At 41.3% G+C, this 121,896-nt stretch overlaps 3 protein-coding genes and 1 long non-coding RNA gene across 10 annotated transcripts; 1 reads left to right on the top strand and 3 right to left on the bottom strand.

Moving 5' to 3' along the window:
* The first annotated feature begins 6,294 nt into the window (after window positions 1-6,294).
* On the top strand, window positions 6,295-96,629 carry MXI1 (MAX interactor 1, dimerization protein). Of its 2 annotated transcripts, none has more exons than XM_004611926.2 (6): window positions 6,295-7,139; window positions 27,921-28,053; window positions 49,495-49,524; window positions 86,966-87,080; window positions 87,661-87,832; window positions 94,140-96,629. In XM_004611926.2, exons 1-6 carry the CDS (start codon window positions 6,878-6,880, stop codon window positions 94,301-94,303), a joined length of 876 nt encoding a protein of 291 aa, XP_004611983.1. In that variant the 5' UTR covers window positions 6,295-6,877; the 3' UTR covers window positions 94,304-96,629. The 2 variants fall into 2 exon arrangements, with proteins under 2 accessions (XP_004611983.1, XP_054975618.1); XM_055119643.1 differs by lacking the exon at window positions 6,295-7,139 and adding an exon at window positions 25,165-25,411.
* On the bottom strand, window positions 6,974-10,003 carry LOC129399439 (serine/arginine repetitive matrix protein 1-like). 4 transcript variants are annotated; one of them, XM_055119648.1, is made up of 4 exons: window positions 9,487-9,725; window positions 8,609-8,808; window positions 7,318-7,584; window positions 6,974-7,111 (listed from the first exon to the last, which is right to left on the bottom strand). In XM_055119648.1, the coding sequence occupies exons 2-4, from the start codon at window positions 8,773-8,775 to the stop codon at window positions 7,108-7,110; spliced, it is 438 nt and encodes a 145-aa protein (XP_054975623.1). In that variant the 5' UTR covers window positions 8,776-8,808; window positions 9,487-9,725; the 3' UTR covers window positions 6,974-7,107. The 4 variants fall into 4 exon arrangements, 2 of the variants coding, with proteins under 2 accessions (XP_054975623.1, XP_054975622.1); XR_008627089.1 differs by lacking the exon at window positions 9,487-9,725 and having other exon boundaries at window positions 8,538-9,123; XM_055119647.1 differs by lacking the exon at window positions 9,487-9,725 and having other exon boundaries at window positions 8,609-9,123.
* LOC129399440 (uncharacterized) lies at window positions 95,503-101,499 on the bottom strand. The gene is made up of 2 exons (XR_008627090.1): window positions 99,942-101,499; window positions 95,503-98,823 (listed from the first exon to the last, which is right to left on the bottom strand). It is a non-coding gene; the product is annotated as an uncharacterized LOC129399440 (long non-coding RNA).
* A 422-nt stretch (window positions 101,500-101,921) lies between these two features.
* On the bottom strand, window positions 101,922-115,741 carry SMNDC1 (survival motor neuron domain containing 1). Of its 3 annotated transcripts, none has more exons than XM_055119645.1 (6): window positions 115,554-115,741; window positions 114,211-114,330; window positions 109,199-109,341; window positions 107,600-107,761; window positions 104,211-104,364; window positions 101,922-103,427 (listed from the first exon to the last, which is right to left on the bottom strand). In XM_055119645.1, exons 2-6 carry the CDS (start codon window positions 114,328-114,330, stop codon window positions 103,290-103,292), a joined length of 717 nt encoding a protein of 238 aa, XP_054975620.1. In that variant the 5' UTR covers window positions 115,554-115,741; the 3' UTR covers window positions 101,922-103,289. The 3 variants fall into 3 exon arrangements, with proteins under 3 accessions (XP_054975620.1, XP_054975619.1, XP_054975621.1); XM_055119644.1 differs by lacking the exon at window positions 115,554-115,741 and adding an exon at window positions 114,610-115,460; XM_055119646.1 differs by lacking the exon at window positions 115,554-115,741 and adding an exon at window positions 111,505-111,694.
* Window positions 115,742-121,896: the final 6,155 nt, after the last annotated feature.

The raw sequence follows: 121,896 nt of genomic DNA, 5'->3' as shown, positions 1-121,896 counted from the left end.
TTTGGGGCTGGAGTGATAGCACAGTGGGTAGGGCGTTTGCCTTGCACGCGGCCGACCTGGGTTCAAATCCCAGCATCCCATATGGTCCCCTGAGCACCGCCAGGGGTGATTCCTGAGTGCATGAGCCAGGAGTGACCCCTGTGCATCGCCGGGTATGACCCAAAAAGAAAAAAAAAAAAACTTCACTTCTTTAGCTTAAAACACTGGTCATTGTTATTTATTCAGTTAGTTTTAGGGCCATATCCTGTGGGCTCAGTTTTTACTCTTGGCTCTGCTCACAGGAATCACTTGTGGCAGGCTCAGGGAACTACATGGGGTGCCCGGGATCAAACCCAAGTCAGTCACGTGCAAGGCAGATGGTCTGCTCATTGCTTCAGCTCTGTTGGCCATCTTTGGTTTGTTTTTTTATTTGTGGTTTTGGGGCCATACCCAGCGATGCTCAGGGGTTGCTCCTGGCTCTGCACTCAGAAACTACTCCTGGCAATGCTCAAGGAACCATATGGGATACCAGGGATAGAACCTAGGTTGGCCACGTGAAGGTATATGCACTACCTACTGTATTATCTCTCTGGCCCGCTGTTGGCCACTTTTAAGGCTAAATTTTGAGCTTTTTTCAATTGCTGGTCCTATAATGTAGCTGAATTTAGAATTTTGGCTAGATTCATTAAAAATTATTAAATATACAGACGTTGAGCCTGGAAATGTGGCCCAGTGATAGTGTTCCTGCATTGCTTGTGTGGGACTGTGAGTTCAGTCTCCATCACCCCCCCACACCACTGAGTACAATCCTCAGCCACGGTGACATTACCCTAGCACCCCACAAACAAGTATGTATGAGCACCAAAACCAAGACACAGAAATAACAACAAAAGGAAGAGGAGAAAAAACAATATGGAGACACAAAGGAAAGTAGAGGTCTGGGGGGAACCCTCTCTAGAGGATACCATCACTGTATCACTGTCATCCCGTTGTTCACCGATTTACTCGAGCGGGTACCAGTAATGTCTCTAGTACACTCAGCCCTGAGACTTTAGCAGCCTCTCCTTACTCGTCTTTCCCAACGATTGGAGGCTCTTTCAGGATCAGGGGAATGAGACCTATTGTTACTGTTTTTGGCATATTGAATATGCCACGAGGAGCTTGCCAGACTCTCCCAAGTAGGCAATAGACTCTCGAAAGCTTGTCAGGTTCTCCAAGAGGCTATTAGGGAGAACTAGGCTATTTAGGGAGCTTGGTTTTAATAGTCTCTGGATCTTGGCCGTTGATGGGATTACATGATCACAGGGGCAGTTTTTTGGGTGTGACTGCCTAGCTACTGGAAAATGGGGATCTGGGTGGAAGAGGCCCATTCCCAATTCAAGCAGCCTTGGAGATCTCAGCCCTGGGTCCTGCACACCTGGGTTCTTCTGCCGACTCCCCCATATGAGAGGCTCGTCTGAAGATGTGGAGAGTGGCGCTGAGCATGGCTGTGGCTGGGTTATGGCTCAGGATACCATAGAATGAGAAAACATGAGGGCCAGAGTGACAGTACAGCAGGTAGGGCATTGCCTTGCATGCGACCAATCCAAGTTCAATCCTGGGCACCCCACACAGTTCCCTGAGCACCGACAGTAATCCCTGAGTACAAAGCCAGGAGTAATCCCTGAGCACTGCCGAGTGTGCTTCCCCTCCCCCCACCACCAAAAAAATAAATGAGAAGATATGAGTAGATGGATGGGGGTGGGAGTGGTATTTACATGATTCCCACTTTGGTCTCAGGCCACCACCTTCATTGCCTGACTTGTGAAAATTCTCCATCGAAGGCCTCTTACTACTCTAGGGCCATAGGACCAGGGAAAGGACCTTTGAGCGCCTGCACCTTTGGACAGAGGAACCTCAACCATCCGGCTCAATGGGCTTCTGGCTTCTCCACGGAGACAGCACTTCAGTACTGAAACTTTAATGTGAGTGACTCAGGAAGGGTTTGGCAGGCAGTACCAAGCGCTACTTCTTGCCACACTGGAGCAAGGAAGCCATGAAGGGCCAGCACAGTTTTGTCCGGCGAGAAAGGGCCTTCCTGCCACACACCTGCATGGCCTAATTTGTTCCTTGCCTCGTGCTAGCTGCCTGGGGGCCAGAGACGCCAGGGAGAGTGCGGCCTGCTCCCTGCCCTTGATGAGCTCATAGTCTAATGAACCCTGTAAGTGCTGGGCTGGGCTGGCGAGGAAAAGCCCAGGAGCCGGCTGACAGAGGAGGGGCCTGCCAGTCTAGGGGTTCAGGAGAGAGAAGGGCAGAGTCCAGAAGAGCAGAGATAATGCCTCTCAAGCAGGTGACACCCGGGGGAGCTCCAGTGGAGAGGAAGGCTATTTATCCTCTGCCCCTGTCTATACCAGCTACTGGGTGTGTGCGTGTGTGTGTGAGGGGTGGGGGGAGGCAAGGGGAGTTGAAGGAGGCCTGGTCAGCGCTTCTAAGGCCATGCCCGGAGCCAGGGGGAGTGCAGAGTCCTATGGGACACCCTGCTACTGTCTTGGTCCCTCACCAGCTACTCCTGGGTTTTGCTAGGAGCCCACCCCTTCCTTTGAAGAGAGGACAGTTCTCAGCAGAGCATCCCTGGTCCAGCTCCTGTGCTTACTACTGGGCGATCCAAAGGGAGAGGTGTGCAGGACAAAACTCAGCTAGGCCGGGGCTGGGGATTAGAACTCCAGTGACAGTGCAGGAGACGGAGACTCTCTTTGGGGTGTTTACCAAGTCTGAGTGCAAAGACCAGGGGTCAAAGAGCAGGGAAGAACCTGACCCAGTGGTGCTGGCAGGGTCCAAGATGAAGCTGGGAGTGGGAAGGGTGAACTTTCACAGAAAGGGCCCACGAAGGAGAATCTGGGAGGGGAGGAAGGGCAGTGGAAGGCTCAGGAAAGTCCAAATCGTCCAGAATATCTCACCTGGACACAAGCGTGGCATGGGGAGGTCTGGGGGCCACTCTATCCCCTTCTCAGTAATTAACCAGCCTCTGTGTACCTGAAGACATAATTACAGGCAAAACAACTCCTTTGATGTAAGAGTATAGAATGTCTGGGGGGGGAGGTGGTAAGAGGGACAAATAAAAGAGAGAGAGTGATCTTGCTTTAATATGCAAACAAGGTTGATGGAAAAACATTACCAGCCGAGCAAACAGGCCAAATCCAGAGACAGAAGACTGGGAGCGCCTAAGACATCTTGGGCTCTTGGGATTAACGTGGCTGGCCTTGCTGGGCTCTCCAAAAACAGCAGTGTTTTTCTTTCCAAGAGTTTACATGTTCTTATCAGGTGGGCTGTATTCGCATTTCCTACCTGTTGTCTGAAGAAATTCTTAGCAAGTTTCCCAAGTAGCCTGTTTATTTATGAAGTCAAAGCCCCAGAGAAAGTGAGGTACAACGGGTTTGAATGGTTCCTCCTGGGAAGCAAAGCTAATTGGGAATGGAGCTCGGCTTGTAACTCGGCCTCCTGAATGCCTGGCCCGTGATCTAACCCCTGCAATACCACGCTTTCTGCTGGGGCCAACTTTATTAGAGAAATCCGTTTGTTGAGGTACGGTGGGGGAGGAGAGCGCGAGCAATATGGTACTAATGTGATTTCACACTTGACGGCCTTTATCTCGATACATCCATCATTCCATGTACATGTTACCAAAATGAATATACGCAACTGAACTATATGTGAGATTCTGGGGCACAATAGCACAGACTATGTGAAACAAAAAGGCATGTCTCTCGCCTCCACTGTGTCTCTTGTGGTGCCATTGTCTGATGCTAAGAACTCACATAATAACAAAAAACAATGCCCTGTGATGGGGGAGCCTCGATCTGGCACCAGCAGTGGTGTTTTCCATGGGAATGGTGGTGGGGGTTGAGGCTGACTGTGGGAAGAGTGCAAATCAGCACTTTTTTGTAGATTTTCTTCAAGCCATTGTTTATTTTGGCTTGGGTCGAATCTGTGGCCCAGCTTGAAGATTCCCACTGGACTTTCTGAAACTCATAGACCTAGGAGAGAGAGAGAGATGAAACAGGGGTGAATAAATAACGATGGAGCACGAGGACCCCGCGCTCCTGTAGGGTATGCCCTCCTCCAGGTGTTCGGCGTGTAGACATCCATGGAGGTTGTCGGAGGGCATGTGTGCATATTTGGCCCATGCCTCCACAGGGCAATGAAAGGGAGATGGAGGCTTTCTCTGACTCGGCTAGTTCAGTGTCTCACTGTCACCTTTCATTTGGAGCAAAGGAGATCGGGGCTGTTCCCCACAGTGCCAGCTCTTACAAAAGGACATCGGATAAAACCTGTTTGAAACTGTACCTTCCTAGAGTCCTTCGATATTTATAGACTTTTTTTAAACATGAGTAACTCAGCCTGTGGTTCCGACTGGAACCGAAAGTCAGTAATTGTTCTCGTAATGGAAGGTCAACTTTTATCTCGCAGCGCTTAGAAGCCAAAGGATGCAGAGAGTAACAATGCACAATTTGTCACAAGACGGAAAATGAGCCAGAGGGCGGTAGAGTATGATTGTTAGGGCCCCCTGATGGGAATGCTTTGGCTTTAGAATGTCAAATGGTGGCTGTCCCTGTCACATCAGTGCCAGGTTGTCATAGTCTAAGAAATACACAAGACTCCCCCACCACCCTGCCCCCACCTTCGCTTTTGTTGTTGGCATGACCAGGACTCACACGCTTGTGGTATTTGCACACCAAGCACACACTTGGTTCTGGTGCTTGAGGTGCCCCACCGAGAGCAGGTGATGTTATGGGGGTGGGGGGTGGATTGTACTTGGGGCCTCCTGCCTGCATGGCAGATACTCTTACCATGCAGCCGACACCCAGGCCTCACAGGAGACTTTCCCAAAGGCTCTGGGAGGGTATGTGCGGAGTAAGTTCAATATAGTGAGTGCTTTCTAAGAAAATGTACTTTCCTTTTTTCAAACGGTTTTCATTTCCACGAAAGTCTTCCTAACAAAAGTGTAGGAAGCCGCTGCAGAGAAGGGCTGGCCAGGCTGCATAAGTCCAGGGGGCAGCTGGGTGTTCTATGCAAATAGTTCTTTCAGGAAAAAACAACAACAACAAAAATCCTCCAGGAGGCCTTGCAAAGTGACAATATTTTGATGGGCCTGGGGCAGGGATGTTTTCCAACAAGTGCAAAAGTACAGAGCTTCCTGCAATTTGTTTCCCTCATCAGGTTTAAATAGAGGATTAGGCTCTTGTCGGAATCTGGACTAGAAGAAATAAGGGCCAGAGAGTGGACTGAGTGCAAATGGTTTTTTTTTTAATGCTTTTTTTTTTCTTTTTGGGTCACACCTGGCGATGCACAGGGGTTACTCCTGCTCATGCACTCAGGAATAGGGGTTACTCCTGCTCATGCACTCAGGAATTACTCCTGGCGGTGCTCAGGGGACCATATGGGATGCTGGGAATCGAACCCAGGTCATCCCAGGTGTTGCAAGGCAAGTGCCCTACCCGCTGTGCTATCTCTCCAGCCCTGTGAGTGCAAATGTGACAGAATCAGCACATGATTTTTTTTTTTTTTGGCAGGGTTGGGGGAGGTGAGTGTCCAGGGCCGTACCTGGTGGTGCTGGGGGATTAAACAAGGGTCAGGTGCTGGGCATGCTCCCTAACCACTGTACTATCTCCCGCGTCCCAGCACAAGAATCTTATCTGAGGTTTCAAGGGTGGGAAACTTACACGGAGAGGTTAGAGGACTGCCCAAGCTCATGGTCCATGTGAGGCAGAGCTGGGACTTGAACCCTTCTCCGTGGCACTCCCTGGGGCCTTCAACCACAGCCTGCCCTGCACTGCACTTCCAGGCCTGGAAAACCTCCATGGTTCCCACAGACCTCCACTGGGCCACAGCTGCAGATGGACACGTGAGGCGAGGCGGGGCAGGGTTCTTCAGAGCCAACGGTGGAATTCAGCTGGGCTGGGGGTGGGGTCTCGGGGCTGCCACTTTGGCCTGTCAAATAAAAAGGAGCCAGGTGTGGGGGCCCCCTAGTGTGAGCTTTGCACAGCTGGGCCAGGGCTGGGTAGAGAAGTGTGGAAAGAAATGCTTACATCTCCTTCCCCTTCCGGGGAAAGAATTTAGCATTTGAAGGGAGAAAGAGTGAGTCTGTAACCTGACTTGGTAGCCTGAGGATTTCCATGGGCTGTGCAGAGGCAGGGCATCTCTGTCTGTCTGTCTGTCTCTGTGTCTCTGTCTCTCTTTCTCTCTCCCTCCCCCCACACATACTTCAGACAATATATTCCGAATTAGGTTTTTATGTTTGTATTTAAAAAAAAAAAAGTCATAGCAATTGCCATTCTTACGGACCTAAACTATGTGCAAGGCATTGTGCTGGATGCTTTTGCAAGATATTTTTAAGTACAGGGAAAAAAAAAAAACTAGCGTAGTAGTTTTGTTTTCATGCAGGTGCACTTCAGAGGCACGGAGTCTGTTTCTTTTTCCTTCTTCTTCTTTTTCCATTACAGTTTAAAATACAGTGCCGTGCACTGTAAGACTTGGAGAGAGGCGCGGAAGGCAGCGGGGACACGCAGGGGGGGGCGGTTCCTGAGTCACTTGTCTCCACCTTTTTTATTTTGACCGGTCCGATGGCGATAGGCTCGCACTAGGACCCAGGCGCCAGAGCGCCTCCGTCTGTCCTGTAGGTTCATTCAATCTCCCATACACACAGCCCGACACTGCGAGACCGACACACACTCACACACACACGCACACGCACACACACGCACACGCCGACACACAACTGCACGCAGCGAGAGGCTCGGGAAGTCAGGTCGCCCGGGCAGCTCCTCGGCTCCAGCCAGCCGGGTCTCTCCCCTGGGGCCCGGAGCTCGGCCGGGCCGCGCAGCCCCACCAGAGGACGAGCTCGGCGGACCCCGGTCCCTCCATGGGGAAACGCGGGCGGCCGCGCAAGGAGGCGCGCGGCGAGGGCGCGGGGCTGGTCCCCGCCGCGCCCCCGGCCGTGGCCGCGCCCCAGCCCCCCGTCCAGCCCGAGGAGCCCGCGGGGGCCAAGCTCAGGTGCCCCTTCTCGGACATTTTCAACACCAGCGAGAACTCGATGGAGAAGCACATCAACACTTTTCTGCAGAACGTGCAGATTCTGCTCGAGGCCGCCAGCTACCTGGAGCAGATCGAGAAAGAAAACAAAAGTAAGTTTGGGGGCACCCCCCACCCCCACCCCCGCTCCACCTCGCGCCGGGCTCTTTCTTCCTCGCCCACTCGGGCGACCCCTGTCGCCCGCCCGGCCCGCGCGCCCCCCCCCCCCCACGCACACATCCAGCCCTCGGCACGAAAGCCGATGACACCGGAGAAAGGACACGCACGCACCAAGCTGCTAAAGATGTAACAAAGACGAGCGGAGGGGGGGGAGAAGGGGGCCTGTCGGCGCGTCTGTCTGTCCGTCTCCCCGACGCTGGGAGCACGGCGGGGGCCGAGGAGCGGGGAGTGTTGTTGTTTGCTGACAACTGAGCCCAGAGCTCATCTCTTCCAGGTCTCGCCTTTCTTCCTTTTTTTTTTTTTTTTTTACCCTTCTTCTTCTTCTTCTTTCCCGGAGCCTTCTCCGGCAGACAAGTGTTGTTTTTCTGCCTTTCGTTCCTGGGTGGGGTGAGGATTGGAAGCTGAAAGTTGGGGACCCGTAGGCACAGCTCAGCGGTTGCAGAAAGAAAACACACACACAACAATAACAAGCTGCACGGATCAGCCCTCGGCGGCGTGGGCTCGGGCCGGCTCGGCTCTGGCTCTCCCGGCAGTCTTACTTCTCGCCTTTCCACGTAGGGCTGGGCTCTGGCCATCGCGGCCACTGCGAGAGGGCCCCCCCACCCCCACGCCTCCCGTGCCCCGGGGTGCCACCGCGCCCCCCACCCCCAAGAAACAGGCCGGCAGGGCCGAGCAGCGCCAGCGGCTCGCCCGGACCCCCGTCCTGCTCCGGGGGAAACTTGGCTTAGGGGACGAAGCCAGAAGGAAACTTTGGGAATCTCGCTGGAGACAATAGTTGGGGAAGAAGGTGTGGGCTGTTGTGTGCGGGCTCTTTATTTTCCGGGAGACAGCTCCCGAGTGGGCGCGGGGCGAGGGAGGCAAACGCCTTCCTGGTCGATTTCCATCCCCCCCCCATTCGCACCCCCCCATCTCAGGTGGGGAGAGATGTGTTGGAGGGAAGGGGTGCTGGGAGCCCCACCCCGCGGTGTCTTCCTTTCTGTGTTTGTTTCATTTTTGTCTGCCCGCGGGTCCCCTAGCCCTCCCCAGGCAGCCGACTCAGTGCCCTAACGGGGGCACGAGCGTGCGGTGCCTCCAGCACGCTTCGCACAAATAATAGCCGCGAGAAAGGGGGAAGGGGCCGAAGCAGACAGACCGACAGACCAGAGAAAATCGAGCTGTTTAATCTGTCCGAGCAAGTAGGAAGATCAATGGTGTGTGTGTTTGTGTGTGTGTGTGTGTGTGTGTGGTGGGGGGGTTAAAAAAAATAAAGCCCCGATTGCAACGTGTCAGATCTTGCAATCCGCCCCCCCCCCAAACCCCAACACAACAACAACCCTCAAAGACAAAAACACCTTCGTTGACCGAGTCCCCAGGCCTCCGGGTTTAAAGTATCCACGGGTTGGCCGCACAATTGTGCACCCACCGGTCCTCAGGCAAAAACAAGGATTTGTGCTGGGCGGTCGGGTGCCTTTTTTTCTTTCTCTTCTCTCCTGTTTTCTCCGAGTGCTGGGTTTCCAGAAAAGGCGCATCCGCGGCCGGCCGTGTAGCCCGAATCAGTTTGCGATTATTCTCGGGGGAGGGAGTGTGCATTCGCCGGGAGGGGCGGTTTCTGAAAAGCCAAAGCTGGTGGGGTGTGGGGGGAAGACGTGGTTTTGTTTTGTGTGTTTGCTTTTGTTGGAGGGGGGAGGGGCGCGATTTCTTCTTCGGTTGTGCCCCCCACACACACATAACACCGCCACCTCCGGGGTCCGGGGTTCTCCGGAGCTTGTCCCTTGGCGTCGGTTCTCGCTGGGGGTGCACCCCAAGAGGGCACCTTGGCAGTGTGTGGCAAACCTGGTTTGCCCACCACCCTCAGCGCCGTGGACTAGAGGGGCAGGCGGCTGGAGCTTGCACTGCGCCCCCCCCAACCTCGCACCCGCAGACAATCGGGAGACCTAGCACCCCCCCTCCCCGCCTTCCCCCCCCCCCCCCGCCCTGGCCGCCGCCACCTCCTTGTTTACCCCGTGCCGGGGCTCCGGCGTGGCCACCAGTCACGTAAGCAGAGGGCCGGGCTGCCCCGCACGGGGCGGGCCAGCGACAGCCGAGCAGGCTTCCCGGGCAGAGCCAGCCCAGGGGCTCCCTCCCGGCCCCTCTCCCGAGCTGTGGGCGCATCCGGCGCGCAAGACCCCCCCCCCACCCCCGCCGCCAGGGGCTCGGGAAGCTCCGCGCCCCAAAGTCAACTTCGTTCCGCGTAATCAGCCCCTCGGCAGTGCTGCCCCTCCTCCGGCCGGCTCCCCACGGAAGTATTTTTAGCTCTCTTGCCTCTTTTCGCCGCGGCTGTTGGGCTCTGCATGACGTGATGCCAACGGCCCCCAGATTTCCCCGAGAGCGTGGGGCGCTGCGCCGTGCCCAGCTCCAGGCCCTAGCCCCTCCCCTCCCGCCGCCGAGGGTGACCTCCAGTAAACTAGGGCCCCCCCCCACAAGCCCCCGTTCACCAGCTCCTCTATTTGCCGCCTGCTTCCCCTTGCAAAGATGCGCGAGCGGCGGCCCACCAGGGGCCACTCTCTGCTCGCCACTCCTGGCCTCCCCCACCCCCCCCTACACCCCCGTTCCCGCCCCGTCTGGGTCTCCCAGTACGGAAAAGGGCGGCCCAGCATCTGCCTCTTTCCTGGGGGCGCTCCTCGGCGCTGGCGGCGCTCGCCGTTGTTTTCTGCTCGCTGCACACAATGCCCGCGCGTCACGGCGGCCCGCGTGTGCACAGCAATAACGCGAGTCGGGGGGCGGGTCGTGCGTGCGCCGGGCTCGGGCACTGCGGGTCGCTCGGCGCGCGCGGGGCTTGTTTTGCTCCCGAGCCCCGCTTTCCGAAAAGCTTACATCATTCCGTTGTTGGGGGGGGGGGGGGAGATGACGGAGGAGGAGGAGGAAGGGGGGGTGTTGGCTGGGCGTTCCGATAGGATTCCAGCATTGCCCAGGTCCCTGGCTTTGGGGAGGAAACAGGAGCCCTAGCTTTTTAATTATTATTAGGATGGGGGGCGGGGGAAGGCTCAACTTTTGTTAGGGAAGTTTTTTTTTTTCTTGCTTTTTTTTTTTTTTTTAGGTCACTACTGCAAAGGGCATTGCTGGCCAGTTCAGGTGCACAGCCTCCCCGCCTTCATTTCAGCCCGCTCCCCTGTAATCACTTGATCTCAGTTTCTCCGCCTCCTCCTCCTCCTCCTCCTCCCCCTCCCAGCTAGAGACACATGGTTTCCACATGGAGACAAACTTCTTTCCTCTGACTGGACTTGACCTAGCTGCGTGGCTCAGCCAATCGGCATCTCTGGCTTTCTCTGACGTCACGCGTTGCTGGGGCCAGAGTCCTGGGGGTGGGGCCAGGAGGCAAGCCAGGAAATCTCTGGGCGCTGTAGCGCGGCCAGCTGGTCCAACCCCCTCTGCAAGGGTCTCTCTCTTCCCAGGGGGTGGGTGTCTAGCCTCAGGTCTCTAGTTCGGGTTCTTGGGCATGGTCCTGAAGGGCACCGGTAGAACTCTGGCTATGAGTTCCCGCGTTCCGTTTTTATTGTTGTTTTGCAAAGTCCTTACTTGGCACGAGCTTGCCTTATTTTCCATTGTCGCCAGAGCTGCTTTTCATGGCCTGTTTGAGGTTTCCGTACCGTGAGGGCTCAGCAACTTGTGGCCAGAATGCTGAAATATTCCTAGTATGTATGGTGAGTGTTCTTGAGGGAGGAAACTTGAGTCAAGTCACACATATCGAAGGTTGGCTAAGCACAAAGCCAGGATTCCCTGAAATACCAAGGTGCCTTCTGAAGTTCAAATGATGTGAATTCCTGCCAACCTCAGATTGAAGCCCTCCAGCAATGTTACGAATGGAGCTGATGGCTCTGTGTTCACAAATTCAGGAATTATACATAGTAACCTCTGGCATCTTCTTTCTACCTTTACTTTGGGGGTGGGGGTGTTCAGATGAGGGGTGGCAGTTTTAGGTTGAGTAATAAATATAAATCCCCCACCTCCCATGTTTAGAAAAAAATTAAACAGGCAAAAAAAAAAAAAAAGAAAGAGGGTCTCAAAAGGGTGTTATGAAAGGCCGTTTAGCCAGAAAATATAAACTATTAGAGGAGAAGAGTGGATTTCCCCGTGTGTGGGGGAGTGGACAATACTTACAGCAAGGAAAAATGATTAAATGGGAGTAGAAGCTCTGGGTGCTCTCCAGAGTGGGTTTGAGGGTGAGCTGCTTTCCTCGGGGCATCGGCAGGTCAGCAGAGCAGCCTGCTGACCTGCCGCCTTGCTTCCTCCTGAAGGGGGAAGCAGCTGCTCTGTGGTGTCATTTTGCCCCACCCTGCCTCCCGGATTTAATCTCCTTTGCTCCTGTCCAGCAGGTCCACCTGCAAGCAGGCTTCACAGGCATGCCCCTGTGCCAGACTCAGGCTCTTCTCTCTGCCTTGACTAAGCGCATTCCCTTACTCCCCTGGGGTTTTCTGTGTTTTTTGCCCACCCTTTAAGACCTTGGTCAGTTTCCACATCCTCCAGGAAGTAAGCCTTCCCTGACTGTTTCTTAAATCATAGTGGTGGAGAGAATGAAACCTTTACAACACCACCGAGAACAGGCCCCACATTCGACTTGACTTTATTACTTGTAGGCACCAGGACCTCTCTAGTGTTCCACTTCATTTTTCATAAAATGAAGATAATAGTAACACCGGCACAATTATTGCCGGACACCTAAACAGGATGCTCCATTTAAACATTCAAAAAATATCTGGACTGGGGGCTGGAGAGATAGTTCAGCGGGTAGGGCGTTTGCCTCGCACAGGGCCGACCCGGGTTCGATTCCCAGCATCCCAATATGGTCCCCCGAGCACCACCAGGGGTAATTCCTGAGTGCAGAGCCAGGAGTAACCCATTCCATTCTCTACCAGCTGTGCTACTACTACTCCTGTCGCCTTAAGTTGGTGAGTAGCATCACCTTCCAGCCTCTGTCACTGTTGCACATAGCCTACCATGGGCAAGCATTAGACCCTTAATATCCATTTCTTGGTTAGTGGGGTTTACTACCTGTGACTCGGGAATCGGGTTTGAAGGCCAGGAACCACATAACAGCCTTTCCGAAGACTTGGCCAAGATTGAAAAGTACTGATCTCTTCCAAGGAGGGAGGGAGTGAGGATGTCTCTGATAACCAACGCAGACGACTTTTAGGCTGTAAGACCAGAGCCTTCAGGCCGCTGGTAGGGCAGACCTGCGGAGCTGCAGCTGCTGGAGAGCTAATGTTCATCCTGCATGACAGGCAGCAGGATTCCCTTATTCAGTTTTTCATTCCACAAGTACGTATTGACCACTTACTATGGAAAATGGCCTCCCTTCCTCTGAAAATTCTGTGAATTGCTTTATAGTATGAATGGAGCAGGGCATGTGTTTTTGTGTTGTTTTTGGTGGAGTTGTTTACAGAGCCTTCTTAAATCAGGCTCCTACTTCCCTTAGCATCCTAAAGTATGTTCCCCAGGTTCCACTTTTTTCCAGTTTTAAATACGAGCATTTGACCACGAGGAAATGTTAGAAATGGACTCTTCTACATGTCGCTGTGGCTTTCTCAGCCTCACACACCAAGTGCCTTGTGGAGGAGACCCAGGGAAGGGGAGCAGGGCCTTAGGAAATTGAAGAAGCTGAACTGAGTTATCCCTGGTTTGTGGGGGAGGCGGGGTAAGGGGCTCTATTCAGTGCAACGAAACAATAGCTGGGCACTCTTGCTCTCTCTCTGAACAGAACACAGTCTCCCTGACACAGGCAGCGATAGGGGTGTTCTTCTGAGGACAACTGGACAAAAGTCGGGAGGCAAAACCGAGGGGAAGCAGCATTGCTTTCGAAAGTAGCTGCATTCTCTGAAGGCTGGCTGTTTACTGAGCCCTGACTCTAGGCCAAGGACCTAGCGAACCATGCATTAGCTCCTCCCGTCTTCACAACAGCCGCATGACAAATGCAATTTTAATGCTCCCATTTTATAGAGGGGAATGACTGAGGAGCAGGGATTCTGGGTAACTTGCCCAGAGGTCACATGGGTAGTAAGTGGCGGAGCTATTTTCAGCCTGGGCCTCTGACTCCAGAGTGAACCTGCCGTCTTAATCATGCCTTTGTGGACTCACTGGCCAGCCAAGCAGCGAAGTCCAGAGAAGTGAAATGACTTGCTCAAGGTCACCCAGCGAGCCGAAGCCCACGTATCTGAAACATCCCCTGTGGCTTGTCCCAGGTCCTGCTGCATACTCCCTGCTCTGAAAAGGTTTCCAAGTGGGGCTGGAGCAGCCAACCCGAGAGGGTCTTTTGTTTTCCAGAGTTGTTTAACTCTCCTGGCCCTAACTCAAGTTTAGGCTCCTAGGAAACACCACCCGCCTGGGGCAGCCTTTCCCGTCTGTCCTCTGGGCATATTAGAGGACTTGGGACTGTTGCTATGGTACTGGGGCCTTTTGCCTTTAAAAAAAAAAAAGAAAAAAAAAAAGACACCAGCCCAGCCCTGTAGCGATGAATTGGCCACAAAGATTTGCATCAGTCATTGTGGCCAGTTCTGTTTTAGATCCCCCTCACCCCCCACCCCCACCTCCCACCCCGCCCCCTCCCTCCCTCCCTCCCACCACCACTTTCTATAAATACAGTTGGATAAATATTGATTTAAACTGAGTTTCTGGAGGAGAAGCACATGGTTACCCTGGCCTGGTCTTCACTTAGATACCACCACCAGCAAGTCAGGCCCGGCACACCTAACCCCCCTGCACCTCTGGCTTCCGAGAGACTCCTCCAGGGGAGGTAAGTTGTGGTTTTGGTGGCTTTTTGAGTTTTAAAGAAAAGAGGGAAGGAAAAAAAAAACCAGCAACCCAGCAAGAAAGGAGAATCTTTTTGCAGAATGAAGAAAGCCATCTTCAGCCGGCAGAAGGGGGGCCGGGGAGGGATGGTTCTTCCCGCCTGGCTTTCTGAGCCATTCAAATTCCTTTTTTTAATTCTTCCTTTCACTCCATTTTGGGTTTTGTTTCTAAAGGTGGCAGGTGGCGAGGCAGTGCGTTGTGGCTACCAGGGGCCTAGAGGTCACGGAGCATCCATCATGCTCACTCCCCCAGACTGAGGCCCAGAGAGGGCCAGCGGCTCACCTGAGGTGGCCCAGCAGAGGCAGACCAGGCCCTTCTGGCTCATGTTCCCTCCTGACCTGAGAATAAGGCCCAGGCAGAGCCCCAAACTGGGCTTTGGTTTTACAGGTCAGGTGCTCATAAAGTCAGCAGTTCTCAAGCCGAGTTTAGTGATCCTAGGGTGTGTCCGGTTATTGCAGAGGTCCTTGCAACATTCTCAATAGTCTTTCAAAAGGAAGCTAATTTGAATTTGCCGTTTAGAAAAAAAAATATTTTTTTTTTCTTTATAAGGAGTGTAGGGGAGGAGGTCAAAGACAGCGACGGGGCTGATGGGATGGTTACCCAAACCCCAAAACCTGAAGTAAGGAGAAAGAATTCAAGTCTCCCCAGGGGGGGCCTCTTGCATGGGGGTGCAGGGTGGAACTCTGGAGGGTGTTTTAGTTCCCCCGGAGACAGACACCTGCTCTCACTCTTCTGCTAAACGAAAGGGAAGTAATTGTCTGTGATAGCGCTGCTTCCCGATGGCCTGGGTGGAAGTGTTAACGCCGTCAACAGCTGACTTGATCTCCCTAGCCAAAAATAAGGGGCACTTGCCATCATTCTCCTGAGCCCGGGGATGCCTTCATTGCTTCCTCCTGTTGGAAGGGTGTGCAGGGCCTCTTGCTTGCAAAACATTTTGCAAGTGCAGGTGACCCTTGCTTTGAGCAATTTATCTCCAGGAAATAGGTGTAAATAGGATTCCCCCACCCTTTATATATATATATATATATATATATATATATATATATATATATATATAAACCCCTCTCTTTAAAAGGCCGGTGTGAGAAATACTTTTATAAGAGGGAGGATTTTGTTGTGTCCCTGGAATTCTTGCTAGAGATTTCTGTGAGATTCTTAACTTACTCATTAAACCTCGTGCAAGTGCCTTGCTTGGTCCTGAAGGTAAAATTCCTGCCTTCAGGGAAGGTATGCCCCTCTCTCAGTGCCAGGTTTTAGAAATTCTGTGCTCTTCCACAGAACCTCAACCGACCAGGCCTTTCTCTGGCCTCGGTTTTCTGTCTTTGGTTCTAGCTGTCAATCTTGAATTTCCCAAAGGGACAGTCCCTCTGCTCCCCAAGACCCAACCCTTCACTTCTCAATACCGATCATATTTTAACTCCTTTGTAGTTTTCGTTTGTCCACTTTTATAAATGTGACGAAGGCAAGCACTCCATTACAAAAGTGTGTTCAAAGGGGGCTTTTCTCTTCCGATGATCTGAGCTTAAGAAACCAAGTGCTGTGGAGGCAGCCCTGTAAATAAACACATTCCACTCTTGGTCCTTGAACAGATCCAGGGCCTTCTGCCCTTGGAGGACTGTCCATGCCAGTGTTCCTACCAAATCTGCTCTCCCATACAACATGCCTTGGGCCACATACCTCTACTATCCAACTCCAGTGTCTGCTAGGAAATTTAAACACAGCAAAATTAGAAAGATAAACATAGTGTCCTGAGGGAGAGGGAGGCTGGGAAATGCAAACTCACGCCACTGAAAGGGATTGTAGATGGTTCTACTATTGGAAGCATTTTTGCTCTGCATCTTTGCTGCCATTGGCACAGGAGACTCAGATGAAGATAATTTAGGACCTGGTAGCAATGGAGGGCAGGGGCGGGGAATGTGGCTTAGTGGTAGAGGTCATGATTCCCACGTGTGGAGCCCTGGGCTCCATCGCTGGCTCTCAAAGAAGAAGGGGAAGAGCAAGGGGAAGGGAGAGAGGGAGAGCATGCCCAGGGTTGCTCATTTTCTGGCCATAGGAGGCAAGTGGGAACTGGCACAGCCTGGGTTTTTATTTCCACAGAGACCTGGTAGCATCCTGTGTTATTTTCCTCTTGCCCCACTGTAGCTGCCCATCATTCTATCCCTTTCCTGGATTCTCAAGACTTTCTTGCATACCACTTTCATGCTATCGGCTAAAAAATGTAGCTTGAGGGTGGAGCGACAGTCCAGTGGGCAAGGCTGACCCAGGTTCAGTCCCATATGGCATCCCATACGGTCCCGGGAGCACTGCCAAGAGTGATTCCTGAGTGCAGAGCCAGGAGTAACCCCTGAGCACTGCTGGATGTGTCTCAGACCTCCCCTGTCCCCCAAATGTAGCTCAAATCCCCTCAACAGATAATTTCTAAGACCTGTCAGGAGCCGAGCACTATATATGGTGCTTTCAAAATGTAGTGTATGTGGTCTCCAGTGGTACTTGGAGCATTATAGCTAAGTACTAGATGTGGTGCTTCCAAAATATAGTCGATGTGGTCTCCAGTTCCAGTTCTGTATCACAATGATAGAGAGGTGCCATTAAAGAATTCTTGTCTATCTCCAGGGACTATAATAACTGTTTCCAAGAACACTACTCATAAGTGCAGTGTCTTCTCTGTTTTCAAAAAAAAAAAAAACCCCAAAAAACAAAAAACCACTTCACTGAGCACTTACTATATGCCAGCACAATACCGAGGGTCGTGTTTTTTTTTTCTCTCTCTTTTTTTTTGGGGGGGGGAGTTTGTACTTTTCCTCCCTCAGATTCCTCTCTTTCTCTATTTTATGTCTTCCTCCTTCTTTCCCTCCCTCTTCTCTCTTTCTCTCTCCCTCTTGTTTCTTTTCTTTCGTGTTTCTGTCTTTAGTCTTTTCTCCTCCTTCCCTCCCTCACCCTTCCTTCCTTCCTTCCTTCCCTCCCTCACCCTTCCTTCCTTTCTTCCTTCCTTCCTTCCTTTCTTTCTTTCTTTCTTTCTTTCTTTCTTTCTTTCTTTCTTTCTTTCTTTCTTTCTTTCTTTCTTTCTTTCTTTCTTTTCTTCCTTTCTTTTTTTCTTTTCTTTTCTTCCTTCCTTCCTTTCTTTCTTCCTTTCTGCTTATTTTAAATCCCCATAGCCATCCAATACAAGGGCACCACAATTATCCTCATTTCTAGGTAGCAAAACCTAAACCCATGCAAGATGAGCTTTCCCAAGGCCACATGCTAACCAAGAATGGAGTTGAGACTCAAACTCAGGTTTTTTTTTTCTTTCTTCTAGAGACATTTTTCTCTCAGAAGCCTTTGGGAGCAAAAGGCAAGGAGTGAAATCTGGAGTGCTTATCTGGAGTGGCTTCACTTTCATCCTAGGATAGAGTACGAGAAGACAGAACCTCTCAGGGCCCTTTGGGTAGTGATACTGGAGTAGGGTCGGGCTCCGTTTTGTAGAAGGTGGTGGTCTGAGGCAGTGTCTCAGCCTTTCCCCGACATTGCCTCCTCCTGACCTTGTTCCACCCAGTACCCCACACGTCTACCCATCTCCTGCTCCCCCCTCCAACCCCCCGCCACATCCATGTATGTGATTTTCACTGTGGCATCCTTGGAATATCCTCAGGGCCCATAGGGGGACCTTCTAGCCCTTGATTGAGAAACACTGGCCTAGGCGTTGTTGTTTGCACGCGCAGGTGCAGTACCACCTTGCCACGCACCCCCTGGGGAACTCACCCAACCAGTAGGGCTCGTGTAGCACTGCAGCTGGGGTGTTGGGGGTGTGAACCCACACCCTGTCAGGCTCTACTAGGCTTCCTGCAGGCACCCGAGCTTGTAGGGCGACTGGTCTGGCACGTGCTGGGAGCCAAGTCAGAGGAGAGAAGCATGTGTGAGCTGTGGAGATGAGTTTTGGGCCCTGGCTGCTAAGGTGACCGTGCGGGCCAGCTGGTTCTGGTCAGACGGCATAGGTCCAGCTTCTTCCTCTCCTCGACCAAGAACTAGGAGACCAAAGGGCTCTGAAACATTACTGGGTTCAGGTCCCTCACTCATGTGTCAAACCCCTCTGTAACTTCTTTCCTGTCTCAGAATAAAGTCCCAATTCCCTTTACAGTGAATGTGGCCAGAGATGAACAGGGTTGAGGTCCTTGGAAGCTTGTCAGAAGTGAGAGTCCTGGGCTTCACCTGAGAATCCAAATCTGCACTTACCGGCATTCTCAACTGCTTGCTTGGCACTCTAGCTTGTGAAGCTGGCCCGGACAGCCTGTGTGCTTGGCCCGATCCCACCAGCTCCTTAAAGCTACCTGTCTCTTGCCACCCAGTTCGTCACTTCTCTCTCATCCTACCTAGAACAGTTCACAATGATTACACTTTCTCCACTGTCAATCTGTCAGGCTAGAATCTTAAACATAGGGGAGTATACAAAGTTTAATTCATTACTCTATCTCCAACATCTTGTTTGGTAACTAGCACATAATAGATGCTTAAGGAATATTGGTTGATTGATGATGAATTCTCTGCCTTTCTTCTGCAGAACCAGTATTTTTTTTGCCCGTCTGGGAGCTATGGGAGACAGAGCTCTCGTGTAGCTAAGAGCACTGGAGGAGTTACCATCCCTGGTTCCCACTCACTAAATGTCGGTGGAATCCCCAGTCATTGTGAAACTCTTTAAAGACTCCTACACACTTCCAGAGTCTCCTCGAACCTAAGGAGATGATAGTAGGCCAGTTGAGGCCATTGTCTTAACCAGTTCTGTCTCGTCTTATTGGGTGGAACGTGTTCTGATGTATACAGTGGGGTCCAGGAGTCAGAAGATCAAGTTTGAATCTGTTTGCTACCTGAGTGATCTTGGACAAATCACTTAACCTTTCTGGGCCTCTTCTATAAAACAGGAAGCTCAGAAGCGTGCTGGGGAGTCAATGAACTGGTTGTCTGACGCACAGGAACATACTTGTCTCTCATTACACGGCAGCTAGCAGGCAAACGGGAGCAAATCTAGGATTTCTGGAGACTCCCAGAATCCTAGAATCCGAATGCTGGAGTTGGAAGTGGTGGTGAGATTACCAGTGTCCTTGGGTAATCAAGGGCCTGGTGTTTTTATTCTGAATGGTGTACGTAAGGGCTGGATGTGTGACTTAGTGCTCAGGTCCTGGCAGGGCCCAAGAATGACCTCCACGAGTTTCTGCTGCCTGGACAGGAGGAGTGATGCCAAGAGGTGGAGGCAGGGAAACTCCGGCTCCTGGCCTGGGTGGAAGGGAGGGGTGCTTGGGGTTGTAGCAAGAATGTGGGGCGCACTCAGCAGGGGCAAATCCCTGACGATTTTTAAACATCAACTTACTGATTTACAACAGGTGATTGCACCCAGGACGTGATGAATACACACATTATTGTGTATCCTTGATTTGGGATTTATGCTTATTCGTATATATGTACTATTCCTATTATGCAAAAATTTGGAACAAAATACTAATTCATGGCATGAGCAGTGTTTCAAAGGAAGAACCTATCCCGGCCAACCCAAGTTATAAGCCCAGTTACGAGAGATGAAAGTCCTCCTCCTCTTAGTGTAAATGATTATAGCCACAGTGGAGGAATATGTGACTATAGCAACAAATGGTAAACATTGGGGGGAAATGGTTTGGGAGGCCTTCCTCACGAAGGAAATGACTTCCATGCAATGAAGATTATTTACCTGTGGAGGTCTTTTAAGTAAGTGGTGTAGTGAGGTCAGGCTCAGGCCTTGTGGTGGTCTCTGATTCTGAGTACCTTTCCTGGGGCAAGAACGAACCTTGAACAGAAAAAAGCAAAGCAGTCTTTGAAGCGCTTTGGAATGTAACTTGATCTTTCTAGCAAAGGATTAGGACTCTATACATTTCAAAGACCAGAAAACTCACTCCCTTTAGTCATTTAAAACAACAACAACAAAACCGAGCTAGAAAAGAAATGGGGCATGGGGCAAGAGCACCCGATTTGAATCTGCAAGCCCTCATTCTCACATAGCTCCCTAAGTTTGATAGCTAGCTGTGTGACCTTAGGTAGGTGACCTTACATCTCTGAGTCCATTTTCTCATCAGAAAAATGGAGACTGAAATAAGCCTGACGACATAAATTTCTGTGAAACACACCGTGAAATGTTATTTCAGGGAAACATTCTCTTGGCAGAATCCTAGCAAAATCCCAATAGATTCTTGGTTGCACCCTAGTATTTTGCCTCTCCCCACCAAGTGGGGTGCTCCCGAGTAAGCGAACTTCTCAGATGTGCGTATTAATTGAGTCCTGCATTGCAGCTTTCTTTTTGAACCCAACTTCATGTAGGAAAAGGAGGAGGGAGACTTTGGGGAGATTAAGACATCCATTATTGAAATGGGCTGCTGTATCAAGGGCTATTTGATAAAATGTAAGAAGCCTTTTTCTAAGGGCGGCGGGGGCGGGGGGTGATGGCAGGGGGACATAGACCAGAATGGAAGTCAAGTGCAGCCGTTTGAGCCTCTGCCCGGTGCCCTGGTTTCACCAGAAAGCCGAAGTTAAAAAACAACGAAGTTCCAGATTCAGAGATCTCAGGTTAACATTGACCCCCACCCCCACCCCGCCACCTCACCCTGCCTGTTCCCGCGCCCGCCCCCTGTCCTTTCAGCCCCTTCCTCCCCAGCTTGGGCACCTGGGTCGCTTGGTGCTTTTCTGTGTGCTTGGGATGTCAGCCGGCAGCCCTGGCGACTGGAGCCCTGGGAGGCGCAGCTCCCTCTCGGGTTTAGCATTACGTCATCCCTTCTAGACCCAAATTTATCTCGGCTGCACACAGACCCGCAGCTCAGCTCGGAGCCGCCGACTTGAGGAGCGCTTACGCATGAAGTTAGGCGAGGCTGACTCACTGGACAGAGGCAGGCGTTTTTGCTGCTCTTCACATTTCTTGAGCTGGAAGCAGAGAGACTGGGAGGGGGCTGTGCTGGTCGTTTGGGGTGGGGGGGGGCGCAGGAAGGAGGGGATGATATGCTCACTTAGGAACTCTGGATTCTCCCAGCCCTGATGACTGGAAAATCCCCATTTTTTTTTTTTTTAAGATGTTGCAGAAAACCATGCCCTAGGCGGTCAGTACTTTGCAGGTTCAGGGACATTCTCTTCAGCCCCAGGTATCCTGGAAGCAGTGACTTTGGGCTGGCTCTAACTTTGTGGCCCCTCCTCTTTCCAACTGTGCACTCTGCTGAAAAGACCTTTCACAGACCAGTCTCCTCCATTGTTGGCTTATCTGCTGCGAACCATGTGGAAAATGCATTCAGTAAACTTTAATAAATGGGTCCCCAGAAGGACCTCTAAGAGTGAGGATTTTTGCCCAAGGCTACTACTATCCCCTCTGGGTTGTTTTAGGCCACAGAGACTCTTGGGGGGACTTTTTCCATCTTTCAATGAGACTCCCCTGAGATAGATACTTTAGGGAAAGAGCAGAAGCAAAAACTATTGGTAAGATTCCAGTTTTTTTTTTGTTGTTGTTGTTGGTAGACTTGGGATACGTGGATTTATCTGAGCAGAAAGGAAGGTTATGGCTGCTTCTGGGTTCTTCTAGGATGGGACTGGCGCTGAAGGATCTCTTCAGGGTAGCATCACTTTTTTGGAGGCTAAGATCCCAAGTTTTATGCCATCAGAGGTTCTTGTGTCCTTTGTCCAAACTAGAACTCCAGGAGTCAGTCAAAGCATGACAAAGAAAGTGGCGTCTCAGTTTCCTTGAGAAAAGGCTAGATGTTTCTGTACATAAACTAACCCTTAATATTACCCAGTGCCGGGGCTGGATCGATAGCACAGCGGGGAGGGCATTTGCCTTGCACGCAGCCGACCCAGGTTCGATTCCCAGCATCCCATATGGTCCCCTGAGCACCGCCAGGAGTAATTCCTGAGTGCAGAGCCAGGAGTAAGCCCTGTGCATCGCCGGGTGTGACCCAAAAAGCCAAAAAAAAAAAAAATTACCCAGTGCCCACCATCACCATCACCTTCCCTCTTTCCCAGCACATGCAGGTGGGCTGTGGTGAGTCTCATTCTACTTTGCATTTCTTCATCTCTTGAGCACGAGGAGTGGTTCATTCATCTGGAAGTCAACTGTCAAGCACCAGACATGTGTCTCACAATTGATTTCCAAGCATCTATATTTCTCTTACTATCCCACCGGGGCTTAGGAGCTATGGTTTAAGCCCACCTCGAACCCCTGTATATTTTCAGTTTGTACTATTTTAGATTTTGGCATGGGCTTGGTTTGGGTCACACCCAGTTGTTAAAAGGGCTTACTCCTGGCTCTGTGCCAAGGGCTCACTCCTGGAGGTGTCTAGGGGGCCAGATGTGGTGTCGGAGATCAAACTGGCATCAGCTGCATGTAAGGCAAGTGCCTTCATCCCCTCTATTCTCTAGCTCCCAATATATTATTCCTCTTCATTGTATGACGCAGGGGTTTGCCTCCCACTAGCTAAAGTATACTTTTGTTTTTCATAAAACTACTTCAAGTAGTACTGATCAATTCTATTTTATTTTTAAAATTTAGAAGGATGATTTACAGCAGAGGTTTATAGTAGGGTTTCAGGCATACAGTGTCGCCACCTCCAGGTGTCCAGGTGTTGGGACACCTCATAACACCCTCCCTCTGCTAATGATCCCAGAGCCCCTCCCTTCCCCCAACCTGAAGCCCTAACAGCAATTTTCAGGTCTAAAATGTCAAGAGATTCTACAAGTAGTAAAAATTAACAGATGATTCTACTCTCAACTAACATATGCTCTGAGTGAATAGGTATTTCTTCTAAATAACTCAATAGTGCCTCTACCCAAAATGTCCTTGTTGAGAGTAGAGGCTGGTGGTCAGCAACGCCCACTGGGAAAACCCCGATCTGAAGCAACTTAGCCAATAGCTGAAAAAGCACCGTCCCTGTTTCAAAGTCTTTGCAAAATATTAGTTCTGTGTGGCTTGTGAACACCTCTGGTTTTGGGTCTCCTTGCATTAGTGGAACATCTTTTGGTTCTTAAATCTGGTGCCAAATATAATATTCAAAAGAGCTGGCAGAATTTTGTAGCTTTTGACCTCATTGGGAATCTTGTTCAAACGAGAGAGAGAGAGAGAGAGAGAGAGAGAGAGAGAGAGAGAGAGAGAGAGAGAGAGAGAGAGAGAGAGAGAGGAGAGAGGGATAGAGAGGAGAGAAAGGTATGCAAAGGATAGGATATTAGCTTATTAGCATATTAGCAGTGTGAGGCCTGTGACATATTTGAGAACAATATTTCCATTCTGAGATGGTATTTTCTGTAGTAGTAACTAGAATGGCCACAGTAAGGGAAAAATTCTCAAGAGCTTTCTGTTATTTTGGGTGCCTAGTGACAAGTTAAAATACCCAGGGTGGGACAACCTTAAGGATGCTTGCACTATTCCTAACTACCTCCCAGAGCATTCAACAACTATGATTTGCTTGTCTTTTCTTTCCCTAGACCAAGTTACTGGTTCTTAGCTGGAGGTGATTTTGTGCCCTAAGAGACATTTGGCAATTTCCAGAGACATTTTTGGTTGTCACACTAGAGGGGTGGAAGCAGGCTACTGGCATCTAGGGGGTTCAGGCTGCTGATGCTGCTGAACTTCATGCAATGCACAGGACAGTTCCTTCATCCCAGAGGAAATTATTCTGCCCCAATTATCAGTAATACTGAGGTTGAGAAGCTCTGCTCTAGACCAGTGTTTCTCCAAGTTGATTGCACACTGCAGTGACCGGAACAGACTTAAAAATGCTGAAGACTGGGGCTGGAGTGATAGCACAGCGGGTAGGGCATTTGCCTTGTACGAGGCCAACCCCGGTTCGAATCCCAGCATCCCATATGATCCCCTGAGCGCTGCCAGGATTCCTGAGTGCATGAGCTAGGAGTAACCCCTGTGCAACGCCGGGTGTGACCCCCCCCCCAAAAAAAAATGCTGAAGACTGATCCGAGGTGATTCTGACGTGATGGTTGTGGGCTGGTCCAAAATCACGTTATTAGAAATATCAGAACATTTCAAAGCTCTTCAGATGATTCAAGTATGTCGGAATGTTTGAGGGCTTTTGGGCTGGAGGAGTTAGTTCAAGTAACTTGGAAAGAGTAACAATGAGGGGAGCTGTCGGAAGTATTTTCATGGAGTCCCTCCTCTTTTTAGCCACTGTTTCCAGCAACCTCTCCATGGAGGAGAGTATGATAGGAGATAACCACCGTAGCTTCCCCTTTATTGAATGTCATGTCGTGAGTGCTGGAATTTCACTCAGTCTGCCCATAAGCCCTACCGAAGAGTATGCGCTACAGGAGAGCAGGGCCCATGCTTCTTGTACACATGATGGTTAGTACTTAACACAGTGCGTGGCGCTTGGCAGATCCTCAACCCTTGGAGAAGAGTTCATTTTGTACATGAAGAGAAGAACGGATTAGGAATCCACACAGCTCGCATAAGTAGCAAAGTCAGGGTTTGAACTGACCCCTGTGTGACCTCAGCACCAAAATCACTCAATGATGTACTTTACTTTTAGTACTAGGGAGGATTTTCTTGCCTCAGAAATCACTAGCGAGGGACCGAGGGACGTTTTTAAAAACAAAAATAAGTTAAAAACAGGTTTTTTAAAAAAATCACCCTACCTCTGCAAGAGAGGATGTATGAGGAGCCTTCTTTGGCTCCTCCTTTATTTTTATTTTTTTTTTATTTTTAACATTGATTTTGGCTTTTGAAGTGTTCCTCTGTGTTCTCGCCGGGCAGCATATTTCACAAATGAAAGGAGCCCCAGGAGAGAACAGCGGCCGACGAGGAATGCCCCCGCTCCTGAGCAGCAGCTGAGAGTTTGCCGAGAAAGGGCTTCCCGGAGTAGTCTCTGTCGCTGAGCTCGCGCCCGAACCCTTCTCACCTAGCACCCACCCCCAGCTAACCCTTCTGCTCGCGCCACCCGAGAAAGCGGGACTACAGGTCCCGGGGACCCGGGTGGCGGCCCGGCCCGCGCAGGCGCCCTGCGTCCCGCGGCCTCTGAGTCCCGGCGTGCCGTGGGCGGGGCTCGGACTACATTTCCCAGAAGGCTGGGGAGGGGGCGGGGCGCGGGCTGCTCCCGCCCCTCCCCCGTGCTCGCTCCGAGAGGTAAACAAACCGCGCGCGGGCTGCCGGCGGCGCGGCGCGGGCGGAGGGCGCGGCGGGCGCGGCGGGGGCGGCGGGGGGCGGCTGAGAGCGCGCGGGGCCGGGGCCGGGCTGGCCCGCCTGCCCGCGGCACATGTCCGGGGGCGGCGCCAGGCTGTAGCCGCCCGCGGCGCCTCCTGTCTGCCGGGGAAGGCAGCGCCGAGAGGCCGCGGGAGCCACCTGAGGTGCCCATGGAGCGGGTGCGGATGATCAACGTGCAGCGCCTGCTGGAGGCGGCCGAGTTTTTGGAGCGTCGGGACCGAGGTAACGGCTGGGTCCCGCAGCCTCCACCTCCGCTGGGGTCCGTCGTGGACTTGTGCCCCGCGTGGGCTTGCGGGGCGGCGGGCGAGGGGTGCGCGGCGCGCCGGGAGGTGGGCGGAGATGACGGGAGGTGCGTGAGTCGCCGGCGCCCGGCGAGAAGGGGAGGGGTGCGTGTGAGGGATGCATGTGTGTCGGGGACATGTGGCAGGGGAGGGGCGTGTGCCGGTGTGCGTGACGGAAGGGGCGCGCGTGAGGGGGTTGCGAGTGGGGCGCGCGTGTCGGGCGCGTGTAGGGTTTGTGTGTCGGGCGCGTGTAAGGGGTTTTGTGTGTTGGGCGCGTGTGTCGGGCGCATGTGTCGGGCGCGTATGAGGGGTTTGTGAGTGAGGCGCGTGTGTCGGGCGTGTGTGATGCGCGCGTGTCGGGCGCGTATAAGGGGTTTGTGTGTTGGGCGCGTGTGATGCGCGCGTGTCGGGCGCGTATAAGGGGTTTGTGTGTTGGGCGCGTGTGATGCGCGTGTGTCGGGTGCATGTGAGGGGTTTGTGTGTGGGGCGCGTGTGTCGGGTGCATGTGAGGGGTTTGTGTGTGGGGCGCGTGTGTCGGGTGCATGTGAGGGGTTTGTGTGTGGGGCGCGTGTGTCGGGTGCATGTGAGGGGTTTGTGTGTGGGGCGCGTGTGTCGGGTGCATGTGAGGGGTTTGTGTGGGGGGCGCGTGTGTCGGGTGCATGTGAGGGGTTTGTGTGTCGGGCGCGTGTGAGGGGTTTGTGTGTCGGGCGCATGTGTCGGGCGCGTGTGAGGGGTTTGTCGGGCGCATGTGAGGGGTTTTGGGAGTGGGGTGTTTGTGTCGGGTGCGTGTGAGGGTTTGAGCGGGGCGCGTGTGTCGGGCGCGTGTGAGGATTTGTGAGTGAGTGCGCGTGTGTCGGTCGCGTGTAAAGGGTTTGTGTGTGGGGCGCGTGTGTCGGGCGCGTGTGAGGGGTTTGTGTGTCGGGCGCGTGTGAGGGGTTTGTGTGTTGGGCGCGTGTGTCGGGCGCGTGTGAGGGGTTTGTGTGTCGACGCGTATGTCGGGTGCGTGCGAGGGGGTTTCTGATTGAGGCGCGTGTGTTCAGTGCGTGTGAGGGGTGCGTGTGTCAGGCGCGTGTATCATGTGTACGTCGGGTGCATGTAAGAGCTTTGTTAGTGGGGTGTGTGTCGGGCGCGTGTATCCTGCGTACGTCGGGTGCATGTAAGAGGTTTGTTAGTGTGTGTCGGGCGCGTGTATCATGTGTACGTCGGGTGCATGTAAGAGCTTTGTTAGTGGGGTGTGTGTCGGGCGCGTGTATCCTGCGTACGTCGGGTGCATGTAAGAGGTTTGTTAGTGTGTGTCGGGTGCGTGCGAGGGGGTTTCTGATTGGGGCGCGTGTGTGTTCAGTGCATGTGAGGGGAGCGTGTGTCAGGCGCGTGTGTCGGGCGCGTGTATCATGCGTACGTTGGGTGCATGTAAGAGGTTTGTTAGTGGGGTGTGTGTCGGGCGCGTGTGTCGGGTGCGTGCGAGGGGGTTTCTGATTGGGGAGCGTGTGTGTTCAGTGCGTGTGAGGGGTGCGTGTGTCAGGCGCATGTGTCGGGCGTGTGTCGGGCGTGTGTCGGGCGCGTGTATCCTGCGGACGTCGGGTGCATGTAAGAGGTTTGTTAGTGGGATGTGTGTCGGGCGCGTGTGAAGGTGCTCTGTGGACCCGGGGTCGAGGGGGGTGTAGAGGCTGCACGGCGTGTGTGTGGGGGGGTGGGGGGGAGCCGGTGCGCTGCTGTGCCTGTGGCAGTAGGAGGCGGAGCGAGGGGGAGGCTTGTGGGGGGCCTGAGAGGGGGCGGTGCTGGGAGTGGAGGTGAGGCTGAGGACTCGGAGGGAAGCGGGGAGGAAGAGAGAGCCGCCCCGGAGGAGGGTGCAAGCAGCCCAGAGAGGTGGGAGGGGAGGACTCAGGGACCGCCTGCGTTTGAGAGCTGGTGAGGAGAAGGGAGCCCTTTAGGGGAGGAGACCAAAGGAGACAGACTCCCAGGGAGTAGGGACCCTGGGAACCGTCAGAGGAGGAAACGGCCTAAGATACGGTAAGATTAAATTATGTGGCGTTCATAGATATGCGGGGGCTCTAGAGAAACTTCTAGCATGGGAAGACATTGAAGGAAAAAGAGGATCGGGCACAAATGGAGTCATTGAAGTGAGTGATAACTAGTCTCAGGTATTGGGCGTTTGTGTCAAAGAATTCTTGGCGACAAGGGTTTAGGGGAGCAGGGAGAAACTGCTTGTTTGGAGGAGATATTGGTACATCTTGCAAGCGGAGGGTTGAGTTAGTATATAGTTTCAGAATGAATGTCTAGGCAGAACTGGGAATTTTATCTTCCAGCCAAAAATGATGGAAAAAATTTTGCCTCTTTTCCTTTTCTTATTTTCAGCAACTGTTCTTGCAAGGACTTAAGATTTGTGGATTCATGGATTTGGGATGTTCTTCTTATATATATATATTTTTTTTCTTGTTATCTCCTTATAGAGTGTGAACATGGCTATGCTTCCACATTTCCCTCCATGCCAAGCCCCCGACTGCAGCATTCAAAGCCCCCACGGAGATTGAACCGGGCACAGAAACACAGCAGTGGAAGCAGCAACACCAGCACTGCCAACAGGTAGCCAGCTGGGGGGATTCAGAAAGGGTAGCAGGGAATGGGTTGGGAAATGCACATTCTGCAGAAGTACAGGCTCTACCAGCTCAGTTTCTAAAGCACTCTGGAGTAACGCTTAACAACCAAAATGGTTCCTTTTAGCAGCATCCCTAGGATTTGTCCCTTTTAAAGTTAGTAGAATCTAGGAGTCATAACCTGACTTTGTGCAGAAGTGAAAAAATCTGGAAAGACAACAAAAGAAGTTTTTTCTAAGTCTTTGAAGATGGGGAAAATCTATAATGTGGCAGCAAGTGTCTGTGCATGCAACTACATTCTAATAAAAAATTACCTCGGATCAGCTTAAACTTTGATGGTTCAGGAATTTTAAAAAATCATAAACAGCTTGGGAAGGAGTTAAAGAATGAAAGGAAAATCAAGGGTTTTGTTAAAAGAATATTTTGACAGAGCAGGAAGTTAGCAGGCATGATCTATTTGCCACTTGCAGTTGAAGGGGGAAGACCATGCTTTGAAAGTTTTGCCTCTTTAATGATAAGATTATTGACTGGGTATGGAAGTTTCTGAAACTTAATTATTTTTTTAAAGATAGAAAAGTTTATTGAAATGTAGAAGAGAGAGAAACTCTCCAATTAGGGAGAAATTTGGTTTAAGACCTAGTACTGGTACAGCGGGTCGGGTGTTTGCCTTGCATGCAGCCTGTCTAGGTTTGATCCCCCAACATCCCATATGGTCACCTGAGAACTGCCAGGAGTGATCACTGAACATACAGCCAGGGGTAAACCCTGAACACAACTGGGTATGGCCAAAAATCCAAGCCAAATAAAAACCCTGCCCATTCTGCATCTCTGACCTCACTGAGGTTAACTAGGATTCTTTTACCTTCAACTTTAAAAAAAGTCTGTATCTTTCCCTTTTTTGATTTTCCATTAAGTCTATTATTTAACTATTTTTTTTTTTTTGGCTTTTTGGGTCACAACCGGTGATGCACACAAGGGTCACTCCTGGCTCATGCACTCAGGAATTAACTCCTGGCGGTGTTCAGGGGACCATATGGGATGATGGGAATCAAATCCGGTTCAGCCGCCTGAAAGGCAAACACCCTACCCCCTGTCCTATCGTTCCAGCCCTAATTTTAACTTTTGACTAGAGTGATAACTTGAAGGTCTGGAGCACATGCTTTGCATGCAGGAGTCCCACTCTGATCCTTGACGTCTTTAGTCCCCTAAGTACTGTTATGTGTGAATCCTAACAGAATTTTTAAAGTATACTATATTTATGTTTGAATTTAGAGAATATATTGTAGCTTTGGGGTGAAAAAAATGAAGAATTATATGCAGCATTTAAAAGAATAATTAAAAGAAAATTACTATTTACATAATTTTATTGCCCCTCATGGTTTTTTTGGTTAAGATATCAACAGTTAAGACCAATATTTAGGAACTTATGTCTTTCAGTGGTCAAAGAGAGTTAAAAAAAATCTCAGGATCAGGAGGCAATAGCAATAGCACAGTGGTTAGCTGCTTTCCTTGCACACAGCTGACCGGGTTCAATCCCCAGCATTTCATATGGTCTGAGTGATTGCTCAGTTCAGAGCCAGAAGTAAGCTCTGAGTTCCCTGAGCCCCACCTGGAGTGATCCTTAAGTTCAGAGCCAGAAGTAAGCTTTGAGTTCTGCCAGGTTTGGCTCCAAAACAAAGAAAATCTCAGAATCAAGGGAAGACACAGAAAATTGTATCTAGTTTTCAACATGCTACAAATATTAAGTCCTTCATATTTCCTACTAATTAGATGTATGATATCATTAGATGTTTTTCTCAAGTGACTGTTATTTAACAAGTTCCCCTCTATGCCTCAAGTTTTGTGACACTGACTTTAATTGATAATTTTAGAGATAAGTTACTTTATTAGTTATATGGATACTTTTTCATCAGTGCAGAAGTGGTGTTATTATTACTAAGAGCTGGAGAATTACAGGGACATAATAGGCCATTTATTGTTTTTCCTTTTTAAAAAAAAATTTAAATTTTATTGAATCACCGTGAGATAGTTACAAGTTTTCATGTTTGGGTTACAATCTCACAATGATCAAACACCTATCCTCCACCAGTGCACATTCCCCACCACCAATATCCCAGATATGCTCCCCCTTTCCCACCCTCCCCCTGCCTGTGTGGCAGACAATATTCCCTATACTCTCTCTCTACTTTTGGGCATTATAGCTTGCAACACAAACCATGTATTTTTAAGTTGTGTCAGTTTTTGTTAACAGGTCATTTATTGACTTGTTACACTTGCTCAGTTTAGGTTTTTACTAAGTGTTTTTCTTTCATTCTGTTAGGATTCTACCATTGTATGTAAATGACAATGCTAATTACTATATATTCTAGTACAGCACTTTAGAAAATTTGTAAAAGTACAAGCGTGCCATATTATGTTCATACCATGCAAGAGAAAATAACTTATACATTGGACCACCTAAGACTAAGAAAGGAATTGCTCATGTGAGTATAAGGGTATAAAATAAAAAGAGGAGAGGGAGAAAAATAAATTTTGCATATATTAAACTCTACCCATGTGTGGGATTTAGGCTTGGGCCTTTATATATGAGAACCGCTATGTGAAAATAAGACACTAGAAATTATTTATCCTAAATTTTACTTAAAAAATCTGCTCCATGAAGTAGGAGAGCCAAAAATCTAATGCTGGAGTGCTTGAGAAATAGTTTTGTTATTTCATTTGATTGAGATTCTGTACTCTCCTTGTTAACTTTATTCCTTGTATTAAATTTAATAAAAATTTTATATACTGAGTACATAATACAGGAAGAAAGGCTTGTAAAAAATTTCTGTTGTCTGAAATAAGAAAATGGATATTTTTGAAAGTATACACACATATACACACATACATACATATCTTATATTTTGATTAAAACTGATATAGAATTTATTACTATTATTCATCTTTAACATTAATTTTATATATTATAACATTAATTTTTCTGATATAATAGCATTTTGAGGTATAATGTTGAGGGGCTAAAGTGATAATACAGCGGGTAGGACGTTTGCATTGCACATGGCCAACCCAGTTTTGATTCTTGCCATTCCATATATCCTTCCAGACCAGGGGTAAGTCCTGAGCACTGCTGTGTGTGGCTTTCAAATTATGTTAGTATTGTTCTTATGTAGTTTACCAGATATGTGATGTGTGCTGTCATGTTCTATTTTCCACTAAAATCAAGATTTTTTTCATACCATCCCCTAAATAAACTCAGGGTTTATGTTAATATTTAATTAAAGCTACTTCCAGCCCCTTTGGCCACAGGCTCGGAAGTAGTTCCTGAGACACACCACGTGTGACCTCAAAATAAATAAGTTTGCCGTTGTTGGGTATCTTGAGGATGTATTAATCTGTGAAATCATCATTTGAAGAGACGTCCAAGATGACACCTTGTAAGCTATCAGGATAACTCTTCTGTTCTGATTTAGGAAACCTTTTACCAGAATATTGAATAGATGAGGTATAAGAGGGGATTTAAGTTTTCATCAGGTATTGCTCTCTCCTTTATGTTATGTTATTTTTTTTTTTTGCTTTTTGGGTCACACCTGGCGATGCACAGGGGTTACTCCTGGCTCTGCACTCAGGAATTACCCCTGGCCATGCTCAGGGGACCATATGGGATGCTGGGATTCGAACCCGGGTCAGCCGAGTGCAAGGCAAATGCCCTACCCGCTGTGCTATCTCTCCAGCCCCTTCTCTCTCCTTTATGAAGGTGCAATATGAACACCCTTTTTATGATTAAAGTACATGCTTCTAGAGATGGTAAATAATTTGCTCATGTCTTATGGCTATAAGTATGGTTAAGATTAGTCTCAAGATGGATTTTAAGCAGTATATATGTTATTCTAACTTAACAGGACCATTAACTGCTTTCTTTCTTAGATTTCCCCTTACAAACAATTGAATTACCTCCTTTTAGGTATAGCACAATTTACTGTCATTTCCTTAGTGAAAACATTTCACATATAAATCTAATTAAAGATGGTATGTTTTGATAGAATTTAGTGCCAAATCTTACTTTTGCTCAATAGTGCTTGATAATCTAAGTGTGTATTTTTTTTCATTAGATTACTTTTTCCATTTTGGCTTTCTACAGTTTAAAATACTGGCAGTCTTTTTCTCTCATGTGTGTGTGTATGTATGATCTTCCTTACCATCTAGGGCAAGCTACTGAGAGTATCTCGCCCACATAGCAGAGCCTAGCACGCTACCTGTGGTGTATTCAATATGCCAAACACAGTAACAACAAGTCTCACAATGGAGACATTACTGGTGCCTGCTCAAGCAAATCGGTGAGCTTGAGCTGATGACAGTGACAGTGACCTATTCAGGTGACTTCATTATTTATGCAACTATAAGAGTTTTTTCTTTTTTTTTTTTTCTTTTTGGGTCACACCTGGCGATGCACAGGGGTTACTCCTGGCTCTGCACTCAGGAATTACCCTGGCCATGCTCAGGGGACCATATGGGACGCTGGGATTCGAACCCGGGTCGGCCGCGTGCAAGGCAAACTCCCTACCCGCTGTGCTATTGCTCCAGCCCCAAGAATTTTTTCTTTCTTTGCTATAGATTTGCATCCTGTGGTAAGCTCCAAGAAAATCTAAAAGCTAAGTGATTTTGTTTCAGGACCACTGTACCAAAATAAAAACAAAAAAACCTATTGTGGACAGTGGAGCTAGTGCTAAACCTGCCCTTGGCTACAGTAGCAAGGTGTTTTACTGGTGCTGCCATGGGCCAACTTGTCTGAAAAAAAAAGTGTGAAATTATACATTGTACTGCTAAAATTAACTTAAATAAATAAATACAAATAAAAACCCGCCATCCATTTTGAACAATTCTTTTCATGGTGGACTGGAGAGATAGCATAGCGGGTAGAGCATTTGCCTTGCACGCGGCTGACCCGGGTTCGATTCCTCCGTGCCTCTCGGAGAGCCCGGCAAGCTACTGAGAGTATCCCACCTGCACGGCAGAGCCTGGCAAGCTCCCCATGGCATGTTCAATATGCCAAAAAACAACAACAAGTCTCACAATGCAGACATTACTGGTGCCCGCTCGAGCAAATTGATGAACAACGGGATGACAGTGCTACAGTGCTACCTCTAGGGAGGGAACTATATTATTTTTTATTTTTATTTATTTTTTAATTTTTTAATGAATCACTGTGAGATAGTTAGACTTATAAACTTCCGTGCTTATGTTCAATCATACAATAATCGAGTACCCATCCCTCCACCAGTGCCCATTCTCCACCACCAATATTCCCAGTATTCCTCCTACCACCCCAACCCATTCCACACCCCCATCTGTGTGGCAGGCAAATTTGGGAGGGAAATATATTATTAAGAAAACATTTAAATATATTTTAATTTTAATTATGATAAACAGCATATGAAAAAGAACCTGATTGGATGTGAGGGGGATGAAGAGATAGCTCAACAAAGTATAGAGCCTGTCCTTTGCATATGGAAGCCTTGGGTTTGATCCCTAGTAGTCCCCCTGGACTACTAGTCCTTTAATGTACACTATCTTATTTGAATTTATGAACAGTTCTGTGATATAAGGTGTAATTATTTTTTCTATTGTTATTAGTTTTTGTGAAGAAATTGGGTCGGCATGCAAAGTAAATTCCACAGGTAGAACTAGGAGCTGAAGGAAATTCCTGGGATTTGTTTTTCTGGGATCAACAAACAGTTCTCAGCAATAATTTACTTTAAAACTAAGTCTCAGGGGCTGGAGCGATAGCACAGCGGGTAGGGCGTTTGCCTTGCACGCTGCCGACCCGGGTTCTAATCCCAGCATCCCATATGGTCCCCTGAGCACCGCCAGGGGTAATTCCTGAGTGAAGAGCCAGGAGTAACCCCTGTGCATTGCCGGGTGTGACCCCAAAACCAAAAAAAAAAAAAAAAAAAAAAAAAAACTAAGTCTCAGTGATTCTAACCTGAAAATTATGTGTTAGTGATCCACTTTCTGCTCTGCCAAATACCTGAAATGTGGCCTGCACCTGCTGCTTTAATGTCTTCCTACTAGCTCTCTTTTGCAGTTTTTGCAATTTGCTTCTTTTCTCACTGCAGCAAAACTGTTCTCTTTAAGATAATTAGTAACCAAATTTATTGAACTTAAAATGTGAACATGGAATTGTTGATATATGTGTTCCCCTACAATGCTTAGGTGCTTAGGGCATACTTGGAAAGATTTTAGCATATAATGAAATGGTAAATAAATGTGGGCCAGAGAGACATTACAGCACTTACCTTGCATGCAGCCAATCTGAGTTTGAACTCTGGCACTACATATGCCCTGAGCACACCAGAAGTGATCCTTGAGCACAGAGCCAGGAGTAAGTTATGAGCACTACCAAATGTGTCTCCTCAGGAAAATGTAAAAAATATTATAAGCAGGAACATTTTGTATGAAAAATGATAGTACAGAAAGTTAGATTTATAGAAAAAGATTAAATTGGTTATTGTGGGAATGTTACAGATTCACAGTATATGCGTGTTCATTTATTAATATGCATTTTAAGAGAGGCAGGTATTCCATAGTTCAGTATTATAGTGAAATTCCTTATGTTTTACCTAAGTAATTTCTTAGACAATACTTGTTTACAGATAATTTTGTTATTAATGTCACTTGTATGTATTTCTTGGGAAAATTATCAATTTTCTTTTATTTGGCTATATGATATTGAATAATGATAAGATCTCTTATGGTTTATTTATTTTTCCCTTTGTTTATTCTAAGAAACACTTCATAGTTTTGAAAAAACATTATGTAAACACCATTTATGATGATACCTTTGAAATAGGTATTTTTTAATTCATTATCATCATCATTATCATCCCGTTGATTGTTGATTTTCTTGAGCAATCTCCATTCTTCCTAGTGCTGAGATTTTAGCAGCCTCTCTTTACTCTTCCTTCCCAACGATGCCTCATTGGAGGCTCTTTCAGGGTCAGGGGAATGAGACCATGTATTTTGATAAAGTAACTTATTTTCCTTTCTTGTTCAGGCATCAGGATTTACAAAAGTATTAATATTATAGTTTCTGGAATATAATGTTGCTGTGTACCTCATCTGCCACAAGAGATTTTCCTTTATTCTTATTTCGGTTAATTTGACAGGGATAATTTAGGATTCTCTTTGAAAAACTGGAAAGAGCCTTTCTTTTTATGAAGTAAGAGACTAGAACAGAGGTTCCCAAATCCAAACTTATTTGGCCTACTTCCCCTTTTCAGGAAAAAAAAAATTCAGCCCTCCTTTAGAGGACTAGAAGGTAGACTTAAAGAAGTCTACTTTTTTTTATGCAAACAAACAGAAAGCACTCCTTCTACTGCACCTGATGCTGCTATCACTCCTGAATTGTAAATAATGGACTAGAGGCAAAATAAAATGTAGTAAATTGTCTTAGTATTAGAATATACCATTTAAGGTGTTAAATATATTTTGTATACTTATCTTCTATATGAATAACAATAAAAGTGTTAATTCATTTTCCACAAAAACTTCTATGCTGAGTCATTATCATCAATCTGTTAGAGTTGGTTTATTTAGTCTTTGATGGCAAGAGTCAGTGTGCCTCAGAATTTAAAATTTAGTCCTTTAGGCATGGCTTTAAAAATAATTTGAGGGCAGACGAGTGCATGCTTTGTATGTGGAAAACTCAGGTTTGGCTATTGCAAACCACAATACCCAAAAAGAGAGAGAGAACAAAAGGGAATGCCCTGCCACAGAGGTGGGGTGGAGTGGGGGGGGATACGGTGGTGATGGTGAGAGGGATACTGGGATCATTGGTGGTGGAGAATGGGCACTGTTGGAGGGATGGGTATTCGATCACTGTATGACTGAAACACAAACACGAAAGTTTGTAAGTATGTGACTGTACCTCACTGTGATTCACTAATAAAAAAAGAGTAAATTTTGAATTTTATTTTGTACCATTAAAAAAAAAAAGACTCAGGTTCAGTCCCTTGCACTGCATATTTTACTAGCACTGACAGCACTGAACTAGGAATAGACTCTGGGCACCTCGGAGTGTGGCACCCTAACAAAAAATAAGTGAAAAATTACATAAAGTTATTTGATATAAGTAATAGTTCAACGTATTGCCCAGTTGTCCTTTGTGGAGCAGGTTACATTTCCGAAAATAACACAGTAAGTCCCTTGAATACTGCTAGATATAATCTCCCATCTCACAAAAGTGGTGTTGGGGGTAATTGTAAAAAAGCATATGAATCTCATTTTTCCCTTATGGAATGATTAGTAGAGGCTTACCAGCAGTTCTAAGTCTAATATTTTATGGACTTGATCATAAATACTATATTTGATATGGCTATTTAAAGAAATAAGTAACTTGGATGATAATGGAAAAGTATAAAAAGTGTGAAATTCTACCCAGTAAGATCAAGATCTTTTTTCTACATGTCTATGCAAAAGATTTGAGTGTAGTCAGAGTTATTCATAGTTACCCAAAAGTGGAAGCAACAAAATTGTCCATCAGCTAGTGAATGTATAAATAAAACAGTAATTCAAACAATAGAGTACTACCTAACATAAAAAAGAAATGCTACTCATATGTACAACAAAATGGATTGAGCACAGAATAGGATGTAAGCTGTCAAATACATAAGAATGCAAACTTTGTAATAACATTATATAAAATTTATCTTAAAAAGGGGGCCAGAGAGGAAGCACATTGGTAAGGTACTTCTCTTGCACATGGCCAACTTGGGTTTATCCTGGCAACCAATATGGGTCCCCCAAACCCTCCAAGAGTGATTCCTGAGCACAGGGCTTGGAGTAGGTCCTGAGAACCACTGGGTGTGGCCCAGAAATAAACAAAAAAGGCAGCACTGCAGAGATGGGAAACACATCTAGGGGTGGGAACAAGGACTGATTGCAACTGCATATGTTGGAACTTTCTTCCGTGATGTTGTGATAGAATTGTTCTAAAACTAGATTGTGGTAAAGGTTATACAACTGCCTGACTTGACTGAGGATCATTAACTGTGTAAAATGGGTGAATTTTATAGAATGTAAATATTAACTTTTTTCTTTTTTTAAAAGATTGCTGTTATTTATTGCAGTAAGTTAACGGAGAGTCGTAAATGGGTGACAAAAGCCGAAAAGAATTACAGGTGGAATGAATGAACATTAAGCAGTGATTTCTTTAAAACTTCAAATAAACCAGTAAGAGATTAAAAGTGGTTAGTGGAAGAAATTAGCCCTCAGAACCAGAAGATTCCGTTATCTTCAGTTATTTCTCCTCCTTTTCAGCCTTTAAGATTCACTTTTCCATGTGTTATACTTTCCTTAGGGAAAAAAAAAGTGATTAACTTCCAAAACATGGACTTTACTTAATTATGGTTAGTGATATTATGGCACCATTCATTTTTTTGCACCAGCATGTTTATTTTATGCCTCTTTCCTAAAATACTGAGTTACAATTTGGAAGTCAAGTGATTTAGGAAATCATTGATACTTATCCTATTTTTAAAGGTTTTTAGAATGTTGCTCTGTAATGGAATGTTATTAATAATTAGTTGGTCAAGTTGTTCTCTTAGAAGTCCTGGTTTAACTTTTGAAACTATACTAAGAAAAATAATTTTAAACTTTATAATTCTCTGTTGTTTTCAATATTGCTTTCTCACCTAAGGTGTGGTTATTTCACTTCTTAGGTGAGAGTGAATATGTTCAGTATCTACTATGAAATGGTTCCAGGAGTCCTGTGGATGCCAAAATCAAGCTCCTTATGGAAAATGGAATATTTTCATATTCTCCTATAAATACTGTAAATCTTTAGATTACATGATACCCAATGTAAATGCTATATAGTTGCTGTACTGTATCTTTTAGACGATAATGACAAGAATATTTTTTCAGTACATACATAGCCATTGTAGACTTAGCTACAAAGCACGTAATTTGGTTGAAACTTGTGGATGTAGAACCCACCAATATGGAGTACCGGTGCTTAAGGATCACTCAGAGGTGCTCAGGGGACCACATAGGATACCAGGAAACAATATGGGGTCAGCTGCATGCAAGACAAGGACTATACCCCCTGCACTGTCTCTCTGGCCTCAGGAATTCTCTTTGTAAATTATGCACTTTATTAGTAAGTTATATTATTAAGTCTTTTTCAATAAGGAATTAATATTTTACTTATTCCTGAAGACTGGTAAATTATATTATTTCAGAATGAGATTTATTGCTGTTTTAAAATGATTTTATTGGGATATTAGCTTCTTTTAGTTTCTTGAATTCACTCGTTGTTTTGGGGACCACACTAGTAGTGCTTCTGCCTGTTTCTAGCTCTGTGCTGAGAATTACCCTCCTGGTGCTAAGAGGACCATGTCGTGCTGGGGACAAACTTGGTCCCCAGCATGTAAAGCATGTGTTCAGCCTGTTGAACTCTCTCTCTGGTACTGGTATATGATTTTCATATAATACAGTTCCCCAATTTTTTGTGTGTTTTTTTTGGGGGGTCCACACCCAGCGATGCACAGGGTAACTCCTGGCTCTGCACTCAGGAACCACCCCTGGTGGTGCTCGGGGGACCATGTGGGATGCTGGGAATCAACCCTGTCGGCCGAGTGCAAGGCAAACGCCCTACCCGCTGCGCTATCACTCCAGCCCCCTCATGCTTCCTATATCTTAGAATTTTTGGCATATTTCTTGATCATTTTTTTTTCTTGGACAGGGAAGATGACTCCAAGGGCTAGAACCCATGCTTTACATGCAGGAGCCTCAGGTTGAAATCCTAATATTGACTGGTCCCCTGAGAACTTCTGGAAATAATCCCGGAGCACCTCTTCTAGGTGTGGTCCAGATGGTGGGTGAAGCTCACCATATTGCAAACCATTGTTCAATTGCTTTTTATCTAGTTTACTCTTTATCTAGTTTCTTAAGGTGGAATGTTATACCACAGACTTTTTATTCTTCCATCTCCAGTATCAGGATTTAAAGTTAAGCATTTTTCTTTATTGTTTCAGCTGCATCCAACATTTTTTAATGTTTCATTTCTTTTCACCTAGCCGAATGTATTTTCTAATTTTTTTGTGATTTGTTAATATATGACCTTTCATTTTTTTGAGTTTAATTTGGATAGAAAAAATATATAACTTTAAGAGGCCAGAGTGATAGTACAGTGGATAGGGTGCTTGCCTTGCACATGAACTACCCAGGTTCAATCTCCAGCACCCCATATGGTCCTCTGAGCTCTGCCAGGAATCTTTCCTGAGCACAGAGCCAGGAATCAACCTTGAGTACCGCTGAGTGTGGTGCGAAAACAAACAAAAAATTTAAAATTACAAATAAACTGCTTTTTAAAGAAGGCAGACTTTGACTTCTGGACTTTTTTTTCTAAAAGAAAAACTTAAAATGTAAACATTTCTCTGGAAACACTGCTTTTAGCCATAGCTAATAAAATTTTATATGTTGTATTAATCATTCATTTCGGAATATTTTATATTTGTGAAATTTCTTCATTGACCTGTGGCTTATCTCCCAAACATTATACTTTTTCTAGTTACCTTATGGTTTTTTAGCTTATTTTCAATGTGCATTAAGAGCTTAACTCTGTATGAGTTTTAGTGTTTATAAACTTGTTGAAATTATGCTTTGCTAAGTATGTAATTTAACAATCTTAAGGATATTTTTGTGGTGTGCCAGAAAGTTTGTCAAGAAACTCATTAAGTTAGGGCCAGAGAGATAGTCCAGGGGTTAAGGTGCTTGTACTGGTTCCATCCTGTATGATTCCAGGAGCACCGACAGGAGTGACCCCTGGGAAAAGAGCTAGGAATAGTAAGCCCTGAGCACCCTCCCCCTTAAAAATGTCCCTTAAATTACTGTGTTTGACATGTTGGGAATAAAAACGGACTTAAAAAAATTGGCCTACACCTAATAGTGCTCAGAGACTTTTTCTAGAGGTGTTTGAGGGATCAATCATATAGTACTTGCAGATTAAACCCAGGCCTTCTGCATGCAAAGCATGCACTGTAGCCTGGCAAGCTATTTTTGTTTTGTTTTATTTTTGGGTCACACCTAGCGATGCTCAGGGGTTACTCCTGACTCTGCTCTCAGGAATTACTCCTGGCAGTGCTTGTGAGGATCATCTGAGATTCTAGGTCTTGAACCCGGGATCTGCATACTATTTTCCTGACACTGCATGTTAAACTATTTATCTGGTCCCACAGGCCAACTTTTACTAAATTCAACTCATATATATTTAAAAAAATTCTTCTATTGAAAAATTTCATCCAGACACATGTACAGAACCTAAGTATGCCATTTGGGGCATACAAAAGAGATAAAATATTACACCATTTTCTTAGATGTCCTTCTTGTCATAGTTTTTATTCACATGTCACCTCACTGAAACAACCACTTTTCTGAGTTTTGTTAATATATAAATAACTTTTGCCAATTTTGTGCTTTATAAATGAATGGGTATATACGGTATATATTACTGTGTATCTCATTTTTTCCTCAACATGGTACTAAAACTGAAAACTCATCCACAACTTTGTAAAATAGTTCATTCTTATTGCTCAATAATGTTACATTGTATGACTTCCATAATTCATTCAGTCTACTATTGATGGGCATTTGAGTTGTTTCCAGTTTTGGGCTGGTTTGAAAAAGGATAACTATTGTTTAGTTTTTTTGTTGATGACCAGTTATACATGTATTAGTTTGGTGTATGCCTGTGAGTAGAAATTCTGAAGTAGAAATTCTAACTTTCTAACTAAGTTTTAAGGGAAAAAAATGTAGATTGTAGGTATTGTCGTACATCTTTGTTAGAAACTTGTTTTTAGTGTACCCGCCTTGTTGTACTTATGCTTTTGTCATTATTAAAAAAACACTATTTTTTATGAGGCATTTTTTCTAAAGTCTGCAGTGTTCATATTTGTCTTTAATGATTTTTAAAAATATGGACCATTAGAACAGGGATGTTGCTCCATTGTAGAGTCCCTGCCTTGCATGTGTGAGGCTCTAGATTCAGTCCCCAGCATTGCAAAAAATAATAGTAATAAAAAGAAAATAAAACTACCTTCGATAGAGACAAATGTACAGAATTACCTTTTAGTGGGTGAAGTGAGTGTTTGAGCCATACTTAGCTGTTCTCAAGGCTTGCTCCTTACTCCTAGCAGTGCTTGGAGGATGGTAAGCAGTGGCAGGGATCAAAGCAGTTGGTTGCTTGCAAGGAAAGTGACTTACCCCTTGTACAATCTCTCGAACCTCTTTTTTTGAAAGAAATATTTTATTACTAATTAACACCAATTAACATAGTTATAGTATTTTTCAAACTTTTTATACACTATATCAAAATTCTGTCTCATATATACACATGTATTTATAATGGCATACATGTATTACTGTACTACTACTTTATAAATGCGGAATAAAATTTTAAAAGAATAAGAGTAGAAAGTTTTTACAGTCTAATTCCAGTAGATTTTTCTTTTTCAGCCTCCTCAGCTATATACATTGAAAATCCCTGTTCTGATATAACAAAACTTTTCTGTTTTTCTTGCTTTTTCAGTATATGTCTAAGTAGTGTAATCTCTTTGTTTTGGGGCTGTATCCTGCAGTGATGCTCAGGTCTTAATCCTGGCTCTGCATTCTGAATTACTCCTGGTAGTGCTTAGGGGACCATATGGGATGCAGGGGATCGAACCTGGGTTGGCTGTGTTCAAGGCAAGCGCCCTGCCCACTGTACTATCACTCCAGCCACAGCAATATAGTCTTTCAACACATTTAGAACATAGTAATTTAGCTTCATAGCATGTGTTCTGCTCATTATATAGAAGGCAACATTTATTCAGGACTTTAGGATTAGGAGGTAGTTGAATGAAAATGTTAACCAAAGTGAGAGATGGCCTATAGATTAAACAAAGAGATCTTTTGCTAAAAGAGAAAATTAATTTGGGAATGAGGGATTTAATATTTTAGTTGAAACAATGTCTTCTTGTTTTATTGACTACTGACAAACTATATCCTAAATAATTAAAACTTTACATAGTAGAGCTGTATTATCAATTAAAAAATCACATTCAAATAGGAAATCTCATAAGGGATATTACTTGTGAAAAGGGTTACCTATGATTCAGTGATAAAATGACAGAAATGCCTTTCTATCCTTCCTTGGAAATTGTTAGGCATTTAGATTAGAAGTACCTGAAAAGAGATGATTTGTGCATGCTCTCAAAGGTATATTTTATTTGAAGAAGTAAATGGGCTAAACACATGGGGTATTCAGAAGATCTCATTGAATATTTTAATAACACACTATTCAAAGGGCTTGGCTGAACTCAGAGAAGCAAAAGTTACTTTTTTTCTGAGAGTGCCACACCCTACACTTTGTCCTGTCTTAAGAGCTGATTAATTGGTCAAAATTATCTAGTTTTTATTTCAGTTTCCTTTTTCATCACTATGTTGTTCCTTGGACTTTACAACTCCTAAGCTTATTTGCTTAGGCCATCCTTTCCACTTGTAATGCCCTTCCTCTACTAGGGTCAGATTCTACTAGTATTTAATGTACTCATCATTTACTTCCTAGACCAAGTACTGCTTTTTTCTCAAGCTTTTGTTGGTAGTACCATTTGGAAATAAAATTGGTAAGCTTAAAGGAATAAACTCCTTTAAATTCCCTCATTGCTTTATATTTACTTGATGTATATATATATATATATATATATATTCTTAGTTATAATTATTCCTTCACATACTTTGATTTACCTGTTGGAGGCTTCCTGCAGCTTGAGACAGTCTTGAACGTGGGAAATATTCTGTATTAACTTGCTATTACAGGCCAAAGGTGTGAGGATGGGGGACAGTGGTAGGGACAGCAAAGAAGTAAACACTACTGGGATGTCTTTTTTTTTTTTTTAAAATAGAGGAGCATAACGATATGGTAAGGAAGAGTACATATATGGCCCAGGGAGATAATATGCTTTGCATGAGGGGAGGCCTGGGGTTCAATTCTCAGCATTATATAAGCCTTTAAACACTACCGGGAGTGTCTGCCCTGGTCACTAAGTTGAATTGCATCTTAGCACCAGCAGGTGTGAAGGGAAGGAAAGGGAAGACTAGATTTAGTTGTTTCTGCTTCTTGATGTTTGAAAGTCTTGTTAAATTTTACTGCTGTTCTTCCTAGATTTGGCATATGTTTCCTGGTTTGGAAAAAAGTTTAATAATTCTGGCTATTAATGTTATTACTTATAAATATCTAAAGAAAATAATTTTTAAAGGAAGATTTTTAAATGTTTAAGAGGGTGGGACCTGCTGTTTTAATTTTATTCCTAGCAGTAAATAAAGTTATATTCTTTTGGTGCTAGCTTTGATAATAAATTAGTATAATAATGGAATTAAGTAGTTGGTTATCTTTGGCTAATATTATCTTTTGCATTTATGACAATATTTAGGATCATCACACTGGCTAGCTGTAATGATCCTATATATTGTGATGATCATCACTGTCTATATAAGTATATTCACAAAGAGCCAGAAGTTAGCCTTGACCACAGCTGGATATAATCCCCAAACAGAAACAAACCCCAGAAAAATAGCTTATCTCAAAACAGATTGTTTTCTTTTACTGACTCTTACTGTTTTTGGTTTTCTTGTTCTAATTTTTTTCAGTTAAAGATTAAACCAAAAATTACCCATCAAAAGAAGGTGGGAATCAAATTTTCCATTCTGATGTGAGCAATATTTTTGCTTTAAATAACCTCAAATGTTATGTACTTATGTTCTAACTTACTTTTTCCCATGAAATAAATGTTTGGCATTCATTCAAACAACAGCAAAAGAGAAACTTTTTCTTCCTTTTGTTGGCTCTTTCAAGCAATGTTCAGGGACCCCAGGACAACTTGACTAACAAGGTCATTGCTACTCAGGCCCAGCAGTGCTCTGGAGCTATCAGGGTTACCCCTACTGGTGGTGCTCAGGGGCCATGCAGTGCTAGGACAACAATAAAAGCCAGGAATTTAATAGCATAGGGCAGGTCATACAGAAAATTAAGGAAACACAGGCCCTAAATGATAAATTAGGTGAGTTGAATTTAATAGATATTTATAATAGATATTTATGGAGCATTTCACCCCAAATCAACAAGGATACACATTTTTCTCAAGTATACATAGGATTCTCAAGGATAAATTATATGTTAGGACATAAATCAAGACTCGATAAAATTGTGAAAATGAAATGCTACCAAGCAAATATTTGGATCATAATGATATGAAACTAGAAACTAACCAAAAGAAGAAAGGGAAAACCAATACAGTAAAGTGAAAGGTTAAAAGTTAATAGACAGAAATCGTTGCATTTCTTCATTAAGGTAACAAACTAGCAGAAATCTCATTTATAGTTGTATTAAAAAGGAATACCTAGGACTAAATTTAATAAAGGAGGTGAGAGGAATGTACACTGAAAACTTTAAGACATTAATGAAAGAAATAGAAAAAGACACATAGAAATAGATACTCCTTACTTACTGAGTGGGAGAATTAAACTTGTTAAAATGGCTATCTTACCGAAAGCTATATTGCTTTCGGTAAGATTCAGCGCAGTCGCTATCAAAATGCCAATGACAGACTAGGAGATAGCTCAAAGGGCTCATTTGCTTCCTAGGGCTAGTTTTCATGTATTACACGTGGGAGGCCCTGCCCAAGTGCCACAGTTCCCCACTGAGAGTGACTCAAGGAGCAAACCTGGAGTGGCCCTGAGCATTGCCTGATATGGCCCACAAACCCAAACCAATTCAAATCAGAAAAAAATGGACAAAAGCCCATCAAGATCCCAGTGATAGCAGAAACAGAATAAGAAATGAGCAGAGTTTATTTGGAACTTCAGAAGACCCTGAAGAGTCTAAAGAAATCCTAAGGAAAAAAAATGGAGAAACCATGCTTAACCACAGAGTAATAGTAATCAAAACCATGAATTAAACTAAAATAGATACACATATCAGTGGAATAGAATTGAGAACTCAGAAATAAAACCACAGGTATATAGACAACTTTTTTATGATGAAGGAGCTAAGAACATAAAACAGAGCAATGAAAAACTTTTCAGTAAATCATCTTGGGAAAACTGGACAACCATATGCAAAAGAATTAGTCAAAAAAAAAAAGAGTACTATCCAAGACCTACACAGAGATTAATTCTAATGGTTTTAAGGCTTTCAGATCTGTAACCATAACAAACATAGGAGAAAAGATAGGTAATAATGCTTTTTGATGGCAGTCTTAAAGATATCTTAGGGGATTTGACTTAAAGGACAAGGCAAAAAAAATTAAGTGGTACCACATTAAACTTAGACATTATATTCTTTTAAGTTTGTAACTACAAAAAGAAACTCATTCAAAGGTATTCTAGAGCTAAAGAGATAGTACAGAGGACAGGCCACTTCCCTAGCACCTGGGTTCCATCCAGGCCACCCTGAGCCCCACTGAAGTGATCTTTTAGTGCAGAGTCAGGAGTAAGCCCTGAGCACTGCCAGGTGTGACCTCCCCTCCCCCACCCTGTGCCCTCCCTCTTCTCCCCCCCAAAATGGGAGAAAATAATTACAAATCATACACCCAACAAGGGATTACTATCCAAAATACATAAAGAGTAAAGAGGAGTTATTTACCTGAGAAAATCTTAACAAGGAACCATCATGAATCACAGAACCTTAATTTAAAACATTTTAAATATGTAAATAACTCAGCAACAGTGAAACAACCTGATTCCTGATTTTTGTTTTTGGCTTTTGGGCCACATTTGGTGATGCTTAGGGGTTGGGTTACTCCTGACTCTGTGCTTAGGAATCATACCTGGCCATGTTCAGGGGACATGTGGGGTGCCCGGGATCAAATCCAAGACAAATGTCCTACCCAGCCCCACAACCTGATTTTTAAAATGAGCATATTTGATAGACACTTCTCCAAAGATACATCTCAGTAGACATGCAAACAAAATGTACGGACAAGGAAACATGTTCACTGTCTCATTATTACAGAAATGTGAACAAAATGGATTAGTGAGACATCGTCTCACACCTGTGAGTGACTATTATTCAAAAGACAAAAACAAGTGTTGTAGAGAGGATGTGGAGAGAAGGGAACCCTTGTATACCATTAGTGGGGTTATAAATTGGTGCAGCTATTATGGAAAATAGTAGGGAGAGTCCTCAGAGAACTCAGAGGGGCTGGAGAGAGAATACAGTGGTTAAGTTGTTTATCTTGTTCATAAATGACCAGAGTTTGATTCCCAGCATCATATATGGTTCCCCAACAACTTCCAGGAGTTGATCTCTGAATAGAGTCAGGAGTCAGCCCTACGTACAGTTGGATGTGGCTCAAAGGAAGGAAGTTCTGTATTATTTAGTTATCCCACTTCCATATATATTTACCCTATGAATATCAAAAATACTAATCAAAGAGATACCTGCACCCTTCTGTTTATTACAACAATCTTTGTGATCATTAAGAATTGAAAACAGGTTTGCTCTTCAAGCCTGTGTTTCTTCTTTGAACATGCATCTCACTATCTTGTCTATATGTAGCTTTGCTTCCTTGCATTTTTCACTTGGGAGAAGCCCGTGTTATCTCTTGGAAGTGTACTTCCTCTCATATTTCTAAGTAACTTTCATTCAACATAAACTATCTGGCTTCACTTAAAAAAATGTCGGAAAAAACTGAAGTGACCATTCAACAGGTGACTGAATAAAGGAGATGGGCACTATATATACACAGTGGCAAACTATTATTTTTTTTTTCTTTTGGTTTCTGGGCCCACTCAGCTGTGCTCAGGGCTTTCTCCTGGTTCTCTGCTCAGGCATCACTCCTGGCGAATATTGGGGAAACTATATGTGGTGCTGGGGGTTGACTCTGGAATTGCTGCACTCAAGGCAAGCACCCTACCTGTTGTACTATTGCTGTGGCCACTATTCAAATACTTGGTTGTTCCTATAGGGTATTAAGCTTGGTGAAACAAGTTATACTCATATGTGTTATTTGATTTCATTTGTATGTGGTACATAAAGAAGCAAAGTAGATAAGGATGAAATAAAACAAATTTCAGACTGAAAGACCAAATTATTAACTCCAGAAGGGAAGGAAAGGAGTGGGGAAAGGAGGGTAGGTAAATAGGGTAGCTCTATGTCAATTGTATTGTGAAGGATGGGATTAAACTTTTTCTGATGAGGTTAATATATATAGAGATGTTGATTTATAACTGTATATATCTGAAGCCTATATGGTTTTAATCTTGTTTTTTTAATACAAGAATTTTGAAGACTGAGAAAAAAATACCAGAGGATATAGCTTAGCTGTAGAGAGCCGCCTTTCTTACATGTCCTGAGTTTGATCCCCAGCACAAACCCACATTCACTGTATCACTGTCATCCTGTTGTTCCTCGATTTACTCAAGTGGGCACCAGTAACGTCTCTATTTCTCCCAGACCTGAGATTTTAGCAGCCTCTCCTTACTCGTCTTTCCCAACGATTGGAGGCTCTTTCAGGGTCAGGGGAATGAGACCTATCGTTACTATTTTTGGCATATCCAATACGGCATGGGTAGCTTACCAGGCTCTGCCCATGTGGGCGGGATACTCCGGTAGCTTGCCCGGCTCTCACGAGAGGTGTGTGTGTGTGTGTGTGTGTGTGTGTGTGTGTGTGTGTGTGTGTGTGTGTGTGTGTGTGTGTATACTCACAGACCCACATTGTTGAATACAATTCCCAAGTGTGCTACTATGATTAAGGACAACAACAAAGGAAAGGAAAAGGGGAAATGAAGACAAAGAAAAGAAACATGTGTACTTAAACATGTTTGGTATAAGAGTAAGTCTTTTTGACCTCTTTGAGTTTCAGTATTTTTCTTTCTAAAACAGGTCACTCTAGAGATAAAGTGCTATCATGTGTATTAACTGTTTAGCACAAAAGCACATCCTGTGTAGCAGACACTGTACTTATTCAATAAGTATTAAAACAAATACTGACTTTTTTTTTTTAAAGTCACTGAAAGAAGACCGTGGTTAACATTTATTTAAAGGAAATTTTGTTTTTATTTTTTGGTTACCAGTGCCTGGGTGGGGGGAGGGGTAGAACAAGGACTTGGGTTTTTTTCCTTTTGTTTTTGTTCTGCCAGAAGTCTAACCCAGGGCAGTCACGTCTGAGCCATGTGCACTACCACAGAACTAAGTCACTGGACCCCCCCTTGTTAACAGTTTGAAACATATCTTTCCAGTCCCCTGAAAGTTGGTTTAATTAATATATTTTATGTTTATGTATTTTCCACCCTTATAAATTTTTCTTGTTTATGTCTTACACAAAAGCCAAAGACTTATCTGTGTACTTAACAGTAAAGCGACCTGTTTTTGTCTCCTGTCCTCTTATGTTTTCTGGTGAAAACTTTTTTTTCTTATGCGTGGGTAAGTGGAGTCAGCAGATGTAAAGAATATAGAAATACATTGAAACTTTTCTGTTTGGGGTCTGGAATTATAGCACAGTGGGTAGGCCGTTTGCCTTGCACACAGCTGACCCGGGTTCGATTCCCAGCATCCATTTGGTCCCCTGAGCACCACCAGGAGAAATTCCTGAGTGCAGAGTCAGGAGTAGCCCCTGTGCATCACCAAGAGTGACCCAAAAAGCAAAAAAAAAGGAACTTTTCTGTTTGTTTGTTTGTTTGTTTTTGGGATCACATCCAGCTCTGCTCAGCATTTACACTTGATTATACTCAGGGATCACTCCTGGCAGTGCAGAGACCATATGGGATGTTGGGGATTGAACCTGACAAATCCAGGTTTGGCCACATGCACGGCCAGAACTTTACCCACTATACTGTTGCTCTGGTCCATATTCGAAACATTCTTCAAACCAAAATGTATTATGTTTGGATTAAAAATTTTAATACGGCTGCAGATCAGCAAAATGTAGAGTGTTAGAAGTAGGTAAGAGAACACTTGCTGATGTTAATTTTATTAAATCATAAATACTTGTTTTACAACATTTAGAATTTGTTAACTAAAAACACTGTATCTAATTTGTGTTTGTTTGGGGGCCACACTGGCAGTTCTCAGCTTTCTTTTGGCTCTGTGCTCAGGGATTACTTTTGGCAGGGCTCAAGGGACCATATGGGGTGCCAGGAATTGAACTAGGGTTGGCAGTATACAAGGCAAGTGTCCTGCCTTCCATACTGTCTCTCTGGCCCTTGAAAACATGATAACTAAGTAAAATGTCCTAATAAGCGAAGATTGTTATTGAGTGGGATTATAGAAATCTGATCATATTATTAAGTAAATTTACCATGTGTGGAATAACAGTTGCTAAATTGATACCCCTTTATATAACCTTTACTTAGCAACAAAACATGGCTAATGCTCTTTTCCCCCCTCCCCTTTTAGGTCTACACACAATGAGCTGGAAAAGAATCGGTGAGTCCGTTATGAAGTGCAGCTTTTATTTATGTTAAAAAGCAAAATCAGCATTTTTCCAGAGAAAATCATGTCATTGAGTACATATAGTTATATTATTTAAAAATATATTTAAAATATATTATGAGATTGATATATATATGTAGTCTTTAAAAATGAAGTAAATAGTATGCTGTGTAAACACTTTTTTTAATGCATTTGAATTTTTTTTAACTATAAGGAGTGGGGTGGAGGGAGTAGTGGGGATTGTATAAATTTTTTTTTTAATTTTGTTTCATTTTGTGGTACTAGGAATTGAACTTGGGGCCCCACATATGCATGGAATGCAATCTGCCACTGACTTATATCCCCAATTCCAGAGCTCATTTGAATTTTAGTTTATGGTGAAACCATATTTATTTCTGTCTCTGAAAACAGATGACAGGTTCATGGCTTAAGTATTGTCTTGCTTAGACTTTTTTTTGTTACCAGTTCCTTGGTGGGGGGGGAGATTAGATTTAGAATTAGATTTCCTTTCAATATCTGTATTGCAAACCACAATGCCCAAAAGGGTGGAAGAAGAATGGAGGAAGGGAGGGAGAGATAAAGGGGGAAGAAGGAGATGGAGGGAAGGAGGGAGGGAAGGAAGGAGGGAAGAGAGAAGAAAAATGCCTGTCATGGAGGAAGACTGGGGGTGGGAGTTAATGGAAGGGAAACTGGGGACACTGGTGCTGGGGAATGTACACTAGTGGAGGGATGGGCATTGGAACACTGTATTACTGAAACCTAATCATGAACAGCTTTGTAAGGATCTATCTCATAGTGATTAATGAAAAAATATTTTTAAAAAATTAGGTTTCTGTAGTGTAGATAATATGACAAATTGTAAGTCTTGCCATTATTTTTGCAATTTATTTATTTGTTCATTAACAGATCTTCATCAAATTCTGTCAGTGCCAGGTAGACATAATGCTTTATATAGGAGATAGAAGAACATTTAGGATAATTTCTGTCCTTAAGGAGCTTATAGTTTTCTGAAAGACATATCTAATTAAAATACTATATAGTGTAGTAAGTATGGTACGAAAAGGGAGCTGAAAGATCATTTGGAGGGTCACACAATCCTCCTTTGAGAGAGTCTTGGAAGGCTCTACAGAGATTGTTGAAGACTGGGGAAACTGTAAGAGATTATATCTGAGTTTAAAAGGTATAAAGCATACCAGGCCAGATGATTTCAGTTGTTATGAATAGGTTGGACTTTTTTGGAGACTAACAGGGTGTCCTTTAAGGTGGGCCATAAAATGGTTGGGTTTGCTTTAGAAATATAATTTTTGGATACAGAGTGAAAAATTATTCGATTGGTATAAGAATCTCAGAGGAAAAGATTTTGGAGGAAATTGGGAGCCCCCAAGGTAAGAATGATGGGAATTATGAAAATAGAAGTAGATAGAATAAAGAGACTGATGGAATAGTATTAATAAAAAATGGTCATTAGCTGGGAATGTATATTAAGTTATAGATGATTACTGCTTACTAAGAAAAAAGAATAGAGGAAAACAAGTTTAGGAGAAAATATGATCATTTGAGTAAAATATTTTCTTTTGACGGAGATTACAGTAACTGAAATTTTGGGACCAGCAATTTTTTGACAAACTATCTTTTGACAACCTTCAACTTTTGTGCTTTTTTTTTTAATAGAGGGGTCCTATTGGATGATTTTCTTAGCTGTTGCACCACAGATGATTTTATCAAAAAGTATCAAATTCTCTTGAATAGACTTAGCACAGTCTTCCAAGCTGACTTTGTAATGCTCTGCCCTTGTTTTCTGTTATAAGACTTAATCAGGTAGGGGGCTGGAGCGATAGCACAGCGGGTAGGGCGTTTGCCGTGCATGCGGCCAACCTGGGTTTGAATCCCAGCATCCCATATGGTCCCCTGAGCACCGCCAGGAGTAATTCCTGAGTGTAGAACCAGGAGTAACACCTGTGCATTGCCGGGTGTGACCCAAAAAAACAAACAAACAAAAAAAGACTTAATCAGGTAGTATTCTTAATACCTGCTCATATGTCATTTTCTGCCAGGCAGTAATTCCCTGGTTCAGTTTTGTGTCCCCTGTGCCTTCGTAGTAGATTATAGCTTTAAATTGAATGAAGAATAAAACTGAAAAAAAGTCCAGTGTTACAGTCAAAGATGCTTTGCTAATTTGTGGCAAAGTAGTTTGGCAGGAGACCTTCCATTCTAAATAATCTCTTCCCTGCTTCATATGTCTGATATATTAAAGGAAATATCTGGCTAGTCTGAGCATGGCAGAAAGTCTAAGAAATGATATCTTGAAGACTTAGAAAAATAAAGCCTTAATATTCAACTTCAAATTCAAGTGCAGAGTATACTTTTGGGCCACAGGCTTTAAATACTGATAAACATATGACTTGTAATTATTTCACCCATGTGAATGTGTCCCTTGGGAGACTTCCTTTGGAAACCTGGAACAACCTTTTATTAAAAAAAAAAAAGAAAACATTGTAGTAAAGAATTATTTGAAATGGAACTTTTTTTGAGTAGACTCTGTTGAATGCATTCCGCATATCAGTTCTGACATTGGTAACTTAAAAAAATTTCAAAGAACAAGGTATGTTTATTGCCTTTGTTACTTTGATAGAAACTGTAAATTGTTTAATCTAAGATTTATCTGTGACATTAGTATCTGCATGGCTTTTATTGCTTGGACTTCAGTGATGGTGTGCTGTAAGACTTTCTTATGGATTTCTTGCCTCACTTCATCAAAGACAACATACTTCTCTTGCTTCTTTTGTCCACTTCTGATAGGCCTAGCTTGTTTTCATTTCTCAAGTTATGTCTCTTTTCCCTCTCCCTTCTTTTTTGTTTCTTGTCTCCCTTTCTCCCTTGCTGTTTAATTGAAATGTAGCATAGAATTAAACTTCCTAAGATATGTTTTGTTTTTAAAAGATGTTTTATCAGTATGAATAAATTTATAAAGTTGTGGAATATAACAGAATACCAAGGAAAACTCAAATTTAATAACTTTTATTCCACTTCTGACAAGATATTGATTTGTGAGATACCTATTTCTTATTTATGTAATATATTTACATATAAATATGTACCTATATATAGATGTATGCTAATATATATAGATGCATGCTAATATAAAGGGAGGGAAGTTTTATATACATAGAAAGCAGCACAGGAATATTTTCAAATATAAAACTGTATTTTATTAGATTTTTTAAAGCCCTACCCCATTTAAGTGTTCTTTTTTCTAACACTTCTTTTTTTATTTTCTATATAAAAAGGAAAAGTTTGCCTCTCTTTGGCATCCTTTAACATGAGTAGAATTTAACTCCATCTCTCATTTGCTTTTGAATGTGAATTTATATGAGGAAAGTAACTCACTATATAAGGGTAATTTGACTTTTGCTTTCATTCTGAAAAGATTCCCTAAGTAATTCATATTCTTGAAATTCTGCTATTTTACAAATATTCTTGATAGAAGTTGTTTCTTCATTTAGTTCTAAATTCTTGTTTGTAAAGGTACTCTGAGTTAATTCTTTTTCTTACTGGGATAATGAAGTGAGAATTAGAGAAACCGATTTAAAATTGTTAGTAAATACTATTAAGCTTATCTAAATGTCTCTCTTAAATCCCTAAGATAGTGAAAACCCCAGGTCAAGCCTTGAACAGATAATAGATAACAAGTGTTAAAATTGGTCGTCTCAGATCTCAGAGGAAAGCCTAATGGTAGAGATTTAGGGTCTGGATGCCCAGAGTCATTTGCTCTGACCCACAGTTAACCCCAGATATCTAGAGCACATTAGGGAGCTTTAGATAGTTTAAGGATTGTCACAGAAATTCTGATTCCTTTTGGGTAGTTCCTTGGACTAAAACTAGTCATCTTCAACATCAATTTAAAACAAAATGATGTGAACATAAAATTCCTACTTATGATTATATAATTACAAAAAAGCTATTTGTGATATCAGTCTTTCTCTTCAGTAATGATTAACAATTACTGTTGGTATTATGTTAGATAAGGTATAAGATTCTGGGGACTTATTTCTACTTAATACCCTGTTGGTTACACTGAGACTGGTATAGATGGTACAGAGCATTTGTTACTTGTATACTTGTGCCTTCCTATATTTACAACAGGTTATAATAGGCTAAAGAGGGGAGAGGTAAGTTTAAAAGCAGAATAACCTCACATGATGTGCATTCCTCAGGAACCTAGTAAGCCTTTTGGCAAAATTAATGACTGAGACTTAAGAATTTACATTGCCCATTGGCTTGTCCTAGGACTTGGGTCTTTTGCCAAAGAAGAAACCATTCAGTACAGATTTTTTATCGCTTCATTGCTTTTTCATTTTCTTAATTCAAATTACTGATGAAGTTTTTGAGAGAGTCAACAACTTTAACAGGACTTTAATGGTCAAGAACCTAAGTGCTGATGGCAGGAGAGGCCATTCAACCTTAATAGCTGTCATTCCATTGAAACAAAAAATCTTACCCTTATTACAACTTTGGCAAAGCTAGAAGGGCCAGATGAGGACACTGGACTAATAATGCCTTCCTAGGCAGATCAGAGGTGTTTGAGTGTATATGATTAGAGAAACATGTCAAGTGAATGTTAATAGTCTCTTCACATAGAGCCTTTCTCATATTCTTGAGAGATAGATTGAAAAAAAAAGTATTTACGGAATACTTACATCTGTTAGATGATCCTAAAAGGTAGGAAGGTAGAAACTGTAGGTGAAAGTTTTATTAAAAGTAGCTATCTCAAGGACCAAAGAGATAGCATAGCGTGTAAAGCACTTGCCTTGCACACAGCAGACCAAGGTTCAATCCTGTGCACCCTCGATATTATCCCTTGAACACATCAGGAGTGATCCCTGAGCAGCACTAGCTGTGGACCCCCACCCCCACCCCCCAAAAAAACAGAACAAAAAACATAGCTATCTTGACCATCACAATTGTAGTTTGAAACAAGATGATGTCAACATAAAACAGTTCTAATTATGATTTTATCTGATCAAAACATGACAGCTATATGTAATACCAGTCTGTCTTTTCAGTAGTGATTCATAAATACTATACTTGTTATCATGGTAGATAAAGTATAAGATATAGATCCCTTATCCTCAAGGTTAATTAAGGTCATTATAGTTTTGTAATTATAGGTTCTTGTCAAGCTACCAATAAATATCCAGAAATGTGCATAAAAGTTTTTTTTTTTCAAATCGAAGGTTGAAACCCATTTATGGTCTAATAAATCACCTAAATAATTATAAAAAGGAAATAAGATTAAAAAGTAACAGAATGTGTTAGTTGAAGCAAAGTTAAATGTAGAATTGTGAAACATGTATACTGGGTCATATTGTAAAATATTGTGTGTCATAGTCTAAGAGTCATTTGCCCTTGGTAAGAGAAAAAGAATTCTCAGCTCTGACATATAGATACCGAAACAAAGAAAAAATAGGAATAGCATGAGTAAATAGATGCAAATGGATGTGTAGAGGAGGAAAGCACATTTTCATAAGTTGTGTTCAGGAAAGAGTAAACCATATTGAGTGGAAAAGTAAGAGTTTGTTGGATTAGGTCAAGAAAGGTGGTTTGGGATTAGATTGTGGAATGTTACTGAATGTCAGAGAATTTTGATTTTATACTCCCTGAAGCTTTATACAGCTTCACTATAGTTCCTATAAGGAGACCATAGAATTTTTCAAAGAAATAGATCAAACACTCCTGAAATATACATGGAAAATAGCACCACTCCCCCATCTAAAGAAATCACTGGGAAAAAGAAGATGGGAGGTATCACTTTCCCCAACTTCAAACCGTACTATAAAGGAGTAGTAATTAAAACAGCATGGTACTAGAATAGGGAAAGACTTTTACATTAGTAAGATAGAGAAGAAAACCCAGAGATAAACCCTCGGTATATGGTCAATTATTCTTTGATAAAGAAACAACAACAACAAAATGAAGTGGAGCAAGGAAAGACTCTTCAACAAATGGTTCTGGGAAAACTGGTCGGTCACATCCAAAAGAATGAACTCAGACCTCTTTCTAATACCATGCACAAAAGTCAAATCAAAATGGATTAAAGATCTAGATATCAGACTGAACTCATAAGGTATACAGAGGAAAATATAGGCAGAACTGTCCACGCCATTGAAGCTAGAGGCATCTTTAAGGATGAAATGCCATTGACCAAGCAAGGAGAAGCAGTGATAGACAAATGGGGCTACATTAAGCTAAGAAGCTTCTGCACCTCAAAGGAAATGACCAGGATACAGAGACAGCTCACAGACTGGGAGAAATTATTTGCTCACCACTCATCTGACAAAGGGTTAATATCCTATATATATACATATATATACATATATATATGGCATTGGTGGAACTATACAAGAAAAAACAGTATCTAACCCTATAAAAAAATGGGGAGGAGACATGTTCAGGAACTTCTTCAAAGAAAAAATACAAATGATTAAAAGGCATATGAAAAAAATGCTCTGTACTTTTTTTTCAAAAGCATGATCTTTTGAAAGGATTTATCAGGTCACATAATTTCTTTTTTTTTCTTTTTTTTTGCTTTTTGGGTCACACCTGGAGATGCACAGGGGTTACTCCTGGCTCTGCACTCAGGAATTACCCCTGGCCGTGCTCAGGGGACCATATGGGAAGCTGGGATTTGAACCTGGGTCGGCCGCGTGCAAGGCAAACGCCCTACCCGCTGTGCTATCTCTCCAGCCCCAGGTCACATAATTTCTGTTTCCATTTCTCTACTGATTCCCATTGCAATTAAAGTCTATGATCTATAAATATTACAACTCTATCTCTTATTTCCTGTGCTCTAGCTCAATAGTTTCAACAAGCAGTGCATGAGCTGGACTGGTCCACAAATATAGAAAGTGAAAACCACTGGTCTATACCTTTGTTATAGTAACTGCTTATATGTGGACCAGTGTGCAGAACAGGTGCCAGTCCACATATTTAAGAAGCTTTTAAGAATGCTAGTCTAGCTTACGCTACTCTGTCATTTCTAAATTGCATCACATTAATTTTTCTCTTTGGACATTTGTACCAGCTCTTCCTTCAGCTTGGAAAGTCCTTGCTGTAGTTCTTCTTTATTTCTTAGTTCTCAGATCATCTCCACTCTGCCATTCCAAACAATAATTGTACCCTCCCCACCCCAACAGCTACTCATTATCCTTTTATGTCATCTTAAATATCTGTCTCTGAATTATTTGAACTCCTTGCCTTTTTTCACAGTAACATAAGCTTAAGGAAGGCAGGGACTTTATCTTAATTCCCCTTAGAACATAATCAACTATTCATTGATTGAAAGAATAGTAATAGGTGATATTGAGTATATCTATAATCCCAACTTTATTTTGAATGTCTCAAATAATACTGAGAGCTCAGCACACATAACAAAACAGTTTTCATTGGCAGTAAATGAAATTTTTAATTAATGTATTATATATGTAAACTAAGTGGAAAAACTTAAGTGGAAATATCTTAAAGGTTTTTCACTATGCAATATACACTGGAAAGAAAAAAATCGGTACCTTTTAAAAGGTCAAATTTTTCTTTAGTTCTTTTTTTTCCCTTCTAGATGTTTATTTTTTTGGGTTGGCTGTAGTGGTGGGGCGTGGGGGCTGCTTCTGGAGCTTTATCTGGGCAGTTATTAAGGCCTGCCCACCTCCTATGGGTACTCTGGAGTTTTCAGCTGCTAGGACCAGTGATTCCATAAAGTTTAGCTGCTTGGAGTGCATCTCCTGGGAGTTTTAGTTGGGAATTAGTGGAGCAGGATTGGTGTGTGAATCAGCATGATGTTGGCTGTGGGAGATGGACATGGCTGTTGAGGCTTTTGGAAGTATAGGGGCTGGGGTGGGGGCTACTCATCCCGACTTTGGGAAATGAATTCTCAGCCTGGGCATTGGTAGTTCTTTGCAACTGGATCAGAAGTCTACAGTTTTGGACTAGGTATAATAATTGGAAAGCTACTCAGAGCATTAGTATGTTTCAGTATTTATTGGAATGCGTAGCAGTAACTTCCTTAAACTGACATAGATTTATAAAAAAAACCCATAGTTCACATGACACTTAATGGGGACAGGATAAATGCTTTTCCTGTCAGGAATAAGTTAAGGGTGATTGCATTCATGACTTTTGGTCAACATTGTACTGGAGGTTCTTGTGAGGACAATGAGACAACAGAAAGAAAGAAAAGGTATCCAAAAATGCTTACATTTTTATTTCATTTTTATTCCAGATACCGGATGGGGGCAATAGCACCGAGGTGGAGCATTTGTCTTGCACGAGTCCGACCCGGGTTTGATTCCTCTTTCCCTCTCAGAGAGCCCAGCAAGCGACCAAGAGTATCCTGCCCACATGGCAGAGCCTGGCAAGCTTGCTGTGGCGTATTCAGTGTGCCAAAAAACAGTAACAAGTCTCACAATGGAAACGTTACTGGTGCCACTTGAGCAAATTGATGAGCAACGGGATGACAGTGATACTGTGATACAGTGATACCATAGTCTTATATGTAAAATTATAAGGAAGATACCAAAAATTATTGGTGCCTATAAAAAAATTTAATAGAGGCTGCAGAATTGACACACAAAACTAGTTGTTTCTGTATAATAAATAATAAATAATCCAAAAATATAAGAAAGCAATTTTATTTATAATAATATACAAAATAATAATACACCTATAAATATATTAAGCTAAGGAAGTGAAGTGTAGTTTTTAAGATGAAAACTACAAACCACTGTTTTTTAACTGAACTATATAAATGGAAAGACACCCATTTTTATGGATTAGAAGACTTAGTATTGTTAAAAATGGCAGTACTCTCCACATTGGTTCAGTGCAAAATCTGTCAAAATTCCAGTCTCTTTCTTAGAAGGAATTGACCATTGATCCTAAGATTCATGCTATCCTAAAGGTACCTGAAGAACCAAAAGATCTTAAGAGACTCATATTCCCCAACTTCAAAACTAGTACAAAGTTAAAAATGACTTGGTTTTGGTCTAAAAATAGAACTATAGATCAATGAAATAGAATTGAAAGTGTAGAAATAATTCCTCACATTTATGGTCCATTAATTTTTGAGAGGAATGGAAGATAAATTGGTGTCTTTTGTGCATAATCTACATTTAAAATAGTGTAGTGTACAGTTGGGGACTGGAGAGATAGTTAAGGTGCTTTCATTGCATATGTCTTAATCCAAGCACCACATATAGTCCTGATTACTGCCTGGTGACCCCTGAACATAGGGTCCAGGAGTAAGCCCTGAGCACCTCTAGATGTGGCCCAACACTCCTTGCCCCCGAATAGTGAATTTGAATTCCTATTTCATATTAACATACAAAAATAAACACAAAATTCACTGTATCACTGTATCACTGTCATCCCATTGCTCATCGATTTGCTTGAGTGGGCACCAGTAACATCTTCATTGTGAGACTTGTTACTTTTTTTGTCATCTCAAATATGCCACGGGTAGCTTGCTAGGCTCTGCCATGCGCGATACTCTCAGAAGCTTGCCAGGCTCTCTGAGAGGGGCAGAGGAATCGAACCTGGGTTGGCCACGTGCAAGGCAAATGCCCAGCCCACTGTGCTATCGCTCCAGCCCAAATTAAAATAAAATATAGACACAGACTGAAAAATTAAAGATGAAACTAAAATTCTTTTCTTTTTGCTGCTTTTTTGGATCACACCTGGTGATGCTCAGGGGTTACTCCTGGCTCTGCACTCAAGAATTACGACTGGCGGTGCTTGGGGGACCATATGGGATGCTGGGAATCGAACCAGGGTTGGCTGCGTGCAAGGCAAATGCCCTCCCCGCTGTGCTATCGCTCTAGCCCCTGAAACTAAAATTCTTAGAAGAAAACCTGAGAGTAAATCTTTGTGACTTTGGAGATCAACAATAGTATCTTTTTTAAAATTTTATTTATTATTTTTTATTAAAAAAATTTTTAACAAGTGTCTTACATATTACTCAAACAATACAAGAAAAAAATTAATCCCTGGACTTTATAAAAATGAAAAACATTGTGCTTCAAAGGTTACAATCAGGAAAGTAAAAATACTTAAAATAAATATGAGAAAATATTCAAAAAACATATATCTTATAAAAAATGCTTTGTCCAAAACATATAAAGAACCTTTAAAACAGCAGTTAGGGGCCGGAGTGATAGTACAGCAGGTAGAATGCTGAACTTGCACATGGCTAACTCAAGTTCAATCCCTGGCATCCCATACGATTCTCTGAGCACTGCTAGGAGTAATTTCTGAGTCAGAAACAGGAGTAACCCCTGAGTACCACCAGGTGTGGCAAAAAAAATTAAAAAATCAATTAATAAAAACCTAGGCAAGTATAAAAAGAGGCAAGTAATTTGAAGTTTTTCTGGAGATAATATGTAGATGACCCAAAAGTAGAAAAGATAAATACACGAGTGACCAATAAATACATGAAATGCTCAATGTCAGTGGTTATTAGAGAAATGCAGATCAAAAGCCTTGCACATGACTGACTCACATTCGATCCCCAGCATCCTGTCTGGTCCACTGAGCCCCACCAGGAGTAATTTCTCAGTACAGAACCAGGAGTAACCCCTGAGCATTGCTATATGCCCCAAACCCAAACCAAAACAACAAAAAAGTAATAATAGATCCCTCATACTTACTAGCATGGCTAACTTGTGTTGCTCACCAGTTCTGTGGTCATCCATTCATTGTACAATTCAGCGTTGAGTGGGGAAGGTTCTTAAAAGTACATTCACTGTGAAGTTTGGTAATACTTTAAAAAAAAGTGCTGATAACAGCATCTCATGGCACTGTATATACAGATGACTCAACTATAATTGCTTTAGATATGTAATTGATCACAGATATATTTTCAACATAGAGTACTACTACTTAATATAGTTTGAGTACTTGATAATTAGGAAAGTTAAAATGAAACATAGAAGAGGTAGATTTGAAGATCTAAGAACTTCAGTCTCAAAAAGAATTCAAGCAATTAACTCATTCCAGGTAAACTGGTCTCCATGCTGAGAACTCTAAGGCCTTCTTCGAATAGGGATGGCAGATTTTCCCCACCAGCCTCTGCCACTGAAAGGCCATGCCAACCTGCACCCCACCTGACATCTTCCGACATAGAAATTGCCCATCTCCACAATTCATCTCAAAAAGAATACGATGATGCTGACCTACCTCAGGTAGACTGTGCTGGGCTGAGAACTCTAGGGCCTTCTTGGAGTGGGGGTAGGCAGATTCTCCTCTCTGCCTGAAGGCCCATAAGTCCCCACCCACAACTGACACCCTCCAGGATAGAAACAGCCCAGCCCAGATTGTTTCCGCTCCATAGCTCCTGCAGCATGTCACCACTAACACCTCTGTGTGACACCTCCAAATTTCATGATACTGACTTCCCAGTAGGAGCATAGCAAAATTGATGGGAAAGTTGCATAGAAGACCACCAAGCTCAATGAGCAAAAATGACACAGAGGATTCAACTAGCACCAACCAGCTTAGTAAATCCTCAGTACCTTCAGTAACACCATTGTGAGATACAGCAGTTATCAAAAATTGACTTTTATTGATCTGTTTTTGGATAATTACATTTGCCTTTTGTTGTAACAAGCAATATGAAGTAAATTTGTTGGTGCCTCATAAGGGGCAGGCTTGGGTGGTGGGTAGAAAACTGGGATACTGGTGGAGGGAAGGACACCCTGGTGGTGGGATTAATATTGGACCTTGGATTGCCTGAAACAAATGTATAGTATAATAAAATAAAGATCTAAGAAATTCTAAGAAATTCTAGCTAATTGTGAATCTAACAAAATTAAAACCAAATACTGAAAAATATGTAGTAAATTTATCAGTTTTACTTAAGATATAATAAAATATATAGTTTGAATTTGTTAGGCTTTAAACAACAAAATTCTAAAAGTATAGTTATAGAGGAAAGTAGAAACCAGGAAATAGCTGTTGACCTAGTTTTTGATTCGTTAAAAAATGATGATGGCTACTTTATTTTTAAAATCTAAAGATGGCAAACTCACATCCTTGTTTTATTTATTGCTTTCCCCAATTTTATTTTATTAAAGCACCGTGATTTACAGAGTTATTCATTGTTGGGTTTTAGATATACAGTGTTCCATCCTGCCACTAGTAACATCTTACTTTAAGTGTATATATAGCGCCTGAGGAAGAATTTGTATATTTTGAACTCTCTTTTTTTTTTTTTTTTTTTTGCTTTTTGGGTCACACCCGGCAATGCACAGGGGTCATTCCTGGCTCATGCACTCAGGAATTACCCCTGGCGGTGCTCAGGGTACCATAAGGGATGCTGGGATTCGAACCTGGGTCAGCCGCGTGCAAGGCAAACGCCCTACCTGCTGTGCTATCACTCCAGCCCCTATTTTGAACTCTTTTTGAATAGCAATCCAGTAAATTTCTGTGCTGTCATGGATAATAATAGAACATTAAAAAGGTAACTATATGTTGCAAAGTAGGGAAAATTATTTAATAAAATTTGACTATTTAGAAAATTAGAATATTTAGAATTAAATATAGAAATTAGCAGAAGAGTATGAAGTCTAACACCAACAATTAGAGAGACATGTAATTGATGTATTTATTTTTATAGCAAACAAATGAGTGATTTAACTATTTTAACAGGAGTAGGAATGCTGAAAACTGTAAGCAAACCAAAAATAGCTATCAGAGTGCAGAGATAGGCACCTGTTAGAGTTAGAATCGAATGTTATATGAGATAGAGATGAAGTAATGGGTGGGTTTTGGAGATAAAATTTATGGTTAATAGAGGAAGCACAGCCAGGATAAAATTACATATCTAAAATGCAGCCTATGCAATGAAGTCATTGCAGTAGTGTTTGATAAAGTCACAGTTTCTATATTGACCTCTGTCAGAAATAGCTCATTAAGGCTAAACTTTGTACTCCCTGACCTAGCTGCAAGGTGACAGAGGCTGACTCAGAGAGGACAGCATTCTAGAAATGTTCTCAGAACTTGAGTTATCCAATTTATAGAACTTATTTAAATCAATCCTGCAACTGATGCATAGGAGAAAAGATCATTAGATCTTAAAAATAACCTAGAAATATTGTAACTTGAAACTAAGATTCTAAAATTAGATCTAGAAATAATTAAGTCAGACTTTAAATAGTGAACATTATAGTGAAGGAGTAGTAGTTTGGAAAAGTTTTTTTGTCATATATTTATATATATATATATATATATATATATATATATATATATATATATATATACAGGTGTGTATAGGGGGGCAAACTTGGCAGTGTTTATTCCTGACTCGATGCTCAAGAGTAACTCCTGAAAGTGCTCAAGGGCCATTTGTGGTGTCAGATTGGAACCAGATTTAGTTGCCTGCCAGACAAGCACCTTAATCCCTGTACTGTTTTTCCAGTACTGTAGTAGTTTTTTATTGAAGTGATCACATAGTGTTTACTTCAGTGCAACTATAACTTGTTAAATAAAACATTTTTAAGGCCCAAAAGATAGACCCGTGAGCTGAGCACATGCTTTGTATGTGGCCCTGGTACTCAGAAGTTATTCCTTGAATATGGTCAGGAGTTAGTCCTGTTAGGCTCAGGAATTTAGTCCCTGGCACTCCTGAGCATTGCTGAGAGTTACTCCTGAGTACAGAGCCAGAAGTAGTTCCCGAGCTCAGCCAGTGTGTCCCCCTAATTACCCCCCACCTCCAAGAAAACACTCTACTTTCAATCAAGCTATGAATTTATTGTTTTAAAAATTGTTAGGGGGCTGGGGGTATGGCTTAGCAGTAGAGCTCTAGCCTTACAGGTGTGGAAGACCCAGGATTAAGAAATAGAGCTAGAATAGCTTGATAGGTCTTCTTGACATATTTTAGAGGATGAAGTAAAAGTTATATTTTTATGTAGTTTGTGGAATATGTTTATTCCATATGGCTCTTTCATAATGATACCCACTATAATTATACAGCAGGAGAATTCGACTAGACTTTAAGGCATTATACTGTTTTGCTAAATGCTTTTTATGTATGTGGAATTAGTGTAGTGTAGATGCTCATAAATATTAGTTTGAAAATAATAACTATGAATTAAGTACTTCTTTCTTAAACTAGCATCTTCTCCACTTAAAGAAATTTCTATTTTGGTACATGTTTTGGCAACCAAACCATGCCCGAAAGGCACATCTGTAAGAAGTCTTTATTACAGGAGAGAACTTCTTTGGTATCTCAGTTTTTTTTTAAATGATATTTAAATTATTTTGAAACATCTTAACTGATGCATAAAAGAGGGTAGTTATTTGGTATTCACTTATCTATTTAAACTTATTCTGGTGAATAATGCCAATTGAAAGTTCCAAACCTATTACTATTGAAAAGCCACATGTCTAAAGGAAGAAAGTTCAGTAATGAATATAGAATTCTCTAATTTGGTTACTTGCTAGATAGTTCCTGAAGACAAATTATTTTTGAAAATAATTTATTCAAATTATTGACATATGGCTTTTGGTCATATCTCCTAAGTCAGAGCAAGCTGAAACTGGAACTCATAGTAAGTAAATGACTTGTGTGTTTACTTTTAGGGAAAAGTGGAGAAAGGTATATTTTAACACCAAACATAGTTTAGGGACTGGATTAAGAAAAAGAATAACAGGAATCTAGTATGCTTGAATTCTTTGAGACTATATCAAGATTGATGTGAAAGTTGGTTTGAGGGGGCTGGAGAGGGGCTGAGGCCTTACTTTCTTGCTCTGTAAGTAGGGATCAGTCCCCTGGGGACCATCTGCAGTGCTGGGGATCACATGAGGGTTAGCCATATGCAAGACACGTGCCTTTCCCTTGTATTGTCTCTCTGGCCCTCATATAAAAGTTGTGCCAGAAGTGAAATAATAATTTTTTATTTTGTTTGTACTACTGGTAGTTTATCAGTGTTATATTTTAACTTTTGGATGGCCTTTCTTTCCCTCATTGTGAAAGGAGAAGACCTAGAATTTTCTAAATTCTCTCCCTATGTAAAAACCTTTATAGGGGTGAGATCGCTTAATGGTATGGAGCACATGCTTTGCATGCAGGAGGTCAGTGATTGATCTCTGGGTACCACATGCTCCTTGAGCACTTCCAGGGACAACTGCAACTACCAAGCCAGGTATAGTTCCTGAGCACCTCCTGAGCACCACCAGCTGAGCCTCAAAGCCTGAACAAAAGAAATTTTATTGTTCTGTAAGTTTTTTTTAATTTGAGTAAGTGCAGGCATATTGAAAAACATTACTTTCCTGTCTCAGGAACAAAAAAGCAACTGATAAGTGAACAGAAATATCAGATTCTTACCTTTATTTTACTTTTGGAACCTTGTAAAATATATTGTAACATATAGTACTATAGCTACAATGAGATAGAGCTTACTTTATAATGAATCATTCATTACTTTTAATAATTAGTAGTAAACATTTCTATAAGATCAGATTTTTTCTCAGAAGCATATGTGTAATGTTTATATAAATATAGATATGAATTCTGAGATGGAAATGTTAATGAATATTTAGGACCTTCTTTCTTGAAAATAACACTTGTCATTTACTGCTAAGGAAATTTAGCAATGTAATCTGTAAACATACTAAATTCTGGTCACATACTTTTATATTCTCTGCAAATTTTATGTTTGCTTAGACTCCAGAAATTCAGTTTTGTGCTTGTAACTATATTTGTATTGCTGTATAAATCAGTCATTTCAAAAGATGAGGTGTAACATACCAGGAAGAAAAAGCATTCTTCTGCTACTGAAAAACTCCAAGGAAGTATGGCTTAATTTATTTAAAACATTTGTCTATAAATGATCTGAAGTGAAGGTAGCTGCCAATTAATATATTAGAATTTTTTTCTCCTTACCTTTTTGGTCGAGCAGAGTACCTTTCCAATAATGTTTTTATTGCTTTGATATCTTGCCAAGAGCAACCTCATTTTTGGACATCTTCACTCTGGTTCTCCCCGCCTTCATATTTTCTAGGGTTTTCTGGAAAATAGAGCTACACTGACTAGAAATGGGTACACTAGAAATTCATGCTGTCTTTATCTGGAAGCTCTTTATGGATTAGACAGTTTCACTTCTTACCATCTTGCATTAGCATTTATCAGAGACTATTTAATTTTTTTCTTTTTTAAAACCCCTCTGTGCAGAATTTAGATTAAAAAAATGCAAAGATTTTTTGAAGGGATCATAAAATTTATTTTCTAGTTTATAGGTAAAGCTTTAGTGTTTCGAAAGTTAGTGGAATTGAGTGATCTTTATGACATTTTGGTCCTAAAAATCTCTAATATTTCTAGTACCTAAGGCCACTTTGTATCTTCAGTGGTTTTTGAACTAAGATCAGGGACTAACATCTGCCAAGTTCTAGTCTTTAGATATTTTCATAATATTACTATTACTCTATCTCTTCTTTTGAAAATAGATGCCTGGGTCAAATGTCATTTTCCCCTTTATTTTCAACCTTTAGATTTCTTATATTTCTTCACCCTTCCCGATACATTTTTATTTCATTATAAAGCATAGAGAGGAGTAAACATAATAACAAAAGTATTTGTAGTACCACAAATTAAAAATAACCTGAATTTTCATCAATCAGGAAACAATTGTATAAATGATAAGATAGCCAGGGCCAAGAAGAGAGTAGCGGGCTAGAACACCTGCCTGGCATGCACATGGCTCTGGGTTCAGTTCCTGGCCTTGCATGATTTCCCAAGCACTGATGACACCTGCTACCCCTGGGAAGGGCCTTTCAAAATAAATGATAATGCAGTCATATATTTCAGCTGGTATAAAGAGTGATACAACTTCTGTGTGTATGTGTGGAGCAATTTACGTGACATTTTAAGTGGAGAAAATTATAAAAACCACTTTCAGTAATTTATGTTAAAAATAACAATCAGAACCAGAGAGGTAAGTATGGGGATGAGGGCTAAGACACTTGTTTTTATGTGGCTGACCCCAGTATACTGGGAGTAGCCCTAGCGCACCACCAGGTTGGCCCAACTACACCCTCCCCTTTAATATAAGTCCTTATATTTAAAGGCTTCAGAAAAGTTCTAGAAAAATGTATCAGACTGACACACTGATTTCCTTTGGGGAAGGAAGTGAGTCAAAGAGAATTTATGCTGTTGATTTGACTGTTTAGAGTTTTGTAGAAAGTGTATATATTAAGACATTTTTAAAGCTTTTTAGGGGAACAGAGAGATAGTAGAGCAAGGTTTGCCTTGCTTGTGGCTGATCCTGATTTGAATCCCCTGCACCATATGGTTCCAGAGTGTGGCCAGGGGTCACTCCTGAGCTTACTAACCAGGAGTAGCCCCTCAGCAGCACTGGTTGGGGCCAGCACCCCCACCAATATTTTTAAAAAGTCAACATATATAATTTTTAATACCTTTTCATAGATAATAATATTGGAAGGGGTTCAGAGAGTGGTACAGGTGGTAAGGAACTTGCTTTGTACAGGTTGACTGGGGTTCCTCATGCAGTTATTCGGCTCCACCAGGAATGATCCCTGGCCACTGCCAAATGTGCCCCAACAACAAATAATAAAAATACATTTCCAGGTGTGTCCCCCCCAAGAAAAGAAATAAGTGAAACTGGGATGAACCTTAGAGAATTATCTATTCTCAGTACCCCATTTTATGGATAAAGAAACTGAAATTCCTCCAAGTCATGTGCTTTACCATACTGTTAATGATAGAACAAGAAAGAGAACCTAGATTTTCTGATCCCTAAACCAGAACTTTTTAACCCTGTCTCTAAACTAAGGTACTGAAATGACATGTTCATTATGTCTTTCCTAATTGTTCAAAGGGATAGGCTCTAGATTCCTATTTGTTTACTATGTAGTTCACTTATATGAATCTTAACCCTCACACCTAATACTGTGTCTCTTTTTCCCTAGATCATATCTGTTCTCTGAGAGTAGGGATTGTAATTTGCTCTTTGTATTTGACACAGTGCCATACAGATAACTAATACTCAGTGAATTAGTAACGAACATTTTTGTTTGTTTGCATTTTTGTAGCAGACTGTGTACCTTATGTTAGATTAAGAGAAAAAAGTTAAATGCCAAGACAAATAAATAACTTAGCTCTTTGTGTGTGTGTGAAACCTGCCACTTCAAGATAGAAAATATTTTAGGAAGGCACATAGTGAGATATTTGCTACCCTGCAAATATCTTCCCTTTCCAAGGAAAATAGTTTTGTTCTCCACTCATGCTTCAGAGAGAACAGTTTGTCCCCATAGGATATTCTAGGTAATATGACCCACTTAGAAAATATGTGGTGATTGTGCTTCCTAATAGGACCTCTGCTGAAGTTCTACCATGGGAAAATGCCTCTTGAGTGTGATGATTTGACAGATAAAAGTATGTTTTTCTCTGTATTTGAATTGATACTACAGAACAATTGAAAATCAATGTGACTTAAAGTTTTGTAGTAGATAGCATAGGAGCTGTGGCAGATTTTTGTTGTTGTTGTGAAAATTTTCCTCAAAATATTTGAAACTTCTACAAGTACCTTGTCCTTGATGTGTTGTCACCCTGTTTTGTCTACATAGCTCTATAACTTGATATTAGCATCTTATTAAATTTCAGCTTGCTTTTAGATATGCAGTTTTTCCCTATGATTCTTATCTGCACCTGTGTTAATCTTGTTTTGCTCTTTTTAAGTTTTGTAACTTGGGTTATTCTGATAGCTGTTTAATTTGACATCATTAAAAGCCTGTATGTAAACAGTCTTTCATGGAAGTTTCCATGATCAACTAGAACAGTGTTTTGGGGTGGAACTTGGGAAGATTTATTCTTTTTTGGAAGACTAATGGCTTTCTTAGTTTAGAATTAATAGCTTTAGGAAAACATCATAGTATGCTGTGAATTTCCATAAATGCTTCTAGTCATGGTTATTAAAATGGCCAATTGATAGGTTCTTCTAGAACCATTATTGCCATGTCATAATTAAAAATATAAGTTTACATATAAATGTGCAATTATAATTTTTTAAAAGAAAAATTGGGGGGCTGGAGTGATAGTACAGTAGGTAAGGTGCTTTCCTTGCATGTGACTGACCTGGTTTTGATTCCTGGCACTCTGTGATCCCCTGAGCTCTGCCGGGAGTGATCCCTAAGCAGAGTCGGGAATAAGAACTGAGTACCAGATGGTGTGGCCCAAAAGACAAAAAGATTTTTAAGGTCAGAGAGATAGTACAGGCGTTTAGGCCATTGCCTTGAATGCTGCCAATTCTGATTCGAACCCCAGAACCATCTGGATATGATCCTCAAGCACCCCCCAGAGTGATCCCTGAGTACAGAGCCAGAAGAAATAAGCTCTGAGAAAAAAAAAAGAAAGAAGCTCTGAGCACAGTCAGGTGTGGCCCCAAAATGAAAAAACAAAACAATAAGACGTAAGTTTGGCTCGTTGGAAAATTTGAAACTATTAATATAGAGATAAGAGTTTATTAAATAGGAGGTTACTTATAACAGTGAATTTCAAATAGTGTATTGAAATATGTTCTTGCTCTGTTGAGCATTTTATTAGAAAATTTAAAAATAATTTTGCTTAACAGATTCTCATCTGTTGCGCAGAAGGAAAAATATTAACTAATAATATATTAACTAATAAAAATTAGTTAATATTTTACTAGTTTTTGAATCATGATTTTAAAAAATTATAGATAAAGATATAGATTAATTTACCAATGACAAAGATTTTTTTGTTTCGTTTCGTTTCTTGTTTTGGGGTCACACCCAACAGTGCTCAGGGCTTATCCTCTCTCTGTACTTAGGGATCATTCCTAGCAGGTGCTCAGGGGATCATATGTGTTGCTGGAGATCAAATCCCGGCTAGTAGCATGCAAAGCAATAGCTCTACCTGCTGTACTGTCGCTCCATCGTACCAGTGATAAAGTTAATGGGCAGTTGCTGTCATTTTCTAAAATTTCCTTTGGTCTTGAAATTTGCTACGATGAAATTCCCTTTATTGAAGAAAATGTACTCAACCGTGCTTACTGTTTGATTAAGTAGAAAAAAGTGAATTTATAAACATTAGCTTAAAGGCATTCACTTATTAATGTCTTTAAAATGTATCTTTAGATTGTTATCTTTTATGAAGAAATATTTTTGGAGAAGTTATGAGGTATATTCTACTTCTATTTGGGATTTCTTAGACATTGCAAAGTTGGAGCTCAAACATGTGTTTGAACTTGACAGCTTCAGTGTAAAATATGGCTCACCTTTATTTGCAGTGAAAGTTAATCAGAGGTTTCTCAACATTTTTATAGAGCTTTGTGTCCTTCAGTATAGTGGAACAGATCCAATAGACAATGATTACAAATACACAGTAGTTAAGAATTATTCATCTGTTGGCAGCAGTATTGCTATTTCCACTCAAGTACAACTTGACTTCTCCTTTTAAATTTCCCTTCTCCAGTTGAGAATACTAGGAATAGTGAATACACTGAAATGTTATATAAATGATTAATTTCAAACTTCTTGGATCTTACAAAACTTTAAGATTTGTTTTGAATGTCCTTTGAGTATCAGTCTAAGGTGACTTAACACGTAATGGGTAATGACCATATGCCTACGGTGTTATCTCTTAACAGTCTTATATATCATTACTCCAAAGAGCATGTTTTCTGACTTAAAATCTTTGGTGGAAATGAATAGGAATTTATTTGAAGTGGCTTAGTTCCTGGTACTGACAGAGGAGTCCTAAAGATAATTACAAATCAACAGACAAGCACTTATTAAGCATTGACTGTGTGCTAGGTACTGGAGATGGGATAAAAGAAGTGTGAAATCTTGGGCCTTGCTCTTAAGGATTTATAGTCTTAAATAAGTAGGACAAAAGATAGTATTATAAAGTCCCTCTCCACAACATATAATTAAGTGCTAAATTTTGTGTATATAGCAAGAGGTAGTTGATAGCAGGGGTTTATCATGGGCTGAAGCTAGGATGAACAACTTAGTTATGAGTGATTATTCCTGTGACTTGTATGGTCTTTCAGAGAGTCTATTAAAATCAGCATTATCACATTTTCAGTAAGGGCTTTCAAGGAGAAATGCTGCATCTGAAGAAGCTTTCTGTCTTTTAATCATTAGTTAGTTACTTAATTCTGGGACGAAGGAGAACTTTTAGCTTTTAGTATAGATAAGATAGATATGAACTGGAACTACATTTAGAGACTACAATAAAGCCTTCTTACTATGTTTATGTTTGGTTGCATCTCTGGTATGTCTAATGACAGCTAAAATACATTGCTCTTTTTAATGGCTATGTTTTCTCTACTGCATTTCCCCTTCTTCTGTTGTGGCAGTGTTGGTGAATACCTAAAGTGACTTGTGAAAACAACCAAAAACTTCAGCTGGGACAGATAAATCTGCTATAGCGTTGGATAAATAAGGAAAACTGAAAGCCCATTATCTTTAGCTCTTAGAAGTCACTTTGTTTTGGAGTACTACTGAAGATGTTTGTTTTAATCTAGTTAAGGACATTTAGTATCTTCATCAATATGAGGACAAGCAATTAACTTTTGCAATTATTCCTTTGTAACTTATATTTCATGAGTGATTCTTTATTCATCAAAAAATATTTATATACGAAGTCATCTTTTGAAACCTTTACCTGCTTGAGACATCGACCTTAGATTTTAACTCAATTTTAAAAACATTCTTTAAAAATTAAAATTTGTAATAAAAATTTTAATTCTTAAAACTGTCACTGTCACTATCATCTCGTTACTCATCGGTTTGCTTGAGCAGGCACCAGTAACATCTCCATTTTGAGACTTGTTACTGTTTTTGGCATATCGAATATGCCACAGGTAGCTTACCAGGCTCTGCCGTGCAGGCGAGATACTCTCGGTAGCTTGCGGGACTCTGAGAGACGTGAAGGAATTGACCCCAGGTAGGCCACATACAAGGCAAATGCCCTGCCGCTGTGCTATCGCTCCAGCCCAATTCTTAAAACATATTAGTAAAATTTGCTTCTTTTACATTTTTGAAAATTGAGATTGAGATGGAATTTTAGACATTTACAAAAATTACTTTCCAAAGAGTGCTTTACTTCCCAGTACTTTTACATCAATTAAAAGAGCAAAGTTAATTAGAGCAAAGCCAACAATTGAAAATAATCTAAAATTAAAATGAGAAAAATGTAGGCTTTCTAATCTGAAAATGCAGTAGATAAATTTGAATAAGAAAGAAATCTGGAAATTAAGAAAGGGTATGCTAAGATTTTTTTTTTTTACTGAAATACGATTAGAGTTAGGGAATATACTCCCTTGGGAGCTTGGGGGATGAAATTTTAAATTTATATATTTTAATAAAAAAGCATCATTCTTTACACAATGAGTGCCAATTATATATAGGGATTTATTCACTTAATAAAATAAAAAAGTTTATATCAGTTTGGGGGGCTAATTGTTCCTTATAAACTATGTAAGATATATAATATGCTTTCGGGATCTGGGGAGGCTTTGTATGTGATGACTAGGTTTAGATTCCTGGCACCCCACATGGTTCCCTAACCCCTGAAAGGAGTGCAGATCCAGAAGTAAGCCCTTTGCACTGTTGGGTATGGTCTCCCCAAAACAAATAACAACAACAAAAAACTGACAAAACTATTTTGCTATTTTGCTGTTAGAATAAGTAAGATGTTAGGGTTATTTTTCTATAATACTGTCATGGAGGGTGCTGTCATAATTTTCCCAAATCATTTTTTTGACACTGATCAAAACATACTCTGGCATTTAGGTCATCAGGATTATCAATTAAAGCATTTTCTCTAGCATTACAACATTTGTGTGGTTCTCTGTCTTTATTCACTTTATTCCAGCCTAGTTCACAACTATTCCTTTATAGAACAGCTTGTATTTGGCTTAGCTGTAAAAAAAAAAATTCTGTCTCTTCTAAATAAGGTTCTTTTTTCAATTGGAATTCCATCTTTGCAATTAAAACATTTGTAAACATAAGTCAGTTTAGAGAGAGTTGAACAGCTTTGCAAGATTACTATTTCTGTAATAGAGGAGGCTTTTCCTAAAGAGCAGTTTGGTGACACTGGGCTCTGAGGAGTCCTGGGAGAGCATTTGGCCTGTGCTATTCTACGTGTTGGACCAAATGAAGGAGAAGGTGTGTGTTTAGAAGAAAATGCTGAAAAAATTGGGGTTTTATTTTACAAAAGATCCTTCTTTTTTTCCCCATGAGATTAATTTGTATTGGTAGTCCTGAAAGATGTTACAGGACCTTAATCCTATAATGTCTGAAAAGAAATGTAACCACGTTGAACATACGCATCCTTTCTGCTCTACCACCATACCTTTTATGATGAGATCATTAGGCAAGAGAGTCATACAACTGGATCTGATGAGCAGCCAGAATTTTCACTGCCTATGGTAACAAAAGGGAACATGTTCTCTCAGCTTGGCTTTTCCTTCTCAAATCCATTCAGTACAGGTTATTATATGACTGTTCAGCAATCAAAGTAAAATGGCTCTTGTGGAGTCAGCCCTTCTTGAACAAAAATCTATAATGGTATTGAGTTGAGGATGGAATCATATAAAATAGATATCAGATCTCTGACTTTTCTCTTATAGAATTTTTTCCTGAGAATTTTTTCCTGAGAATTTTTTCCAAACGACAGTCAAACAGTATTTATACGAATATCAGTAGAAACAAACCACAAAGTATAATATTACAACCGAGTCATAATTTGAACCCCTTCTTATTCTGATGGAAAATTTGCCTTTTGTGATTGTTGATTCATTGGGTAACTTTACTTTTCAAAAACGTTTTTAAAAATTTAATTCTCAGTCTAGAGAATTAATACAGAGGGTAGGGCATTTGCCTTGCACACGACTAACCAAGGTTCAATCCCGATATGATCCCAGTCTTGCCAGCAGTGAACACAGAGCCAGAAGTAAGCCCTGGGCACTGCCACGTGTGGCAAAAACAAACCAAAAAAGTTACATTCTTAAGGCGTGGTTCACATTCTGCCTACCTAAAACTGCTTATCTGTCAGTACCATAATGTAACACTGAAATCTTTTTGCTATATCAGAGAGAGTATGCCCAAGATTGGTGCTAGGTGTTACAGGAGGCTGCCTCCAAAAGTAACTCAGAAATACTCTTTAGTTGGATCAGAAAATAAGTGATATATGTAAATTAAGAAGAAATATCAGAAGAGTTAAGTAACAGAAATAAAAAGATATACCAAAACACTAGTTATCTGTCACTGCAAGACTACGGTATGTTCATGAAGTTCTGTATATCTTATTTTTTCCATTGTTTCCAATTACTTGAAAAATAGTTGGAATTTCAGAAAAAAATTAACTTGATCAGCAGTTTATCTTTGTTATTCTTCCCTGCTAAAAATTTTACTGAATTTTACTCCATCCCTACCCAAAACAAAACAAAAGCCAAGCAAAAAACTTCTGTATTTTGATTTTTGGGAAATTGTGATAATTAAAAAAAAAAAGAGATGGGACTTTGAAAAATGATTCTTGATTGGTTACACTGAATTGGCTGGACAAATGTCCAGCAATGGCAAACCACTTGCCTACCAGCAGTAAGCATGGTCACCATTCTTTGCAGTGGGAAGGGATGTTGAGACCATACCTGGTTGTGCTCAGGGCTTACCCCTAACTGTGCTCAGGAATCACTTTTAGTGGCGGACAGGAACTGTATAAGGTATTGAGATTAAACCAGGGTTGCAGGACAAGTGCCTTACGGTCTGTACTGTCTCTCTGTCCTAGCCATTCTTTTTTTAACTTCTTGTCCGATTATTCATACTTAGTACAAATTGTGAATATTCATCTTTCTGTGTGCCTTAATTCTTTAGGCCAGAGTGTTCCGATTTCATTTAATAAAAGATGCCTTTCTTCCTAAGTGAATATAGTTCCTTAAAATGAGCTTTATACTAATCACATCTTATCACAGGGCCATTTTAAAAGGTGTTGGGCTATTTTCATTTTATAATTTTTATTTTATAATTTTATTTACCTTTCATAGAATTCTTACAGTGTTCTTATAGTTTAAGATATAAAGGGTTGCTATTTTATTAAAGATCAATTAACCTATCTTCACTCATTCATATAATAAAACAGTTGCACTGAGATATGTGTGGTGATTTGTGATGAAGCTGTGAAGAGTTAAACCTTTGTGAAAAAGTAGACTAATGTATGATGTGTGCATTTTGTATAAAAAACTAGGGCAGTGTCTTACAGAATGTGGTTATCACTGTGTCTCAGATCTGACTTGCCAGCACGTAGGAAGTTTGTTTTGGTTTCAAAATGTACTTTACCCCATGGTGGCTGGCAGGGTACAATACTATTGACATCACTGTGTTTCAAATAGAAAATTAACAAGTAGCTACTGTTGTGATTGCAGATTGCCTTCCCAGTCCCTGTGAGAGAATGCTTTTTCTTTTGGACAGCAACACTTCTCAGCCCCTTGGTACCATTAAATCAGCCAATGGGGGCTGCCAGAATAGGGATGAACATCAACAAAAGGCTGAAGAGTGAAAAACTGTTACTAATGCAAGAAAAAATCTTTAATTATTTTCCAAATTGATGTGAAAGATATTTTAAAACATTTATCCCACCCACTGTTCAATTTTGACAGTAGGCCAGGTTCTGAGTCTGATCTCTCCAGAGAGGAGTATCCTTTCCCTCCACCCAAATCCCTGGAGAATTGCCAAAGGAAAATAAGCTATTTTGTATTTAGAACAAATTGCCACTGTTTTCTCCAGTGATGTAGTCCTATTTCCCAGACTTTGAAACTTGGAATACAGAAAGTTCCTGTGTGACCAGAGAAGAAATATGGTGAATGAATGATCAAGTTTTTAAAAGCAAATCCTCATAAACAGATAAGAGGAGATAAAGTATATGTATGAAAGCTAACTTTAGCACAGAATGGACATCAAGTGAGCAATTTTTTATATTGCTTTGAAGATTGGGTTCTTTCTAGGAGTTTTAAATAAAAGCATATATGTGTGGAACCAATTTTTAATTATTGTTATATTTCTAATGAGGCTGTCAGGAGTCTGGTCTTCTTGAGAAATCAGTGTAAAATGATAACAATTATTTGGGTTGGAGCAATACAACTGCAGGTAGGGTGCTTGCCTTATGCCCAGCCAACCCATGTCCAATTTCCAGCTCCTGATATGGTCACCCAAACCCACCAGGACTGGTTCATGAGAGGAGAGCCAGGAGTAACCTTTGAGCACAGCTGGGTGCAATCCAAAACCAAACAAACAAAATTCTTCAAGTGTTTTGTACTGTCAGTTTTGATTGATTCATGGTTCTGGTATCATAAAACTATACATGTACTAGTTCCTCAGATTATCTGGTAGGATTAAAAGCTATTCATTTTCAAGGCCAGAGAAATAGTACAGAGGGTAGTGTGCTAGTCTTGCACACAGCCAACCTGGGCTTGATTCCAAACACCATGTTTCCCCAAACCCACCAGGAGTGATTTTCCTGAGCACAGAGTCAAGAGTAAGCCCTGAGCACCATGGGATAAGACCCCCCCCCCAAAAAAAATAAGCAAAAGGACCTGTGCTTGAAAACATTTCTCTTTGTAGAATTGCCCTTCTATTACATGGATTTTTTTTTTTTACTTTTCTATTTCCTCTTTAGAAATTTCCTTCTTTCTGTTAGACCTGTTATTATCACTATTTCTCAGGCAACATCTGGAGTACATCCATTTTTCCACTTGTGAGAGAGCTACCAGTAAAGTCAGAAAGTTGAAATTTTTGGCCAAGAAATGGATTCAGAATATTATCTGTGAATTTTATTTATTGTCATCATTGTTGTCCTAGTTTATCGTGGTACATATTTTAGTAAGTACGCTTCTAATAGCTGCAGAATTTAACCCCCTGCTACACTATTGAAAGAGATGTCAACTCTAATCAATAATTAGGTTGGAGATTATTGGGTGTTCTACATGTAATCATTTTTGGTGGTGATCTCAGCTGCACTCACACAAAAAACCTAGTGTAGAGTCTTGGCATCCATTAGCAGATCTCTAATGAATGTTGGCTGGCATCTTATTTTACAGTTTGGAGGCCTCAGTAATGTTACCTCAACTTTCATGAGTTAGAATTTCAGAAACATTGGAATCCCTGAAGAACAAGAAGGCAAATATGATGAAGAAACAATTGTTAAGTCATCAATAAGAACTTCCCAGAGTTGAGGATTATAGGCTCTGAGATCCGAGAGTCCCAAGGGTCCCAGTAAATATAGACTCAATTTGGAAAACTCCAAAACACGTTATACTCAAAATGACAAGATCCAAAGATAGAATATTGAAATCAAGATTAAAAAAAGAACTTACCTACAAAGGAAAGGCCATACGATATACAGCAGTTCTATCAAATGAGACCCTATTATAAGCCAGAAGACTATGGAAGGATATAGTACAAAGACTCAACAAAAATAAATACTTCTCCAAGAATACCTATCCAGCTAGATTAGCATTCAGATTTGAAGGGACAATACAAAGCTTCATGGACAGGCAGCAGTTTAGGGAATTTATAGCCTTGAGACCAGTTTTGCAAGAAGCATTAAACATGCTCCTTTAAAAGGACAGGAGAAACTTCCCATTATGTGGCATTGATAATGGCACTCACTAATGGAATATATGGTTATCCTCTACTAGATTAAGAAAGGTTAAAAACATAGTTAATTAGAACCAGAGAAATAGTACAACAGGTAAGGTACTTGCTTTGCATATGACCAACTGGATTCAATCCCTGGCATTGCGTATGGTCCCTTGAACACCATCAGGGGTGGTTCCTGAGTGCAAATCCAGGAGTAACCCCTGAACCTCACCAGATGTACTCCCCCAAAAGAAATATAGCAATTAATCATTATAAATGGATTTTTATTGATTCATTTTCTAATAATTCTATTTTTCATTCCTTTAAGTTTTATTGGACCAAGTAGTATGGAATAAATTTGTTATATGCCTGCCAAGGGAGCAAGCAGAGGGGTGGGGGGGAACCTGAAGCTATTGATGGAAGGAAGGGGACATTGGTGATAGGATTGGTGTTGGAACATTGTATGCCTGAAACAACTCTATTATGAACAACTTCATAAATCACACAAAAAAATTTTTTTAATTTAAAAGTGAAGGCACGATGACCATCACCTACCTTAAGTTCAGATTCTGTAAATTTGGTTGGGGGTAAAAAAAAAATTTGGTTGGGGGTGATGGGGGGAAGAATTCTAGAAATAACCACCAGAAACTCACATCATTCCTTCCCACTCTGTGCCAATCATTTTGTTTGGTTGTTGGAAGAAATGAAATGACTTAAAAGTAGAGTCACTCTTATCTAGAAAGCAATTTAAAATATATAGGTAGTATTAGTATGAATTATTTGAGGAAGGCGTCTAGCAAAGAAGGCCTTCTGGAAGAAACAAGAGTTTGTATGCAGACTTATGAGTTAGATGCCAACAATAGAGATATAAGGGTTTTGGTTTGGCAAAAGAATATATTTGGTTTTGCAAAAGAGATTTTAAAGGATGTGAATAATGAGAAGTGGGAAGTGGAGCCATAAAGGCAGGCAGACCAAATTAAAGTGACTTCAGATAAAGATTACTACTGGCCTCTTCATATAAGTAGCATCTAGTTCAGTAGCTTAATAGGGCACAGCTCATTGTTTACTAATAATCATTAGTATACTTATTAACTGTGTGACACTTCATCACTTTTATATCTGCTAGATGTAGCAATGTCTATAGCACTGTCATCCCATTGTTCATCGATTTGCTCGAGCGGGCACCAGTAATGTGAGACTTGTTATTACTGTTTTTGGCATATTGAATACATTACGGGTAGCTTGCCAGGCTCTGCCATGTGGGTGAAGTATTCTTGGTAGTTTGCCAGGCTCTCTGAGAGGGATAGAGGAATCGAACCCAGGTTGGCCGTGTGCAAGGCAAATGCCCTACCCGCTGTGCTGTCGCTCCAGTCCATCTGTTAGATAAAAATAATAAATAAAATTTCAGCCTTTGTGCTGGCCGTGGCCCTGATTCAAATCTCAGGCATCACAAATGGTCCCTGAACACTGATGGGCATGGCCCCCAAAACAACAAAAATACAAAATAAAATTAACCTGTAGGGCCTAGCAAGATAGTATAGAGATATGGTGCCTGGTATGCAACTAATTCCTGGCACCTCACAGTCCCTGAACATTAGTAGGTACAGTTCTAGAGGCCTAGCACCACCAGGTGTGGCCCTGGAGGCCTGCAAGCACTACTGGGTGCCCCAGGTAATCCCTGGCCGAGCTTCACTGAAGTGCTTCCTCGGGTCCTCATGTTGAACCAGCTCTTTGGTTGACTGAGAATCACCTATTCCTGGATCTAAGAACCTCTCGGGAGGTTCTTCTCCCCAAAATTCACCCTACCTGGAATGTTTATAGTCTGTAAAGACTATATCGCTGAGGGCTGGGGGCAGGGAAGGAGCACATCTGGCAGTATTTAGGGTTTACGCTCGTGTGTGCTCAGGGATAGCTCCTGGTGGTGCTCATCTGCGAACTGGTGTCATCTGCCTGCAAGAGAAACCCCTGTGTCCCTGGCGCCATATGTTAGTATTTTGTCATCATTTATTGGATACACATATCTTCTCTCGCCCGACTCCACTCTTCTGCCCTTGATAAACCTTTGGAAAATGTAAACCCAGCCATGATTCAGGAAAGATGTTCTGACGTCCAGAGCTCTGACAGTGACCTGTAGAAATTTGTTTTAGATGTTTGAACATAGATTTCTGGAGGTCCTGAAATGTGTGGAATAATGTGAAATTTATTTGAAGTCTTATTTTATCTTAAAAGTATACTTCACATTATCTGTGCTTGAGATATATATACACATAATTTTCTCCTAATAAAATCTAAATTGTTCTTAGGGTAGAGAACCACAGGTTAAATAGAATATGCCTTCCAGAAGTCATAATTTTCCTCAAAAGATTTGAAAGGAAATTATATATATTTATAAGTTTTAAAACTGTAAGTTTTAAATTTTATACAATATACCTCTTTGTGGATATGACTTGTCTTAGCTTTTTAAATTCACAAATTGAATAAGCTGAGTAGCAGAATACGGTCATATTTGTTTTGTTAATAAAATTCATAAGCACATGTGTACTTATATCCTGCACTGTCACTGTAGCACTGTCATCCCATTGTTCATCGATTTGCTCAAGTGGGCACCAGCAACATCTCCATTGTGAGACTTGTTGTTTCTGTTTTTGGCATATCGAATACACCACTGGTAGCTTGCCAGGCTCTGTCGACTTTTATCCTGATCCATTTTTAATATAATTTTTCATAAGGAAAGGAGTCTTGGCAAAGTTATTTTGGTAATTTTGAAGATTTTCTAAGATTCTCAGCACTTTAAATTTTAGGGAAATATTGCAATATAAAATATGCAGGATAAGCAGCTAGCCACTCATCTATACGGAAGTGTGCAGAGTCGGAAAACTTGGCCACAAGCCACTGCAGCTTTGAAGAATGTGGTTTAAGGGAGAACTCACAGCCATTGCGTAACTCAGCAGAGAGGAGAATACAAGTGCCATCCCTATCGCTTGACTTGTTTACCATTTTGTTACTTGGCAGAGTCTTCATATCCTGTAGTGGAGGAATGAAAGACAAGCAAGTTCCAATCAAGGGCTATGTCTAGGGCATCAACCAATGGATAGTTTTTGTGTCCGGGCAGGAGTTAAATGTCTCATTGTTATTGGGCACAGGGATTAGGGTTTCAGAAGAACTTGAAAAACATCATTACTTTTTTTTTTCCCTGAAAGGAAGTTCTTTCCTCTAAACACTGTGCTTTTTTGGTGGTTGATATACATAGGCTTTAAAATAGCTCCTTAGGAGGGCGGAGTTTAGTAGCAAAATCATTTCTCTTCATGTGCTGTGATATTTCAGTTTGCAATTGAGTTTACGAAGTTTGAAATAAAAAGCAGCGTTGGTTCCTTCAGGGAAAAATGATCTCAGTCTACCGAAATAAAAGCCAAACAGACTCTTATTGTTCCTTTTCCCACAAGGGCTTGCCCGTTTTGAAGGTGTGGGTAATTTCGATAGGACCTTCTCTAACAGGGTTGGTTAGTCACTGGGTATTGCTTTTTTTCTTGGATGAAACTCACTTTTAAAATTTCATTTTAAGGTAGACCTCAAAGTGTCTGGAAATAAAAATATTTTGGGATCTCTCCATTCCTTTTTCCCCTTCCTCTCAGTAAAGTACCCTTCTTTTAGCAGGGTACTTTCCTGTTGAAGTGTATAATTCTGTTATTTTTATTAATTTAGGAAATATTTCCATTTTATACTTTGGTTTTGGTTTGGGAGACACACCTGGTATGGCTTACTCCTGGCGCTGTGCTTAGAGATCATTACTGGTTCACTTCCCGGAACAACTGTATATGATGCAGGAGATCAAATCAGGATCAGCTGATGCAAGGCACGCACCTTAACCCTCCCTGTATTAGCTTTCTCTTGCCCCTCAGTTTTACAGTTTTGATTGAGCTTTTCATGTGTCGTTGTAAAAAAGTTAAACAAGTGTAGCTAGGGCTATAGTTTTTTCTCACACTCCATCAAATGTAGTTCTATAAATTTCACATTGTCAGGTTCTTTTTCTGTCTGTTAGTGTATTACTCATTCATCAGAGTATCCTGAAGAGCAGCCTTACCTTTTTCCTCCTCTTCATCCCTACTCTGACTAAAGGGGGAGAACCCTATCTTTCCATGAAACCTTCTCCCAATATCTGCTCTTCCATTCCTTGAAAAACATAGCCAGTAATGTTTGCAATTTTTTTTTCTCTGTGAATCTCGTCCTTTTTTTCCCTTCCCCCACTGACATAAAATTACCATGATTGGGGCTGGAGCGATAGCACAGCAGGTAGGGCATTTGCCTTGCACGCGGCTGACCCGGGTTCGATTCCCAGCATCCCATATGGTCCCCTGAGCACTGCCAGGAGTAATTCCTGAGTGCATGAGCCATGAGTAACCCCTGTGCATCACCAGGTGTAATCCAAAAAGCAAACAAGCAAACTACCATGATTTGACAACATATAATGGAGGCTCCTGAATCACCATATGAGAATGAAGACAAGAAAAGAAAGGACCAAATGACATCAAAAGATATTCCTACATTGGTCATTAAGTTTGCATAGAGACTGTGGGGGAAAGAGTGAAAACAGTATAGCACTCTTGTAAAGAAGTGAAAATTTTACTTTTTAATTCATTTCAGTTATTTACTGGAGAGAAAATTTTCACAGTGAAGAGAATGGATTTTCTGCTTTTTCAGTTTATAGTCATAGTAGAGAATCAGTTTTAGAATCCTCATAGGTAAACATGTGGAAAATTATATGCAGTATCTAAACTGCAGCTTTGAAAAGTATGTTCCCTTCTTGTTCAGCTTGCTGTCTTTCAGCTACCATTAACATTTTGTTTTACTCTTCAAGTACCCGACTGATGTATAGTACTAGACTAAAGAAAATGGCATTTAGCACCCACACATACTTTTCCACACAGGAGGGCAGAGGACACTCTTCATACTCTTACCTAATTTGGAGGGCTATATTTTTAAATTGTGGTAAGTATGAGACATTATATCTCAGGGTAAACTGTATCTTAGAGCATATTAATAATACTTGATTGAGCAAATAAATATTTGGTACTTAAGTAAAAAAGATTTTAGAGGACAATCTCCCACTTGTCACTTAGGCATTTTCATACTGCTGATAGCATAATGGTAGGACGTTCGCCTTTCACGTGGCCAACCCGTGTTCCATTCCTCCGCCCCTCTTGGAGAGCCCGGCAAGCTACCGAGAGTATCTCACCCGCATGGCAGAGCCTGGCAAGCTACCCATGGCATATTGGATATGCCAAAAACAGTACAAATAGGTCTCACAATGAGAGACGTTACTGGTGCCCGCTCGAACAAATAGATGAGCAACGGGATGACAGTGACATACTGCCACTCATTGGTTGGGAAGATCCTGATTAAACTGTTAACTGTGTATCATTAGACTATTGAGCTGGTTCCTTACAACCCTAACTCGGTTGTTTTCCCTTAAATTAAAAAAAAAACCTGAAGATATTTTAGGTTTTAAGTTATTGCCAGTATTGGGGCTGGAGTGATAGCACAGCGGGTAGGATGTTGGCCTTGCATGCAGCCGACCCAGGTTCAATCCCCGGCATCCCATATGGTCCCCCAGCACCGCCAGGAGTAATTCCTGAGTGCCAAGCCAGGAGTAACCCCTGAACATTGCTAGGTGTGATCCAAAAAGCCAAAAAAAAAAGTTACTGCCAGTATCGAAATTTAACCTTTTACTCTTAGTTATGGACAGATTTAAAAACCTTTTAAGTCTAAAGTCAAATTTCAACCTCTCTGATAAATCTACCTCCTCTAATTACAATCTCCTTTATTTATATTTTATTCCCCATAATACCTGTCTGATTAATTTCATTATCAACCAAGTGAAACAGAATAATATGTTTCATCCAGTATTTAGATCAGTGGGTTCTTAAATTTTAAGCTCTTAAATTTTAACACTGTGATCTATAGTACTGTTCATGATAGAGTTTCATGTATAAAATGTTCCAACACCACACCTTCCACCAGTATCCTCTTCCCTCCACCATTGTCTCAGTTAGACTGGTGGGATATTTTTGTTTATTTTTGGGTCATACCCAGTGGTGCTCAGAGTTTAGTCCTGGCTCTGCACTTAGGGGACTGTATGGGGTGGCAGGGATTGAACCCAGGTCAGCAAGACAAATGCCCTATGCTTTGTACTATCCCCCCAGCCCCAGATCAGTGTTTTGCATTAGTACCAGTCACAGGCATAAAAAAAAAGTTGAAAACCACTGGTCTGTATTATAAACTCTCAAAATTTATGTTTCTTCTTCTTTTTTTTAACTTCTGTCATTTCACAAATACCTGAAACATTGTGAGTTACAAGAAAGTGATTTAATAAACTTAAAATTGAATGATTTTTTAAACAAGCATAGAAATGTTAATATTTAGTTGATTTCTCCTTAGGCTTTATTGACTTTGATGAAAAATTCACAAAACAGGAAATTGACCAATCTATATTTTCCCTTGCTGTGAAACTGTATTCTGAAGTTTCTTAAACTAAAAGCAAAAGACATTTCTGATATATACATAGAATTTTTTGGATTAAATAATTTAAACAAAATTCATGTTATTCTTGTGGTAGCATACTTTACTAGTTAGTTGTGTTGTAACCTTTTTCAGATGACTGAATTTAAAGCTCTCTTGGGAGTCTGATTATTAGTAAAAGACTATCCTTCTCATTCCTCACCCTTTATTCTTACTGAGTACAACTGTTGGGCATCTGCTATTATAATCCTAGTAGAATTTCAAAGACACTTATTATTGTGAATTTTTTTTTTAGTTTTCTAACCAAGAACACTGTGATTGGCTGAGAGTAGTTTTACAGTTAAAAATTAAACTTGCTAAAAGTTCAACGATTTGTGTCAACATAGCAAGGGAGGAGCATGACCATTTAAATTGTAAAATCTAACTAAGGGGACTCTATTTAAAATACCTTTAATTTTAGGAAAACATTAAAAAATTTCCTTTGTACACTTTGGTTATATCAAATTTCTGTCTGGTATCACCCATTAGAATTGAGTTATTGAATATAGAGATTTACAATAAAAATAAATACTAATGGACTTTTAACTACAGCTGGACAAGGGGCCCTGGAAAAATCTAGACAGTTCATCAGCCAGCTAGACCTCTGACCTTACTAGTCTTAATCAGTCCTTGTTTGGGGCCAGAGCAATAGTACAGTAGGTAAGCATTTGCCTTGCATGAAGCCAACCCAGGTTTGTTCCCTGGCATCCTGTATGGTACCCCCAGCACCACCAGGATTAATTGCTGAGTTCAGAGCCAAGCGTAACCCCTGAGAATTGCTGACCCAAAAAGAAAAAAAAATCATCCTTGTTTGTCAATGATATAACTGCCTGCTTATCACCTTCTACTCTTTGAAATTGCTAGCTTTAAAAATCTTAGTTGACAATACTGCTTGTGCCTGAAGACAAAGAAAGGAGTTTGGTGGATGAGTTAGTAAAATAATTTGATCCTTTTTGTGGAGAAATTTGGAGGATATAGTTGTTCCTGGTGCACTTGAGGGTTGCTAAGTAAAAAAAGAAAAGGTTTACAATATTGCTAATGATAGGGTTCCATGTAGAACATATTTCAGGGTACTACATCCTCCACCAGAGTGTCCACTTCCCTCTAGATTGTCCCATTGTGCCCTCTACTCCCAACCCATAAGCTTCCTAATCAACATCAGTTCTGTTTCTGTTGCCTTTGGACATTTGTTATTACCCTACTAGGATTTGATTTTTTTTCTTTTTTTTTCCTTTTGGGGCCACACCTTCCAGTACTTAGGGCATATTCCTGACTCTGCTCAGGGATCACTCCTGTCAGGCTCAGGAGACCACATAGGGTATTGGGGATTGAACTAGTGTCAGCTGTGTACAAGGCAAGAGCCCTACCCACTGTCCTATTGCTCCACCCCCACCATCTCCACTATGATCCTATATATCCCGCCTATAGAGATCATTCTGTGTCTGTCCCTCTCCTAACTTAGCATAGTACTTTGTAGATCCAACCAAGTAGCAGCAAATTGCATAGAAACTATGGTACAGGGGCTGGAGTAATAGCACAGTGAGTAGGGCGTTTGCCTTGCACACGGCCAACCCGGTCGATTCCCAGCATCCCATATGGTCCCCTGAGCACCGCCAGGGGTGATTCCTGAGTGCAGAGCCAGGAGTAACCCCTGTGCATTACCAGATGTGACCCAAAAAGCAAAAAAAGAAAAGAAAAGAAAAGAAAAAAAGAAAAGAAAAGAAAAGAAAAAAAGAAAAGAAAAGAAAAGAAAGAAACTACGGTGCATAGACACAATCCAATACTACTCAGCTCTAAGAAAAGACTTAGTAATTTAGCAATAGTTCTTTAAGGAATAGGAATCAACTGAAAGAATAGGAGCCAACTGTGAATACAGTTGCAGATTTTCTTCTCAAATATAGTATCAGGTGTTGAATTATACTTTTTGAAGCATAGGACCAAGACTGTGAGCTAGTATTGTTTTTGAATAGAATTATGTATCCAGAGTGCTTATCATGGTAAGTTTCTTTAGGTTCCCCACTTGCATTTCCTGAAGAAATTTCCCCTAACTTACCACTGGACGGGTGAATTAGAGAATGCAATGACTCAATGAGGAATTTTCTCACCTGGCCTTATTGTCCATTTGCAGAAAATTAGGTAAAAGAAGAAAGAGAAATAAAAATTAAAACAAATAAGTTGGCATGTTTAGATGTTCGGAAGCCAGGAGATTGATGGGTTTTTTTAGTGGCTAGAATCAATTACAAGCGGTGTATTTTGTCTAGCCCTATCCTATATCAGAGCTTCTGAAACTCTTTCCACAGTGACCCCTTTTGCCAAGAAGTGTGACATGGACAAATGCTGCTGGACAACTCATTCATTATACATTTGGTTTTGAATTAAACTTTGATTGTTGTATATTCAGAAACTTTTTATATTGCCAAATTTATGTGAACCGTATATTGTTACATGACCCCATATGTGATGGCCCAGTTTGAGCTATGTTGTCTGTGATCACAGAGTTTGTTACTCTGTTGTATTAGACCATATGAAGCTGCTATTTTGGGGGGATTCAGAATATTCTGAAGCCAAGAATATTTGAGTTTGGGTTGCATTTCACTTGGTGGCACTCAGCAGTTATTCTTGTTTCAGTGCTAGGGAGTCCATCCCTTGGTGGTGCTATTAACCTTGCATACAGAGTATAATCACTTGTCCTTTAAGCTGTCTTCCTGGTTTCAATTTTTTTTTAATGAGAAATGATTCATAAATTTAACATGCTTCAACCTAACATAACATGTAACACTTGTAGGACCAGTATAGTTGTTTTAAAGAATTCTATGTGTATGTGTGTGTGTCTATGTGAGAGGTGGAAGGGAATAGAAATTTGTGAGCACTTTATATCCCCTTGGGGTATCCAGTTAAAAAAAGCCTTAACCTAACCAATGGTTTTAGGTATGCAAAAGCAAGAATAATTCCCCTTGTAGCTTGCCAAATGCTACATTAATACAGTTAAGACAGTTAATAGGGAGGATTAAAACAATGTGACCATCTCTACAAGAGTACAGGAAATGGCTGAGACTGAAAGTCAAGAGATACACCTGTACTTGCAGATACTTTGAGACAGAATTCTGGGTATGACATGTTTAAAAACTGGATTATGTGCAAGCTATTGTCTTTAAATGGCTTTAGGGTGTTTTTAGAAAATATTCAGGCTGTACTGATTTGACTTTTTCTTTCTTAGACGAGCTCATCTGCGCCTCTGTTTAGAACGTTTAAAAGTTTTGATTCCACTAGGACCAGACTGCACCAGGCACACAACACTTGGTTTGCTTAACAAAGCCAAAGCACATATCAAGGTGAGAATGTTTACTTCCAGATCTGCATGATTCTCTCCGTATTGGTTTAGTTATAATCAGTGGTTCCTAACTTATATATGTTAGCTAGCTGACCATGGTCTCCTTAATAACTAACTTCAGAGAACTCTTTCTAAAAATACATAGCTTCTTATATGATGGGGGCAACATTATCTGGTTAAGCTAAAATATTTTGACAGCATGACTACTGAAAATCTGTATATATTAGGAAGATAACAGTTGCACTGCTGACATCCTAGAGACATACATTTGTGCCCTCTGGTGGAGATGACTTTATTTGACTGTGTCTCTCAGTAGTTTTCCATTGGACCACAATGCAGTGTATCTCTTTCATAAATATAACTTTATGGGCTTTGAGAATTCTACCATGTTCCAGTAACATAGCATTTATTATACAAAGTGAAAGCAACTTTTTTGATGCTTAGAAATATACCTATGTATGTATGCTTACATGTGTATTTGTGTATATTCATATTTTCTCAGCCAAAGATCTTGAGATATTAATAGAAATCAATTTTATTGTTTGTATTGGATTATGTACAAAGTTGTTTTATCATTTCAGAAACTTGAAGAAGCTGAAAGAAAGAGCCAACACCAGCTAGAGAATTTGGAACGAGAACAGAGATTTTTAAAGCGGCGACTAGAACAGCTGCAGGGTCCTCAGGAGATGGAACGAATACGAATGGACAGCATTGGATCAACTGTTTCTTCAGATCGTTCTGATTCAGAGCGAGGTAGATAATGTGCTTCTTCCCTGTTGAAAGACTAAGCATCCCTTTATCTGGATTTAGGGAGGGTTTTCAAAGCCACTGTATGCTTTCTTCTTTTACAGACAACACTAGCACTTAAGATTTTACGTAATCACACACTAACAATGCCTATGTGAACACTTTTCTTTGTGAATTTAGTATATATATTTTACATTTCTACTTTGACGCAATTTACAGAAAAGTTCTAAGTTTTTTGTAGGAAACTGTTGAGTTCTCACACATCTTCCACCCAGATTCCCTTAAATGTATTCGGCAACAATAATACAATGATCAAAGAAGAAATTTAACATTAGCTCTGTATTATTAGTCTAATATCATTAATCTATACTTTATTCAAATTCCATTTCAGTATTTCACTAGATAGTTCCTTAGTCTTTCTTTCATGACCGTGACACTGTTGAATACTGGCTAGAAGTTTTGTATAATAAGCCTCACCTTAGATTTTATATAATGTGCCTCATTCTAATGTTTTCTCAATAGATGAGGTTATACATTTTGAGGGAAAATATTACAGAAGTGAAGTTGTATTCTTTTGACTTTCCTGTTAGAAAGATACATGATATTAGTAAGCTTTATTAAATTACACTATTCATTTTTTTCCCATCTGTTCAGACAATGTGTCTTTGACAAGAATTATTAGAGTATGAAGGTGGAAAGATAGTATAGTGGGTAAGGCCTTGCACACAGCTGATCTGAATTCAATCCCCATTACCCCATACAGTCCACAGGACTGCCAGGAGCAATACCCTGAACACAGAGCCAGAAGTAATCCCTGAGTGCATACGTAACAAAACACACACACACACACACACACACACACACACACACACACACACACACACCCCTCAAAAAATATAACTCAGTTAAAAAAAATTGCAATTTAGTGATTTTTTTTTCATTTACATTTTCTACTACATCAGGTTTTACACCTCCAGATGAACTCTGGGGTTTTTTTTGTTTGTTTGTTTGTTTTGCTTTTTGGGTCACACCTGGCGATGCACAGGGGTTACTCCTGGCTCTGCCTTCAGGAATTACTCCTGGCGGTGCTCAGGGGACCATATGGGATGCTGGGATTTGAACCCAGGTTGGCCGCGTGCAAGGCAAACGTCCTACCCCGCTGTGCTATCGCTCCAGCCCCGAACTCTGGGGTTTTTAACATTTGGGGGAAAATATAGCTCACAAGATCCAGAGAATTCTAGAAAAATTTATAGTTGTTTTGATTTCCTATAGAAAATTTCAAAAATATGCAGAAATAATGAAGTCAGGTATACATCAAACATTTTCAATAGTTGTCACCGTTCTATCTTCCTTATTTTATCTATTTGTCACCATCCTCACCCTCATTATTTTTTTGTTCTTCATCTTTTATGGCCATACCTGCCAGTACTCAGGAATTGTTCATGGTGATATTAGGGGAGCATGTAGTGCCAAGGATAGAACCCAGCGCTTCCACAGGCAAAACATGTGCTGCAGTCCTTTGAGCCATATCCCTGACCCTTAAATATTTATCTGGATTGCTTTAAATAATCTAGATAACATTAATATTTTTATTCATTTATTTTTTGGTTTGGGGGCCATACTCAGTGGTACTCAAGGCTTAACTACTGGCTCTGTGCTCAGCTGTCACTCCTGGCCAGGGCTTAGGAGACCTTAACAGTGCCAGGGATCAACCCGACTCAGCCATGTGTAAAACAAGTGCCTTATGTGCTAAACTATTTCTCTGGCCCCAGCATTAATATTTTATCCTTAAATGCTTCACTAAACTGTATTTGAAAAATACTGAATATCCCACAAAATTATAATCATGTCTTATTTAATGTCATCTATCCTGATAGATTTCTTTCATTTTCCTCAAGAATGGCAGTTTACCATTGATACTTGAATCAGAACCCAAATTCTATGTTACATTTATTTGATATGCCTTACAAAATACTTTTGTTTTCAGTCCTATCCCCCCAACCCCCCTTTACCACTTTGTGTTGTAGGTATTTAAAAATAGGATCATTTTTCTCCTAGAATTTGCCACATTCATTTAGTTTGATTTGGGGACCACATCTGGCAGAGTTCAGGGCTTGTTCCTGGCAGTGCTTGGGGGTTCAGCTGCTGTGGGTGATTTAACCTGGGCCTCCTGCATGCAAATCATGCACTCCAGCATATTAGCCTGCTCTCTGGCCTAGGATTTCCTACTGACTGATTGAAACCACACAGGTGTCATTTAATAAATGAAACATACGTATCCCTTATATCTAAGTTATTATTATTATTATAGTTCTTGTCAATTGGTTAGTAATTTTCATTACTACTAATTGGTTAGTAGATTCAGTGGTTTGATTTAACTTAGGTTCTTATTTAAGAATACTTTAGATATGATGATAGATACTTCCTGATACACCAATATCACATCTAGTTTTTCCACTCTAATAGTAAAGATTGGTTAGTGACTAGTCTTGGCTGAGACCTTTGGGGCTATCTTGGGAAGGGGGTGGGCGAGTTCCTTGCCCTTCCAAAGCCCTGGCAGCCATACTCACACCCCGGCAGCTGTTGTCATGCTTCTAGCTAGACTGTCCAATTAAATATTCTGGATTTTCTGGAGCGTGGCCACAAATGCAAACTGTACAGTGCTAACATCCCAGGAGGAGCACGCCAGATTGGATGGGAATGTAACATAGAAGCCAACTAATCTTGACTAACAAGGGCATTAACACAGAAGGTTTAACTTCTAACAAAAGCTTAGTAAACCCTCAGACAAGGACTTAATGTCCCCATAGTGAGACACAATAATTTTCACAAAATTTTCTTTTGCTGAAATATTTTATGATCATTCTATTAGCCATTTAGTGGTAAGAAGCAATATAAGATAAATTATTGTGGAGGAAGGTGATAGCAGTAGAATTGGTGTTGGAATATTGGATGCCATAACAAATCATCATGAACAACTTTGTAAACCAGTGTTTAGTTGGGGAAAAAGAATATTGGTTAGTGAGTTTTAATGATGCCATTGATAACATTTGTAGAAATGGGTTAGCCTTCCAACTTAATAGTTTTAGCAATCATTGGTAATTGTTGCCCTAATCATTATTTCACTAGGAGTAACAATAGTTTTCTAATTGTCATTCTTGGTTGTTGTTGCCCTTTTTTGTAAGGGTGAGGGGGTGTGCTGTACCTGGTGGTACTCAGGGGATGTTCCCAGTGGTACTCCTGGAACCATGTGGTACTGGGAATAGGCCTCATGCAAGGCAAAGGCCTCAATCTCTGTACTCTCTCAGCCCTATCATTCTTGTTTTTAGTTCATTCAGTTTGTTGGTAAACTGAAATAAAGTCCGTACAGAAAAGGTGAAATAAATGCTGTTTTTTTCCTTTTATCACTTTTATAAGTTGGTTCCTTTGCGACCTCCAGATAAAAAGTTTCATTTTGCTGTCTTGGTTATCTCATATGTTTTCATATATTAAATGTCTAAATTTTAATGCTTTCAAATTTCCCATTATTAGTTCCATAGGACTAATTCCATAATTCTTTCAAATTGGATTTTTAATCCCTATTCATAAGCCTCAAAGTCCTTGAGTTTGTTGTTTTGCTAGGTAAAGTTTTTTATTTGGTATGAAGAACAGTATACTAGGAACAGCAGCAAGATCCACAAAAACATGCCATATTTGAATAGTAAGGTATAATATAAACAACCCCTAGATAATGAGGTAGACCTTAGTCTCAATCTTGTACTGCTTGTTTACTAGCTTTGACAGGAACCTTAGTAAAGTTTTAGGTGGCCTACCCCTGTTGTCGTTCCCTTTATAACCATTCCATGTCCAAATTAAAGGATGTATCTTCATAATTTTAAGGTTTTTAAAAAAATTTTATTTATTATTTATTTTTTGTTTTTGCGTCACACCCGGCGATGCACAGGGGTTACTCCTGGCTCATACACTCAGGAATCACTCCTGGTGGTGCTTGGGGGACCATGTGGGATGCTGGGAATCGAACCCGGGTCGGCCACGTGCAAGGCAAACGCCCTACCCGTTGTGCTATTGCTCCAGCTCCTGGGGTTGTTTTTTTAATGACTCTGCTAATACCTATGGAGTATTCTTGTTCTTACCTGGCAGCTATCTTTTTTATTGTTGCAGAAAATTTTCACTGATCTTTCTAATTTGGCTAAAGAATTTTTTTCACTTTGAATTCAGCATGTTCTGTTTGAAGGGATCTTTTTTATTGGGGTCTGGGGGTGGGTCACACCCGGTAATGCTCAGGATGCATTCCTGGCTCTGCACTCATGAATTACTCTTGGCGGAACTTTTATGGCATACTAGGAATCAAACCAGTCAGCAGCATGAAAGGCAAGTGGCCTTCCTACTGTGTCTGGCCCAAGAGAGGATGTCTTGATTTTTATCTCCCAGCTGTAGGCTAAACAGTATTTTGTGATACTGGAAAATATTAAGTAGCTTATGAAGTATTATATATACAAAAGTTATGAATTCATAGTATTAACTGTATAACTTATTTGGACAGCTGCTTGATTATTAAAAACAGATCACTAAAACCTTTGGAGCAACAATTATTATTGTAAAATTATTCTGTTGAAATAACTTACTGTCTTCCTGGGCTCAGCCAGAATCCTTATTTTCTAGAGCAGTGAGTGAACCCATAAAGTCAGTGCCAAATATAAAACATGAGGCTTAGTGTTTGTTTTAAAAGACTGAAGGATCTTGAATTTTACAAGCTGTATAGGTAAAAAGTTTTTCAGCTACTTTTATTATTTTTGTCTTGTTGGTGTTGTCTAGGTAGTATTTAACAAGAACCTAACAATACTTGTCAGGCATTTTTTATTGAATCACTGAGATACAAAATTGTTCATGATTGGGTTTCAGTCATAGAGTGTTCCAATACCTATCCCTTCACCGGTGTACATTTCCTACCAATGCCCACATTTCCCTTTCAGGCCCCCTCTCCCCTACCCCCAGCCTGCCTCTATGGCGGATACTTTTTAATTCTTTTCTCTCCCTCGCCTTCCCTTTTAGTCACTGTGGTATGCAATAGTTACCAAGAGGTTATCATATCACTTTACCTCCTTCCAACACTGTTTTTGCTCAGAGTGATCAAGTGATCAATTATCATTGTCTTCGTGGTCCCTTCTCTGTCCTAACTGTACTCCCCTCAACTTGTGGCAACCTTCCTACAATGATCTGGTCTTCCTGGCCCTCGTTTCCACTGTACGAAGTCATGCTTTTAGGTACATTTAAATAGCACCACTGAAATGCCTTTTCTATAATCTCTTACTATAGAATTCATTTTAATCCAGACTTTCAAACCTCAGAAAACTTGTTTTGGCGGGGGGGGGGTGTTGTGGGGGGAGTTTGGAGCCACATCTTGGTGGTGCTCAGAAATCATATTGGGGGCTGACTCAGGAGACCATATGTGGTGCCAGGAATCATACGGAGGACAGCCACATGCAAGGCAAGCACCCCATCTGCTGTACTATCTCTCCAGCCTTCAAGAAAATGACAATGAATGCAAGAAAAATTTTGATGCAAGAAAATTAACAATCAATTATGTCACTTATTACTGTGATTTATTGTGGTTACGGAAGTCAAAGATCTTTAGGATGAATCACACAAGCTTGTAGAAATACCTCTATCTCCCAGAGGACTAACTGAATAAATTTTCTAGTTCATCTATACTGTCTTAGCTATTTTCTCCTCCTACAAAGATAAGTCTGGGGCTGGTGAGATAGTTCAGCAGGTAAGGTGTTTGCCTTGTACATGCCCGACCAGGGTTCATTCCCCACCACCCCATATGGTCCCGAGCCTGACAGCAGTGATCTCTGAATGCAGAGCCAGGAATAAGCCCTGAGCACAGCCCGTGTGGCCCCCAAACAGAAGGCAGCTGCACTAAGAATTCGTTTCTAACTGAATGCAAAACAGATACTGTTAAGCTTGGACTTAGAATCATTCAATATTAAGAACTAATTCCTAAATAGGCTTTTGGTGAGAGGTCCAGACAAATCTGTATCAAAGGATTTAGTAAGTTTGCTGCCTAAATTGAAACCAACACTATATACCCAACATTTCATTGCCTTTCAAAACACCCTGCGTCTGTTTCAGTTCCATCTAGTTTCTAGAAATATGACTTACACTATACAGATACACAGGTATAATGGGTATACACCTGAATGTTCAACAAATATTTTATACTGTAAGAAGTAATCAACTTTCTTTATGCCTTGTTTTTAGAAGACATCATAAACTAAGTTACTAACATTCATTTTTTTCCATTTGACAGAGGAGATTGAAGTGGATGTTGAAAGCACAGAGTTCTCCCATGGAGAAGTGGACAATATCAGTACCACCAGCATCAGTGACATTGATGACCACAGCAGCCTGCAGAGTATTGGGAGTGACGAAGGTTACTCCAGTGCCAGTGTCAAACTTTCATTCACTTCCTAGAACCCAGCATGACATAATAGTGCAGGGCAAAATATTCACCGGGCCAATTCAATCCAAACAATCTCTTAAATTGGGTTCATGATGCAGTCTCCTCTAAACAAAAACTATACTTGAACAAAGGGTCAGAAGGCCTCTAAGCAAATACTTAGCAAAAAGTGGGGCAGAGCTTCCCCAACAGAACAAATACTGATATTCATACCTGAAAAACCCTAATTTCTAATGGCAGCAGAAAATGTCTGAAAATAATTTTTAGTTGATTTGAAAGAAGTTGATTACTTCTTACATCAGATATTTCATCCTCTTTATTTTCTAGTTTGCTCATACTATACTGAGTAGACACCTTTAAGGACGAGCTTATGAATTCTTCCTGAGCTTTTATGGTCCTACAAGTGACTAAAATCACAGCTGTAGTAGTGACAAGATAATCAGGCATTAATCTTGGATAGCAAGCTACTAAAACTCAGCCTGGGGATGATCAATTCTTTAAAGAAAAAATAAAAAAGCTCAAAGCTCATTTCATGCTCTGCAAAAGGAGACTCCCATGAAACCTTTTGAAAGGGATCATCATGCAGCTCAGCTTTCTGTTGGATTCCATGCTAAGCAAGCTAACCTTATACTGCATTGTTAGCACTAGGGCACCCAACTGCTAGCTCAGTAGCTTCCTTAGGCCCATGGACAGCATGGAGGCTGTCCATGCATAACAGCCTCTATCACACTGGGCCTGAGTTCGGATTGAGGGGCCAGACAGAAAAAAACTCCATGTGCCTGTGTGTCTGCATGGACCAGAAAGGTTGTGCACACAGATCAGCAGGCCCAGGTCTGAGCCACGACAGCATTTTTATTTTAGATTTTGATAACTGTTTGTATGTGTTGAAAACCAAAACGACATCTTTTTAAAGCTTGTCCATAAAAAACATAGATGTCTTTTATAGTGAAAATACACATGGGGAAAAATCATCTATTTTGATGCAGCATTTGATAATGACAAAACACCTCACACCTCACTATAGTGCACAAAATGAATGAGGTCTGGGCTAGGTAGAAAAAGGTCAATGCTGTTTATTTTCTTTTAGAATCATTACCTTTTACCAGTTTTTAACCATCTGATATTTATAGTAGACACTATCATAGTTAACATAGTTAAGTTTGGCACTTGTCTCATTTAATGTAAAGATTTACTTCCGTTGTCCTACTGGCAGTTTCCCTCCGCCCTTACAAACCAATTCCACCGTGCAGGTGCTATTGTTGCTCTTATCAATATTTTCAGAAACGTTAAGTGAAATTTCTAGCCTGCACTTTAATGTCCTGTGTTCCCTTTGTCTCTCAAACTCTAAGGTTCCCCCATGGCCCTTGTCCCTTAACCCAGGAAGACTTTTTGGAGACCTTCTTCTTGGCTCTTTGGACTTTGTATACTTTAATTTAACTACCCTTTAATTACTTTTTTAAAAAAGCTTTATGATTTTCATAACTTATTGCTGATTTTAATGGGTTGTTAATTTCAGTCCTGTAGTTTCATTTTGTTTAGATAGGGCTGGGCAAGGAAAAAGAAAATAAAGACAACCATATTTAGCAGTGCAGTTGAGTTGTGTGTTAGACTTTAACAGCTTTATGTAGCACTTTAACAGCTTTCACTGCTTCTATATATGAAGTATACCATCTTCATCATACACAATGCCTCAAGCATATACTTACTTGTTCTTTCTTGTGCTCTTCTTGTGCCTCCAAAAATATTTTATCCTTGATTGTGCTATGTTTGAGTGAAAGAAATTCTTTGTAGATGTGTGTGAAAAACTGCATGCCTTTAGAAGCCCATTATTAGAACTTGCTACTTCAGGTGCTGGGGACTTAATGAAAAACATAAAACAAATTCATTTCTGTGGCCCAGATAAATTATTTCTGGTTTCGTTTATTATTCTTGGCTGGGTCAAAATGTTGCTCTATACACTTGCTTTTCACTCTCCCAAATGAGACGGTTTGAAGACTTTGTTAATTACCATGAAAAGTAAATGGAAAGCTTCCATTTTGCTATTCACATGGAGTTCACTTGCATTACTTGCCTAGGGCTGGAATTTGGGACTTCATTCAGGTGAACTTGAGGTGCTGCCATTTTGTGTTATGTACAGGATGGTCGGCTGGAAAGCCTTTGTCATGAACCTATAGGACATTATTTCCACTGCCCCTAAATTACACCTACCCTGGGTTTGTATTCCTTGGGGAGGGGGTGGAATGTATGATGAATAAGAAGTATTAATTTTTTAAAAGACAAATCAACTTTGGAGATACAAAAGTTAATTGCAAGAAATAAAAATTGTGAATGAATACCCGAGTGCTTTTTGTACTACCTTCTATTTGAAGGAAAAATTAAATATTCACTTTTGAGAGGCCACGATCTCCTAAATGTCTTCGTTGATACACCAGCCATCTAGAACCAATGACAGTTTGAACCATTGCCACATAATCCAGCTGCAGATTGTTTAATATATTTGATAATCTTAACTGCCTGAGGTAAGACAAAGCCATTTGTTATTCTCTGTTCTCTGTATAATTTTGAGTTCTTTTGGCTATATTGTTACAAGGAAAAGCCTGGAGCTCCACGTTGAGGTCCAACTAATCCAAGTTAGTATGCTGTATGTAAAATGCTTGAGTGCTAAACTCACAGCTATGGAAAAATTCTATTTCAGTGTATTACCAAAGAGCTGAATGTCACCGTCATTCTTAATTTCTAATTAGATTATAATTAACTCTGGCAGGTTGCTACCTGAGTCTCCATTGAACATTTGATTATTGTGAAATAATTTTAAAAGGCAGAAAGGATTTTAGCAAAGATCCTAACCTAAGGCCACAGTGTTTTCTGGGTCATTTATTACCAAGACTGTTGAGCCTCTTGGAAGGGTTCTTGTGTGTTTCTTACATCAAGAAGCAACCAACTGCCTGCCTTCCCCCAATTATCCTTCCATACTCCACAGACAATAAAACAAGGGCTTTGATCCCATTTAAATCCTAGTTCTAACACCTGTTAAGAACTCTAGGCAAATCTTTGTCTTCTTGATGTAACTACCTATCTTTCTTTAAAAGGCTGTAAGGATTGAAACCGAAATCTGAATTCACCCAACTCCTCTTGAACCTAGGCACTCGTAGCACCAAAAAAATTAAGAAAGCTTAAAAATACTTCTCTGATTAATGCAACCTTCTGGTTTCTTATTTTTCTAATTCTGGGTCTTAACAGAAAAAACTCTTTAAATACTCGTTTTCAAAAAGTTTCAGGCTCTACTTTGTAGAGTCAATTTTGAGTCGTTTGAAACTTTAAAAGCCTTCACAAGGTGATGAACTGATTACCTGTTCTAAAACAAGGGCCAGAGGGCTAAGATGCTTGCTTCCAGGTGGCAGATCCTGGTTTAATCCTGGGCACCACCAGTATTATCCCTGAGTAAACTGAGCACAGCTGAGTGTGACCCAATACCCCATCCTTCCAAAACACTCCTTTATGTATGTAACAAATAATAACCACTACATGACAACTGAGTACTCTAGTAATGGTGTTCAGAGCTGGCGGAAAAATAGCCTTGACTTATGTACCAGATCTAACAAGAAAGTAAGTTTTTCTTGTGGAACAATCTTATTCTTTTTAATTTTCAATGTAATTCAAATTATACACCATGAGCTGGAGATGTGACTAAGTGGTAGAGCACTTGCCTTGTATGTGTGGCCCTGGGCTTGATTCCTGTCACTGCAAAAACAAAAGAAACCAGTAATAATTGGGACAGAGAAAAAGTATAGCAAGTTAAGTGCTTGCTTGTACACAGCTGACCCGAGTTCAATCCCTGGCAGCACATGATGGTCCCCTAAGTCCCACCAGGGATAATTCCTGAGCAGAGCCAGGAGTAAGCCCTGAGGACAGTGGGGTGTGGCCAAACAAAAACAAAACCCACAAGAAAACCAAAATGTATACTGGCTAACTTCATTTCTAGGTTCCGTCTCACCTTTCTGCATAGTTATTACAGGAAATGGTTTAAATACAGCTTAAGTATTGCCAACTCATTTAAAATTTCTGGTTTTCTTCCCCCTATTTCCTCAAGCTCAGGTATGGAGAAATATTTGCTCTTTATTGGTAAAGTAGTAATTGAGGTATTTTAGATTTTCAAACCAGGGCATAGATAGCATTGTGAAAACATAACAAAAGCCCTATCTCCAAAAATTTATGTAAAGAATACAAGTTTAAGAGGTCAGTTGTTTCTAAAATGGCAACATCACACTCCGACAGCTGGATCAACTAAATTTGACAGTGTTGTTGGAGGGGAAAACTTGGCGAAAGAACCAAAGGAATACTTACTCCTCCTTCCTGCATACTTCTGAACAATGAATAAATTGACAATTACCATCTATTAAAGACTAGCCTAGCTGCAGATCTCAGGCTTCAACTCTAGTTTTCCCAGGATATAGAGTCAACTGTTTCCTCCAAGCCTGAATTCTTTGTTTCTCTGGCCAGATATTCACTGCATCTTGCTAAAGTGAGTACAGGGCTTGAAAGGGGAAAAAACAAAAGCAATCAGTTTTATCAAGAGAAGGGGAAAAATCATGAGCCAGCAAATTATACCTGCATTTAGGGGTTCAAAAGTTGAGCTAATAACTTTTTAAATAAAAAGTCAAACTTTTCCCCTAATGAGTATACCAAGACTATAGCTGTGCTCTTAAAAAAAAAACTGGGTGAGCAAACTAATTAAAAAAATTTCAGTCTATATTGGTTTCATGGAAGTGAAGTGGTAAGCAGCTTAAGAGTTTATTGCACGCGGCCGACCCGGGTTCGAATCCCAGCATCCCATATGGTCCCCTGAGCACCGCCAGGAGTGATTCCTGAGTGCATGAGCCAGGAGTGACCCCTGTGCATCACCGGGTGTGACCCAAAAAGCAAAAAAAAAAAAAAAAGTTTATTGCCAGTTTTTACTTCCTAGGATCTGAAAGATGACAAGTGTCCAAAATTAAAAACTTTTAGCAAGGCAATTTTCTTTATCAAAAGCCCAGTATTATTCCCAGATCTGATTTAACCACTCAAGACTACGAAAGAACCACCTTTAAAATGAGATGAGGACTGGAAAGATAGACAGGAATTAATGGGCCCATCTCACATCCCAAACCCAGACTCCCTTTGAATGCAAATTCTTGGCACTGCAATGATTCCAAGGCACTGCCAAGAGTCATTACTGAGCACAGCACCAGATCTGCCTTTGTCCCTTACCCCCAATAAGCTGAAAGACAGAAACAAGGAAATTTACAAAAATCTGAAAATTCATTTCTTATCTTTTCCTAGAGGGGGAGAGGGAGGCTTTAGCCACAGCTGGCTGTGTTCAGGGACTACTCTTGGCTCTGCACAGGGGGCCAAATGTAACGCCAGGAATCAACATGGAGTTGACCGGACACAAAGCAAGTGCCCAAATAGCCATGTGCTCTCTCCAGCCCCTACCACCTCATTTTTTATTATTTTTTACTTTGGCTAGGCCAAAATGAGTATTTAGAGTGTTAATATTGGTCTCTGAATCTCTTCAGATATTTTAAGAACATTATGTATACACACACTTTTTTTTTAATATATCACAGGACAAGGCATTCAATTATTTGGGTTTTGTTTAAACTACAGTATTACCTGTTATTTTGCCTGCTATGCTCTTCCTCTCCTCTGCAGTTAAAATTCAGTTTAACTTGCAACTCAAAAATCCTAGATATAAAAAATGTTTACATTTACTGTTGAATTTGTAAATCATCATTTATACTAACTGGTTTCTTCATAGTATAATATGCTTAATATAATTAACTAAGGATTTTCAAAACTATAAAAATCTTAACTAGTTTTAATTTTTTCCCTTTTCAGTATTTTACTTAATATGCAGGTGCCAAAGCTTTAAAAAATATTTTGGTTGAATTTTGAGAATGGTGTTTTTCATCTTCTATAATTACAACTAAACGTAACACAACTCACAAAACAGATTCTCCTGTTACATGTTTTTCCCTTGCAATATTAAAGGTAGCCGCCCAACATTAAAACTGCATTGTAATGGTTAGACTTGTACACATGCACACTTTCCATTGTGACTTTTTAAGAGCATTTAAAAAAATGAATTATAATAAAAAGATGCATTTTGGTTTGATGCCTTTTCTTCATAATTGGACTTAAGAAACCTGTCATTTACTAAGGAATTTTTCCTTCATTTCAAAAATCAGATTGCTTTATATTTAACCTAAGGTTCTCAGTCAGGGATGCACATCAGAACTACCTGTGGTGTTTTGTTAAAAACAGTCACATGTTGAACTGAATAGGCTTGGGTAGGACCCAGACCCGAAATACCTCACATTTTACAAAACTATAGGAGTGATTTTGAAAAAATAAGCTACCCAATGCCCATAAAGAACAGAATTAGATAGAAAATTTAAATTTTTACTAATATGTACTTAAGATGCCTTACAACTTTGCTAACTGGCTGATATGTGGACTTAAAATCATAAGCAGTAAACATTATGTTAAATGTTACTTTTCAAGAAAAATGATCAGATATGCACTATGATCTGTACAGTGGTAGACACTTCTATAGTGTTTGCTGTATGCCAAAAACCCTACTAAACACTCCTACCATCTTCCAACCTACTAGTACACTTTCATTTTATAGCCGAATAAATAGGCAAAGAATAGGTAAGCACACAGGTAATTAAGGGAGTAAAGATTCAAACAGCAGGCTGGTTGGAGTCTTCTTGCTCTTCCAATGTGATGCTTTACTACATGCTAATTAAGTTACCTGTGATTATCATCAAAATTTGTTTTTATTTGAAATGTTAGGAGTAGAGGTGGAGGCATAGAAATGAAATTAGTTGAAAGGGACCACCACTGTTACCCTGACACTAGAACTCTTCGATGTGTCACATCCTTAAGCCCAATTTTTTTTTTTAAATGAAGTTTGAAGTAGTGTGGCCACCTTCACCTCTTTTTCCTCCTACAGAGCTCTACAGCTTCCCTACAGGAAGATGTACAGAAAGTAAGACTCCATAAGGTTCAAAGAAGCACATGAACTTGTTTTTTTTTTTTTTTTTTTGCTTTTTGGGTCACACCTGGCAATGCACAGGGGTTACTCCTGGCTCTGCACTCAGGAATTACCCCTGGCCATGTTCAGGGGACCATATTGGATGCTGGGATTTGAACCCAGGTCGGCCGCGTGCAAGGCAAACGCCCTACCCGCTGAGAAGCACATGAACTTGTAGTACAAGAATCTTCCCTACACAAACACCAGCACACTACTAGTTCAATGAAGTCATCTGACCAAAACCCATTTTGTATGGACACATTCATACCAACTTCTTTCCCAGACTTTATAAATTCAATGGATTTCACTGCAATCTTAAAATAAAAACTGCTTAATATATTTTAAAAGATTTTTAGTAGCCTTTTAATTTAAATGTAATTATTAGCACCTTTATTAAAAAAAATCTTCACCTATTACTCCATTCCTGCATAATTTAAACTCTATGACCTTAAATTACAGGAAGAACAACTTATCTACTGAATTTGAAAAAAGGAGGGACAAAATACCAACTTCTATCCTCCTGAAAGTTTCAATTTACAAAAAAAAAAAAAAAATTTAAATTCACAAAATAAAGTCTTTATTTTCCCCTTCTATCAAAAATTTACAAGCATCTCTATATACAACACAGTCCTTAATATATAAAACTAGTGTGTCCTCTAAGACCCAATTTCTTAAGTTTATTGGAAAGTGTACAAAAGAATTATGGAAACCTTTATCACACACTCAATCCTCGTCCATGGAAATGATGTGTGCAAGTACAATGAGGCTTAATTACTAGATCACTGTTGGCAGCTAAAGTTTGTGAACACACCCTGGAGAGTTTAGAAACATTTTATTTAGTAAAAGTTAAACATACAAAAACTGAAATTAACACACGTCCTAAAAATCATCATCTTCCATGAACTGGAAGACGCTTTTCTATGCATATATTTGGCTTAAACTAAACTCAGGATGTAACTGTAATGTTCACTTACACCAACAAATGCTGACAACTTGATCTAGTTAACAAAAATTACAAACTCAGCTACATGAACATAATATACAGGGAGACTGGTCAGATTAATGCACAAGAAATACAGTCAAATTTTAATGATGAAATATTCAGTACTCTTGTTCATTAATTCAGCCTTGGTTTTTTGTTTTGTTTTGTTTTTTTTTTTACAAAAATATTATCTACAGTGTATACAGGGCTATACATCATCTTTTTGTTTTCTCATATAAACATTACACATCCAAAAACTGGTACCACTACCATTAAGTAAAGATCAACGCAGGAAAAAAGCAAACATACACACAAGAACCAAACCAAACCACCCCCAAAAGCCCATCAAGAACTGGTCCTAAACATGGTTTCTTACATAAAACTAAACTCAATGAAATGAATAATAGAGCTGGATCCATTTGAAAGACGACTTAATAGGAAACAAGTTATTGAAAGAAAAACTCTGCCATTTACAAACCAACCTAGGCTTACTTGGGTAATGAGTAGTTTTAACTTGAAGGATTAAAAAGATCTTTTTAGCTGGTTCCTGTTTTGCCTTGATGTTCTCCATTGAATTGCTAGGATATGCGGCAAGTTTTTAAAGTATCTGAAAATTCCAACTTAAAATCTAAAAAAGTATGTACCATCCATGAAGTGGTATCAGGAAAACCAATTCATTTAAGTGCTGTATTTATGCAGCATCTACCTAGAGAGGTTGCTTAACCAACAAACTTGGAGAAAACTGTGTAGTAGTAATAAAAAAAAAAGTTGAGTGAATAGCAGTTATCAAATGAATTTCTTCAAGTTTCATTCTATTAAGTCATAAAAGAACAACAATGGCATTTTCCTTACTCATCTAACAAATAATTTACCTTTAGAAAAATATAAGGATAAAAAGGTAAATGTAAAGCCCTGCGGAGATGAAATCCAACAGTTTTTCTTATTGAGGCATTAAATGCCTGACATTGTATTTAGAGGTATCTTGATACTGCGTCATAGGTTTATCAGCAATTCCACAAGTCCCTACTCCAACTTTGCCAGTTACACTCTCAGGTGAAGCAAAAATACTCCTCTTTACCTAGGGAAAACAAAAACAGAAACCATTCTTGATCAGTTTCAGAAATCATTAAAAATATTTCTAAATACATTAAGAAAAAAAGGACATCAAGTAGGTTGAGAGGCCTTTTAAATAAGAGTGATGGCTAGTACAGACATCTCCAGGGGTCAAGAGAGCTAAAAGGGCTCATTTGCTTGCTTCTGCACTAGAGTCCTGGGTTCAATTCCTGGGGGAGATTTGTAACACAAAATCTCAAGAGGTCAGAGATGGTTCACTGGGTAGGGAGCTGGCCTTGTATACACAGAACCAGGTCCAATTCCCCCCAATCCTCAGCATTTCATATGGTCCTAGTGGATGATCCCTGAGCAGCACACCTACAAGTAAGCCCTGAATACAGTCGGGTGTGGCTTCAAACACAAAGGCTGAAATTCAACAAAGCAGATTCAACAAAGTGCCTCTAAGTAGTAAGTAGCATGTAATTTTTCAAATTTTAGTCTATAGATCTTTTGAAATTCACAACAAAAGCTTGTTCACAGCGTTTCTGGTAGAGACAGTGGCTATCAGAGACTTATTTTGGAGAGAAGGGAGGATTTGGGACCATACTTAGCAGTGCTCAGGAGCACTGGTTCCTCGTTTAGGTGGAGTATCACACACAAGGAAAGAGTCTTATCTCCTGTACTATCTCTCTAGCCCCTGGAGATAGTTGTAAAACTTAAACTGATGTATTTCCTTTTTCATCTTAAATGTATTTTAATCACAGGTGTCCCTTTCAAATTTATAAACTATATGAAAGGAACTACTAACCTGGCCTTTCTTGTTTTTAGAATATGCTCTGTTGTTGAATTGTTGCCATTTCACCTTCTGATCCTCTCTTTCCTGCTCAAGTTCTTTTATTCTCTGAGCTTTCTTCAAAGCTTTCTTCTTCTTATATTCACGCTGCTGGGCGATCATTTCTTTTCTGTGTGAATATAACAATGAAAAACCAACTCAAAATAAATTTACAGGATTATTCTTTAAAAATATTGAACACTGGGGCTGCAGTGATAGAACAGCGGGTAGGGAGTTTGCCTTGCAAATGGCCGACCCGGGTTCAATTCCCAGCATCCCATATGTTGCCCAAGCACTGCCAGGAGTAATTCTCATCGAGGAGTAACCCCTGAGCACTGCCAGATGTGACCCCAAAAAAAAAAAAAAAAAGAGCACTGATTAAAAAAATCCTAGTAAATGTACCATTCTTTTTTCTCAGTGAGTAAAAGCACTAAAATCGAAGACAATTTATCACCCACAAGTACTAAGAAATGTTAATTGAAACACAGAACATCCATTGAATTTTCCAAACATAACTATAATGTTGTACATTTAAATGAAATATTTCAACTCTTTTTAAGATTCATTGTTTGCTTGCTTTTGGGTCAGATGCAGTAGTGCTAAGGAATCACTCCTGGTGGGGCTCAGGGAGACCACATAGGATGCAGGGGATAAAACACAGGTCAGCAACATGCAAGACAAGCGCCCTCCCCCCACACTATCTCTTCAACCCTATTTAAGGCTTATATCACTTTTGTCAGTTTTGTTTTAGGAACAGATTTAATTCAATACTCACAGCTATTTAACTTTGATCAATTTCCAAATAGCAAATTTAATATACTGCATTTGGAAAAAAGCAGATTTGATGTATACACCATTCTAATTCAACTACTGGAAGAGCACAGCAGCACAAGCATAGGTAACACTTCAAACTAAATCAAAGTTAAAAAGTTTCCCCAAATTCCCCCCAAAATTTCCTCACTCTGAATAGGATCAGAGCATAAAGCTCTCTTAATTTATATTCAGCAAATACCAACTTTCCAAAAAAGGATGAAGAAATATGTATTCTTTTGTATTCTTTTTGTTTCTGTGCCACCCTTGTAGTGCTTCCACCTGGAAAACATTCTCCAGACCTTTCAGTTACCTCCCTGCCAAGAAAAATGTCTTTAAAAGGGGTGATAAAATCTAGACTCCGTTATATCGTATAATCCCCCACTCTGAAGCTAAATGTGCCTTTTTATACAAATGTCAAAGGGGGGAGGGAAGGGGTGGTATGATGATTGACATGATTTACTCACTGTAATTCTCAAACCAAATGTCTTGATAATATCATTTCCAAATACATTTAAATTGCAACTTAAGCTCTGAAAACTCTTGAAAAATTTAAAAAAAGCAAATTGTAGCAGTATTTTTAATTCTACCTATGAAATCTGTCAGATTATATACTTCTCCATCTTTACAACTATTCTCTACCTCCAACAGTCAGTCTATAATCTTCCTGCCCGAGTCATCCCAGGTAAGCCCTGCCTCTGGGATGAGATCTCTGGGGCCTTCTCATGATGGGGATGGGCAGTCAGACATCAGACATCCTCTGGCATATAAACACCCAGCTTCACAGCTCCAGGACTGATCTCAAAGAGATGCCAAGCTGCTAAATCGCCCCAGTTCCACAGCTTCTGCAGCAGTTGGAAGACACCTAATTTCATAAATCTGAGAGCCTAGTAGGAACAGCAAATTAGATGGGAAAGCTGTGTAGAAGTCCACTAAGCTCAACTACCAAAGACATCAGTAAATCCTCAATGACTTCAGTAACATGACTGTGAAATAATGCTGTAACAAGCAATATAGCACTGTAGCACTGTTGTCCCGTTGTTCATCGATTCGCTCAAGTGGGCACCAGTAACGTCTCCATTGTAAGACTTCTTGTTACTGTTTTTGGCATATCAAATATGCCAGGGTAGCTTGCCAGGCTCTGCCGTGCGGGAGCTTGCCGAAAAATAATCATGGTATTATAATCATGGTATACTCTCGGTAGCTTGCTGAAAAATAATCATCGTATAAAACTTGAATTTTTTTATAAAATTCGTCCAAGAAAACACTAAACTGATTAACAAGCAATATAAAGTAAATTATTTGTGCCTGCTAAGGAGTCCCAAGGGATTAGGGACACTGATGGGAGGAAAGGTCACACTGCTGGTAGAACTGGTGTTGGAACATTAAATACCTGAAACAACTATTATGAGCAACTTTGTAAATCACAGGGTTTAAATATAAACTTAAAAAAAAAAGTCAATCTAAAACTCAAATCTGATTTGGTGATGCCAAGATAACAATGCTAACATCACTGTAAACGTATTACCTTAAATTGAAAAAATAAAACAAGGACCTCAAACCTGACCACAACTATCTTCTTGTCAGAATACCCACTCTCAGAGTCCCAAGTTTTTAATCACAGGAATTTGTCACCTCTATGTTTCCATCTGGCCTTTTTTAAAGGTAAACATTTACTGCATTCTGGCAATCTCTTAATCCATACAACCCAACAGTGGAGATCCTATCACCTCATTTTATAGTTGAAGAAGCAGAAGATGCTTGTTCAAGGTTTTATCATACTTTCTGATTAACTGTCTGGTAATCTATTTTTTGAATGTCAGTTTAGGTGTACTTTTATCAACGATAACTGCCCTGCTGGCTAAAATATAATTTAGAAATCATTTCTTTGTTCTCTTAAAGGACCCATTTAGTTCCTTCCTTTTACATTATTACTAAAGTTCTTTTTATTTATTTTTTGGTTTTTGGATCACACCCAGCAATCTTCAGGGGTTTACTCCTAGCTCTGCACTCAGAATCACTCCTGGCAATGTTCGGAAGATCATATGGGTTGTCAGGGACTGAACCAGGGTCAGTCACATGCAAGGCAAGTGCCTTACCTACTGTACTATAATTCTGACCCATCATTAAAGCTCTTTAACACACTGACTCCTTCCCTTCCCCCATCCCTTACTGGCTATCCCCGTAGTTTTATGCTGTGCTCCCAAACCACTCCTAAATATCCTGGGGTCATATGGTGCCTGGTTGAGAAATATGTTCTTAAGTATAATCTCAATCAGTTCAAGACCCATGTAGGCCTTCTCTCTTCACTTTGATGAAACCTCAGCATCCAGTCTAATAAGTGGTACCAAGTACCTACCAAGTACCCTCTGAGAATGTCTTCACTTTACATAGGTGTACATACAATACTGACTAGTGTTAATCTTCAAAATAGTAAAAAGTATTTAACTTTCTTAATCTAAGTCAGCTTACAGATACTACATAATTCTGCAGACTACCTCAAATAACCAAATAGGGAAGATTATACCTAAAACGTTGATAACGGCATCACTTACTTTGACATGGGTTTGCTGCCACTGTCCTCCTTTGCCTTCCTTCCTTCTTCTACAGGCTTGAGGTTCAATAATGGTGTTACTTCAGCATTGCCATAGCCAGCAAACGTGATTGCAGCAGTGCCGTTTTCTTCATCTATCTCCTCAATCTCCGCTTCGTAACACCTGTAAAGATATCATGGCTGTAAGCAGGTGAGTAAAGGTTTGGTACTCAGCCTACAAGACTTATACTGTAGTGATTCAATTAATACAAGTGTCTAAAATGTAACTTCTGTACTGAAATGGCCTTTTTGATTATGAGTGATTGGAGTGCTCCCCCGCCCCAAAGAGACTCAAGTCACCACCTACAAATGGGCCCTCTGGCTACTGATCAAGCAGCTTAAGCCATGATCCCAGAAACTCAGAAACAAATCTGGGAACCCAGTGGCTTTTGGCAGAAATGTGTCCGGACTTCGCATTAGGTTACCGGCCTGGGCCACCACAGGTGGGAAAAGGTGCCATCCCTCCGCTGGATCCCCCGGGCGGCTTGGTGCCCTCCATTTTCCAGAGGCCAATGGACAACCAGGTATGGGCCTGCAGTGACGAGACACGTGGGGCCTCACGGGATGGGGGTGGAGTCAGCCCTTTCCTCCCCTGCTCCAAAGAAACCCCAAGTCGCTGCCCATGAATGGGCCCTCTGGCTACTGATCAAGCGGCTTAAGCCATGATCCCAGAGACTCAGAAACAAATCTCAAAACCCATCGGCTTTTAGCAGAAATCCCTGCAGATTTAATTATTAAATTTCAGAATTCCAAAATCACGTGACCGCTATTATATGCTATTCATAATCAGTGATAAAATACAAATTGTCTAATGTTGCCTTTTCAGCAGATCTGAGTGCTGGGGTAGAATCCCAAATAATAATGATGGGTCTGGTGTTGAAATATTGAATGTAATCAAAGTAGAGAGAGTAATGTGGAAATCATCTGCCACAGAGGTAGGGGTAGGGTGTGGGATGGGGGGGCATACTGGGGTTTTTAGTGGTGGAAAATGTGCACTGGTGAAGGGATGGGTGTTTCATCATTGTATGACCAACACTTAAACGCAAAAGCTTTGTAACTGCTCTCATGGTGATTCAATAAATAAAATTATTAAAAAAAGAGTGATTGGAGTTAGCTATCTACTATCACAATACTAAGTCCTAAACAAAATATCACCAGGAAGTCTCTGAAATGTCAACTGAATGTGTTTTAATCAATCTCTTTGAGAAAAGACACAACAGGAATCATTTAAGAGTATGTGCTTCACAGAAGTCTAAGCATGTAAAGCAGTGAATTTTTAAATCAAAGAATAAAGAATTTAGATTTTATCTTTTAAAGCCCATTCATTACTACTACTTCTATCTTTCTGCTAGGATTCAAGTCAAGTTTCGGTCAAAAAAAAAAAAATCTATATAAAGCTTAAAACTACATTAATAGTCGCCATCCAGGAATCAAATTCGACCTACAAATTTTATGGCTCTACAGAAAGGTTAAAATAGGGTAGTTTATGCTGAATAAAAACATCTTACCATTTTATTTTATTATTTCATGTTATAGTAGTTAGAGTTTTTTCTACACTTACTGTCCATCTTCACTCCAGATTGCCATACACTTGTCTCCTACTTTCCATGAATGAGTAGGCTGGATCGAAGCAAAACTGTCTGAACTTGTAAGAGTTTCAGAAGGTTGAGTTGATAGAAGGTCTTTCGTTAGTTCTATAACTTCCTAAAAATTAATGAAAAAAACTGTTTCATTACTTTTATAGTTCACACTGTCAGCTTTCAGGAAATTCAGTATTAAAGAACCATACTCACATAGCACTTATTATTCTATAGTTATTGTCAACTGATAATAACACTACAAAGTAGACAGAAGATAAGACAATTTTACATAGTAGTAGAATTGGAATTTAAACCCAGGTATTTGTCTTCAAGTCAACAATATAAAAAGGAACTCTTACAATAGAGAAAGCAAACTTAAACATTATTTCTAAGCATATATTTTAATCTATTTTAATAGATCTCTATAAAGATAAGCTATAGTCAATGATGAAAGAGTGATTTAAGTTCAAGATCACTTATATTTCTTATCACTACCATGCGTATTTCATGCAATGGTACTAAGCTAAGGAATTGCTTAGCAGTAATACAACTGCATCGCCAAAACTTCTCCACCCCCCTGGGCTGGAGCGATAGCACAGTGGGTAGGGCGTTTGCCTTGCACGCGGCCAACCCGGGTTCGAATCCCAGCATCCCATATGGTCCCCTGAGCACCGCCAGGAGTAATTCCTGAGTGCAGAGCCAGGAGTAACCCCTGTGCATTGCCGGGTGTGACCCAAAAAAAGCAAAAAAAAAAAAAAAAACTTTCTCCACCCCCAAATACTCGAAGTAGCTTGCACAAACGTATTTCTGTTAAAATACTACAGACACAAACACAAAACTACAGAAATCTTCTTATTAATTTATTATAAAACCTACCCCATTGGGTTTACAAATCACTAGCTGAAATATCCCATTGAGAAAAAAAATAAATCTAACACAAACAAGCAGGCAATGCTTTCTGTGTTGTACTTTTTCCCCCTAATTCAGGCTTACATATTCAATGCTGTTCAGTAATGCTAGTTTAAAAAGCTATAGTATAAAAAAAGAAAAAAGCTATAGAGCAAACGGACAGATTCCACTACCGGTCTGCTATACATTTATGATACTGAAGATCCATCAATTCTCAAAGATCTGACTTGGCGTAAGAACTCACATACCTGTTCTCCTCCACTGCTTCATATAAATACCTTAAAACATCATTCTGTGTTTTGGGGAGAAAAATCAGCAAAATTAAACTCTATACTGAGTGGGGATTTATAATAGCAGTTCTGGTTTAGCAGCCAAAAGTTAAACGTTACCTATCTCCTAGAGATTCTCTAAATATTCATTATCTGAAAAATTGTACTTAAGCCTAAAAAAAAGAATAGTAGCCCTTGGAGATAGGTCAAGTTTGTAAATGAAAACATGTGAGGGCCAGAGAGGCAGTTCAATATAGTTGAGCCGGCACTTCAGTCAGGAGGCCCAGTTCAACTGCCAGTATTGCATGGTCTCCCGAGCACTCCCAAGAGGAACCCGTAAGTATAGCACTGTAGCACAGTCATCCTGTTTTTCATCGATTTGCTGGAGCGGGCACTACTAATGTCTCCATTGTGAGACTTCTTGTTACTGTTTTTGGCATGTTGAATACGCCACGGGTAGCTTGCCAGGTATGGCTCAAAAATCAAAAATAAGCCCTCCCTCTCATCCCCTAGAAATATTTTAAGAAACCCTCAGGTTTGAGTTAAAAATTAAGTTGTGATCTTTAATATTAATTGCCAACCAGCCATTCAAATACAATTTGTTGCAAATAAAAGTGAACAACTTCCAAACCAATTACTTACTATACCAGAGGAGGGAAGAAAGTAAATTACCTTGCTTTAGTTTTACCACTTTTTGGGCCAGGGATGTAATATAATAAGCCTGACAAGAATAGATATAATCCCTATTACTGAGTAACTCCACTTTAGTAGGGATTGTTTAACTATTAAACCTCTCTACATACTTTTCAGACTTAGAACTCTACCTCTTTGGACAGTATTATCTTCCCACTATTATTTTCCAAGAAAACTGTTTTTTTGTTTGTTTGTTTTATTTTTACCAAAAAGGGGTCCCCAAATGCTGTGCATGTACTAAAGAATTTTCAGACTCCCCCCACACACAAAAATCCAGAGCATTTGTTTTTCTTTCATTTTGTCATTACATACCACTCCCAAAAACTATGAATGTGAAATTTTTTCTTCACATGTGATATGGATCAAACTATTAGAGAAACTATTTTATGTATGAGGGGGTTCTTAAAGGTACATACCATTAATTACTTTTCCTCCCCCAAGTCTGAGTTCTGAAACTGCTCCTTCACTGACAGATGGGCAGCAGTTACAGTAATCGGCAATTCCAGGAAGCATCAGATGGTGTGATCTACATATCAGCAGGTCAAAGAGGGTGCACTCAAGCACTCTGCTTACTGAAGGAAGGCGTTTCGGGGATGCAGAGAGCCACTGTAATATATGAGACAAGTGACTTGACCCCTGCCTCCTTTAGAAACAGTTTATTCAGCAAAACAGCCTAATAACCTGACTATTTTGTGATTATCTTCAGACTGCCCGGGGAGCTTGTTATCTAGTCTACCTGAATTTTTACTAAACCCACTTTAACTGAAAAAAGAAAGGTACTTAGGACTTCAGAAAATTCATTTGCCTCCTGCTGAGTAACTTATTCTGTATGAAAGACATAAGGAAATAAACATGGACACCTTACTAACAAAAGTCACTGAAATAATGCAGAAAGCACTTTGTCATAAATAAAAAGGCAAACAAATTATAACCGGGGTAGGAGAGATTCTTAAGAACACACGAAACTAAAAATCATATATGGTGATCCAAACAAAAAAAATCACAAACTCATCCATCAAATTTTCTTTCACCAAATATTAAAGGTCAAATTAAATATTAAGGGCACAAAATATGTCCCTCCCCAGAAGAGGGAAAATTGAAACTACAGGAAAACAGATGCTGTAACTATAGTCAATGAAGTTAACAATTACTAAGTGAAAGCAGATACCTGAACACTTTTCAGAATTTTACCTGAACAGAAATTATCTTCTGAGTTTTCAGTACAAAATGAATGTAAATTTAAAAAAAATTAATAGCACGATAAACCATGATCAAAAATGATCCCCCACCTAAAATATTAGGTATAACTATGTGAAATGTTACAACTTAAGCTTCCAAATCTGTGCAACATGAGCCATATGTGGTTACTTAAATAAAACTCAGCTCTTTAGCCTAGCCATATTTCAAGTATTCAATAGCACTCGCAGGTAATGGCTCCAGTATAGCAGATATAACATTTTTTATCACCATATAGAGATCTTTTTAGATACTGTATTTCTGAATTATTACAGGAGATGCATTTATAAAAATGATCCTCAGAGGTCATCATTAACTGAACACTAAGTCATTTCCATGTTTACATGTCTATCACAACCATCTGTCATGTTAAAACAGTTCCACCCAAAAGACAATTGGGGGGGGGCAATTTTTTTGTTTATTTGTTTTTGGGGCACACCCAGCTCAAGAGCTTTTTCTGGCTCTGTGGGTTTCAGGGAACCACAGAGTGCCAGGGATCAAATCAGGGTGATGTGCATGCAAGGCAAGCACCTTACCTTTTGTACCATCTTTCTGGACCCTTGAGAACTATTCTATTTTTTTTTTTTAACATTAGGCTTTATCAATCTTCATTCCCAACTTTCCCTTCACCAGTTTCACAAATACCCTCTCCCACCGTGCAGGAATAATACACATAACAACGACTTTTTTTTCAAAAGAGAAAAAAGGAGAATTACTCTTAAAGTTGGTAAAAGAGATGGGAGCATGTCAGAATCTCTTAATGAGGGAAGTAGAAAAGTTGGCTGGGAGTAGAAGAAATATACGACTCGAATTTTTTTTTTTTTTTAAATTAACTGGCACCCTAAAGCCCACAGCCTGACTCTCAACATATTAAAGGAAGGTTCTTCTGTTTAAAAAGAAAAGCAAAGATATTGAAGATTCATGGGGTTTTATCCCAAATTTAAACCTAAAATGGTTTGGAGAATCAGAACTTGAACCTCAGAAACACTCAACTCAATTATACCCAGATCAGTACTCTCAGAAATTCCATTTCAAGAAAATTTCATTTGCTTAAACTTATAAAATACCTTAAAATCTAAAAATATTACTTTAAAGGGAAGGAATTTCTTGAGATCACCTAAACTAAAGCTGTGGGTTCAAAAATTTAAGATACTAACTTTGTCAGGAATAGTCACATGTTTACAAATATTACATAGGATGCCTTTATTAACCTGATGTTATGAGAAACAGATTACTTACAAGTCTTATCTGGAAATTCACTACAGCATATTTACATACTTTTATCAGCAAGAAAAAAAAAACCTTAAGACTTAAAACCACTGAAGACAAAACAAATTAAGATCTTTCACCCAGATCAGTTCTAACTTCAAGGGTCAACCACTGCAAAGGAAAAATCTAGCCCTAAGTTCAAACATTATGTAACATTTACACAAAAAAGTTAAGAATCTACTTTTAAAAAGTGCTTAATACAAGATGTTACTGACTAGCTTTGTAAAATATAAGCATACTTAATTTTAATAGAATCTGTCACTAAAAAAGCTTTTCAGTTTATGCTTTTCCCCTTTATTTTCAGGTACCTTTTGAACTTAATTTCCTTCCCAGGTCAGTAAAGACTAAAAAACATTTTTTTTCCCACTGTAAAGTTATACAAACCTCTTCTATAGAAAGGAGACTTATTTTTTAAGCATTTACTTTATAAAGAACAATGTATCACTAAAAAGTCAGAATGCCTATTTACAGAAACCAAACAAAAGGAGGCTTGGGGAAACACCCCTTCAGAAAGGTGCTTTTTAGATACCTACAGATAAGAAGCAGTAAATTCAAATGAAAAAAACAAAAATACTCTTCTGGAGTTAGTTAACTCTTAAGTGTCCCTTCATACTTACTTGTAAATCTTTCTTTAATTTGAGTAAATCTTCATTCTCTCCATTTCCAGACAATGCAGCTTCTACTTGTTGGAGCTGAGCTTTGTAGCTGGCTAGCTGTTTTGCTAGATCCTCTGACATCTAGGGAAAATAAAAAACACCAGGGTGGGAAACAGAAAGGGCGGAGAGATAGTACAGGAGTTAAAGGAAAGCATGCGTTTTCCTTGCACGCTTAAGATAGAGGGTCTCCGACGCGACATCTAATCCCCCCCTCCCCCCCGCCCCCGGCACAGCAGAGACCTGGGAACAAGCCCTGAGCACTGTTGGGGTAGGGCCTAAAATCAACAATCTGAATTTGAACCTACCTCCCCCTACCCAAAATTAAAAAAAAAAAAATCCTTATTAAAAAAATTTTCCCACCTGCATGAATCAACCCTTGCCAGTTTCGCATCTTAATGCAGTACCGCCATTCTCTTGGAAGAGAAAAAAAAAAGCTGGACGCTAAGGTACAACTTCAAGGCTTGCGATGTCTGCGAAACACGAAAACGCCCTTATAAATCCCACCGGGGGAGACCTGGAGAGCCGGCAGGGGCCCGCGGCGGGCGGCCGGGCTGCTTCCTCGCCTCCTCCCGAACAGGGGCGGCACCGGGCACCGTGTCGGGAGTCGCCGGCTCCCAGGCTGGTGATTTCCCAAGCCAAGGCAAACAAGCACGCGGCCAGTCTGGGGCAAGAGGGGGTGCCTGCGGGAGGCGGGGGGTGGGCAGCCCCCGGGGGGAGGGGGGACAAAACAAAACAAAACACGTTTCCCAAATGAAGCCGGCGTGTGTGGGGGGGGGGGGGGGCAGCCCACGGCGCCGCACGCTCCCGCGGAAACCGGCGCGTCTCCGGGGCGCACCACCCCGCCGCGGGCAGAGGACGCGGCCGGCGAGGCGCTCCCCGCCCTTTATCTGACGCTCCCCGGGCGTCCCCAGGCGCTCGGCGGGGGGGCTGGGGCGAGCCCGCCCGCGTCTCGGCCCCGGGCCCGCAGGCCCCCAGACCCTCACATCCGCCTCCGGGGAGACCGGACCCACCGGCCCGGAGGCCCCGGGCCCCCCTCCCCGCGCCCCCTGCAGCGCCTCTCCGCCGAGCGGCCAAGGGCGTCCTTCAGCCGCACCCCGCGCCCAGCTCCACCCGCCGCGGCCCCCGGCCGGGCCCTGCCCGCCGCCTCGGCGCCCGCGGGCGGCCCTTCGGGGCCCCACCCGAGCGGGGCCCTCCTGGCCCACGCCCCGGCCGCCCCAGCGCGGCCTCAGGCCTCCGCCGCGACGCGGGAGGCCCGGCGCGGCCTTCCTCTCCCTCCCCCCTCCCCCCTCCCCCGGGACGGGTACCTTGTGCGGGGCTGGGGCGGCGGGAAGGGGGGTCGGGGCCCACTGAGCCCAGCGGGTGGCGGTGACGACGGCGACAGCGGCACCCAACAGCTCCGAGGCGAAAACCAGGCGAGCCGGTCGGAAAAGGAAGGACTCGGTCAGCGGCGAGGGGGAGGGGAGGAAAACTGGGCACTGGCAAGAGGAAAAGACGAAGGCGGGTGAAGTGTCGCGAGAGCTGGGAAGCCTCGCGAGACGACGTCACGTGGTCCTTGAGCGCCCTCGGGTTCACCCGCCCGGACTCGGGTTAGGGACGTGGAGTGGGCGGGGCGGGGCGGGGCGGGGAAAAATGGCGGCGCCGCTGCGGGGCTCGTTCGGGGCCGCGGCGTGGCCGGTTCGGCTCTCGGGGCCCCTTCGCAGCGCGGAGCCTTTACGCTGAAGTTGGTATACTGACTTGCGCCGCCGCCGCCTTTTCGGAAAAAAGGTTCCCTGGAAACTAACTTTATTGTTTGTTTCTGGACCACAGCCCGGTTTTACTCCCGGCTCAGTGCTCAGGGATCACTTCTGGCGAGGCTCGGTGGCCGTATGCGGTGCCAGCTATCAAACTTGAGTTGGCTGTGCCATTTCTTCTGGCCCCAGATGGACCTTTTTTTTTTAGCTGAAAAGAAAGCTCCCAAAACACACCGCCCTGTCTACCGCAGGACATTGGCACGCACCCGAGTCGTTCCTACACACCGCCTACCCCAGCCCGGCGCAGTCCCGGGAAACGTTCTGGGAAAGGATGCGAGGCTGTGCTTTCGGAATCCCTTCGTGGGCAGAGGGGAGAGGACTCTGCTGAACGGTGCTGGGAGAGGGGGGAAACGGGGTTTTAGTAGGGCTTTCAGACCAGGTGTGTTCGCGGGGACCGGCATTGGTGTTGCCTGCGACTTGATTACAAAGTGCAGTTTCTCAATCCGCTTTCCAGGCTCCCGAAATTAAAATATCTTCCTCCTCTGTCCCTGCCCCCTGCTCTTCTGTTGTGATGACCCGACCCAGCGGGTTTTAACAATCTTTCCAGATGCTGTCCGTGTCTGCTCTATTTTAAGAACCCCACTGCTCTGTGTTAAGGAAAACAAGGAAACCTTTTTTTAAAAAAAACATATTGAAAGGTTAACAACAAAAATCAAACCATGGCAAAACTGCAAAACTTATTGGAAAGTCCATTGATTTATTTAAAACCTATTTGATTCGATTTTGTTGGATCTAAGGTAAATTGAGTGTATGTTAATCCCACCAACCAGGGAGATTCCAAATTACAATTTTGTTGTTCGTGGTGGTAAACACCAAATACTCAGTCCTGCAGGGCGGCCCTGACCTGAGATTGAACCTATTGCCTGTAGTGCTCTGTGGTGCGATTTATGTATGGGCTTCTTCCCTGTGAGCTTGTTCCCTGGCCTCCAAATTAGTCTTGAGTGACAGTGATGTGAATAGTCTCATGTAAGTTTAAGAAGAAATACGCATCGCTTGTCAGAACACAAATTTTAAACAGATAGAGGCCAGAGTCTACAGTGCGTGCGTGTGGCTTACTCAGATTGGACCTCTGGCACCCGATGTGGTTCCCTGAGCCTTCCCAGGGGTGATAGGTGAGGCTGCTGGCCCCCACAGCAAAACTCTGAACAGATAAACATCTATGTTTGGAGGAAAATACAAACGTTTACACAGATTACCATTTCTATTGACTGCCCTCCCATAAGTGTGTAATAAAAAAATCTGGGCTGGAGCAATAGCACAGTGGGTAGGGCATTTGCCTTGCACGCGGCCGACCCGGGTTCGATTCCCAGCATCCCATATGGTTCCCTGAGCATCGCCAGGGGATGATTCCTGAGTGCAGAGCCAGGAGTAACACCTGAGCATCGCCAGGTGTGACCCAAAAGCAAAAAAAAAAAAAATCTAATTTATAAAGATAAAGACGAGTGATTGCAGCCAAGAACGTGCTCTCAGAGACAGGTATCTTTCTGGACACTCTAAGAAGCCCCTATTCTCAGATGGGCTTCCCCTCTGGACTACCATAACATCTGGTTTTAGTGACTTCTTGCATTTTAGGGCTTGTTTTTTTTTTTTAATTTCTAAAATAAACTTCCAGGGCCAGATAAATAGTACAGGGGGTAAAGCACACGCCTTGCATGCTGTCCACTAGGAAACTCCATATAATCTCCTGAGCACCTCCAGCAATGACCCCTGAGCACAGAGCTGGGAGTAGGTGCTGAGCACTGCAGAGTAGAGTCCCAACCCCTCATCCCAACAACCCTTCCTTTTCTCTGCACTTGCACACATATTCATATTGAATCATAACTTGTAGAGATGAAACTAGAACCCACTTGTATTATTGGGGTGACTCAACTTGCTATAATTCAAAATGCTGCAGAGGGCAGCATTGGGAAGCTAAAATTAAGAGGGAAGACAAAACAGGATGTGATTTCCTTACTAGAGGAGACATTGTTTACAATAAAATCACTTGTTTGTTAATAGAAACTTGTTACTTACTGGCGTGTTTTAAGAATATTAAGAAGAGCTTTTAAATACGAGCTTTAGAGTTGTGTAAAAAATCTCTCAATTCTTTACTAAGCTCTAAGATGAGAGAGTACAAACATTTTTAAGTTCCCCTATGGATTTCAGAATCATCTCGAGGGCTTTTTTTAAAAATTATTTTTATTTTTTGCTTTTTGGGTCATACCCGGGGGTGCACAGGAGTTATTCCTGGCTCATGCACTCAGGAATTACTCCTGGCGGTGCTCAGGGACCATATGGGATGCTGGGAATCGAACCCGGGTCGGCTGCATGCAAGGCAAACGCCCTATCCGCCATGCTATCGCTCCAGCCCCTCGAGGGCTTTTTTTTTTTTTTTGCTTTTTAGGTCACACCCAGCGATGCTCAGGGGTTACTCCTGGCTTTGCACTCAGGAATTACTCCTGGCGGTGCTTGGGGGACCATATGGGATGCCGGGGATCGAACCCGGGTCGGCCGCGTGCAAGGCAAACGCCCTCCCCGCTGTGCTATCGCTCCGGCCCCCCCTCGAGGGCTTTTTAAAAATACAATAATTTATTTAAAAACCAGGATTGCATTTAATATCTCCCTCTTGCAACTTTTTGGAAAGAAAAAATTTTTAATTTAGTTCTGACAAAGAAATGATAACAGTTGTGTTCACTAGGTGCCACTCTAACCACCTTAGATATTATCAATTTTAGATTATTTCTATATCCTTTTAAAAACAATATTGGAGAACATTTAAGCTTTTTTTAAATTTTTGGGTCACACCAAATTTTTGGATGCACAGGAGTTATTCCTGGCTCTGCACTCAGGAATTTCTCCTGGCGGTGCTCAGGGGACCATATTGGATGCTGGGATTCAACCCGGGTTGGCTGCATGCAAGGCAAACGCCCTACCTGCTCCACTGTGCCTGTCGCTCCAGCCCGAAATTTAAGCTTTGACTAAACACCTATCCCACCCTTCAGATAGGTGTCCTGACATACCACCTTCTATGAAATATCAAAATCTACTTTTCAGTGTGATTTTTCTTAAAACATTCTCAAATGTAATCACGTTTATTCTTCAAAAAGAGCAGCATCTCAAACCTCTAGTTCTCTAAGCCTGATATTTCAATGATACACTCCAAATAAAATGGAAAGATTCCACATTGTCATCAGGACATGTCACTATTTCCTTTCACTGCTAGAGAAAAATCAAAGAATGCCTAAAGAAATTAAAGTATAGCAGCTGCCTTTGGACATGTGCCAACCAACAGCAGCCCACAGAGACACACTAAGCTGCACCCATATAAGGCATAGGTTAAATAGGAGATTGCCTTCTTTAGCTCCAGTTTGATTGTATCTTTTCTTGATTCAGAGTAGCCCCAAAGCAGTGTTTAATCCAACTTCTTTTTTTGTTTTGTTTTGTTTTGGAAAAAGGGCTTCCTAAGCAATGCTCAGAAGGCTCAGGGCCCCCGTACTAACTGGGCTGGTGTTTCCATGCAAGGGCTGGAAGATGCGAAGCTCTCCAAGCCCTGCCATGCCAGGGATTATTCCGGGCCCCATGGCAGTGCTGGGGGCCTGCAGAACTGCACCCAGAAATGCTGGAAAAACAGATGGTATCAGGAATTGAATATGTTGGGCCGTACCCAACTGTGCCCAAGGATCACTCCTGGCGGGAGCCTGGGGACCATATTTGGTGCTGGAATCGAATCAGGGTCAGTCATGTTCGAGGTAAGCTCCTTACCACCTGGACTCTCTCTTTGGCACACATTAATAGGATTCTTATATCTTAAGGACAAAAAGAAAAAAAAAACAAAATCACAAATGTTACAGATTAATTGAAAATCATCAATTATAGATAATGTGGATCTATAATGCATTAGTTTAAACTCAAGAAAAGAAATAAAATACAACATGGGCAAAGAGATAGTCCTCTGATGTTAAATTTTAATCTCAATTGTTTACATATAAAATTTTAGAAATAATGTTATTCCAGTGGAAGGTGCTCATATTTTGATCTCTTCTATTAACCACTGAAAGAAAAGCACATCTTGGAGAAATGGTTAGTTTGGGATCTCAGACCCATGAAGGACACATCACAAAGTACAGCCCTAAGCATTTAGCAGATAGCAAGGAAGTCCCCAAACTAAAAATCATTCAAAAGCTCATAGAACCAGTTGAAGCGCTGCTGCCACGGGCTGAATGGGAGTCAATTTGGACACTGAAAAGAATAGTGACTGCTGGATGATCAAAGAAGTTACTTTGAATTGCTAAATCTGTAGTGATACTGAAAGTCAGAATTTGGGGGAGAGGGAAGCATGATTATTTTTTCCTTTTTGGTTGTGTTTTTGGCCACACCTGACAGTCCTCAGAGGTACTCCAAGCTTAGTGCCTGGCAGGTCACTCTTATTATTATTATTTTTTTATTTTTTGCTTTTTTTGGGTCACACCTGGCGATGCACAAGGGTTACTCCTGGCTCTGCACTCAGGAATTACTCCTGGCGGTGCTCAGGGGATCATATGGGATGCTGGGAATCGAACCCGGGTCAGCCACGTGCAAGGCAAATGCCCTACCCGCTGTACTATCACTCCAGCCCCTGGCAGGTCACTCTTAATAGTGCTCAGAGGATCTTGCAGAACCAGGGATTGAGCCTGAGCCTTCTGCAAGCAAAATAATGCTCTCCAGCCCATTGAGCTACCTCTCCAGCTCAGGATATATATTTTTTAATTTATTTATTTTTAATTAGTGAACCACCGTGAGGGTACAGTTACACATTTATACACGTTTGTGCTTATGCTTCCCTCATACAAAGTTCGGGAACCCATCCCTTCACCAGTGCCCATTCTCCACCACCAGTAAACCCAGCATCCCTCCCACCCTCCCCAATCCCATCTCCCCCCACCCCACCCTGCCACTGTGGCAGGGCATTCCCTTCTGTTCTCTCTCTCTAATTAGCTGTTGAGGTTTGCAATAAAGGTGTTGAGTGGCCACTGTGCTCAGTCTCTAGCCCTCATTCAGCCCACAACTCACTTCCCCCACATGGCCTTCGACTACATTATAGTTGGTGATCCCTTCTCTGAGTTGCCCTTTCCCCAGAATGTGAGGCCAGCCTCCAAGCCATGGAGTCAACCTCCTGGTACTTATTTCTACAATTCTTGGGTGTTAGTCTCCCACTCTGTTATTCTATATAGATGAGTGCAATCTTTCTATGTCTGTCTCTCTCTTTCTGACTCATTTCACTTAGCATGAAACTTTTCATGCCGATCCACTTAAGTACAAAATTCATGACCTCCTTTTTTCTAACAGCTGCATAGTATTCCATGGTATAGATGTACCAAAGTTTCCTCAACCAGTCATCCGATCTAGGGCATTCGGGTTTTTTTCCAGATTCTGGCTATTGTAAACAGTGCTGTGATGAACATACATGTGCAGATGTCATTTCGATTATACTTTTTTGCCTTTCTGGGATATATTCCCAGCAGTGGTATTGCTGGGTCAAATGGGAGCTCAATATCTTATTTTTTGAGAATCGTCCATATTGTTTTCCAGAAGGACTGAACCAGTCGGCATTCCCACCAGCAGTGTAGAAGGGTCCCTTTCTCCCCACATCCTCTCCAACAGCGGTTGCTTTTGTTCTTTTGGATGTGTGCTAGTCTCTGTGGTGTGAGGTGGTGTCTCATGGTTGTTTTGATCTGCATCTCTCTGATGATTAGTGATGTAGAGCACTTTTTCATGTGCCTTTTGGCCATTCGTATTTCTTCCTTGGTAAAGTTTCTGTTCATTTCTTCGCCCCATTTTTTGATGGGGTTGGATGTTTTCTTCTTGTAGAATTCAACCAATGCTTTATATACCATTAATA

The sequence above is a fragment of the Sorex araneus genome, chromosome 11 (genome assembly GCF_027595985.1).
Source record: "Sorex araneus isolate mSorAra2 chromosome 11, mSorAra2.pri, whole genome shotgun sequence".
Lineage (NCBI taxonomy): Eukaryota > Metazoa > Chordata > Mammalia > Eulipotyphla > Soricidae > Sorex > Sorex araneus.
This window is presented reverse-complemented; position numbering and strand designations above follow the sequence as displayed.

What these genes read in the sequence shown, in the direction of transcription:
- SMNDC1 (XM_055119644.1), bottom strand. An exon ending in AATTAAAGAAAGATTTACAA is followed by an intron (nt 109,342 to 114,210) that starts GTAAGTATGAAG and finishes ATTAATTTTTAG; the next exon opens with GAAGTTATAGAACTAACGAA. An exon ending in CTAAAAACAAGAAAGGCCAG is followed by an intron (nt 103,428 to 104,210) that starts GTTAGTAGTTCC and finishes TGTTTTCCCTAG; the next exon opens with GTAAAGAGGAGTATTTTTGC.
- LOC129399439 (XM_055119647.1), bottom strand. Translation starts at nt 8,913, where the DNA reads ATGTGTGTGTGGGGGGCACAACCGAAGAAGAAATCGCGCCCCTCCCCC. An exon ending in TTGTTTTTGCCTGAGGACCG is followed by an intron (nt 7,585 to 8,608) that starts GTGGGTGCACAA and finishes CACCCCACCCAG; the next exon opens with GAACGAAAGGCAGAAAAACA.
- MXI1 (XM_004611926.2), top strand. Translation starts at nt 6,878, where the DNA reads ATGGGGAAACGCGGGCGGCCGCGCAAGGAGGCGCGCGGCGAGGGCGCG. An exon ending in AACACCAGCACTGCCAACAG is followed by an intron (nt 28,054 to 49,494) that starts GTAGCCAGCTGG and finishes CTCCCCTTTTAG; the next exon opens with GTCTACACACAATGAGCTGG. An exon ending in AATGAGCTGGAAAAGAATCG is followed by an intron (nt 49,525 to 86,965) that starts GTGAGTCCGTTA and finishes TTTCTTTCTTAG; the next exon opens with ACGAGCTCATCTGCGCCTCT.